Genomic DNA, 144,179 nt, shown 5'->3' with positions numbered 1-144,179 from the left:
TAAGTAACTTGTGTTAACTTAATCAGTAGACCAGAGGTCCTTTTTATACTTAAATATCATACATTTAGGCTCAATCTCTATAGAAGAAGGTTTTTTCATCTTAATATTGATTGTTTTCAGAATTCGCATTTACCAGTTCCTCAGGATCAGTCTGCACACCGACTGAAGATGGTCTCCGGTGTCTGGACTCGTAGCTATTTTCCCGGCTGTACTTATCCCAATCCTTCTGCTGTGAGACATAACCATCGTCAGTCCTCCCAGTTTTTTTTTCTTCTTCCAGGAACAGATTTCGACCGGGGGGGTGCCTTTGTTGGATTGCTGCTTGCTTTTTTAGATTCAATATGTGATTTTGCTGAAAACATCAAAATATTTATTTTTAATTTTCACTCTTTGATGCATGCATGATCGTTTCGAGTAGAAACTTAAATATAAGATGAGATTCTAAGATTCTTTTTTCATATGAAATAAATGGATCCTGAAATGCAGACATTCATTCAGGGAGAGTGAAAATGGATGTAAAATATAACAAACATTCACATCTTCCATCGAAATACACAATATGCTATTAAGATAAAACATGTAGTCGGTATATCATTTTTGGTTCTTTGTAAGTTTTAGTTAGGTTAGTTTTTTAATCTAATATTCCACCAACTTAGGTAGGTAGTTAGATAAATCTGCCATTGGGTGATGTCAATTACTGTGTATTATGCATCAAATACATTATCATCACGTTATGTGCTGTCACAGTAAGCTGCCACTTTGGAAAAAATGTGTAATGTCGTTTTTCTCGGTGTTTAAAATGTTTTCAGACTGATGCTCCCTTCCCGTAGCACATTTTGAACCTTTAAAGGAACATTGTCAGTTAACAAATCTGCTGAAATCGCCAGAACAACAATGAGGTCACCTCACGCGTACCGCACTACATCAGCAACCTCATGACTCAATGAACGTTTTTTATTATGTTCTGCATGCCTACACATTTTCGACTCAAAATCGTGTTGTTGTTTTTATTTTTTTTCTCTATAGCTTTTCTATTAAATTATTATCTATGTCTGGTGTTTACGTCTATTATCTATGGTCTGCCGGCTGGGTTCTGTTCAAAATATTATCTATAGATGCAATATCGCAAGTAAGTTTGACGTACGCACATGTAGAAACTGTTAAAATTATTTTAAATTACCATGAATAATAATTCAAAATATTAATAAATTAGAGTCAGCACTTTCCATAATTGAATTTATACAGATAATGATCATTCAAAATATTCTGCGGAATGACGAAACCATAGACTAAATTTGTCATCATACCAGCGTGTGACAGCATGTGATAAAAAATGTTGATTTTTTGGTAGGTACTCTTTTTAATAATTCATCTAAATGTCTTATTTTCAACTAATTGTAATGTATTAAAATAGATAAATTTAATTGAATTGAAATCAATTAATTGTCCTTTCTTCCCGGACAGGAAAATTGTAATGAAAATGCATGAAAAACTACAATTTTTAGTTTTTATTTTCAACAATATCAATAAAAACTTATCCACCTATGCATGCTCTAAAAACATTAAAAATATTATGTTCACAATCAACACATCAAGTTTATCAATGATGGCCTTGATGATGACTGACCTTGGCGAGATACTCCCTGTACTCGATCTGTCGCTTCTGCAAAAGCTTCTTCCGGCGTTCCTCGTAAAGGCCCAACCCGAGGAAAACGTCTCCGCCTCGCTGCACGTTCCGACCTTCGCCCATCACCTCTGGATTGTTCGGGGAGTACTCGCCCGCTCGAAGCATGCCAATGTTTAGGCCTGAGTATTTCTGAAAGCCAAATCAACGTCTTCAATGAGTGACACATTAAAGAAAATAGAGTGACACAGGAAAGCTATATTACAAGTCAGCAACAGTTTTTTATTGATGGTATGAAACAATAATCTAGTAGTAATATGAAAACGGCCATTACAACTGAGAAGCATACCATTGTATCACGGGTAAAACTCATTAAACGCAATAGTTTATTATTGCAATTAATGTGATTTACGTCTGATATGTCGTTATGAACCTACACAGTATGTAGGAAAGGCGAAGACTCGATACTGAATGATTATTGTTTATAGTGAGAATTGCCTAAACATAAAACAATTCAATTCCTGGAATAATATGAATCGATTTATTATTCCTTCTGTAAGTATTGTAATTACAATGTGAAAAACTACAAATGACAATTTTAAATATAATATACCCATTATGAAATTATTGGTCTGTAATCATAATTCCCTAACACCCATGGAAGCCTGATCAGTAAAGCGGCTGTCTCTGAAGCCGTAGCTCGTAGATGTGCAAAAATGCATATTATCAATATGTTTACTCCTTTGCATGGACCAAATAGACTGGGAGAATTTCTAACAACAATTCTTTATAAAAAATTTGTTAATATGACCTGCATTCTGTGTAGGCTTGGCCCATATGCTCCGCTTAGAAACAAACATGGTAATTTACTTTACTTTTCCCAATAAAATTGTAAACAGTATTAATTGTATAATAACAACTAGACGGAGAAATAGGAAAGATTCAAGAGTTTAAATACAAATATTATATTTAAAATAAACTGAAAATAACTGTTTTGTTATTATTTTCGCTTGTTATATTTTACCTCAGTCCAACGGATGGTTTCCACCACTGGTATGTAGGTATGTTTTTAGCCAATACCTCTACACTTTGTATTCAAACACAAATATTGATATCAAAACTAGGCATCACTGCATTTTTTTAACAGCACAAAAACCGATTCTAAACACAATAAAATACTAACCAGTACCTATTTGCATAATTGTTACCTCAGGCAACATAATAATCACATTCAAAATTTATTCAAAACTAACATGATCCATCAAAATGACTTTATTTGTGTAATACTAATAATGACAAACAAAAGAAGTTAAAATCCACTTTGTTTTACAGTCGACTTTTAATATGGGTCGAAATTTTAATAATCCACTCCAATCACAATTCATACTTGATGGAATAACAGAAACAAAAATAGATTCGCAGATGACTAAGCAACTATGTATGTAGGAATAATGTCACTCTGGTTGGTGATTTGCAAATTAGCACAAGGAGATTTACATTAAGTCACAATTGCCGGACACAACATTATTATTCAAGTTTTTATGCGTTGTAGAAAAGTCAATTAAACATTTTCATAAACATAGGTACTGAATAGACATTCAAGCACTTTACAAAACAGTCATAATAATAATATTACTTATCATTGTAAACTCTTTCTTAACCAAGGAATTGCCTCTATGCCCGAATATTATACAGTCGAACTTGGTTATTACGAGGAAGATGTGACTGACTGAATTTGCTCATTATAAGCGTTACTCGTTATATCAGAGAATAGGTATTTTTAAATGAGCAGTCGCATAACACAAAAAGTCGCAATTCAAACACAAACACACAATTAGAGATCGTAATAACCGAGCTTGACTGTATTATATTCAATCATGCCTACATTACACAATCACAATCATTTAATAATTACTAAAAAATATCTCTAAAAATGCTTATTTTATTGGCTGTTTATGACCTGCCAAGCCAGGGTTGCTTTACTTATTTCACATTATGGTAATACCAGTGGCGAGGGGTGGAGGTAGGCTGTTAAGACACGACATAAATAGGGAGTGCACACTAAACTTCGTCAGTCATACTTATTTGTTTTCATTGTCTAAGAATACAATTTGCAGATGGTGCTAGTTAATTTTTAAAATTCAATGAAACCCTGCATAAATCAAACCATTGTAGTTTATGTATGCTATGGGCGATCCGACAAAATAGTGCACACTTTTTCAGTCACACTTACTTGTTTCCGTTGAATTAAGAATACATATTAATAATTATGGATGGTGTTGGTTAGATTTTTAAATTTGTTAAGTAAGCTCTGCCTAACGAAACTATAATCGGAAAAAATATTCTTATATCTATAAAATATCTTAAATTATGTATGGTTTATAGGCATAATCTTAGATATTTTATAGAATAATGAATATTTTTTTACTATTTTCTACTATGGCTTGGATTAGGCAGGGTTTAATTGAACTTTAAAAACTAACAAACTCTATCTACACATTGTAGTCTTAGTTCAATGAAAACAAATACGTTTGACTGACAAAGTTTAGTGTACACTATTTATGTCGGCTGTTAACAGCCTACCTCCTACCTTCGTCACCGGGTCTTGGTTTAACGACCCATCCACAATATTTGAGCGGTAACATGACTGCTTATAGTTGTTGGATGTAAATTGTACATATCCAGTTCACCGTGAACTGTCGTGCTGGAAACAGATTGACGTATAGCATATAGAGCATTGAGATCAAAAAATGACACGTTATTCGTGAAGCATTTCACAAGCACCTACTTGTTAACCTACTGTTGAATCATTCAGCATTCTATATAAATCAATATGACAATATATTATGATTGTATTCCTAATTTACTTACCCATCTAATTTTTCTGTCTATTCCCTGCATTCTGGTGGTTGTTATTATGTATTTTGAAATGTTATATTTGGACATTAATATGATCTCAATGCTATACAGTCATCTCTTTCCAACAGCTCACAGTGAACTGTGATGTGGCAAACTGCATTATGTAAAATTTTCCGAACACGGCTTATAGCGTCGTGGGTCTGGCAAAATTCACATGTTGTTTTTCAATGAGTGAATGGATCCGTAGGTTGAGCAAGACGTGGCTAACATCCATTTCTCATTTCTGATCTGTTATGAAACCTTTTAGTGAAGCGCCCCAGATCCCATATAGAATTGTACAGCCAATTAAAAAATATATAATGTTACTAACAAATACCTAAATGGTAAAGAAAGATCAACGATTGGTATACATAGCATAAGAAGGTGGCTGGGATTAAGAGCCAAGGTGCTTTGAAGGTCGAAAATTAATAATTTGGTGTGCCTTTGTGAGCTTAGCCTACATAATCCGTCAGCTCTGTAGGAAAATTATATCAGTCATTATGATACCTTGTCTTTTCTCATCTAAGAAATTATTATTTCATGACCACATAACAAAATATATTAACACTAATATTGTAAACGCCGTCATGCTAAATTTGAGAATAAAACCATATTTGGTTATAGCACTTTTTCAAATTAATATATTATCAACATGCCTATTAAACAATAGATCTTCAATTCCTATCTAATCTAACAAGTGAAGCAGTGACTTACCTTTATCAATTTGGATATATCCACATCTGAATGTTGGCCTTCTGGGTTTGACACACATTCCAAATCAAAATTTTCGGTATCCACCTCTCCAAATTCTTCATCACGACTTGCACTGATTCTAGCTTCCTTCTCTAAGGCACTTATTACATTATTATCGTCTGAAAACTAAGCAACACCATAAAATTAATTAAGAAAGTCATTGAGCAAATTTTATTATCCTATAGATAGACATTGTAAGATCACAAAATAGGAAATTCACAGCACATAAATGACAAAACCAAGAGAGGAAATGATTTCTTTATCCAGCAGTAGACAGTAAACAACTAATGAAGATGATGGCAATTCATGAAATGGACATTTTATGTATGTGATGATATGAAACTATTAAACCGTCCCACCCGAAGAAGATAGACTATCCGCATGGGAGGCGAACCTAGCCTCTGAGGGTCTCGAAGATTGGGTAAAGCCAGCAGAGAATCTCCCACCCGGAGCCAGTCTCGGGTACTTTACATGGAACGCCCTAAACAGACTGAGAACCATGGTAGGGCGCACACGAGACTACATGGTGAAGTGGGGATTCTCTGGTGACCAAACCTGCGAGTCCGGTGAAATGCAAAGCTTGGAGCACCTTTTTTTATGCAAGGCTTGCCCAGTAAGCTGCAACTTCGACGAAATCTTACAGGCTGAGGAAAATGGTGTTACCTTTGCTAACTTCTGGAGCTGTCTGTGTAGAGTTGAAGACCAGACATGACGAAGAAGAAGACTTATCCTTTACCAGTGTGGCAACACCAAAGTAATGCTGATGTCGCATATCGACACCAGCTGGTGGCACTTTTCTTGGTTGATAATCTAATAGGTTACCTGTATATATAGGTAATCAACCCAGAGAATGTCATGACTAGGGATTCGAATCCCGGGATCCCGAACTATTTTCGATACCTATGAATCCCGGGATTGATAAACATAAACTTTCGGGATTGATTTTTTTTTATCAATTTTTATGGAAAATAAAAACGAAAATATAACAGAAAAAATACTTTTAATAACATACAAATACATTAGAAATAAACTGAGTTTGAATGAAGTTTGATTTATTACCCATGTGTTGCACAATTCATTTTATTTTCTCACATAAATTAATAAAAATGAGAAAGATTGGAAAAAACAATGCTTCGCACTTCTAACAAAGTGATTCCACCATGTTTTTTAATGCATTCGCCATTTTCTTTAATTTCAATTGAACTTGTATTTGTTATGTTTTCATAAATAAATAAAACTGTTTTACTTTCAGATTATTATTTATACATATTACAATATTATTTACTCCATTAAACCTATGTATTTCCAAGATGGAACGTACCTATACAATGTTAACAATAAATGTCTTAAATAGTATAAATTATACTAAATTTATTTTTGACCGATTTTATCAACGTTATTTGTATATATAGAAATTTTATATTAACTATTGAAAAAAATGCCAATCCCGGGATCGTCAAATCGTAATCCCGAAATCCCAGGATCCAGATTTTGGCTCGGGATTGGATTCACTAGTCATGACCGAGTTAACTCATCTTCTTTTCAAGGTCATATTTATTTTATGATTGTTCATGTATAATTTTAGAAGGATATTCATAATTTTAGTGTGAATATGTTCACGAAAAACTCGAGAAACATGTTGATTTAGTCAATTTCTTAAATTTTCATGATTATATGCGTATTTTAAAGTAATTTTACAGAGATGTATTTATATCAAAAATAACAGGTACCTACACCTAGGTAGAAATGTACATAATACGAAGCTTTATAATTATTCATATTTTATACCATCCCATTTTTGAGATCTCATAATTTTTTTGTTGACAGACTGCATTTTTTTAAAATAAGGTTTATGTACGAGAGCATGTATTTTTGCACAACCATGTAAAAGAAATTCATCATAATTATATCAATGGTAAAAACCAGGGCTTCCAATCGGAACTGAACCGAAAACCAGAAAAACCGTTATTTTTGTCGAAAAAAAACGAACCGGAACCGAACCGAAAAAAACGATGTTATGTTCAAACCCAGTTGTCGTAGGTGCAACATGTCGTGCGTCTTGAGTCTTGCAAACATTTAAAAATTAATCATTTGGAGCTAAACTTAGAAACCGGAAAACTGTTATTTTTTTCGGAAAGATAACCAGAACTGAACCGATATACTTATATTTTTTTTATTTGAACCGGAACGAAAACCGAAAAGAAGAAAATAACGGTTCGAAGCCCTGGTAAAAACTAATCCAGACATACCGTGATTTTGGAATCAAGATACCGAGCGGGATCCATGGAATACCAGAATCGAAAACTCAAATTGTTCATATTATAAATTAATGAAGTTGTGATATTTACAATTGCATTTCAATTTATTTTCCACAACACCACCAGCTATGAATAATTAAGATATATAAATACATTGTTGTTTTAAATAAATTTTGGTCTGGTATCTAGTAAAAAATAGTTGAAAAATGTTAGTGACAAAACGGCAGTGTCAAGAAATATAGTTTTGCGTAAGATTTACTATATTGTCCCATTTACTCGCAATTGAATGCGTACGCCTCTGTGATCCATTTACGTAAACATCGACACAAACCATTGTTATCGACCAAACAAAAGTCACAAAAGTCTTCCGTGACTGATGAATCTTGAAAAGGAAAAACAAATCGAATATTGCCCAGTATTATACGAAAAACCATTGATCAAATAAGACAACGACCAAAATTAATATGCGCCATCCTTTTAGTCTAGCAGACTTGTAGGGGTGGCATATCAATAGATAATAATATTATTGCATAACGCTGATGAACATAACAATTTCAAATTTAGAAATATTTCAAATTTGAAAATGTTCTAATTTCAAATTGAGAAAAAAAATAATTATCATTTTAAACTTATTTTTAAATATGGCATTATTTTACCACGGTTTTCTTAGCTCGTATTCTTGTTTGTCCAGTGGTTGTTTATCCAGTACAAATCTTGCAATTGATTTTTAACTTCCCGACTAGCTAGACATTTTAAACTTTTAGAATATATCAGAACATGATGCCAATGCATTATTTTAATACTTTTAGCCATATTCATTTTTAATTAATTAATTTTAAGTTAATTCTGTTTTGTATGAAAAGTTATTTCGGAAGAAATCCGTAATCTAATCCACTAATATTGGTTGCGATGGGGTGGTTCTAACAAGTAAATTATTAATACATACGTGCGTTACTATGGAAATCAAAATGACATTTCAGTATTCTATATTTGTTTGTTGCAAAATAACAAAAAAATGATTTGTTGACAATTGCCTTATTTTCCCTAAATTATTAATACATTGAATTGTCAAGTTTATATGATTCAACAGAAAATTTAAAAACGTGGTATATAAAAAGTTCTTTTTATCTTGTAATTATTTATTTTAATTTATAATGATTATAATAATCTGTACTCGAGAGCTAGTGTATTGTACATATGTCCAAAAAGGTCACATTCGGGAAATTGCAATTTAAGATTTTTAGGAATTTTCGACATGTTTGGTCTTAAAAATTTCAGATTTCTGTTATGAATAGACTAAATATGTGAATCGGCTCAAAATATGCTGATTTAGGCACAAAATCTATATATACGTACTTAACTAATCTTCTGTAAAATCGTACATACGACACACTAGCTCAGAAAATGACAATAATTTATTTAAATTCAGCACTATTTATTGTATTAAGAACAATATTACAATGCTGTAAAGTAGTCAGTAGAGGTTGTAGTTGAAATTATTTTTTTTAATTTCGACATTATAATTTTTCGATTATTCTATCTAAAGAATTCGAGAGAAAACAACACCTACAACTGAATCTGAAATGGGAGTTATAGTCAGCTCGCAAAAAATCTCGAACCTGGTAATGAAGGGAATATATTTTATTTTCTGAGGAACCAAAAACAGCCCCGAAATGTCTAGAATCGAACTCGTTATTTTTTGAATCTCGAGAAACAAAAAAGTATGGTAATCACAACGTCTCGAGTCTAGAGGCAGTTAGTGGGCACCATGGTTGTATAATCAAGCGTGTGTTCATTCTTTCTTCTTCTTCTTTCGACCATGTCCGATCCTAATATGATCATATGGGCCTCCACAGAGTAGAGGTATGTATTAACAGATTTTGTTTTTTACGAGAAATGGATGTCAGCCACTTGCTCAACCTATTAGGTCCATACCCTGACAGACACAAATTGAAAAACAATATGTGTACTTGCCATACCCAGGATTCGAACCTGGGACCCACGGCGTGATAGTCCAACGTTTAAGCCGCGCTGTCAATATACTGTTATATCAATTATCAAACACTGCGAAAATTATCACCACTCGTGAGAATCATAAAAACATTATAATAGATGACTATTTTTAAAAGCCATATCAAAACTTAATATTTATATCCGGGGCCTAGTGCTAGTGCCTAGAAAGTACTTTAAAATGTTCCTCCTTTCAATGCTAGAAATGCCTAGAAAATTAATTAAATACGAACACATTTTAAAGTGTATGTCAAAATAATGTGTCAGCGTATTTTAGAGAAAGAAACCCTATGTTGATATAGCGATTCAAATTTTAAGATTTCCCCATTTTCCAAAAAAATAATTGTCTGATTATCCATCCGCCTTGAGCTTATTAATTTATATTTTTTATACCCAAGTTTTTATTATGTGTACTGTATGACTGTACTGTAGACTGTGTCTGACGAAACGTGGGTTGAAATTGGAAAACGAGCCAGGCTGAAAGCCCTGAGAGACGAGGAGACAGACCCCGACCGAACCGAGGACCGCCGGACTGACTACCAGACCCAAGACAGGGTAGTCAAACGATCCGTGCGGTTGGACAAGCGCAATTTTATGAACCGGCAAATTGAAGCGGCAGAGGAGGCAGCAAGCAGAAATGACACCAGGAAACTCTTCCGAATCACCCGTGAAGTCTGCGGCAGGCGACCACCGACTCCCGGAGCCATTCGTGGTCCCAGTGGAGCAATAGAGTCTGACGCAGAATGCGTCAAGAAGATTTGGAAGAATCATTTCTGCGGAGTGCTGAACCGCCCACCCCCTTTGGATCCCTTTGACATATCTGCGGAAGCTTTACTTTTGGACATTCCCCGAGCGACCGACATTTCCGATTGCCCGCCCACGCACACCGAGATAAAATCGGCTGTGAAAAGGCTCAAGAACGGAAAGGCACCGGGGGGAGACGGGATTCATCCTGAATTCCTCAAGTACAGCCTGAGCGCAATCCTGCACCCTATGTTTCATCTGATGACAAAGGTGTGGGAAGAAGAGCGCTGTACAAGGGACTGGGTGACCGGTGAAATCATCACACTTCATAAAAAAGGTGACCCTCTAAGCTGCGACAATTACCGAGGCATTACGCTACTCAGTGTTCCGGGAAAGATTTTGGCAAACATCATCTTGATGAGAATAAGGGACCCAATAATGCACGTCCTCAGGAAAAACCAAGCCGGGTTTCTACCTGGTCGAGCGTGTGCAGACCAAATCCACAACCTTCGATGTCTTCTCCAGCAGAGCCATGAGCTGAACAGTCCGATGGCTTGCTGCTTTGTGGATTATGAGAAGGCCTTCGACAGTCCGCACCACCCCTCCCTCTGGATGATACTAGGAGCATACGGGATCCCTCCCAAGATCATTGCCATAATCAAAAGCCTGCACGAGAATAGCGAATGCTGTGTCAGAATTGGAGACACTGTCACGGAATGATTCGGGGTCACGACCGGAGTCAGACAGTGTTGTGTCCTTGCACCGTTTCTCTTCATCATTCTCTTTGACTTCATACTACGGAAGTCAATACCACCCGACCGAGGCATACCTATTACCCCCACGGTGAAGCTATGCGACCTGGAATACGCCGATGACGCTGTCCTATTCGACAACTCAATCGAGGGCATTCAAGAGACAATCGACAGATTGCATTACAACTCCTCTCGCGTTGGTTTGAAAATCAACGCGAAGAAAACCAACGTCCTGTGTAATAGCACCTGTCCTGATCCAGATTTCCCTCTGATTAACGACGGACAAAACATCGAGAGCGTCGACAGCTTCAAGTACCTGGAGGTACACATCACGGGAGATGGCATTTTGCAGAAAGAGCTCGCTATCCGAATGGGAATGGCTGGAGCAACATTCAACTCGATGCGGAATGTCTGGGACTCACGATTGTACTAGGTCAAAACTAAATGCCGCCTATTCGACGCTTGCATTCTGACGGTGCTGCTTTACGGTAGCGAATCATGGCACCTTACGAAGGCTCAGAGCAACCGTATACTGAGCTTCGAAAACAGATGTTTGCGACGAATACTGGGTGTGCGGTGGTATGACTTTAGGAGCAACGAGGAGATAAGAGAACGCACCAAGCAGCCTCTCATCACGCTGAAAGTGAAGAGACGACGTTGGACCTGGCTCGGCCACGTGCTGCGGATGCCAGAAGAGAACTTCAACCTGGCTTGCCTGTTCTTCAAGCCGACCGGATTCCGGCGTCCTGGAAGGCGGCTAAATACAATCTACAGAGTGTATACGGCGGAGCTACGGGATGCTGGTTTGACCTGGAACGAAGCAAGAAGACTGGCGAGCGACAGGGATTCTTGGAGGCGCCGTGTGGTGTCCATATGCTCCAGCTAAGGGGCGGATATGGCCAAAGAGGAAGAAGAAGAAGTACTGTAAAAGTTAATAATATTAATGGTTGATGAGAAAATTTGTTAAGTATATTTCACACAGGCACTTCTAACATTAGGCCATGGATATTAAGTATAGGCTGAATTAGAAACGTTTATAACTACAGAGACGCTGTCAAGATAAGGGGACCAGTATTTTTGAACGCTCCCTCACCCTGCAGCGGCTGCAGTTATGCTTCAAGAGTCAAGACGAACTTGCGCGATTCAGGTTTGATATGGCAAGAAACGCAGGACTTGGAGCTCGAGCTGGAGCGAGAGAAATGGCACGACTCTGCACTCGCCTTCCACTCCGAGGATGAAACGTGATTTTTTATTTGACCAGAAACCACCGTTTGATTGATGGCCAACTTTGAGACATTTGAAAATTTTTCTGCGTCATATGGAGGACGGAATAATTCTGATCCCTCCCTAGATTCGTCACTTTCAACTCCTGACTCCCCTGTTTCGGCAGAGTTTCAGTACACGCGTACAGGGGACACTACATGCCATTAAAGATAAATGATGGCAGAGCAAGACAAGATTATTTTTATTTTGTAAAACTCTTTCTTTAAACACGTATGCGGTGCGTGGTTGCTACATCAGTCCCGTGCAACATCGTTTCGGGCAAGGAAGTGTGGCACTAAAATCTTTTCATTCTGACACGTTTATATCGTAATCGAAGGCGGCCGTACACAAACCGCGGCTGCATATACATGGTGGGTAGAGATGGGGTAACTCAAATAATGTTCGATCCCTAAATTGAAAGAATTATTGTCCGTGGCGTAGAGTTGGAGTCAACTCGTGATGCATGGTATTTTTAACTGGGTCAAAGACATCGATGAAATCTGATTCCTTTTTTTTAAACGCACTTTATTAAATACTATATTCCTAAAACATTAATCTATATTGCGTATTTTCATTATTTTTAAAGAATTAAATTAATAGTAAAAATCTGAGTACAGCCCTGGTATTGTCAAGTTAGAAATTGCAATTGCGTGTCAAGTCAATTATTAGGTAAATATCATTATCGGTTACTTATGTAAAAATTGGGTACAATAGGTAACTATTTTAATAATTATATGTTAGCAATGTATGCGTAGGTATATATGATTATTTTTATTTATCTTCACAGCGTGAGAGGCAACTTGAAAATATTTTATATAAATATCATATTTTTTTTTATTTCACTAGATTGATGACACAATTAACACTATCAGCTGAGTTTACTCAGTGGAAATAAAATTTTAAGTACATTTTTAACAAATCATTAAGTAAAATTTATAATATTGGTATAGGAATAGTTTTTAGTCAGAAATATAATTTGTACCTACGTTGACTATAGGCAAACGTAGATAAAACATAAAGATGCTGAGAGGCGAAATCCGGTCGCTAAAAACGTTTTTATTATTGTTACTACCAACCAGTGGCGAAGGGTAGAGGTAGGCTGTTAAGATTCGCACATAAATAATGCACATTAAACTTTGTCAGTCATACGGTATTTGTTTTCATTGGAATAAGACTACAGTTTACCTGGTGGTTTTGGTTAGTTTTTAAAATTCAATTAAACCCTGCGAAAACCAACCCATATTAGATAATGGTCAAAAAATGCTTGTCTATCTATAAAATATCTAAAATTATGCAATCAAATCATACATAACTTTGGATATTTTATAGATAGAATAATATTTTTTTATCTATTATAGTTTGGCTTACCCAGGAAAAAATGAAGCAACAATATGCGTTATATGATAATATGTATCCTTAATCCAACGAAAACAAATAAGTATGAATGAAAAAGTGCGCACAACTTTGACGTATTACCCAAAGTATACCAAAACTATTATGGTTTGTTTTAGGCAGGGTTTAATTGATTTTTAAAAACTAACCAACACCATCAGTAAATTGTAATCTTAGTTCAATAAAATCAAATACGTATGACTAACAAAGTTTGTATTTATGGCGGATCTCAACAGCCTACCTCCACCCTTCGCTACTGTTACTAACTGGCACACTACATTTAGATAAGTTGAACACTTTAAATAGCCACGAAATAAAATTTGCAATTGATTGATTGATACAAATGTAGAGGATGCAATCAAGTTATTAAATATTTCAAAAGAAAATAATTACAAACCACAATAGCGTAAAGTGTCTAACTTAAACCACATATCTTGCCGTCCAACTACTAGGTATAAACACTGAAAAATCACCGAACCGTCGCACAGAAATCAGCGCTAATCGCAGCGCACCGTGTTGCATTCGGACTCGATGTGAAATTGAGGCATTTTTCAATTTCACATTTCGATTTTATTTTTTAATTCATCACTGTCATGCGCGATCGCGTCCACATTTCGGACGCCACTGCGCAGGCCGACAGACCGGCAACGCGACACAGTCACAACTCGAAAACTACCGCGAAACAAGACCGAAATAATTGAAAAACTACAAAAGAATGCGAGAAATTATTTCATTTTGATGCTATGCTATAACAACTACTGGACACCGGTGGATAAATACGGCGGCGATCGACACGTCCAGTGGCGTCGGTGAGAATGATAACACTGGACGCAATAAAATAATATAAACTATAGCTGTTATGATGCGCAGAATTACGAAAAAAGCAGCGGCGCAGGGCGGGGTGTCATGCGGAAAACACCTGGGAAATAGATTTGCCTAAAAAGGTGTGTTTAATTACCTATGTATTCCTTAGCGTCTGTCGCGACGGTTAGGGCGTTTTATTTCATTCACATTTTTTTTCACAAGGGATGAACCAATATAATATGTAGATATTATTATTAGGTTTTCTAATCACCAACATGTACCTACATAATTTCCACCGCGAATATCTAGTAGAAAATAACTCAATTTTCAATTTATAACACATTAATTTACATTACATCACCGTGCTCGATCATCGAATCATATTATTATGGGCCTCCACAGAGTGGGAGTTTTATAAACAATTTTTTGTTTTTACGAGAAATTGATGTTAACCACTTGCTCAGGCTATTTGGTCGAAAAAACGACAAGTGAATTTGCTAGACCCAGCATTCGAACCCGGGACCCACGACACCATAAGCCGTCACATTACCGCTCGGCCACCGTGGGCGTCAACACACTAACACTAACGGCTACACCAAATTATTTTTATCAATATTGGTTTAGGCTGGTTAGGGTACGTTCTCCAATATGCTTCACTCGACAATATATTATGTGACCATAATTACATAACTATTGTGTGTATCTACCTATAAATCCTTTTTATTTATATCTAATGGCATAACGTATTATCAGTTATCACACTACCAAAGATCAATGAGACAAAATACACTTTAACAATAATAATAGCCTGATAATGATCTGACGTCTTTCAACGAACGATTATCGCAAAACAGTTTCTAATTGAAAGTTTACAACTATTTATTTTTAAAAAAAGTATTAATGTTTTTACTTATAGTGTGGAGCCGACATTAAAGCCAAATATATTTGGACTTTCGCAAAAACATCGAAGGATGGTCTGCAACAGGGATGGGAAATCTCTTCGTGTCGCATCGCATTAAAGTTAGTCATACTCTAACAAGGCTGAATTCATAAAACTTCAATTACATGCACTTCAAAATGTACACTAGTTTAATTTAAAAAAAAAAAAACTAACTGCTATAGATCCACCAGTATAAGTATTTGACATATCATCATTCAATACTTTTTACACTGTGATGACTGACGAGCTTAGTTCTAAATTCGAGCACCGGACGATTTATAATTCAATTCAATTCAATTAATTTATTTTACATATTGTGGACATTACAAATTATAAGTTTAAGACGTTCACAACATGACATTTAGAAACAACGAAATATTATTAAAACAATATTAGGTACATAATAAAAGAGATATATTCTACAGTATAAATGTGTAAATACAAAAAATTATATAGGTACAAGGAAGTACACCGGATGAATTAAGCAGACCCTATTTTAAGAATTTATAAAACAACGTCCACCTATACTCATCCTCACGTAGATGGAATATATCAACATCCGAAGCGATTTGGTTGAACAGAGTTATTGCCCTCCCAATTGGCATCACCAATGGCAGGTTAGTTCTGCTCCTCGGGAGAACAAACAACTGATGCTCCCGATTTCTAAGATAGTTATCAGGAACACACAAGTCAATACTACCAAAAATGGCAGAGTTCTCATTCACACCACGTATAAGTCGAAAAAATACGTGGCCAAATATTGATATCTTCTAGCACTTAAACTACAGTATGTAAGCATACCTAAGACAAAGTCAGTTGGATAAAGCCACGGATAGTATCCATATAACCTCAAATAAAGGAGTCCCAAAAATTTCTTTTAAACTCGCTCCACCATAAGGTCATATTTCAACTGATGCGGGGCCCAAACAATCGACCCACTCTCAAGCCGGCTTCTCACTAAGGAATTATAAAGAATTTTTAATACGGTATTTTAATGGTAGGTATTATATATATTATAATGGTATAGGTATCATCTATATCAGTGTCTGCCAAACTGTTTTACTTCACGGCACACTGGTGAATGGGATTTGTTCAGCGGCACACCAATTAAAATGATTTATAAAAGTAAATGTACCTTATTAATATGAATAAAGGATATCATAGTGTAGGTAACAATTTTTTTAATATTTTATCAATTATTGTACATAGGTGGTAATAATTTTATTAGTGAGAAGGATACAATTGATTTTTAGAAAGAATTCTGTCAAAACGCGGCTCTAAATTAGATAAACAAACACGTAACTCCTCATCTATTATCTGTAACCGCTCTCGTGTTTTTGATTTCATTTCCACGAGCGCTGAAAAACCAAATTTGCAAAGATGCGACTATCCAAACGGCAACAGAGATTTAATTTCTGTTGTATCCAATCGAGGATATTGACTCCAAAGCGATATCCAAAATCCTGACAACTCTAACTCAGAAAATGAGTGCACAGGGTCGTTTTTTAGATACATATACCTATTAAAATGTCCTTCCCTGTTAGTTTCCGGTGTCTACCGTCGAATCTTGCGAATAGATTGATGACCCACTGGTACATTATTTGATAATCAAGTGATGGAAAATACTTGATGCAGAAAGGAGTTCTAATGTCGTCTGCACTTCTGGCAAAATTTTTAATTTGTTTGAGGAAGCGTCTACACCTGGGAAGCAATAAAGCTGTGAGTTTTTAACTTTTCTGGTCCACAGGTCTAACTTGTCAGCGAAAGATTTTAATTTTCCTGTAATTGTAATGATATTTTCGTTCGCTCCTTGCAGGCTTAAATTTTAAATGTTTAATTTCTCTAAAAGATCAAAGAAATGTTACTTCCAGCCACTAATAATTGTCCTCGTGAAGAAAATCATAACCCATATTATACTCAGCATCGAAGAAAGAAATTATTTCTGCTCGCCTCTTTGCGATAGTACTTTTCCTTTTGAGAGCCAACGTACTTCGGTCTGAAGCAACAAACACACAATCAGAATCCATATTTTCACACAGTGAAAGTAAAGGGACAAAATATTTATTTGAAGATGTAGATGTTGGATTTATTTAAAATTGAATAAAATTTAAATGTATAAGCATTATTTAAAATGTACAGTATGGAGGCTTCTTCCTTCGCGGCACACAGTTTGGCAGACACTGATCTATATATACATTAACTTAAAAAAAAGATAATTTAGAATATTTAGATACTTTTAAAAGCTCAGTACAGACCGACAAACTTATCTGAAGAATGGGATGGGGGAGCCACTGTCGAAAACTACCCAATCAAGACTCGTAACTGGACAAAATCTGACATTCGAATGAAATTTTCAAAATGGCGTCCTATGGTGGTTCGTAATTCCATTTTTGGCCATTCTACAGATAAGTTTGTAGGTCTGTAAGCCTATAAAGCTGCAGAATCCACAGACATTGTCTACAATATGCATAACGCAATTCAATTTTATTATGATAACTGATAATACCACAAGAACCCATATGTAATTAAATTTGCCGAAAACTTTCGCAGAGCAATATTTCTCGGCAACACAACAAAACCTTCGTTCGGTGGCAACTTGTAATGATCGTACAACTTATATTATAGTAGTCCACCTACATCCAAGCAAAGTGTAGTTTTTTTTTAACAATTCACCTCTGAAATAAAAATTAAAAGTTAATTTCCCCGGCGTCATAAAGCGATACATATTACTCACAGCCACAGGAAATGCGTGCCAGCGGATCATCATACCCCACAAAGCTAGATTAGGAACCCACCCGTAAATATTATTTAGCACACCTTTGCTGATAATTAGTGAAATCACAGCCCGTGAAACAGAATACCAGATGGAGTGACCGCAACGAAATCTGGCGGGTGCACATTTGAAAATCTCATACAAGGCATCCGAGACTATTTGTATTAAAATATTGAACTGTACTCTCCAGACTTATTGACGGTGACTACAGCTATGGTGAATGTACACACTTGTATTCTTTATTACGATCATACTAGAATGTAAATGGCCATTATTTTACTCATTTATGTAAAATAATTCTTTCTGTGTCGCTATTATAGAATAAAAATAATATCTACTTATTTACATTTGGGTAGATATGTCAAATTTAATGTCACACCTGCCTACTTTTTTTTCAATTTGATGTATCAAAAACATTAATTTTTAAAAATCATAATATGTGCTTATTTTATAAAGATGGTCTAAACTATTAAATAAACGGTCCAGTGAATTGTCATGGGCATCATGAATGCTTTGTTTATTGTATTCATTTGACCAGCTGCGGGTTTAAACCCGTGACCCACGGCTTCCTATTTTTACAAAGACGGCCACTATACGCGCTAAGTCAACGCGGGCGGCTGGACTTCTGTATATAAGTATGCATAGTCAAGCTATCGAGATAATGACACTATTATAAAAATATATTATACATATTTCGAAGTAGCCAGAATAAAATAAGTGCCTGAATCGGTCATTTAACATTATAACCGATTTATATTATAAAACTACCAATAGACTACGACCCTGCGCGCGTGAAATGCGGAAATAAAAAGTAGATATAAGTACATAATAAATAGACTGATTCAAGTTACTTTATTTTTTTAAATCAATGAAATAGACAACAGTTGGATCTAGGCGCACGCCTTCTAACGAAACAGGCAAATTTATTGCATATTAGAATAGATATATTACGCAATTACGACATCAAGTAAAATATAGCGCGATATAGGTAGGTATCCGTAAATAAAAGGATTTTTTTAAAATAAAATTAATATTATACATTTCAATAGAATGATTGTTATGCATAATGGTATTAATATCAGTTGCGAAGGGTGACTTTTGGAAACAGGTAGGCTGTGGAGAAAGCACACTTGTTAGATGTATTTACGGGAAATAAGAAGAAAATCAGACAAAATTTCAAAAGCTCACTGATGGTATAAAATTAATCAATTAATTTGAATTATGTATTTTCTTAAATATAAACGCAAGATACGCTCAAAATATATTGAAAATATGCGTTGTTGTGAATCTGTTCCATAACAATTTATAATTTAACCCGTAAACTAAACATTTTAAAATACTTCTATATTTACACTCTACAGCCTTAAATACAATATCAGATTTCAACTTACATAATTGGCTGAATAAATTGTCTTAGTCTATGAATAAACTGACAAATAAAAATCACGAGATAAATTATTTATTATTTTTAACAACAATCAATATTTATATGTGATTGAATCCCATAGAAATTATTTTTTTAAATTATCTTATAAATTATTTTGACTAAATGTGCACTTACGTAAAATATAAGCGCTCCTTAAATAGCTTACCAATTTATATGGGCCGCCGCAGACGTCTTGAAATTATGAGAAACAAACTTCACATAAAAAAAGTTTTCGATTCACGCGAACGTAATCCATACAATATATGAAGCGAAACGAGATGTCGCTTATTTTTTTAAACCTTCGAGACATGCCATAAATGGTGCTTATTGAAATAGTGGAAAAGATCGTGAAATTATTATGACAATTATACGATAGATGTCGTTGGGCATATTGAATATATTATTATGTGATTATATTATTTAATATGTCAATATAAAATTAAAAAATATTTTTCTTAAGAAGGTAGGCTTTAAATAATCGCCTAGTATGTTGTCTTCGCCACTGATTAATATAATTACTAAGTAGATATATGAATTTAACTATGTGGATACAATATATTTCTTAGTAAAAACACTGAAACCAAGAAGTATTACAAAAGGCCGTTGCCCCATTTTCAATATTAAAATTGCAGGGTGAACGTTTCGTTCTTTAAATGTTAATTGGAAAATATCAGTGACGTACTGAACATAACAAACTATGTACCATGATTGTTAGCATTTAAACAGTGTATTTTGTCATAAGTACCACAATCGATCACTAACATATTTTTTTCTAATCATCAGGGTCGTAAAATTGTTTTTTAATGGCGGAAGGGTTGAGGGAAAAACGTCGACTTGTAGTTTTTTTAGGAGTTTAATTATTACTGCCCCATGGTGACGCGCAAATTAATTATGTATATTAAAATTAACGACACGTTTATTACCTACCGAGTATATTATTGATGGATGTATATTATTCTGTACAGCTGTTACGGTAACTTTGACCCATATCGTTGGACACTAAATTTATTACTATAATTTTTGTGGATAGACATTACCTACATTAACTTATTTCACATAGTGTTAACTGTCGATTATTGGTAGAAATATATTATACTAATTAAAAATAAATGACAATATTAGTTTGTTTACTGTTATTTATTAGTGGAAAGACATACCAAACAACAAATTATTATAATTAGTTAACGGGTCTTATCTTACAACATTGTCAGATTGGTAACATCACAAAATTTATATCATCTGATAAAATCGTAAGAGGAAACAGGTATTGGGTTTATAATAATTTACTTACATATAGAAAAAATGCTAAAAATATATTAACTAAAATAATTAGGTAGTGTTTGTTATTTCTTTTAATACAATATTAGTATCCAAACCTTATATTTTTAATAATTATCAGGACCTGTTTCGTTCGCTCAAATATATAGAAGGGGTTCAGTTAACGCTGTACATTAGGTGTATGAAACATGTCATGTTCTTTATAAAAACGTGTTTATTGGATACTGTACTATTATGGTACGTATCATTAACTTTAATTGATTTTATTAAAGGATTAAGGGCAGTCTGGGGAGTTGTAAGTCTGGAAATCATATTATGGAGTAATTGCAATTAGAAATTTGACATACATTCTATATATCGAATGACCTTGATTTTTTTTCTAGCATACATTATTAAATTTATATAAAGACAAATAATCCGCTGTTAACTTTAAATACCTAAATTATCGACTTAACAACTTTTGGCGGTAACCCCACAATATTGTGTTTTCTCCAAATATGCATGGGTACGCAATAAATGCACGTTTCAATAATATACTTAGACACTTTTAAATCAGATATTACGGCAAAAATAATAATTTTAAATACCTACAGTAAAAAAAATACGGACCAACTTTGGCATGAATGTATTGTTGTACTACCCAAATTATAGCGCCTGTACACGTACATGGATTTACTGCTGACAGTAGGTATTATCGGGGCCATAACAAGACAATACACGTGTAAACATGTGTTATCCTGTAGTTGCAAGATTGCATGCATGAATCAAAAAAGTTCGGAAGCTTCTGAATTACTTACTGTCAGCAGTAAATCCATGCACGTGTAAACGGGGTATTATACCGGGGTATCACCTTCTATTAAAAAAAATGAGAACCGTTGCATTAGACAAGAGCGCGCCCTCACACACGTCACCAATTTAAAATACATAGTCGCATAAAACTTTTAATATTCAGTTCAACGTTCCAAATTTGAAATCAACCCACTTCGTGATAGTGTAAAAAACTGTTCTGATTTTAAAATCATTCCCATACGAACAGAACGACACCATTATTGTAAACTGTGTCGTATTTTGCCTTGTAAATTTATTATTGGCGCTATTTCGCGTAATATGCTAAACTTTTCTCATAAAACTTCGGTCGTAAAATGGAAATTTACCGGAATGGGGGGCGGGGAATAAGAAAGCATAATATTGTGCGGAATGTTTCAGCAAATTGATTGAAATGTCATATCGTTACAGTTTTATAATTATTTGCCCGACACAAATTACCATACATATACAAATAATTTGAACTATACAGAAGGAATCTTATATGTACATTTAAAAGTATTTTATCGAACGAATGAAATGCGGTTAGGTTGGTAAACTGCACAGATATTATCACCGCTAAGTTGGGTATTTCGGATGTCCTAACCAAAACAATAACTGCCACTTTCGTATATTCATTGTGTTTACGCTGTTAACTTACCACTTGAGCAGTTATAAACGATTTTACATGATTGTTCAACCAAATAATAACACCTAAGTGTTTTATTGTTAGCTGTTTTTATTCATTTATCGTAACGGATTTTCTTTTACGTATCATATTGGAAAGGTGAAGTTCTCTTCAAAGAAAGCTGCAATGCGAAATAACATATTGTAGCAAACCTAATAAGTAGGCCAGGGGTCATTCTTAGCTCGTATTCTTATCTGTCCGGTGGTTCTTAGCTCGGTACAAATCCTACAATCGATTTTTAACTAACTTCCCGACTAGCTAGACATTTGAAACTTTAGAATATATCAGAACACGATGCCAATACATTTTTTAATACTTTTAGCCATCTTTAAGTAGAATTGAATTCATTTTTAGTTAATTATGTTTTGTATGAAAAGTTATTTCGACACCATTATTGGTTGCTAAGGGGTCCTAGCAACTAAATTATTAATATATACGTGCGTTACTATGGAAATCAATATGACATGTCAAGTACAATTTTTTTTGATCGTTTAAACTAGTCAAGTCAAGTTTATATGATTCAACAGAAAATTTAAAAACGTTGTATATAAAAAGTTTTTTTTATCTTGTAATTATTTTGCTTCATTTTAATTATGTTTAAACTTTTATGGTTATATCTCGCGCTGTATCGTATTTATTTATTCTTGTAACGATAAATAAACATCTCTTCTAACAACTTCCAACCAACCACGACTTTATCTCCTCCACACATCATCTACCGCCAAAGAACTATTGCAAAAATAGCAAAAAAAAAATATGTTCCAAAAAAATATTTCCGATCCGGCCATGCATACAACAAACTCATCTACTAAATAGTGTATAAATACAGCACGTCTAAGCTGATCAATATTTCATCGATATTCCTCGCTCACAGCTTAAGGGGTATCATATATGCCAACAGAAAACCTAGCGGAAAAATACGAAGCTTGCAAATTGAGATTTTTTTTTGATAATTTACAATTTCAACTGTATTAATTGATAAATATGTATCTGAAAACATTAAACAGATTTTTTTTAAGGCAAAGATAAACTTACAATTATTGTAAAAAAAATGTGAATTTGTCACATATTTGGTACATAGGTTACGTTATTATTACATTATTTTTATGGTTATATTTAATTTTAAAATTTAATTTATAAAGTTTTCAAATATTCAGCGTTTAGATTTTTGATTAATTCGTAGTTTTTTATAAAAAATATAAATATGTATAACACGAAATCCTTTTTATTTATATGAAATCTTATTTAGGTATGATCCCAATATTTAAGCTCGTATAAAAATCTTTTGAATGTTTTCAGATACTTATTAATTAATACAGTTGAAATTGTAAATTATCAACAAAAAAAATCTCAAATTGCAAGCTTCGTATTTTTCCGCTAGGTTCTCTGTTGGCATATATCAGGGATGGCCACACTTTTCTTCTATGATCGACTAGTTGATAAAATTATTTATGGCGATCAACTGATATCGCTTGTAATTATATCATGAGAGAACAATAAAAACCTAATTTTTATATATATTTATATATTTTGAAAACAGCGAAAGGCAAGATCAAGCAACCACGTTTTGCCATCTAGTTGGTAATATTCTGTTCCCTTGTATGTTAAATACTGTTTAATTTCAGGTAACATATCTCTGAATCTTTCCGATTCTTCTAAAAATGATCGAAATTGCCTTCTTTATAAAGCTTTACCACGAATTGAATTCGCAATTTTAAAAGTAACATCCATGACGTGATTCAGGTTTAACACTTTATTATGATGTCCGCGATCGACCAAAAATACCTTCGCGATCGACGCACTGGCCATCCCTGACATATATGATCCCCCTTAATAATACTTCTCGAACACGAGAGAATGAGGAAGTCGCGCATCGATTCGCAGCACTCCGTTCCCGATACAATGGAAATGATTTAATTTTGCCGCATCGCCATGGAAACGACCATTGTTTTCGCATCGATGCATCAGCCAAGGAAAGAGGTGGAGATGATACGTGCATGGCGCCAAAAAGCTCCGAGCGGGGGTCGGCAATTCGGTGATCGTGAGCGAGAAAGGTTCTCAAATCGACTGCTTAAAATCTGCAAAACATTTGGGCAAATTGTTCAAGGAGAAAAAAACATAATAATTTAACTATCATTTGGGAAAAAAAATACTAATAAACGGCTATTTTAGTTTCCTTTTTATATATAAAGAAAATTTATATAAAGAGCGGAGTTGTTCCATTTACGATATTGAAAATTTGGCACCTGCAGCTGGTTGTAATGTTTGAAGAACGATAACGCATTTATTTACAGGTTTAGGAGTTTGAAATTTTGTGTGAGCATAGAAAAAATGCTTTATAACAAAATGCCAACAAAATCTCATTGTTGGTCTAAAGTGCAGTTGGCAGATTTCCAGATTAAGCAGTCGATATGTCATTTATTTTAACTCAGTGTGTTTGGTTACGTGATCATTAAAGTTTGGAAATTCTTTAAAAATGAGTTTTTTTTTCAATAAAATAGGTTCTTTAAGAATGTACATAGTATAGTAAATTATGAGAAGAGGGTGTGGGAATTCAGAAGACGGGGCCGATGTTTGCGGTGTAATAAATATCATCGTTGCAGATTGCCCGAAGAGATGACTATCTTGCTCCACCGGATTTAAAAAGAATGTGAATCAATAAGCAACGAAACTGATACTGATAAATCGCAATAATTAATATGGAGCAATCCACTCTGCTGCCAAAAGACATAGGATATTATGGTCTAATAGTATGTATATTTGGGGTCCAGGAAATTTGATAAACACTGATGCGAAACTGACATCAAAAGGAGAATAGCAATGGCAAAAATCACTACGTAGAATTTGGAAGAGCAAAAAAATCACCAGAGAGACTAATTAATATACTAAGATCTCTCGTCTTTCGAACGACTCCGAGACGAACGTAAAGGCACGACAAAAGCATAGACTAAACGTATTTGAAATGCGGTGTTAAATGTGAATGATACAAGTTTTTTGAACGGGTAACCGAACAAACTAGTACATATTTTAGGCAGTTTTTTCTCGGCCTACGCCGGACTCTCCCATTCTCCCTCTCCAAGGTGATAACTTAAAAAGGACAGGGAAGAAATTCCACTAGTGACTAGATGAACGGACAAAGCAAGGGTGCCACGGGATTTCCACTGATATAGGTTATAATTGCCACTGAATACCGAGACAGCGACGTCCCTGGGTTAAGTGCCGCCTTTAAGCAAATTTAGAATGTCGCCCCTTTTCATTTTCTTGTTTCAAATTGTCTGCAAAATGGTTGAGTATCTACTTACCTATTGTATTATCATTACAGAAAAATACACCAAAATCTTTAAAATCTCACACACACCATAGATTTAGAATTAGAGTATTTCCATGAAACCTACTCTCAAACAGTGATAGTTTTAAGTACGTGGAGTTTAGTGGCGCTGACATGTCTGGAGGCACCATTATGAAAAAAAATCCTGTGCGATAACCCGCCATTACAATGAACTTTATGTAAATACAATATTACAATAATTGTGTAGTCAAAATCTTTAATGTTTCGATCATTTTTAAACAAATATTTCGATACTTTCTAATGAAGCTGCCACATCGTCTGTTTTATGGAAAACCGTCACTGCTCTAAAAACTATATTTGTATTCATTCCATCATTCACCGCCCCTATACAAAGCATGCCCTGCCTAACCCCACGGGCCGTTACTGTACCGAGAGAATGGAGCCAGTCTTCCCAACGGCAAATCATCAACGTCATGATTCTCAATCATGAGGTTTCGACGATTAAGAAAAATATGTAGTCATTATAATAATAATATTGTAGTATGATTGTATCTACCATACAAATAACTACTCCACATCTAAAAAAAGATTTTCAATTAAGTGCCACTATGTATTGAAAATTGGAAAAGTGGCCCTCAGTTTAAAAATGGTGCGCACCGCTGACATCGCATAGTGTCCGACATCAAGCACATCTAGATAAAATCGTTCGAGTGTATATTTGGATATTTTTCCGTACGTTTTTCCGACAATACAAAAGCGCCGACTTATAATATGACCTAACTCAGTTATCAGTATTTCTCAAAGTGACAAGGCCCATTGGATCAAAACAATGGTTTGGCGACGACAACATTTTTATAATATTACCGACGATAATAAGATTTTTTCTGCGAGTGGCACAAACAACGCGTCTGCGCACGTAATTAATTCGTGGATCGTTACATACAATTAAGTAGCCCAAGGCAACCCCGCAGATCCCATTGAAGATATACAATATGGTGACATGATCAGTAGCAGTCCACCCGCCACCTTAAAAAGAGGGTGTTACAAAATAAACCAACAGCGAATACTTTGAAAGAGGTCTTGTGGTACCTACGTCAACGATTCTGGAGAAGTTATTATGTAATATTATTTCACAACTAATTTACATAAGGCATACAAGAACACTTAAACACCATTTATAGATATTTACTTTATTAATAATTACTATAAACTGGCAAATATTAATTTTCATGTTCCCACCAATATCACTCGCAACACTACGGTCTACATGATACCCAGTCGCAGAACGGATGTGATGTTTCATGATGCTGTGTATCGTGCGATTAACTTATATGATGGCACCATAAAGGTTGATTTATTTTTTATTAACTACATCATGTTTGTGGACGTGTTAAATAGGTTAAATTTATAATTGTATTTATCATTTTACTTTAATATCTACATAAGCAGATACTTTCTTGTTATATTGGTTGTTATTTGTAATTAAGTCATTTTTATAATTTGTATTTATTATGAACTATGGCGCATTGGCCAATCGCTGATGCCATCATACTCTTAAAAATAAATAAAATGTCTTAAGGACCCGCGTGTCATATAAAGATCTAAATCTAAAATGAAAAATCTTGGTTATATTTTGATAGCTAAGCCTGAACATAATATGGAAAAAAGATATACTTATGTAATAATATGTATGCCATAATAATGCCCTGTCTTTTCACGTCTAGGAATCAACATTTCGTGATCACATAAACTATATGAATACCTACCATAAAAGAGGATATTTTTGAAAACGTTGTTGTTTTAAAATCGAGAATAAATCCATATTATTTTGGTATATAATATATATATGAGATGTCTCTCCGTGTAAATCACTTTTTCAAAATATTATTTTGTCGCCGTGAAACGAAAAAGCCTTCATTAAACATACGACAAACAGTCACACGTGTTTCAGATTTGGCAAATAATATCTATAAAACTAATTATACATAATAAATATAATATATTGCTGTTGTGTTATGTAGGTACCTATATATTATTTTATAATAGAAAAAAAACATACAAACTTTCCCAACATAATCCTTGAATTCAATTTGCTTGAAAATCTGTCTATTTTGGGTTTATGCTCAATTCTCGGTGAAGGCGTTAAAAATTATATGGTAAAAATGTGTTATGTAATCATTAAAAATTACCATAATGACGAAGGCATGTATCCTGGTTTTGCCGAGTTTACTGTTAATGCTTAGGTCCCTAACATAAATAATATCGCGAATTTATAATGTTCGGCCTTTTTCTGCCCTTAAGCTGATATATTGTAGGCATGGCCCCCACATCCTGAATCGGGCCCCCCTAGCTAACGCTAGGGTTAAAAGCTGTGCTCTACAGAAACGTTTTCCAAATGGTGTGCTAGGTAAAATTAAATTAATTAAGACATTCAGTGTATTTTTAGCGATTTTTTGTATTTTTATACCTACATTTGAGTTATAAAATTTTCGAATATCGACACACAATAATGAAAATTTGCACCACACAACTTCATATTTTAAATTATTAATATAGTTAAAGTAAAATTGCACCGCAGGCGACTTTTTTACCATTGGAGCAAATGTGTGTTTATCTCACATATCACAGGTTTACCCGCCACGCCGAGCCCTCCCAGACCCCGGGCCCCCAGGCTAAAGCTCTGTTAGCCCCCCTTTGCGGGGGCCATGATTGTAGGTATAGGTATATCACAAATTAGTTAATCGTGTATGTATTGAAAACCAAAAAAGTTTACATAAAAAAATATTAATGTATGTCGGAGCCAGTTTGTCTCATGTCCAATTTCAACGAAAATTAGTTAAATATCCAAAGATTTTGTACCTAAATTCCCATATCTTTCAGGACCAACCAACTCATTGTTTGAGTTTGTTCATAGAAGAAACTAGAACTCCTTAAAACTACAAATCTATAAGTAAATTAATGTAAAGAACGTGAAAATATTTTAATTGCGATTTCCCGAAAGTATTTTCCTTGCTTAGACGTACGCTAAGCTAGTTCTCAGGTAGAGATATAAATACTTATTACCTATATCCTCAATAATTATTATTGGTAGCTAATAAAACTGGGTTAACTTAACATCCAGTGAGTGAGTACGTATGTATTATATCGGCGAAGTATTCCCGCATAACTTTGCTCGCTCGTTTTAATATTCATCGCGGGGGCGCGCCCATCCGGCCACCCCCCAAGACGACCACTGCAGCAGTCCATTAGCGGTAATCACTATGGGAGAGGTTACCGCATCACATTATCATGTCCACGCTCCCAAAATTAAATGGACGATATCCATAACTCACGATATAATAACATATAATAGCATATTTTGGCGCGTGGTCAAGTCGTGTTACGATTATTCTAACTACATCAGACATTCTCAATTACAGTGGTCTGGATAAATAGGTAGTATAAGAAGATTAAGGTACATTCACACGGTCTTTATTTTGTGGCCGATACTGCCGCAAAATGCTGTTGTATATCCATAAGTTGTGGTTTTCATACATTTCTCAGTGGAAGTAAACACGAGCTTTTATTCTTGGTAACAGCTAGAGGTACGATACCAGACAGGTTTTTTAATCTTTGTATCAAGTCATCAGTATTTTATCAGTATCGCAGTCCCGGATTAGATAAAGTTAAGTTAAATAAAAATTAAAGACGTGGAAATTATTGTTCTTTCAGGTCCTGAAAAGCTCGAATGTGAATACGAAGTCAGATTCGAGACTTTTTTAGCTTGTCTGAGAAGCCGATTGAAAAAAAAAATTTGCGGATCTGAAAGATGTTCGATTCTTATTTCATAATTAGGCACTGGGACAACTGGACGCCAGGACAAGTGGGCGCCGCACATTCGAATAAAATAACGTTCATTAATGAAACAAATAGACGTTTATTACGATTTGATACAGAAAAGACGAGGAATTTTAAAAAATTTCTATCTACTACTTGGTAGTTTTAATTGATTTTGCTCTTAACATAATGTTTTTTTATTGCGGATTGAGAATTATTTTACCTGACGCTTCATATAAAAATAAAGGAAGTTAGCACAATTAAATCATTATTTATGTGTGCATATTCAAATTCTCACCAAGTATTAAATATGATAATGTATAAGTATAAAAAATGTATAAATACCTACGTATAATTTATTTTCGAATTTCATTCGATTGCATAGCGCCCAGTTGTCCCGGCGCCTAATCGTCCTAGATCCCATAATTATCATTAAGCCAAATTCCATGCCAATATTATATAATAATAATATGCAATATGTACCTACATATAAATTTTATAACTACCTATGTACTCCGATCCCGTACTGCCGTGTAGGCACATAATTTATCAGACTAGTGGTATTTTTTTCTCAGAATGTAATATCTTTATTAATGTGTCATCTAACTGTGTCTTTAAAAACACTTATTATTTATTGAAGGAACATAAGTATTAGAAAAAAAAATTAATACGAGTCCCGCCAAGATTTTTTGTGTGATAACTGATATGTTTTATATGTAGTGTTTATGTGATGTGTTTTATGTGTATAGTGTTTTATAAAAAAAATTAGAGTATGTTCAATAAAGAACCTTACATTCTCAAATCTTGTGAATTAGGTATCCATTGAATAAAAAAAAATTAAACACACAACAACATGACTTGTTTGTCACAAATCGTATAAAAACTAATCCTGAAACATTTTCAATCCAGGTTTTCGGGATCGAGAAATCAACCGGAATGTATAAAAATAGCAAACTCTATTAGCAGCAGCATTGTATAATAAATAATTAGTGTTCCTATCACCGTATAAGTGTATAAGAACAACAGTGTTACTACCGTAAAATGTGGTTAGTGTGAGATTGGCTTCAAAATAATGATATTTACGAGCCGTAAATCAGCGAGTATTAACGAAGAACCTTGAAGAAAATTAAAACTTAACATTACACACATATTTTATAACAGGAATTAACGTAGAAAATGAAACCAAATAGGTATAAATATTTTTTACAATTATTTTTCACCGGTAAACACAAGAAAATAATTGCTTTCCACGAGGCAAATAGTATGATTTTTTGTAAACACAAGTAATCACTATTGCTAAGTGCCTATTTATTATATTATATCAGGACTCGAAATGTGGTCCGATATGATTTTGGGTATTGACAACACAAAATTGAATTCTGATGAGTATAAAAAAAGTTAATTAATTACTTAATGTGTTTTTTCATTCAACAAATGCACAATATGTACTTTTTCTGTTTGTCGTTTGTTGGTAGTATTTTATGAATACTTATAATGGTCCATATCCACGGAGTCAAGCTGCGGCTTCAGAGACGAATGCTCAACCAACTACGCCACCGTGGGTGCAATATTGGGCAAAAGGCTAACAGCCATTACTTTTTAAACGGTATTTTAATATAAACGCCACTCTATATTTTTCTATATAAGTACGTATATATTTTCTGCAAGCGTACTGCCATATCGTGCGAAATGTCTACATTTGATAATCACCATACCAAATGAATTTTTCGATACTTCAGTTGAAAATATCACAAATTTGTTTCAACTTTTGTTATACTGTTATCTATTGAGACCGAAATCTAATGGTATTAAACATAATATAAACTGAAAATAATATGAACTGGAGATAGACAGGCCACATCACTCAAAGAACAGTTCATTGCTGGAGAAATCTTATCATCCAGTGATAACCAAAATATATAATAAAAAAAACTTGGAGGGCGACCAAGGGCCGAATTGAAGAGGTAATCAAATTTAGCAGAACGAAAGACGAAAGACTGAGAAGAATGGAGAAATCAAGGAGAGGCCTTCACCTAGCAGAAAATCGAGAGTGACTGAAATGGTGATGATTTAGGTGCAAATACATACCTAGATACTTTTCGAAATGATATAGGTAGGTACTATTTCGTTATGATTGATAAACTCTTCCACCGTCTTTTCTCATCGTTTCGGGCTCGTTGCAGAGGCCGTTCTGTGTATTGAAGTGTACAAAGCGACGTTCACATTCATACATCTAACAGCACACTTCAATACATTATCTCTTGAGAATGGCTTGTGCAACGATCCCGAAACGTCGAGGAAAGAAATCCAAAAATGTATACATAACAACAACAAACAACCTAAAAGTACATTTATCCCGGTCCGGATCATGTCATATAAATTTCGAGCACTGAATAACAACACAATATTTTTGATATATTAAACTTTTTGTTTGATCACTATCGTACAGCCTTGATCGCGCTTAGATGTTTTGTATGTTGATATCGACCCATGGCTGAATATTAAGACTTTCATTTTTTTTAAATACACATTATTATAAAAGCTAAGTAGAAAGCTAACTCCTGCGTGTACAGCGTACCCACGTAGGCCTATGTACGTATGTACACATTGCGTGCGTGGCTTGGTGTACGTGTTGGCAATGACCTAACACTAACTAAACAGACACCCCTTAAAATAAAATGGCAAAGTTTTATTTTTACCGAATTAAGGTGGAGCGAGCTTTATGACCTTTGCGTTTTCGATGGAAAAAAACAATAAAAAAAATATAAACGTATAAATTTGACACGGTATGTAGGTAGGTACCTACTGGTAACACTGTAGCACTATTATAGGTATTAGGTACCTATTGAATAACAACACATTATGCGTTGGAATCTAAGACGAATACTCCCTGTTGCACGGAGGTAAGCGATGAATAAATGAAAAGAATAATAATGATAACACTTTCCAAAAAAAAATATGGACTATGAGTAATTATAATTCCATATACATTTTTAACAGCAATGCGGCGGCGCAAGTAGTTTTAATACATATTTATTTTTAGTGCGGATTATTGGACGAGTAATTGCAAATAATCGAATGGTTACCATTGCAACATTGTGCGTAATTCGACTTGGCGGCCAAATATACGTAATTTGCTGTACATTTCTAATACTAAGTTTTCTAGTATGCGTGTAAATATGAGCTTTAAGACGGATAACAATAACGTGCCTACAACGTGGCTGTCGAATTCCGGGAAGGCAGGCTGTACCTGCCATCCTCCGCACGGGTATGGCTAATACGAAATCAAGAAACAGAGACGGAGATAAAATCAAAAAAACTCTCGAACCTATATTTTAACGTATCGATACCTACTTGTCACTCGGACTTTAACACTTGCCTGGTTAATACCTACTTGAATCTCGTAATCTTCCCAATGTAATTGTCTTTATCTTCAATAAACACCGTTCCCCACAACACTTGATTATTAGGACCCGCCCTACCCTACACAGCCACCTGACCAAGGCACAATGCCGAATAGAGCCCCGTTCCAAACCTTCGTCAAATTCATGATAAACGTTCAATTGTATAGTACGGAATCAAAACCACCAAAAGGAATAAAAAAATCGTCAGGTGTTCGAATTTAGAACTAAGCTCATCTCAGTATAAAAAGTATGAAATTATGTCAAATGTTAGCATGTGGCGCCCTCACACAGCGGACAACTTATACTAGTGGATATATACTATCTACAATTCCTCGTAAAAACAGTTTGTTTAAATAACCTCCACTCCGAAGAGGTATATACGCCCCGTTTCGGTGTGAACATGGTAATTTTCTTATATAATTCATTTATTCATTAGTCAAACTCAGACTCATTGGTTGAAGGCATATTTTCATCATCACTCTCCAAAAACAAGAAGCAAAGCATATAAGATAACCAGAAGAATATGATTCTATGTTTAACGAATACTCATAACGTCTGCATGATAAGCGATCTGATAAATAGTCAACGTAATAATAGAAATATAACGAGCCATCTAGACAATGTCAGAGGATGTAATTTAGGCAAGATGATGCTTATAAAAACCACTAAATGACTCAAATAACGAAAGGAATGATGTACAACACCAGTTAAAAATAATAGTCCTCGACGAATTAGCAGCAGTCACAACAAGACTAAATTACTTACTTATCATTGTGAATGTCAACTTAGATTAGTTAGCTTAAAAATAGAGATATACAAAAAATAAAAATTGCAACCATAATTATTGGGAATACATATTATTTCATATCTGTAACAATATCTTCAAAAAAATAAAATATTCTAACTCATTATTCGGGGAAAGATAGAGAGCAACAGAGGCACAGACAGAAAGAAAATCATGTGTCTACATAACCTCCATAAGCGACTTAATTTCCAAGGCATTGGTGACCTGACACGACTGGCCCACGATATGGAGTTTGATCGCCAACATTAACCGTATAAGACCTTATTAAGTCATTCTATAAATCATTCTTTCAATTTGATCAGAATCAATGATGAAATACATTGTAATTCTGTAAGGTCATATATATATATATATATATAATTATTATCAAATTGACGCCTACGCTGATAAAATAAAATTTCATGTAAGACATGTTTTGCTTTGGGATTGTCGTCAGGGCACTAATGCAACAACAGATATAAATAAACCAAACAAGATTTATGATTCAGACACTATAAGCGTTAGTCGAGAACAGGGAACACAAAAGTAATGGGAACTGGCTTATCCTACTGGGTATAGTATAACAGGCGACGTATCTCGAGTGTGGAAAAATATGCAATGAGCTTAAACACATTATTTTTATTAGTTACATTTGTATCATAATAATATATATTAAAGTTTGTCACGTTAATGTAATGTGCTTTCAATATTTGGGCACAGTCAGCGTGCTTATTTTGCTTGAATTTTATGGCCTGATCCTGCTTCAAAACCTTGGTCCATTATTAATCTGTCCCGCTGTCAAGAACAAAGAAGCATCCAGCATTTTTGATATGGAAACTGTAGACTAGAATGAAGCAAGGTCTGGACGTCTTCAGGAGTTCAGTGCTGATGTGATACAAACGATCTTAATCTAAATCTTAATGTAACAGTAGAAGAATTAGCTGAGCAGCTACAGTTAACCCACTCAATAATCCATCGTTATCTGCAAAACATTGGTAAGGCATCTAATGGATTCCTCAGGAATGACAATCAACAACAACAAATAGACATCTACACTTCTGGCCTATGTAAATTGGAAAACAACCCATTTTTAAATTGTTGTTGATGAAAATATCACGAAGGAACTGTATTATCATCAATTTATTGGATGCTGGCTAAAGCAATCAATTGAAGAAAAAGTTCCAACCCTGGCTAATAAAAGAGACCATAAAGACTGAGGCAGTTGGCAAATGGGAAGTCACAACAGATATAGCATATTCGTCTGACCTGGCACCATCTTTTCCGCAGTCTACATAATCATATTAATGGGAAACGTTTTAGTAGAGAAGATGATGTTTGAAGGGAGCTTGATTTATTCTTCAGCTCAAAACTTAGAGAATTCTATGTCCAAGGATTTGAAAATTGAAGAGATATTAAATAATAATTGGGAAATGAATAATTTTTGTAGTATATCAAACATTCTCAAAATACAGCATTATTTATGAGATAACCCAATACTTATTATTTACCCCGCCATACTATCATTTTTATATAGCTATAAACTTTCAATATTACAATTTAACATTAACTGATGCTCAGTAAGTAGGTACTAATACACTCCATGACATGCGTTTCCCATACCTCCCTATGACTGTTCACAATAAACTCACCAAAAACGCCAACATGCATATAGTTTCAATTGTACAGAATCTCTTTGTACAGCGTTTGTGAATCGCTATCAGAATTTCATCTCAATCACACAATTTCACCTCTCCTAATGTAGCTGAGATTTGCTATAGGTACACTACTGAAAATCAGTGTCACAAAGGTTTGCTAACCTCGCACACCATTCTATTTTAAATGTGTGCCCGGGACTGTCTCAAATCACTATAATATTGATTTCCAGAATTGTTTCAAATATACTCTACTAAAAATCCTCGAATGTTGGTTCTGGTCAAACTATTAATATTACGCCAACAGTACAGCACGGCTCAACTTTTGGCATGCAAAAATACTAAGTATAATGAAGTAAACTGCAAAGCAATAGTCTGTCTATAGTAATATTTATTTTTATCAACCAGAATAATTTTTGAACGGTAGAAGCCAGTGGACTAAAAATTGGGAAATACTTTTCAATTGTTTTGAAAAACTTGCAAAGCTTAGAGTCCTACTGAAAATACCCAAATATGCCACAATTGGCCTCGAGTCACCTCGAATCTATCTACAAGATTTAATATTTAGTGAAGTACTTTATGGGTCATAAAAAGTTTCATGTATAAAGATAATAGAGCAATTTCAGTAAAATTACGACCTTAATATTTTTAAAATAATAATATTTTATGAGGTTTACGTGTACATGCTATTTATGTTTAAAATTTACTTACTTGATGGTTCAATTCGTCATATGTTTCCTTATAATTAGATTTGTGCTTATCACGTTGCAATTTTGAAGTGTCGATTGATTCGTTTACTTTGTGTTGTTCCTTTTCTATGCCATGTTGACGATCATTATGGCTAATTTTTGTTACATCTCGAGGAGTTTCTTGCGTGTAGACTGATACTTCCTCATTGTCACTCTAAAAAGGTAGAAAAATTAATTATTATTATATCATTTCTACATACATTGAACTACCTCAATTTTTGTTATTGTGACGTACGTATTTGGTGTAATTATGCCAGTGTCTGCCTATAAAGCTATGGGTGCAGTCTCGAATTTTGAGTACACCAAAAATCACATCATCGGATGGCTTTTAGCTCATTTTGCCCAAAAATTCAATTTTTATTGAATACCCTAGTATAATTAAATTTCTACCTCGGTGTAAGATTCTTAGAACCATTACATTTCTAATAATTTCAAAAATCTCTTAATTCATGCCCATACAACAGTAAAATTTGCAAACTTCATAATACCAAGAATACCAAGTACATAGTTTATTGTTTTACTTATTTGTTTTAAATTTCTAAATTCTATTTAAAACGAAAATTAGAGTCTTTACTGTCTTCTGAAAAACAAATTGTTTTGCATTTATGAGATTTACAAAATAGACCGATGACCTGGTGTTTTTTTTTCATTTAGTGTTTGATTCCGAGCAAAAATCCAATGTGTTAAGAGAATGGCTAACAACCATTCTCAGTAAACGCAGCCTATTAAAAATTCCTATAACATATACTCCATATACTCCGCTTTGAATCAAAACAGAAATTTAATTTGCTGTAATTTAACCGAAAAACTTAAATAAAAAGAGTTAGGTAAATGAAATTAATCTTTTTAGTATGCCTAAATAAATATTTATTTAAATTACAAAGATTACCTAACCACCCTGTGTATATTATTCTCTAATGTTTATTCTATATTTACAACTTACATAAACAAGTACTTAATTTAAATTAAATGTACCTACTTATAAACTATTTTTAAAACATAACTATGGAAAAACAAAACGCCACCAAAAAAAAATCACAACACAATTGGTAGGTATACCTAATAATGTTTGCATAACAATGAAAACATTACCTATACAGAAATAACCTTCAGTTTACGCTAGGAATGACAGACTAATAAAGAATACACTGAAAATGTTTAAAATGTTGTTCCGACGTTGGCATTAAATTGATATAAATCGTCTAAACTGCGAGCAGACATTATGAGCGGACACCCACAGAGAATTAAATGATTCTTGTATTATAAACCTTTACGAACTGAAAATGTTATGTTTAATCAATATATAAAGGTCTTCAAGGTTAAATTTTAATCAATATTATAACCACGTGCAAGCAATGTTTATTAATCAACAAGTCAAGTCATAATTATTGACAATTGTACGGAAATGACAGCGGTAAGAAATTAACGTAAACATATTCTCGGCGATGTCAAATCCATGAAATTATACTATTAATATTAACAGTAACTAACCACAAATTACATAGCATATTATGTATATACTTGATTTAAATCAAATCTAGTAGAAGCTATGTGATTTTATAGAAAATAATTCTAAAAAACATTGAGGAGGTAATGACAGTTCGCCCATCCTTGGCGTCGAGATTTGTGTTGCAATTTTAAGATTTTTACATTAAACAAAGTTAAACAATATCATTATATTAAAATAAACAATGATACAGTTTACTAATGAACTTTATTAATGCTTTTTTTGCTTATTTACGTTGAAATATAATATATCAAATTTTGAAAACTCAACTGCTTTTTTGACATCTTCGTTGTGGTGAAGTTTTTGTGAAGGATATATTCTTTCCTTTTCTTTACCCAATTGATGTCTTTTCAATTCGACGAACTTTTTTATTTCACTGGCCGTCAACATTTTGAATTTCAACTGAACATCTAGTAATTAAATTATATCAGATTCGAAAAAAATATTAACCGTCCGACATCCGCCAGAATGAAACAAAACAATGAAGTTAGTCACAAAATCGGATTCAATGTCAATTTTCGAGATGGTATTTTTGAGCGATTAGTATTTTTTTTCAGTCATGCAATATAATATAATGTATTTTAGTCTATGCCTTTCACTCTCGAACCTCTTTACGAAGAACACTAAATTTAAAATTTTGTGCTCATAAGCTTAAAAATTTTAAAATATATTGTATCACTCAATTACAATTATTAATGTTTACTCATATTACAGCTTCTAAACAAATTTACCCGCATGCGACTTTTTATACATTATTTATACATAACATAAATAATATTTGTTAACAGAACATAGTAAGGAAATAGAATTAAATTAAATCTAGCATGTTTCGTGTCAAAAAGGCATCTTCCTTACGTCTTCATTGCTAGTCACATTTTTGTCGTAAAATTTTGGCGTCTGCAGAAACGTTTATATTTCTGCTCTGGATTACGTACCTACAATATGTTTTTTTAAGAATAGGTAGGTATCTGCATAACAATATGTTTAACCGGGGACAAGAAATGAGTTGCTTAGTCATCATCGTAAATGCACAAAACAGTTTTTCGTGATTTACTCGAAATTCAAAAAAACCTCCAAAGGGGGGGGGGGTTCAGCGACTAAGCAACAAAATATTAAAATTGATGCCTACAATTTACTGAAAATTTACCATGTTTTCGTAATCTTTCTTTTAACCATTAGTATTTATTCATTAGTAAGTATTACCTACCAAATCTAATATTTGAATGCCGTATTTCAAAAACATTACATGTGACATTTTAAAAAAGAGACCAGTGGGTCAATTCTATACTTATCGACCGCTAAAGTGATAAAGTGTTAGATATTATCAAACTTAGGGTAGGTTTGTATAAAAGTATTAGTACTTATTGCAACAATTACAACCAACGTATTGCAACAATTACAATCAACGTATTGTAATTGCTACAATAAGTGCTAATTCTATGATACAAACCAACCCTAAGTTCGATAATATTTATCACTTTATTACTTAAGCGATCGATAAATACAGAATAGATCCAATGGAATGAGAAAGAGTGAGAAAAATCTTCATAATATTACCGAAATACACAAAATGTAAGGCAACTTTTTTTGTAGTTTTTTGAAGACAACAGTAAAATTAACACTTACTATAAAATAATATATTTTACATAAAAACTATTTATATTTATATAGGTAGGAGATTGTTTTCACTATTTTGACTACAACACAATTGTGCCGTGTAACGTTTTCGAAATACAGCATTCAATTACAATGAAATGAACCAGTAGTTTTTAGTTTACATCGTTGAAACGTACAAATTGAGTTAATTTTGGCAGTGTTGGCTTTTGCGGTTTTAAATGGAAGTATCAATTACCCTAATTTCCTTGATTTCTGCCCACGGTGGAAAGTGGCCAATCCGTCTGCTTATAATGATGTGGGTCCCTGGTTCGAATCCTGGGTTTGGTAAATACACAAATTAATTTTTAATGTGTGTTTGGAGTCAGAGTGAGGACCTAATAGGTTGAGTAAGTGGCTAACATCCATTTCTCGTAAACACAAAAATTTGTTAAAACAAAACTCCACTCTGTGGAGGACCATTCATGATCTTAAGATCAGACATGGTTGAAAAAGAAATACTGACAGGTGTCAAGATATTTCCAAATTAGTTATAACATACTGATACCAGATGGAAGTCTCCCACAGGAGACTACCTCAAAGGGCGGACCGAACCGTCAACTTTCCCAGAACACCACAGCCTACGTCCACTCTTCGCGGTTCTCGGCCGAGCAAAGCCCGCCTCGAAATCAAAAATCCAAATTCGTCAAAATCCCGCCAAAACAGACGCGGCCTACCGATAGCGCAGGGAGGTTCGCGACCGAATGCGGGATGACGCCGAATCTGACGGTTGAACACGCGCGAAAAGCTTCTTCTTCGATTGGCCGACGGACAGCGAGCATCGTCTCTGCTCGCCTCGGACGCGAAGCCAAGATACATCTCCCGCCAAAACTTCTGACTTCTCAAGCATCTCCAGAAAACAAAGGACCCCATCGGCAGCACGCCAAGCCGCAAGCCCCGATCCTATCTCCCATCGGACAGTGAGCATCGCCTCGGATGCGAAGCCCCAGCAGCCAAGCCCGCGACACCACGTCTGCAGCCCGCCAAATCGCAAATACGATAAAAATAAACCAGCCTTGACAACATACACCGTGCGTTTCTGTCCCCCACCCCCGCTTCTTGGCCATGACATTATCACGGTCTGCCATCTCCGCCTAAGAGTGCGCAAGAAGGCCGGTGATAATACTTATATACTCGCACTATTATTTTAATAAACTATTCTTTTAAATTTGTAATTTTGTGATACACTTCATTAATGTAAAAACTACTAGGTAGATAGGTCGTTAACTTTATCATAACTAGATATGACGTATGTACATTTTTCAATTGGTAAAGCACATTGGCGCAAATCCATTGGATGCCGGTTCGAGTCCCGCTGGGCATCCTATTTTTCCTCTCGTTGGTATACATAATTATATATTATTATATCTGAGGTGTTTTCAAATCACGTATGTTTAATAAAGGTTAATCAATTTTAATATTGTGTTTTTGAAGGTCTAATTATTCATCTTCTTAAAGCCTTAAAGAATTTTGAATCATAGATAGGTACATGGATGTAAAGTATTTTTTATGTGTTTAAGCATAGATAATAATAATTATCAGTTGGCAGTCATGTTAAATAGTATATTAGTATTATGTTTAATTCTACATGACCAACCTACAATAATTTGGATATATATCTAGGTACCAGAAAAAAATAATAATAGTCATTTTTGCACCACTATACAACTTGTTTATTAGGTATCCATTTAGTCTGCACATTCAATGGGCGTATTTAAAAAAAATTAAATCCTATCATAATTCTTTCTTTGATTTTTGTTTGTTATGATGTTCAATAAATTTTGGCACGGCATTCCAAAAGTCATCAGCCAATCTCTGCGAATCTTCAAAGGCAGGAAAATGGCCGGCTCCCTTATAATCAGTAAACTGCACAATGTTTGCATATTTTTCTTGTAGAAGCCATTTTGACTGGAATAGTAATTCATTTTCGAATCTTGCAATGGCTGTTGGGACCGTTATCGTAAATCTGAAAGGAAAAAGATATTAGTATAATAAAAAATAATAAGATATTTTTATGCAAAACCCAGGCGCCATATACCAAAATTTTACATACATTTTGGTATATATTATAAAGTCGAATATGGGTTTATATTTATAATTACCTATTCTTTTTTAACTCTACAACAGGCCATGAGGTTCAATAATGGTAGTCTAGTGAAACAGTAATTTAGTAGCAAAGATGAAACAATCTCAGGATTCTGCAGACCCATTTGATAAAAGTTGTGCAACCATCACCAGGAGTAAACAAACAAAACTATTATTGACCTTTGAACTGGATATGCAGATAAAAATGTATTGAAAGCAAGTCCACAATGTTCATTAAATAAAACTCCATATTTTGGGTTCCTTATTTTAAATTTAAGGTGAAAAAATATGATAAAATGAATTAATCCATACTCTTCATAGCTGAACATCGAACTATCTTTATTAAATGCTTCTGTATACAGTCTCATTGAAGTAGTAATAGATTTGCTATCCCAGTATATCATTATGTTATCCAGGAGTTCCGTTAATGTATACTTCTTGGTGAGGCCTCCATCTGGTAAATTCCTCCAATCGCGATTGGTCCATGTCGAGAATTTCTCTAAAATATATGCAGCTAACCCAACCGGTGAGTCTCTTAGGGCAATACCTAAAATAATATTTTAAAAATCATTAAAAAAAATTTATTCACCCACACAACAAAACATAACAAATAATTATTGTTGCCCTTAAATATAGTAATGTTCCCAACAATCAAATCTGCCCCACATAATAAATATTTCATATTAATCGGGCCTATCACGAGTGACAGTTTTTATGTGAAGCATTTTCCATTTTTTGTGCCTGGGAATGTGGAGTACTCACCCAAGACTGAAATCACCATGCACTATGACAAAACTACGAAAATCCCTGGTAAAGAAGAGTATAGAAAAATAAATTTTAAATTTTAGAACACATAAAACAAAAGCTAATTAAAACCCAACGAACGAACTATGTGAAGAAGATATCTTCACGCTTGCAGTATGTCACCGCAAATGTTATATTTGCAATTAAATTGATTTTGATGACGACCAGGACGAATGGTGCTGTGTGCCCAACAGCTGGTTGAACCTAATTAAACTACTCTCCGTACAAATTCCTTGAAGATGTAATTGCATCCTGTAATTTATAGCCTCATTGACACGTAGGCCGAGTAACAGTCCAAGAATATGGAGCTTACCAGTGAAAATTGCTTGAAGACTAGTGTAAATACCCATTTTCAGCATCATGTCAGGATAAAACAAATTTAATATAAGTGTTCTAGCATCCCATTTGATCTGCCAGTCTGTATTAAATCATTTTGGCAAAATCCAGACTTGAGGCACATTGATTCTGAGACACAGTTATTTAACTAGGAATTACTTAAAATAACACACAATATAATACCAGTAATCATCGCTCCTAATAGAAAAGTATATGAACCGGAGCTCTCAATAATTTTCTAAAAATATCACAGTGTGCAGTTTTATTTTTTAACTAATTTATACAAAATATGATGTCACATGATATTATTGTTTTTCCTTCCTTTATCTGACGCATACAAGCAGTACATATTTTTTCTACCTCCGCAGGATGTCACTGTTCTGTACTTATAGATAATGTTAACCTTAATAACAATGTCCAATAAGGTGAATCCTGGAATACTGAACCCAAATCCTATAGAATGGTGCAAAACTCGAATAATCCGTTATATTAAGGCTATATAGGTAAATCATTCTACAGTGGCACCATAGGCGATTCGCGCGTGTATTGAATTGCTTGCGACAATGCCTGTTTCAATGCTAGCAAACAATACAAACAAATACAACTGCAAGCCGCATTTGCCGTACCCATGGTGCCACTGTAAAACGATTTACCTATACCTCAGCTGAGGCATGGTCTAAAAAAATCGTAACTGTGCGACGCGCGGATTTTGCTAATGACGCGTGCCGAACAGAACATAATCTGTCATAAAAATTCAACATGCGTCCATTTAGTGTTATGTTTATTGTTATTTTAGTAATAATAATAATATATTCATTGACATGTTTGGTTTTTCGAGTACAGGCATAATGTTTTTTTAGTCGTCTTTACACAATATAAGAATATATTCTTACGACACCATCACAAAAAAAATCGACATGCTCCCACCTCGAATGCCGATCGGCGATTGGCAACGATCTGAAATTTCGTCCCACTTATTGTTGAAAATTATTTGCTGTTTCACTTATGTATGCTCTTAAGATTGCCTAAAAACTTTGTAACAAAACAATACAAAACCTGATTATTGTTTTTAAAAATAAGTGTTTACGATATGCCAAATTTCTTATTAAACTTTGTTTATTGTTTATTGTATGTAATGATTTTCATAATAATTTCCGAATAGGAGGGCCATTTTTAATTTTTCCACAAAAGTAGTCTCGAGGATTTCATTTGTTTCAGTCCATTTCGAGCATATAAGCATATCGTAAAAAATATATACAATAAATTTTATTTACCTGCAGTATCTGGTTTAGTAGCTTGAAGATGCATATATCCGGACTCCAGCATTATAAACCCGAATACTTTCGATAAGGGATACATCTTCGACTCAAAACCATCTTCCACGAAGTATGAAGGGTAAAGACTTCCGATTAAAAGCTTCAAATAACTTTTGGTTGTCGATACACTTGGTGCGTTAGTGTGATAGCCTGCTATGTTTTCGGGGTATACAATAGACATGATTGCACCTATAACTGATCCCCAATCTCCGCCTTGGATGTAATACTTCTGATGGCCAAGCCGTTCCATCAGGTTCTTCATAATGCCGCCTATTGCTGCTGGTCCAAACCCAGGCTTCGACGCTGCCTAAAAATAAACATGATTTTAAAATTTCTCAATGAATGTCGTACTCCCAATAACATCGTCTGCTGACAATGCATCTGAGTTAGGATAACCTCGTCATATTAATGCGTAACTCACGTTATGTGTACTTATACTAAATAAATCATATATATATTATTGTACATGTTGTATTTCTAGTCACTTACATCATACCTAGAATAGACAATGTTTAGAAAATCTAAAAGTTCTCAATTTCTCATTAACCACATTCGGTTGTCAAGTTAGTTTTTATCACAGGCAGAATGTTTCTGATTTTTTTGTGTGTTTCAAGTTATTTGAATCCATTTTAAAATTTGGTTTTCTTTGGACAATGGCGAATATAAGAAATCTAACATTTACTGGTAGATACATAAAAATAATTTAAATAAAAGAAATATGAATATAATAATTATTGTATTATCCCATCCGTAGGTGATGAAATGTTTACCAACAACAGCAAATGGTATGAAATTATTTAATCTGTAATCTTAACTAATATTTGTATGTGCATGATGGTCATCACTCATCACACTTTGGATGAATAGAGAAAGACTCGATAACAGCGCTCGAAATGGAAAATTCTACGAACCGGAGCGCTCGATTATTTTACGATAATATTAACATTGTTATCTGATTGTATACCTACACTTATTTATTAAAAAAAAAAAATTATTAGATTTTTTTTATTTTTTTTATTATATTTATTTTATTATTTATTATTATTTATTATTATTTATTTTATTATTACATTATCTCGCTCAGAGGGTCAATTTAATATTTTCACGAGACGGAGCAATAATTTTGAGGATTTTATGACCCGGAACGGCGCTCCGGTGCGTTCCGGTTCATTACGAACCGGAGCGCTCTATTATTTTACGATAATATTAACATTGTTATCTGATTGTATACCTACACTTATTTAAGTTAAGCACTTATAATTAATTTAGTTTATTCTCATATTCCTAAGATAAGCAGATTATAATAGAAGACATTTAATTGCCGCACTTTATTTGACATTACTATATTCATCTCACTCCCTGTTCGATGCTTAGTTAGAACATGGATACCATACAGTGCCTCCAATCCAAGATTCTCTGTCACTCACCAGCTTTTTTGCATTCTCTTACTGCAAGTATTTTATAACACACTGACCACTATCTCCGCTATTACTCCGATATTCTTTTGTTTATTATAATCGTTTATTTCGTTTATTAAGCTGTATTCAACAATGATATTCAATTAATTCTATATGCCGAATAAGTCAAAAAAATTACAACAGATCTTTGTCTTATAAATAATAATGACACTTGCTTTGATCATTGACATAAATCACCAACTTCTAACAATTGTGGGTGAAAAAATATTACACTACCTGTGAGTATCCATATCCTGGGAGACTTGGAACAATAACTTCAAAAACAAAATCACTTCCAGGTCTAGGAGTGGTCAGCAATGGAATCATCTTATAGAATTCCAAGACACTTCCTGGCCAGCCATGCAAAAGTAGCAATGGGAGAACTTTAAGATTCTTGGTCGCCTTTGGCTTGACATGTAGATAGTGAATGTCCAACCCTTGGATGTTTGTTTTAAATTGAGGATATGTATTTAGATATTTTTCTCTTGCAGAAAAATCGTATTTATTGTTCCAAAATTCAACGATTTCTTTAAGATATTTTGTATTAAATCCATACTCAAATTGTATCCCTTCCAATGGTTCTGTGTAAAAATCAGCTGCCTTTAAACGATTTTTTAAATCTGTGACCATCTGTAAAACATGCGACAAATGGTTAGGTTAGGTTAGGTTATATCATTACAGCTTTTGGTGGCCAATGTGCCATATATTATGTATTATATTGTAGATAATGTATGCTATTGAACAGCGAATAGAAAACAAAATCTGTGATAACGCAATACAAAAAAACAGCAGGTATTAAGTGTATGGAAATGATAGAATAAAGAAAATATAATGCCAACCAAGTCTCATTTAGCCCTATGGGACTTTCATACATTTGCTTCCAATAGCTTCATAATATGGTTGGTGATCAAAGAGAACAGAAGATCAGTTAGAAGTTATTAAAATATTATTCAATACGTCATTTACAAAAAACATCAATCTCAATTATTGTGCTAACCACACAATAGACAGTATCGAAATACTTGATTGTATAGACAGAATGTAAATTAACCCACGAAGAAGACGTAGAAGGAAATATTTTTGAAGAGAAATCACTTTTCGGGTGGACACGGATCGTAGAGATAGCGTACCCAAGAGAAAACAGAGGTATATCAATAGAGCAAAGATTATAAAAATATAAGACATTGGTATACAAAATAGGTACAAAATATATTTAATTTTTTTCAAATTTCAATTGCGCAAATGGAAATTTACTTATTATTTAGATTCAGATAATCACACCAAATGCTATTCTTTAATTATTTAGTTTTATGAGTAACCTTCTCTTTACGATGATAATAAATACCGTCAGTTCCAATGATGTCACCTTGAGTTACTGTACGAGATTGACAACATTACAGTAGGTAGCTAAAAATGAAATTCCTATTTTGGCAACATAAATCAGTCTAATAAGATTTCATCATCATTATTTTGTTATTTGTTTTATTTATAAAATGATCAAAAAGGCATCAAAACTGAATTATCCACATACGAGTATTTCTATATATTCTTATACCTTCTCACCGCTTACTTTCGCATCCATGTCTTAGATTTGAGTATGTCTCTCTTTGTCGCATATACTTTTAAATCTATCTCTTTTGTTCACAATGGAATGAAACCAAGGCCTGAACAAAAACGATGTATAAGTGCGAGTGAGAAATTATTTTGGCATCCTTATAATCTCTGCGACACGCGCTAGAGTAAGATAAAAGGTTTATAGATGTGTGATATAGTTTGCTATGGTGTCGCCGCCAAATCATAGTTTGTTGCTTAACTAAGCGTCGATAACCTGCGAGCGCGTGTTGCTAAAATTGATATTTTTTGTGTTAAACATAAAGTCAGTGGTAAATATTTTTAGTTGATTAAGTAGAATAGATGGTTCTGTGTGTTGTATTAAAATGTGGTAGCCGTACTGATAAGCAAGAAGATGGTATTACGTTTCATAGGTAGTTGATTCATGTTCATCATAATTTATTTGTATATTATTATATATTTTAATATCAAGTGACCTAGTAGAGAATTATATTTTAATTCTGAGCGTTTAGTGCGAGCACTTTGGGCGAGCACTAGCAAAATGGTATATGGTCTCAAACATTTTGTATACGAATGCGTTCACTCGCCCAAACCAAACGCACGGCACGCAGCTTCATTTAGCAATGCAATGGGTGGCGTCTAGATGTATCTATAGTCTAAGAATGAGACACTCTGTTTGCAATGTGCATTTATAATTTTAATTATATAACAGGTAATTGAAATCTGACATATATCAATTATATGTATTTACTGGATAATGCTATTGATTTTGAAAATAATAACATTTTAATAAGATGTAATATTGATAATTCAAGGAATATCTGAATAATGAAAGTGCATATAGACTGCAAATATTTTCAGTTTATTGGAGTGAGTAACCTAAGGTGACATCACAGTAACGGGAATGTTAACAACAAAAAAAATAACTTATATTAGACTCAAAATGTACCTACAGTATTTGTCATGATCATCAAGATTCTTCCTTTTAGTAATAATGTCATAACATTCAAAACATGATACATGAAAGAAGACGTTGGAAGATACCGTTGGCGTTGATTTATCATGCATATTGTATATCAACATACCTCCGGTTCAAACTCGATGGCGAACGGCCTGATGGAAGCGTCCATTGATTTTGAAGGATAGCCAGGACCCCACCATTTTTGGAGTGGGATAATCGGAGGTGTTGTCTTTTGAAGCCCTCCCAAATACAACCAGCCTATCCCCACACCAATGGCCACTATGGCTAATGTAAGGATCTTACAACAGCACCCCATCTGAAAACACCAAAAAACATATTAGTATGTTATAGATTTAAATGTGTTCTGTATGGGCTTTTAATCGCATCAAATTCACAGTCTCAAAAACACTTTGCTACGACCCTGCTGGATAGTTCACGATTGATAAAGTTTCTGGAGTAGGCCATGGCCCGCCGAGGGTTGTAGTGCTAAAATTGTTAATAACAAGTGAATGAATAACATTGATTTTCTTTATTTAAAATATCGTATACCGGTATAGGTACCTACATTCATTCCCTTTCGTCATAAGGAAGAGTTACCTACTTATTTTCATAAAAATGACTGATAATCATAGGTTCTAAAATCCCGTCTGGATCTTTGTCATCTGCAGGATGCAGTGACGTCCCTAGATTAAATGCCGCCCCTAGGCAGCGCTAAAATGCCGCACCATGTTTCTATACAGTATTTGTATCATAATATCTAAAAAATGTGTTGTATGGATATATTACTAAGTATCAGACTGTAATTTATTCACAAATCTGCACGTGTCGTTTCTGGTCACCAACGACATCGAAGGGCAACGGAAGTAAACTAATATCGTGCACCCGACAAAACCAGTGAGTTGCATTTTTTAATCGAAAGATATTTTCGTTATTACTAAGTTTTGGTAGCTATTTCTATGGCGGTGAGTCAAGCCATCTCAACGTGAATCATACAATTTTTTTCTTCACTTCGGATGCGTTTCTTACTATATGATCCGCTAATTTAAACTTAATTCTCTATTATGGTCTGAAAATTCTTCTTACGATCATAACAATACCTATATGGTCAATAATTGTATTTGGCATTCTTCTCAGTAAAGGCGTCTGGGATTGGGGATCGGAAAAAATATATAAATATTATGTACATATAGGTAGTCTTCGAATTGTAGGCAAATTTGTTAGGTTCCTACCTAACTATCTATTTTATTACCTGGATTGCCTGAACGGAGGGTGAACCACTATTTTGGTCTGTCTAGTGGAGGGACACGAAACTGGATCATATTGAATAGTTCGGGGAAGCCGAAGATTGAATATATTGATTGATATTATATACCTACTGGATGAACCATATGAGATTTTAAATGACCCTTAATTTTCAGCGACTCAGTCAAGTGGCGAGACTTACTGTTTTAATATAGCGGACTTAACTCAATATACCGCCTGGCAATTTTCACGAGTAAACCTTAAACCTTAGTTCAACTATTTGTCGGAATAGATTAGTTATCTTTAATAAATTACTGTAGACAATTTGATTCAGCGGAAATACCAAATTTTAAGTTAATAAAATGTACCTACAAGGTTATTGATAATATTTAGGTATTACCTAATATTATAAGCTGTACATTTTAAATATATTGAAAGATATCAGAAAATATGTATTTCTCGACAGAAAATAATATTATGTTTGTTATTTTTATGGTTTTAATGGATGACTAACAAACAACTATTCTCTTATATTTCGAAGATTATAACAACAGGATTGTAGCTATATTGTGCATATTATATTATTTTATTATTAAGTAATTAAACCGCTATAGTGATTTTTTTTTAAATTACAGGTAGTTGAATGTGACTAAATGCTATGAGTACACATTTTCTTATCTTCGTATCTCATCAAAGATGTCAGAATTTTATAATTGATAGCTTTATTTACAAATATATTATATTCTTTTATTAAAAAGTTACTGAAGTATTTACGCAATTATAACAAAATAATATGATATCAGTGCCTATGTTTCAAAGCAACACTACAGGGATTCCCAACCCTATGCCTCTAACGAGCATCACTGAAAACCTAAACGGTTAATTAGTATCAGTTCAGACCTACGGATTCCGTGCGGATGCAAATCGTTCATACTACAATAATAATATAATACACAATATAATAATAGATGCTTGTACAAATTGAATCGCCATGTCTGATTGACTTTCAAGGAAAAAGCAAAATTTGCTTCAAACACTGAATAGAACAAAATAGAAATGCGAACAGTCGATATAGATCAAACAATTCACAGCAGTTTTGGTTTATAAATTAATGAGAGGTAAGTAAATAAATGTAAAAAAAAATGCAAAACCCCCTGAATGTCCTCATATGTATCTAATATTGAATATGTGTTGTTTGTATGTACGTGACAAACTTTAATGCATATTATAATACAAATATTAACGTTGAAAATAACATATTATTATCTTTTAGTCATCCCACTATTCTCTGAATTCAAGAAACGTGCCATCTTACAGCCATACTTAGAAGATATGTAGGTAACTCACTCCCCATTATGTTTGTATTTCCTGGGCCCTACGATCAAATTTAATGTTAAGCTCCATAAAATAATTTAAGGCAAAATTAGTGTTGTGAACGTTAAACTTAATTAAGTAGGTAGGTAAATTTAAATTACGAATATTGATTCTCCTGTTCACTTCATAAGTATGAAGAAAATACTGGGATGAATAATAATTAATGATTTTACTATGATTCATTATTTACCTTCAAAGACTTTTGTAAAAATGAAAGTATTTAGTTTAAAAAAAAAAATAACACTCTTGAACCTGTCCTTCTTCGTTAATAATTTATTGTAAATACAGTAGCGTGAATACGCTCAGCGCTCGAAATGGAAGATTTTACCAACCGGAACTCTCTATAATTTCCCGAAACTGCATATTTATGTAGTAGTTGTATGTATTGTATGGAAATACACCTGCCAAGATCAGATGGTCAAATGGAGTACCTACCTTTCTTTAAACATGTGGCATGCAAGTTTAGGGCATAACGTTGTCGGCGCCCGTAGACGATTTTTTTTTACTATGATTCCGACAAGTTTCGTATGAACTTTAAAACATATATAGAAAGTAAATTAATTTTATTAATTCACGAATGCATTATTATTTTTTCCACGAGACGGAGCGATAATTTCGGGGATTTCACGAACAGGAGCCGCGCTCCGGTGCGTTACGGTCCATTTCGAGCGCTGAATACGCTACAAAATAGATCGAAATAGCATACCGCTACTCAATCGCAAAACGTATTCCAACAAGAAGCCAGAATTTTGAACTAGAAATATTTTACCTCCTAGAATCTAAATGACTTGATAGAATGCTAAAGTTATGCTTTCGGGATATTATGGTGGATAGAAAAAAATCCCTAATTAAAAAATGATCATACAGGTTCAAATAGACTATATGACGATCGGGCACATATATGCTAAGAGCGATTTAGTGTCTATGATCAAATCTATGCCATTCCGACATTTATACATACATATTGTATGACAGCTATGACATCGTATTTACACTCTGTGACACCCTATGACACAGGACGCCAACATAAGAAACGGGTTTTTCGACATATATATGACGAATCGTCATAGAGTGCATTTGAAGCAGATAAAACTGCGCTTATGGCTCAAATAGACTCTATGACAATCGGTCATATAAATGCCGAAAAACCCGTTTCTTATGTTGGCGTCCTGTGTCAAAGGGTGTCACAGAGTGTAAATACGATGTCATAGCTGTCATACAATATGTATGTATAAATGTCGGAATGGCATAGATTTGATCATAGACACTAAAACGCTCTTAGCATATATGTGCCCGATCGTCATATAGTCTATTTGAACCATTAGTTACATTATAATACAGTATTCTGTGTTTAATTATGAGTTTCATTGGGGCGAAAGTACCTATATTATTATCCTCCTCACTCGCTATAAATAAATGTGCATTCGACCTCTGCAAGAAACATTAAGTTTTTATCAATGATTTTGTACCACAATTGATTTATTCATTTATTGTGAAGCAATTACGTATGTCTTTCAATACAGAAATAATAGATAGTCGAGCATTAAAAGTAATCAAATGAATGATTAATTATCACGTAATGACAAATATTATTATCTTTGGAGAAAGGTTATGAATTTGTTTATGAATCGAATATTAAATGAGTGTGTAGGTAGACGTCAGTTTAATATATTTTTTTAAATAGGTAAGTAGTATTTAGTCGTAATACTAAAATAATATCTGATAAGTCGATGAGTTCAATAAACTTCAACTATTTTATAAAATAAAATAATATTTTGAATCTTTATTACACTGGTTATTATTCATTTTATCATCTGAAGACTTGTTGCCATTATACTTTGCATTCCAAGGTAATACTGACGTCTCAACAACCGGTTTCTTCACAATATTATTATTAAGTATACCTATATGTAGGTACCTACTACATTATAACAAATAATATTATACTTATTAAAAAACCGGTACCAGAAAAACAGCAGTTTTTATACTTAATAACTTTATCTTGTTGTATCTACATTTGTTAAATTAACTAAAAAAACATAATGTTTTGCGTTCAATTTAGTATATTTCTTACACGAATTACAATAATTTAGCACATTTTATATATAATTTATTAATATGTAGATTCATTTGTTAATACATAAGAAAATATAAGGTTCAATGATTCTTACTGTTTATTTAAACTGCTATAAAACGTATATCATTATATCAACAGTGTATCACTTTATTTTATTGTTGTTTTTATTTAATAAAACGCAATTTTTTTGTAGTACTTATTCCACTTTTAATCAATAGATTAGGACCGGTTTCGTCCGCCTCAGTAGGACATTTTCAACTTGTTTTCAATCAGTCGAAAATGTCCCACTGAGGCGGACGAAACCGGTCCTAATCTATTGATTAAAAGTGGAAGAAGTACTACAAAAAAAATGCGTTTTATTAAACAAAAACAACAATACAATGCAGTTCCACCATGAATTGATAGTTAACAAAATAAAAGAAAAAAACTTTATTTTATATTTATTTAATTGAATGATATTAGTATATAATGAACGACAACAATGTCAATAATTATTTTTAAGTATTTTATGTTTTTAAATTAGTAAATAAGTATATCCATTTAAGTCTGACTGTTATATTATAATAATTATGCAACAAATTTATTTTTAAAATACTATTAATTTGACAATCCTGTCACAATGGTTTATGCTTGCTGATCAAAGAGATTGGACTTCAATCTCTTTGTTGCTGATCGTTTATTTACAAATATAAATATTTTTTTCACTGGAAGAACACTCAATAGTACCTATACACTTAAGTTTGTTACACACACCTTGCTCACTCGACGTCAACGTGTTCACTCCCACTGATTTAATAATACGACGAATGTTAGGTACAGCTCAGTTGCGATTAGGGATTCCAATCCCGGGATCCCGAGCTATTTTAGATACATATGAATCCCGGGATTGATAAACCTAATCCCGGGATTTCGGGATTGATTTTTTTATAAATTTTTATGGAAAATAAAATAAAAGCGAAAATATAACAGAAAAAATACTTTTAATAAAAAATAACTACATTAGAAATAAACTGAGTTTGAATGAAGTTTGATATATACCTATGTGCAGGTTGCCGATTCATTTTATTTTTTTCACATAAATTATTAATAATGAGAAAGATTGGAACAAAACAATGCTTCGCACTTTTAACAAAGTAATTCCACAATCATATCATACGTTTTACGGCAGTTTCATATTTTGCTGACTAATTAGATTTATGAAGCGGAAAGGCCATAAGGCCGGATAAGTACGCCACGATTATTTGCTTTACTATTTTAAATCTCGCTAATCCATTCATTATGTCTTTACTATCAGAAACAGCAATCTCATATTAAATTCACATTATTATTTATATTACAATATTATTTACTCCATTAATCTTATGTACGTCCAAGATTGAGCGTATTATGTCTTAAATAGTATAAATTATACTAGATTTATTTTTGACCGATTTTATCAATGTTATTTGTAAATATAAAAATTTTATATTAACAATGGAAAAAAATGTCAATCCCGGGACCAGTCCCGGGATCCCGGGATTGTCTAATTGTAATCCCGAAATCCCGGGATCAGGATTTTGGCTCGGGATTGGATTCCCTAGTTGCGATGAACCTGCGACATGTCATCAAACTATAAGTATAATTTAACGGCGTCTTTGACCAGATAAACAAAAAAATAACATAGTGGCGAAAAGTAAACATTATGCCTTCAATGGATTCTAGCAGAAACGAGAATTTATGGCAATACGGATGACCGAACTAAAGAAGCTGGTCATTCGGGGATGCCTTATCAGTGTATGCACAAATGCTTAGACTGCAATGAGTCCATAAAGAAAACGTGCCAAAGCATCCCGATAGATTTCCACCACGGAGCATCTCTAAATGGAGGGAAATGGAATTTGGTAACAAGCCCAAGCACATGGAGCTTGCCAGCAAAGCCGCCATGAGCAGTAAAAAATTGGTTGGTGTGGTGGTCAGGACTAAGAGCAATTGTTTACATATACTATCAGGAAAGAACAAATGTCTGCCTGCCCTTGCTGGAGGCGTCCGGCTTTGTCAGGTTTTCATCATCGCATCTAGCGTCATAAGTTGGATGGCCGGATTCTTCACACGACAATATTATAGCTTTTTAATGAGGTGGCGTCAGATGATTGTTTCACGGCGTGACGTCCCCTAAGGAGCATCGTGGGTGTGCCACGTAACTGCACGTGCTGACTGATGATTTCAGACAGGGCATGGAGCGCGTTAGTTGAAGCTACATATTAGACTAGGCTGTTGTGATGTGATGCTCAATAACACATTGTACAAATAGTCTCATAATACCCAAAATGTCAGCGAAATTAACGCAGTCTGTGAAAAAACTCTTCACAATTTTAAAAACTTGTAGTTAATTTCATCATCATTAGATATGATGAACATGGCTCAATTGGTAAAGCACATTGGCGCAAATCTGGTGGATGTTGGTTTGAGTCCCGCTTGGCGTGGTACCTATGTTTTTTCAAAATATTTTTTGAGAAGTTATTTAATATTATATCAGCTGAGCTGTTTTCAAATTATGTATACCTAATTAATATTTATACCTAGTTGAAAATTATTCCGCAAACAATTTTAAACTATGATTTGGTTCCTAAAGTCTGTTTTCAAACATAATTACATCTCTAATTTTCATTCCTTGATAAAATTATTGCAGGTTAAACTTGGCGGCACAATAAAATGGCAAATTGTGCAACATCACTGGTGTACGTACTATCTCAATAGATTCCAACAAATAAACAATGGTTCCAAAACGAACATTATTGTTTTGTTCGCTTGACCTTGTTCAAGAGTCCAAAATAATTATCCAGGTAGGTACCGGAACACGCAAGTCAAATAATTTGGTAAAACATTAGATTAATAACCAGATTTTCAACAAACTTTTCTTTGTTGTTTAATTAATTTAACAGTTAAAATTTACAATAAAAGTTACCGGCACATTATCCCATTAACGCCAGTGGCATCTACCTCAGGAAGTCGGCAACACGGTTATTTTGTAAAATGTCAATTTGTTGATTCTTTAAAATATATAATCTAGTTTCTGTAAAAAATCAGATAATTTAAACGAAATAATTTCCCATAATTTATTGGTGAACCATCTCATGTTGGAAGGCAACATTCATTTATCTGTAATAGCAATGGTCGCATCCAAGATCCAAGAAACTTCAATTTCATATAAGTACTTACATAAAATTAATATACTTAATAGATATATTAATATAATTATCATAATATATTACATATTATGTACATTATTTTGTAAATGTAAATGAATGAAAATAGTGAAATCAATAATATTTGTTAAGTTTAATTCTAGTAATATCCGCCAGCGTAAATTATATTGTAGGTACAAATTATAACTATGTATGCATGTAAAAACACTAAAATGTTGTTTAAAATAATCTATTATTTTTTATAGTATAGATCAGTGATACTCAACCTGCGGCCCTTTAAGCTTTTATGTGCGGCCCGAAACACATTTATTATCAGGAATTTCGTATATCTTGAGATTCGTTTCGACTTTGACACACAGATAGTGACACCCGAAGAGGATTGTCATTATGATCCACATCAGATCTGGTATAAGAGTGTTGCTATTGCACACGATTAATTTAAAAAAAAACACGCATAATTTTTAAAAACTGAAAAATGTTTTGTAAAAAAGGGGGGGTTTCATGATTTTTTTCGTCACACCAGTAGTGATGGGGCCCGCGTTACTTTACAAATGTATGTATTTGGCCCGAAGAAAAAAAAGGTTGAGTATCATTGATATAGATAGACTATAGATACACGGAGAGTTAATAAAAATAATTAAGTACAAGATAAAAAGAACTTTTTATATACCACGTTTTTAAATTTTCTGTTGAATCATATAAACTTGACAATTCTATGTATTAATAAATACTTTTTTTGTACTTGATAGAAATACTGAATAAATATAGAATACTGAAATGTCATTTTGACATTTCATATTGATTTCCATAGTAACGCACGTATATATTAATAATTTAATTGCCAGGACCCCCTTAGGAACCAACAATAGTGTTTTACTTTTTACGAATTTTTTCCGAAATAACTTTCCATACAAAACAGAATTAACTGAAAATGAATTCAATTCTGCTTAAAGATGGCTAAAAGTATTAAAAGAATGCATTGTCGTCGTGTTCTGAAATATTCTGAAAGTTTCAAATGTCTAGCTAGTCGGAAGTTAGTTAAAAATCTTCAATCGTCCAATACAAATCTTGGACAAACAAGAAAAAAATTGTACTGGACAAAGAAGAATACGAGCTAATAAAAACGTAGTAATAAAAGGATTTGTTCTGTAAAATTTGGATTAAAAGTTCGCAGATACCCAACCCCTGGGGTAGGTACTCTCCATTGGGCATAGGTACACTATAAATAGGTTTTGCCTGGTCACTTTTAGGGTGTTTAATTGTGTTTTATATATTCATTTTTTCAATGTTTTTTTATACAAATTTCACTTAAACTATAATTTCCATCTCGATTTTTTATAGAATCGTTTTTATGATTATTTTGAATTGATATTTTTGCAACAATCGAACATCCCTATCACCACGACGTGGATGAATTTGCTGTTTTAAATCGTATTGTACCTAATCGTATTTTTACCTGCATTTCATTCAGTCTTACCGGCACCAAGATGCAGTGACGTCCCGTTGGGGTAGGCAGATTGAGCATCGCTTGGGGGCGGCAGTTATCCAAAGGCAAATCAATTAGAATCATTAGGTGTGTATATAGAAATAGCTACCTATCTAATCTTAGTAATAACTAACCAACACTGGTTGGAAACAAAATGTATTTATCAGGCAGGTACTATAAAAGTTTCAACAGGACTTTTTTTGTCGGGTTCGCGATGTCTAGTTTACTTCCATTGTCCTTGGACATCATGTTCTTGGTGAACAGCAATGACATGTGCATACCTAATTTAAAATTTATCCAAATATGTTTGCCAGTCACTCGCGAGTTGTGGAAAATTGTTGTCAGGTGTATTTTTAACTGTACCTATCTGAAACCGTAGACTTGTCTATTGAAGCACAGATGGCATTTTTATTTTTAGATTTAGTGGTATACATCTTGTTAGTAATGTATCCATATAACACATCTCTTAGATATTGGAGTCACAAAAGGATGATAAAAAGTACTGTATAAAAAAATAATGTGGCGGCATTATGACACTGCTCAAGGGCGGCATTTTGTCTAGGGACGTCACTGCCAAGATGGCAATCGTCTACTTCTTCACGCATCCAGATGGTGGCACCAAGTCGTCGGTGCCAAATTATCTCCATGTAACTTCTTCGTAAATATAAACTATTCCAATAATATGACACATATTTTTCGATTACTTATAATAAAATTAGATGCGGGTATTTTCTTATATTATTTACAAGATATAAGACAATTTCTTCATCTTAATAATTAATTAATTCAAGTAGGTAGGTAATTATTATTAGGTATAGTTACATATTGTGACATCACATTATTCATATCGAACGTTTCGGCGACATTAATTATTATTCAGACGACTTATGTGTTCTATAATCTAAAAAATAATAATATGTACAATATTGCTTCATTATAATATTATTATTAAAAATTATTAGACTTAATTATTTGGCATTTTTTTATAAAAAAACTACAAACAATATTTAATATTTCAATCCATTTTACTAGTAACTAGAATAATACTAAATGTTTTGATCACAGGTCAATTTTTGGTGTCTGTTGTTCGTTATATTCTATAAATTTTGGTACAGCGTTCCATATATCGTCGGCGAGTGTCTTCGGCACTTCAAATGCCGGGAAATGACCACCGTTTGAAAAATCTGACAGTTGAACAATGTTCGAGTATTTTCCTTGAAGTTGCCAACGTGAAGTAAATGTAATTTCATGTTTAAATCTCGCGATTGCAGTTGGTACTTTTACTGGGATTCTGAAAGGAAATTTAAACAGGTACATATTAAGATATATTATTTTGTGTTGATATCTATGTATATTCTTAGTCCTCCTAAAGACCCACTCCCACATACATATAAAAACTGTTTAAATGTAGTATAAATATAACAAATACAATAAAATGTAATCCGCCACCGATGGAAAAAAATAATATGCAAATATACGGTAGTACTGACAAACAGGCAAGTGTGGCTAGAGTTGGGTTTCGGGAATTTCCCGACGGGAATTCTCGAGAATTTTTCAAGATTTTCAATCCCGAATTTCGAGAATTGAAATTTTTAACATTCGAGATTTCTTTATTATCAAATATTAATTGAAAAAACGATTTTCTATATGAAAAAGTGGACAGAAAACACAAAACGTTCAAAGGCTGATCGGGGCACTCAAAATGAGCGCAATTTTTGCAACATCAGGGAATTTTGTGTCTCAAAAGCGTACGAGATTGACAGTCTGTGTTTTTTGAAATTCTATTTTAATAAGTAATGTTTTTAATTATTTTTGTTTTCCTACTTATATATTGTTTGTCTTACATAAATAAAAAAAATCATATTTTTTTTGGAATTTGTTTTTACACTGATTTTGGGATTTTTACAGGTTTTTTTTTAAATTTCCCGATATCTCGAGAATTCTCGAGAATTCTTTTCTGGAAATCCCGAATCTCGAGATTGAGATTTTCTCTGGAAATACCCAACTCTAAGTGTGGCTAAGTTCGCGGTATTTATTTACGCTACCCTTTGCTTATACCTATAATATATTTCGTTTTATAAGTATTTAATTAATAAATATATTACACAAAAATGAATGTTTTCCCCTGACTGTTCTGTTTTGTCACTGTTTTGTTTCGTCATGTTCTGTTTTGTCAAGGAACCGATAAAAGTATGATAATAAGTAAATTCACGAACTTGTCTAGATTCAATTCCTGCTGTTCTTTGTTGAACGTTTCCGCATACAGTCGAACTGACGTAGTTATTGATTTACTGTGCCAGTAGACCATAATGTTGTCTAACAGTTCAATGAGTGTAATTTTTATTGTCAGTCCTCCGTTAGGCAAATTTTTCCAGCTGCGGTTGGTCCACGTTGAAAATTTTTCCAAAATATAAGCGGCCAATCCGGCCGGAGAATCCCTCAAACCAAGTCCTATGAGAAAATGTAAATATTTTAAAATCACAGTTCAGTTTTTCACATATACTTATATTGAATACTTGCATGTTTGGCCTGCTTACAGCAGTGGCGAAAGCTTCTTACTAGGCGATCATTAAAACCCTGCCGTATAAGAAAAATATACCGAAGACATTATAAAATTAAAAAATAAACAAATCCATCTGTATCTGCATCAGAATCTCCATGTATTGAATTTAGAATTCATATCAAAGGTAAAAAAATATGCGACAGCGCCATTTGTCTTCAACTATTGTACGATTACTTTGTAAGGAATTCACATTTATTTTGTATAACCACCAAGTCACGTGATGTCGTCCCTGTCTACATAAATGAATGCAATATTTTTGGTGTGTATAACGACGATATGTCTGAAAAGAATTCTGCAGTTTTTTGGACATATTGTCAGGCGCGGACGGACAACCTGGAGAGACTGGTAGTTTTGGGTAGCCTCCAGGGAAGGCGAAGCAGAGGAAGAGCGTCTGCGCGATGGAGCGACCAAGTGAAAGAGCTGAGCTGGCACCATCCATTCTGCCCTGAGAGAAACGGAAGATCGAGAAGGATGGAAAGTCTTGGTCGCTCAAAGGATGGCAAAATTTAAATGTGGTCACGATCCTCAGCCATGAGTGCACGACCAAGAAGAGAAGAGAGATAAATGTTTAGGAAAGTACATAATTTAAACTCATCTATCAATTTTATATTGTCAGTAAGCTATTGAAATTGCATCGATTTAGTGTGACATTGTCATTAGTGTGTACCTATTCATCAGTAGTAATATCTATTATCTTCTTATTTCCCGTAAGTATACCTGACATTGTGTGTTCTTTTTCTCTGATCTCCACAGTCTACCTCTTTCAAAAAGTCAAATTTTGCCACTGGCTTAGAGAAACTGGTAACTTTCGATATTTTTTACTATCCCAATTACCAAGATAATAAATATATTATTATATTCGATAGTTTATATCATTATCGTATTAAAATAAAACTATCGGAGTAACTTTGTATCGATACTGTTTGACATTCATAATCACTGCAGTCACATCCTTAAATAAATGTTTTAGATTTAAAATATGCAGTGGTGGCTCTAGCATCTTTTAGTAAGTGGGGTCAGATGGCGTGAAATATCTAATAAGTACCTACCTAATCAATATTAATCAAAGCGTAAAAAATATATCTTTTGTAGCTATTACTTCATCTTCATATGCCTCCTGCTTTCGAAAGAATCTTATTGCTACAAGAAAAACAAAATAGTCTTTTCAAGGATACACTCGCCGTCAACCATGTTTTTTGGTAAACTGTTTGGAGTTAAATGCTATTTTTGTTTTGATTAGTTCATACACAATAACTAAATCTGTTGGTGACTGGTTGGTGAGGTCCTAATCGTTTCACTTCTAGTTTGTCTTCAAATGTCAATGTACTGAACTTATATTTCAATAAATGAACCACCTCATTCATTAGAATACCTAATATTATTTATCAAAATTATTTTAATCGTGCAAAGCGGCCTACAGACGTACGCATTGTTCAGTTTTCTTATGAATTTTGAGAATCATAACAGGCAATCGCATATAGCATCTCATAATATAAACATTGCTTTGATTTTAAAGGGGCCACCGAATTTGAACCCCAGAAGTATCGTTGTATTAATTGTACTATGTAGGTAGAGCCAAAACTCACATATAGCATTAGGGATGGGCCAAGAAACAAGAATCAAGGATGGGCAAACAGTACAAATAAAATATATATTTAATTAATTTATACAACATCAATGTATTATGGTAGGAACGTATAACATGAATATTCAATTGAATATTGACTATAGAATGATGAGGGGACCGGGGTCTGTCCCCTAGGTACCCTGAGGAAGAGCCGCCCCTGAAAATATATAACTAATAAATGTAACAACTACGAATTCATAAATAATTGAATGTGTTATTCCAAAAAGTGAAAAGTCAAATCTTTTAGTCAAACTAAAGAAATTAATTCATGTGAATCTTGCCAAATACTTGTTTGTTGATCGCCGTCGTTCAAAATTTATTTTCAGCTTATTCCACCTTTCACTTTATAAAATATCGTCTTATTTTATTCATTAATCTTACATTTAAATTATAAAACGTCTTTACCTATAGTGTCTGGCTTAGTTGCTTGAATATGAAGATAACCAGTCTCCAGAAGAAGGTTTTCAAAAACAGTCGTCATCGGATACATCCTACTTTCGTATTCCTTCTCCACAATTATAGGAGGATAAATGCTTCCGAGCAACATTTTAAACGTCCCCATCGGCGATTGATCAAACGCCATGTTTGTGTGGTACCCTAATATATTTTCAGGGTATAATATTGCCATGATGCTGGTGATGACAGCACCCCAATCTCCACCTTGAATTATGTATTTTTCATAGCCAAGTCTCTGCATGAGGTTTCTCATAACGACCGCCATTTGGGCGGCTCCTAATCCAGGCTTCGAAGCGGCCTATAAAAAATATGGAATGAAGGATATATCACATGATGTACCTACTTAAATTACTGTCACTGCATTTTACCATGGCAAAATAATCATAAAAACGACGATATGTACATAATTATCCATTATTGCTATTTAAAATCGTTTAGTTAAATACTATATAATTAGGTTAAATAAATTAGCTGGAACAAGATTTATTTATTTTAAATTTTAACGTCCCCAGGTTGTCTCCAGAACTCTATATAGTTAACTTCAGACAAATAAACCATTGCTACGATGTGCACTAGTTTTTTTTTTTGTTTAATACTGCTTCAGTTCGTGGTGCCCAATGACAATATTGTAGTAGCAGTGAAACAATCACGGAAAGCTTTGACTTAAAAAAAATCACATAAATGAATTGTAACCTAACCTCACCGGGATCGAACCCGAAGCCTCCGGATGAGATGAGAGTCCCATACGCAATGAACTAGGGCTTTCGATAAGAGAGATAGGTACATGACAAATATGATCCATATTACTAAACGAACCAGTGGCGCACCCAGGATTTAATATTGGGGGGGGGGCCAAGGAGAAGAATGTAAATTAGTCCCATAGGCTCTTTTCTTCTTCACAACATAATTTCTCGTTTATCGCCCTTTTATCTATTGCACTCGGTGTACCTACACCATGGTCCCCACATCCTACAACGGGCCCTCAGGCTAGGATGTTTGGCGGGCCCCCTACCTACCGCTAAGATTAAAGGCAGTGTGAAACACTACATTAACGTTTTTCAAATTGTGTTCAAATTAAGGGTACTTATACAGTGAATTATTGGCGATTTTTAATACATCTACTTTAATAATGGACCTGTCGAGTATCGACACATAATAATCAAAAAAATATATTGCACAATTATATAATTGAAAATGTTCATGGCCATGAAGTATAATAGCGACTTTTTTTACTATTAAAGCTAATTTATGATGTGTGTTTATTTCACTTATCTGATCAACCCGACACGCCGGGCCCCCCACAGCCTGGGCCCCCAGGCTAGAGCCCTGTCAGCCCTCCCCAGCCATGACCTACACCACTCCGGGATTCAGGTGGACACCGAAAATTTTTTGACAGTTCTATTAGGGATTGGGTTTCTAAAAACACCTGACATTAGTGTTTCGAAATTTTTGTGTTAGAAATTAAAATCTAAGAAATTTTTCTAAAAAGGGTGCTGGAGAATTACAAATCATTTTTTGCCGTGTTTTTATTTGTCTAAGCCCAAAGGTATAGTTTATTGGCTTTCAATTGCAATGTTTAAAATCATTCTGATAATTTTCATGTTTGGAGGGTGCCAGGGCCCCTTGCCCCTCCCCCCTGGGTGCACCACTTAATGAACACTACGATTCAATATATGATTGAATTAAGTTATATTGCGAAATTTGATTCCAAAATGAAGAAAAATGACTTATCAGCACAAATTTACCAATTGTAGATACTTAGCAGTAGGTACTATCTGTATACGGACCTACTTGTTTATGGTAGGTATAGTTCAAGAATACTTTATTGCAGCGTTTCCCAATTAATTTTAGTTACAGAACCATTTTATATTTTGTACTATATAACTGAGCTACTTAAATATATTATCTTAATTGTTACGATATATAAAAATCTTTATAAATTTAAATTTTAAATTCAAGTTCAAATTCAGATTCTTCAAAAAATGCGTTCGAGTCGGCGACTGGTGACATCTAATATTGCAAAATATGAGACTAGGTATGTATGTTATCTTTCGTATTTAAAATGTTTTTACATGGAGTGATGAACACATTTTCATTTAATTTTGTGATTATGTAGGTAAAATATTATGCAATTAGGGATAACCACAAAATGTGTATTAACATAATTCATAAAATACTATATTCCCACAGTTATATTCAAGGACATTTCCTTGTGATGCCACCAAACTTAGGTACTTATATAAACTTTTTAATTATCGTGACGTAAAGGCCGGCCACACGCTCATGCTTCGCTACGGTGTTGCCTGCGCAAACCGGTTTGCGCAAGGCAAAACTGTACACCGCGCAAACCAAAAAGTGCGGCCTGCGTAAAATTCAACTTGCTTGAAATTTTAACTGCGCAAACCGAGTTTTACAAGCCGCGCTCAGTTCGTCGAAGGTTACGGTCTTTTTTCATTCATACTTATTTGTTTTCGTTGGATTAAGAATACATAATATTACACATATTATTATTGTTGGTACGTTTTTTAAATTCATTAAACTCTGCCTAAACAAAATCACAATAGATATAAAAAAATATTATATCTATAAAATATTCATATTTATGAATGATTTAATTGCATAATTTTAGATATTTTATAGATAGACTAGTATTTTTTGACTATTATCTATTATGGCTTGGTTTCGCAGGGTTTAATTGAATTTTGAAAACTAACCAACACCATCTGTAAATTGTAGTCTTATTTCAATGAAAACAAATACGTATCACTGACAAAGTTTAGTGTGCACCATTTATGGCGGATCTTAACAGCGTACCTCCACCCTTCGCCACTAGTATATATTATATTTAAGCAAAAAATGCTGATTTATATGCGAGTGTATGTTTCTTCTTAAAAGCCATTGTTTGGTCCACTTGGATCTGGAGGATTTATTTCTCTTTGATTAACCAATAAACAATAAAAAAACGCTTGTGACAAAAACAAATCGTCACTTGACACGACATTGCTGCGATTCTGTAAAACAGTGTTTTCACGACGACGACTTCTGTGTAACCTAATGAGGTTTGCGCAGTTTTACTTGTGCCGTGGGGTCATGCGAGAGTGTTCCGTCTTCGGTCTTAAGTCGTTGCCGTGTAGCCGGCACATATTGGTCGAGTTTTTATAAAATTAATAATCTAGACCGATTTAGAGAAATTTATGTAATATTACTTAAATTTTATATATTGATATTGCATTACTATGCTATTTCATACCTGCGAATACCCATATCCTGGAAGACTTGGTGCCACAACCTCAAACACATAATCAACGCCATACCTTGGAGTCGTTAGTCGCGGAATAATTTTGTAAAACTCCACGACGCTTCCTGGCCATCCATGAAGAAGCAGCAGGGGATAGACTTTTATATTCTTCTCAACTCTGGGTTTCACATGCAGGTAGTGAATGTCAAGGCCTTGTATGTTTGTTTTGAACTGGGGAAACTGGTTCAGGTATTTTTCTCTTGCGGCGAAATCGTATTCACTATTCCAAAACTTGACCACGTCTTGAAGATATTTTGCGTTGAAACCGTATTCAAAGTTGATTCCTTCCAACGGTTCTGTATAAAAATCAGCGTTGCTAAGTCTCCGTTTCAAATCGACAATTCTCTGAAATGTTATATTTTGTATAGGTATCAATATTTGATTGAATTAAAATCATTTAACATGGTAAATTGGGAAAACTCCTTTACTCATCAAAATTAAATCGCATGACTCTGAGTTTACCCAGTGATCCCACTTGGAAAGACCAATTTATTATAAGATAGTATTATATAATATAAGACATGCATCAATAATAAAGTTAATAACTGACCAAATTTTCACAGTAATAATATTATGTTATGTTGCTAAATATTTATTGTAAGGAATGTTTTATATCAATAAATAAGAGATACTTTTAGAATAAATACTGAATATACTAAGTTAAGATGTATAGAATAAATTTAAGAACTAGCTAAATTCCCCCAACAATATTATGTTATCTATGTATTGCATAAGGAATGTGTTTAACTTAATAAATAATAAATCCTTTTAGAAATAAATATTGAAACGAATATAGGCACTGTATAGTATAAAGACCACGAATTGTAACGTTCACATCATAAAACCTGTATTTTATGATGTTTCTGTTAAACATCTGGTTGTAGGGGTAGGCACCAAATATTCTGATGATGACCATTGTCTGCGGGAACAACCCAAGTAACAATAGATTCATGTTCAGTGTCCAATCTATACATTGCGCAAATAGTTAATGTAAGAAGTACTTTTGTACCATTATCCATAGCGCTAAGTTATGTTAAATACCTAATTGACAATTGTCAATTAATTAAATCTAATTAAGTATTTTAATAAGATAAACTCGTTAATTACTCATGTTGAGTAATAGAAATAGAAATAGAAATAGAAAAATATAGAAACACCAATCTATTAAATTCATTCTATTAAGTGTGTTTTCTGTGGTTTTCTAAAATTATATATTTTCAACGATATGAATCTAACAATTTTAAATATTGTATAGTCGAATTCGACATTTAAAAGAAAATAATAATACATTATATTTAAAATTAATTATATTAGTCCCGTCAATAAATACCAGTGTAGGTACATCATATTATTCAAGTAAAAAATAACAATGTGCTCGTCGTAGGTCAAAATTGAGTTTTTATTGTATTTTCAAACCATGATCCTGGACACTCCTTAAACGTTGTAGATAATCTATTTATATAATTTTGAAGCCTTATTATCCTTTATAGTTATTTTAAACATTTGATGACTGCATAAAGTATTTTTGTTACATAAAATAGTATTCTTTTAAACCTCTCGCTCTAATGTTTTAGAATATAGTCATATTTCGGTACATAACTGTGCAGTGGTGTTAAGATTTTTTACGTTTATTAATTTTTAAACGCATTTATGAAACCATTAGTATAATTTATTACGAGATATTTTTTGTAAAATAATAACAATTTATGGCTACGGCCGTATGTTGTAGCTTAACCACTGGGGAATGACAAAAGAAATGGCGTATTTCAAAAAAACACTACCTTATTCTTAGGTCAATAATTATTATAAAGCAATCATTATTCATAAGATGTTTATCACACTTGAATGGTCAAAGACATAGCTTATAATGAATATCTTTAGAATCATCTTCAAATGTGTTAATCTTACCGATTTTTTGAATAATAAAATGCCTAATTCTTGTCAAATTTGGGATCACAGAGATTATCAATATAATTTTTTATCGTGAATATTTTACAAAAATTATCTCTTAATAAATTATACTAATGGTTTCATAAATGCGTTTAAAAATTAATAAACGTAAAAAATCTTAACACCACTGCACAGTTATGTACCGAAATATGACTATATTCTAAAACATTAGAGCGAGAGGTTTAAAAGAATACTATTTTATGTAACAAAAATACTTTATGCAGTCATCAAATGTTTAAAATAACTATAAAGGATAATAAGGCTTCAAAATTATATAAATAGATTATCTACAACGTTTAAGGAGTGTCCAGGATCATGGTTTGAAAATACAATAAAAACTCAATTTTGACCTTCGACGAGCATGTCCCCCCTTAAGTAGTTACCGATTGAAAATTAGAATTACCTGTGGCTCGAAGTTAATTTCAAATGTTCTAATTGATTGATCAGTTGTATTGGAATGTTCTCCATGACCCCACCATTGGTTGAGGGGTAGTTCTGGAATAGGAGGTACTTTGAGGGCTTCGTAAATCTTATATCCTGACCATCCGCATCCTGCTACCATAGACAGAACAAAGAGCTTGTAAAGCCATGTGAACTGAAAACAATAACAGATTCAAAATATTATTTTCCCGCCCAATCTAACCTTTGGTTTCTACCTTATCTCTTACTCTGTGGTTTATGCGCTGTAGACGTGCTACGCCGTAGGCCCGCTACGAAACGTAGGTAAATGTTAAAACAAATCTAATAACAATCGTATTCCTCTATCTATAGTCTATAGTTTTGATAATACTTCTCAAAAATACTGTTTATTCTGTATATTTTATCATTTATTAAACGAAAAAGAATGAAGCTTGACATCATAGTAATAAAATAACATATAAAACAACCCATCAATATATAGACGGAATTCAATCAATATATTATTATTATGATGGAATTTAAATTTAAATTCTATTTGTTGTAAATTTTGTACTACACCATTAATTGAATCATTTTTAGCAACCCGGTTCCATCTTTCGGCATCTTCAGGCACTATGGACATTTAGATGTAGTAAATATACACATGGCACAAACTATAGTTACTATGACTTATACCAGTGGTGCACAAACGCGGCCCGAAATGGCATTTGTTGCGGCCCAAAATAACAAGTACTTCATCACCAAATTTTTCAGTGAATATGATAAAAATCTGTGTTCGATATGTGAACAAATTATGCAGTAGCGACGGTATATAATCTGAATCGTCAGTGATAGAAAACTTAATGCTATTTTTTATTATTTAATATGATTATATTTTCACGGACTTAATAATCTGAATCTTCGATTGCAGGGTAAAAATGATTATATTTCAGACGTAGCAAACAAAGTATCAGCCTTCCAGGAAAAACTTAAATTGTTTCATTTACAGCTGAAAGAAAATAAATTGTGCCACTTTCCGCACTGCAAAGAAATGTTTCTCTCACATGGCATCGATTCCAGCCAGAAGTATGCTAGCCACATCATCCGAATTCAAGAATCTTTTGAAAGGAGATTGCGCGTACTACATTCGAGACAGAAGCGGGCGCCGGATACTTGTTTAAGACATTTGCCAACGCCTTCTCAGTATCCATCAACGAGGCCGATTCATCACTGCAGCTAGAGTTGATCGATTTGCAGAACAACGATCAATTGAGATCGAAATATGAGGAAGGCGATCTGCAGAATTTTTACATCTTCCTGAAGAGCAGTTTCCCACCCTACGTAATAAGGCTGCGCTTTGTGCAAGTCTTTTTGGAAGCACTAACAACTAACACAACAAACTATTAAATTAAATATAAAACATAAAATGTATATCCCATCTAGTATAATATTTCAACACTTTTACCCTTTGCGGCCCATGAAAAATTAGAAAATTTTCATAAAGCCTGTGCACCACTGACTTATACCTATACTAAATTATCATATAAGATCTTGAAAGGGGCATTAATTTATTGACTTGCTCGACAACCACTTATTAATGCGACAGGTCGCAAAACAAAGGTTCATTGCAAATGAGTGCGGGAAAACTCGGACGTACCTCGGCGAACAAACGGGGCGCGGTAAGATGATCCGAGTGGAACGGCAATAATTAATTGTGCGGGGGGGGGGGCGATTGGTAGTCCAAATGCTAGTTTCGGGGATGTGAAGTACTTAGTGTGTCGGTCCGCCTCACCCATACATTCTTCTTTCCGGAATGACGCGCGTGTCTGCCGCTTGTTCTGATGCCGATAGCATTACAGCTTCCAGTCGCTTCCACAGTCAGACGCCTGTGCTTCCATTCGTTACAGTTGCATCTATATGCAATTGAGTCCTAATGCCATTAGCCAGAGGACCGCGGAATAAAGGTAATGCTGGAGACACCATCATTATCAGCAATACAACTCAATGATGATCTTGGTCGCCCCTAGGAAACGTCTTCACTACCCTCTATTTGTCGAAAGTTCCCTCTACCGTCTTACCCTTAGGGATATCTCTTTCTACGTATTCCAACCACCTTAGTCTAGGTATCCCAAGCTTCGTTTTACAATATGATGTGTTAAAGTGAATTTAAGGTCTGTTCAAATATAACATTATAATTTAAAGAAATATATTACTTACAATTTGGGTTTTGAGGCTCGCATTTCGATCACCCGCCAAACACCAGGTGATAAAAAGGGTCACAAAGACCATGGTCAACTGTTAATAAATAAAATAAAACTACATGTCATTAATAAATATACATATTACATTCGAGCATGATTTCCACGCCTTCGTCGAGTCACGGCACACATTTCAAATTATTACATTTTCGCGGCGGACTGTATAATACGCACTAGGTACTCAATTCTTTCAATCTTCTATAATTGAGAAAATAGAATACCTATCTAACATAATTGATTGTCGCAATGAGATAGTTGCGCTAGTTGGATAGATCGCATTTTTTATATCTGGGTCGATGCTTGAGAGAGCTTCTTTATATTATTAGCAATGGAAATTAACGTAAAACTACAATTTTAATGTTTACGTAATCACGCCAGATGCAACGAATGAAGATTGCTTTAATTTTTCTGTATGCATCAATATTTTACGACACACTGGCATGCTACTTCACACCTTGGGTAGCTCCAGCGCTCGAAATGGAAAAAATTACGAACCGGAGCACTCGATAATATTACGAAAATATTAACACAATTATCTAATTGTATGCGTATTTATAAAAAGAGTGTGTAAGATTCATTTGTTATATTGCCGATCTAGCGCAGACGGTCAAATTATTTTTCCACGAGACGGAGCGAAAAATTTGGGGATCTTATGAACCGGAACGGCGCTCCGGTGCGTTCTGGTCCATTTCGAGCCCTGGGTAGCTCTGCTTTCGAACATAGTAATTAATTATTGTTTAACTGACTTGTACAAGACAGCAAATTTAGCTCATTAAATGAAAGTATAATATTTATAATATATTCAACTAAATAATTTGTGTTGTGTTCGTTCTGGGGGGGGGGTTCAGCGCAGTGTACCTTGTGTACACGCCTGTCTTTTATCAAACTGTCAAACTATCAAACATAAACGACTATGGTACCTAGGTTTTAACACCTCTATGGTTTTAATTAATAATCTTTGCGAGCAGAAGGATGTGAAAAATATATTGAATTCGCATTGGTGTGTAGGTATTTACCTGTGGTAGTTATATTATATAACAGAGTTTTTACCATATTAGTGTAAATTGTTCATTTCTATAAGTATATTTTTAAAATACAATGGATTGATTAAATTTATCAAAATCAATCGACCGGTTTGTGCTAAAGACGTGCTCAGAAATCGGTTTTTGTATTTAATTCATCCATTTTTTAATCGACTCTTCGCGTAACGATTTTTAGAAAAAATTGCCATCTAATTATGATGAAAAACAATTCAGCAGTCAGCTGAAATAATATTGCCTCAATTATTCTGAAAATGTCGATATTTTATGTAAATAGTGCGTTTAATTAAAAATGCGTGTTATGTAAATAGTCACGAGTTTTTTTTTTTTAATTTAACGACTTATAATTGGCTTGAAACGCTTATTTCGCACTCTTCTGTTTTTATCTTTATAATCATAGTGAATTCAAATAAATAAAATAAACACGCATCACCGTCTAAATTCAAAACTGAGAATGATGAAGGAAAATTTTTGGAACCTAGATCTCAGTCAACGTACTAAATATTTTTTTTTACAAACCTGAGCCTTTGACAATTTTTGAAACAGCTTTTTATACCAATCTTGAACTGACCAAATAATGCAATAGTTTCTAACGTGCTAAAGGTAATATTTTTGTCAACATCGCTGTTAAACAATCTAAAATAAATTTAATTTCTACGAAATATACATTCTGCCAAATAGTGCAATATTCCCATTCCTTATTTATCTGCCTCCCGTTAGCAGTGTGTGATTCACCCAGCCCCGTGATCAATGACATTAATATGGACGAAGCATCTAGAAAATAAAATGACACTCACTTTGTGTCGGGTCTGCCGGATGGCGAAATTCATATTTTAATATCGGTATCCTACGCTCAAATGAACATTCTGCTTGCAAGCGGTCTGGCGACACCGCTGGGTCTGCCCATACAAAATTTCTGACTGTCAGGTTTCGACTCCACCGTTATTATTGTGTTACAATGTGCCTAGTTAAAAATTGTAAAAAAAATCTACTAAACACTCCAAGAAAGATGGGATATCACTTTTCATGTGTTAGTATTATTTATTATTTATAAAATGCCATTTTAAGATAATGTTTATTCAACGCAATTGAATGACAGAAACCATTGGACAGTCGCCTGTGATCGCTGGGCTCACTTGCGTCTAATCTCCGAGAAGTCGTAAGTAACCGAGAATCTGTTTCTAACGCAATGAGTCATGACACTAATACGCCATTACAATAAAGGTTATATTACTATAAATTCTCGAAGCTTGTATCGCATAATGGAAATGGATACGTCATATGGTCACGTGACATCTACCTATACATCTGTGAATGACTTTCATGCACAATTTCTCGTGCGCGCCGGTATGAAGTGAGTTGTCCATTTAACATGTCATTGCCCGTGATACATCACTCATTTGCACTAATTATACAATAATATAATGTATTATGTAATTAGTTATAGAATAATGTCCACATAGCCAGAATTTCAAGTAAACAGATTAAATAATTTTCTTAATAATTCAACAACCGGAACGTATTTTGTTAATTTGTTTTTCGACGAGACGGCTAGTCTCGAAGATTTCACTAGTCAGAGCTCCGTTCCGGTCCGCTCCAGTAATTTTCTACCCTTAAATCTCAGACGGATCCCAGAGGTAACACACGATTTGATGTACAACACTAATAATTTGTAATTACAATAATAATTATTATTATTTTATGATCATTGATCACTCTTCTCATTGATTTCAATAGTAGAATCGTAATTATATCGATAACATTTCCATACACAGAATGTTTTCCTTTATGCTTACATGCTAGTAAAGCTAACCGTGCTCACCATATTTATTAGTTTTAATCACATAATTACATTCTCATTTCATACGCATCCTAAAAAATACTCATTTCACATAAGTACGATAAAATCAATATGAAATTAGAAAGAGTTTTAACATAATAATTCTTAATTTGAAACAAATTCGATGTTATTGATTATTATCCTAATATGCCAATATTTTTCACAAATCACTTTCTTTATAATACTGGCAATTATTCGTATCACATTTTTTTATTTGTATTAGTTATTATAGCATTCGTCAATACACACCAACTATTGCTGGACTAGACTAACATGACACACTTCGTTGTAATACACTAATTGACTGTTATTATGGTTCAAGTACACACAACTTGTATGCACGATGTCTTTGATAGAATTGCTGCCAGTAAATATGGTGGTACAGCAGCATCGTAAAAACAAAATAATTTTTTTTCATCAAATTGGCCGTAGGTATTCCTAACCAATATAGGTAGGTAGGTATGTAATAAGTTAATTTATAAGTTCTCACGAGATTCATAGTATAGGTAAGTACCAAAATAATCATAAACAGTAAGGATTGAAAATAAATAATATTGCAATGCCAGCTAACCATAAATTAATCGACAATTATTTAGGTAGGTATGTTCTGTCTTCTTGCCGCTTAAATTTGAATTTGAATATAGGAGCATATTTATTTTTTCAAAATTTACAAATAGGCGAAGTAGGTACTTAAAAATACAAGACAACTTCTTTAAATCTCAATTGTATTCTCCTTCTAATCTCACTAATGTTTTTACATCCAGACACAGAACAGATAATAAATCCAGTAAAATACAATTGTATGCTTTATCACGCTGTTTAAAGTCATAAACCTTTCAGAACATTATATTATTCTATAATAATGTGAAAACATATTGTATTATCTCGTCTAATGCAAATTATAAATTAATAAGAATCAATGGCCTATATAAAAACATTACTAATTAATAACATAAATAATAATTGTTAACAATATTTTTAGCATATACCTATATACGTGTGTTTAAAAAAATAACTTGGCTATTATTAAAAGATTGTCTTAGATTGGGCTAATAGCCCCAATCTATGACGTGTAGTATTATCTTAGCCTAGCTCGCTCATTTTGCACTCATCTTGGACCCTGGTCTTTCATTCCCGAAATCAAACACCGAAATAGGTTCAGTGGCTTTATAAAAACAAATATTTACGGTTTCTCAAATAAGGGATACGAATTAACGCCGAATTTAAATATTATATTATTAAGTTTGCGTCATATTATTATAATAATGCTATTAAATATTATTTTTGTTTTTGCTTATATATTTTTTCTTATCGATTCGAAGCAACCTTTAACCCAGTTTTAACATTTTTTGACACTCAATTAAACGTAATACAAAAACAGAGATAACTTTAGGTAGGTAATCTTATCACTTATCATAAAATATTTTTATTTTATTCAACAACACAGATGTGTGGAATGTGTACACGACTCCTATTTCAATCCTCTTACATTATTATATTATAACATTTTTAAGTGATGAAATTAACTATTAAGTATGTACACACACCTTGAACGTATCGTGTCTAGAGAAATACTGCTACGCTGATTTTTTACTACTAGCTAACAGCTGTTCGCATGCATGTACCTAACTATATACTTAATCTGATAAGAATGATATCTGCTGATAAGATAATACATACATTAAATTTAAAATTTCTCACGTTTGAGACATTTTGGTGACGGTATGATAAACTACAATATTAATAATTATGGAAAAATATCCAAGTTATTGTTAAAAAATATTAGAAAATAAACTACCTAGGTATATTTTATTCAACGAATAAAACACAAGATTTGAGAATCTAACATTCATTATATTGAACATACATAATTTGAAAACATCTCATGCATATAATACTATACTATCTTTTTGTAGAAAAAAAATACGACACCCGACGGGACTTGAATGGATTCGCTCCTCAAATTATGTGCAATATCAACAATAATATAGAATGTTACATTCTCAAATATTGTGTCTTATTAGTTGAATAAAAGAAATGCTTCAATAAATTATTAGCAAGTCTAAAAACATTATAAAAACTAAATAATGAAGTGATCCTCGGCGTCTAATTAATAATTAAGAAATTAATAATTGACACGTACCTTAATATTTAATACACTAAAACCGATAGCCAACATAATAACGCAATTCGATAAGCATTTCATGTAACGACTACTAGTTAAAATCATCGTAGTTAAGTAGGGTGCTCGTAGCTTAATTAGAAAAGCACACTGGCGCGAATCCAGCAGATACAGGTTCAAGTCCCATCGGTTGTCGTATTTTTTTCTACATTTTTTTCCTCTAGTGTGTATATGCATGGGATGTTTTCAAATTGTTTATGTTAAATATTAGTATAACTTGATGCTGTAGTGCAGCGATTTCCAAATTGGGAGGCGCGGAGTGTTGCTAAGGGAGGCGCGTAAAGTTTAACACGATTTACTTATAACCAGAATCCATATTTTCATACAGTGAAAGTGACGTGACAAATATTTTTTTGAATATGTAGATGTTGAATTTATTGAAAATTGAAGAAAAAATCAACGTAGCCTCGGGTTTTCAGTTTGCAAATGCATTGTTTATAAAACGGCCGCTAGTTATAAACTATACAAAAAACAGTAAAAGTTTGTTTGCAAACCTGTCTGAAAATATGGAGACAAATTTTATAATACCTCACTTCTACACTATTGTGAAGCGCGCTGGCTATCTCGTGAAAAAATGAAGTCTGAATAAAAGGGTCAAATCATAATGTTGAAATTTGACGCAAGTTTGTTTAGGAACGATAATTTTGTTGTATTTGGTTGAAAGTAAAAAAAATGAGTGAATAAATCAATGTAAGGACCACTAATGCATTCACTGATTTAAAAAGACAAAGTGAAGGCAGTCATAAAAATTTGGAGCTTTGGAAATCAATTCGCCATGTATCCACATTTAAATTATTTCTACGCCAGATATATATTGAAGCAAACAAAAATCTATTTACCGAGTCTTTGGTTAGTTTGATAATGCACTTTTAACATTATTTTATGAATAGTAAAAAAGCGCTGTTCTGTTTCAAGGTTATTAAATATTTTAAATATGTGGTTGAAAGATCCTGATCTCGGGGCTCGCTTCAGGATGTGGGGCCCATGATAGAATTCATTTGTCAATGAACGATGATAAATTTGGATTGACTACTATTGAAATTGATTGTGCTAATAAACAAGCACATTCATCGCATGAAAAACAAATGAATAAATAAGTACTTAGAGTTTATTTTTTTTTTCATTTTTGTATTAGTACGTACATTGTTGACTATTTAAAAAAGTGTCTGTATTATTGAATGAAATAAAGGGTGGGGGGAGGCGTCAAGATTAGTTTTTTTCTAAAGGTAGGCGTAGTAACATAAAGTTTGGAAACCACTGCTGTAGTGTATAAATTTTGGAACGCGCCTCATCTCAAATAATAGAAAAAAGTTTGCCTAAACTCGCCATAAAGACTTGGTACCTACCGAGTCCGTGAGGTCTTGTGGGGATAAGCAGGTCATGCGTTGCATAGGGGTTGCATGAACTAATTCAAATAGTAGGTACAACTTTTGAGAACATTTTCACAAGGCTGCCTCCAAACCTGTCAACGCCACAGACCTCAACGTACCTAAAACCACCACTGTTTGAGTTGGTTTCGTGGAATTGCCATGATTATCATTAGATTGTGTGTTTGTCAGTTTTAAGATTTTTGTTTTTTTGTAATTACTATGTTTAAAATAGTAGAAAACAAAATAGGTAGGTACCTAATGATTTTGTAGACAATTCAAAACTAATAAGAAAAGAGGTGGCATTCTATAATGGCGCCACTTCGCTTAGGGACGTCACTGAACTTAGTGTACGGCCTCAGTAAGCGTTGCGTGCAGCGCGGCGCGCAGCGCAGCGTGCGGCGTTCTCTGATCTGTCCTTAGTGCACAGTGAGCGTTTGGAGCGTTTAGCCAAAGTGAAAATTTTAATAACTCAGGCTCTCTCGCGTACGGAAGTGTATTGAATGTGTTCTTGGGAGTTTATATGCAAATAGGTGTATATTAAGTAAAGCGATAGAAACGAACGTGGAACATGCTTGTCTAATAATAATAGCTACATGCATTTTACACAATGTTATAAGAGATCTCGAAGGCAATTTTGATCATCATCCACAATAGATTTCTTAGATTTCTCTACTTAAGAACATACGGGTTCTTTCCTTGTGATAATGATAATAAAATGAATTTCCCGACTCGTTTTATTCTGGGTATGCTTTCAATGCAATCCCTGTCCACTAGAAGAGTGATTGCTCTTTTAAAGCATTTCTTTTTACTTCTTCGTGTGTTCATTTACAATCCGTAATACTGGCAAATATTAATTTTCATGTTCCCACCAATATTACCCGTAACTCTACGGTTTTCATGATACCTCGTCGCAGGACAGATGTTATGTTTCATGATGCTGTGTATCATGCGATTAACTTATTTGATGGCACCATAAAGGTTGATTTATTTTTTGTTTTGCTATATAATGTTAGTAAACGTGTTAAATATGTTAAATTTATAATTGTATATATCATGTTTTTTTAATATTTACATAAACACATGCTGTTTTTTCTGCTTTCTTGTTATATAAGTTGTTATTTGTAATTAAGACATTTTTATAATTTTGTATTTATTATGTATTATGGCGCATTGGCTAATCGCTGTAATGCCGTAATACTCTTTTTCTAAATAAATAAAATAAATAATTAAATAAATAAATAAAATCATTACATTATAAAATAATATTCCTACAGAATCAACTACGAATAAATTCTCAGGTAATAGACGAAACAACAGTTCTTCCGTCACAGCGCGAGATGTAAGAAACCAATTTTCAACTATTTTTTGGAAAACTGAATAACTCCGGCCTGAATAAATTTGTAATGAAATACTTAATAATACAACGAACTTTATACTAAAAAATAAAAACATTATTTTCCTTCAATTCCGACTTTTACTGCTAATTCCCTCCACCGAATAACGAAAATAATTTGCGCGCCGAACTAAACGCTGTTAAATTTCAAACTGGTTTGTCATGGGCGCGCGCGCTCGTCTGCGCGCTGTAAAAAACACAAACACCCCTGCTGTTTTTCATAGCCAGTAAGGCCACCTGCATTGCGTAACACGTGTTTGTCCTCCACGCTGCGCGCTGCGCTCTGCACAACGCTCGTCACTGAGGCCACACACTTAGGAAACGATCCCACCGGAGAATATCAAATAATAATTAATATAATAAGCTAAAATCAGCATGTTTTTCTGTCACAATCAAGCTCCAAACAGAAGTACCCACGCACGTTCTTGCTCGGTGGTTTTACGCTCATTCGAACATGTCTCAACGTGTGTACCTACCACCTCGCTCGGTGCTTTTTTGTTCGATGCGAAAAAGATTCAAGGTCCGTAATTCTTGCTCGATGTTCGATGTAATTCGCTTGAGCATGTCTCAACTCGTAGCGCTTTGACTGAGTCTTGTGTCGAGCTGCTCAAGTGTGTGGACACAACAACGACCATGCTTCCAAGTCAACATGTTCGATCGAGCGAAACCGTCTAGCAAGAACGTGCGTGGGTACTTAGCATTATTATAATGTTCTTGAAAATCCATTTGTTTGTTAATTACGCTATCGGTATGAAACGTTCACTGGTAGATTCCTCGCTGACGGTTTTAGATAGATGTGTAAAAAACATGCATGCCGTCGATCTTCTTTTTGAAATCATGTACTTAACTTAAACATTACATTATCGCAGCGTTCGAAATGGAAAATTTTACGAACCGGAGCGCTCGATAATTTTACGAAAATATCAGCTATATTATCGTAGTAGATTTTTGGGTTTCCACCGTGTGTCCTTCTTCCTTCTTTACTCGACGTTTCGGGCTCGTTGTAAAGGCCATTAACAAGAGATGATATCATCTCTTCAAAGAAGGAAGAAGGACACACGGTGGGAACCCAAAAATCTACTACAAAAAAACAACCGTGAAAGCCTCAAACATTATATCAGATATATTATGTTATAATACATTAATTGTAAATGTGATTTATAAAAATAAGTGTGTTATTTTTCTATTATGTGAAATATCTAGCTCAGACGGTCAAATTAATATTTCCACGAGACAGAGCGATAATTTCGTGGAATTTATGAACCGGAACGGCGCTCCGGTGCATTCCGGTCCATTTCGAGCCCTGCATTATCGACAATCGTCATTCAGATTACGGTCTGGCGGGGGGTGAAGTTTTACTAGTAATAATATAATAACATTATGGCATGACGTGTATTAATTGCGTAATATATTAGGTAATACCGGTATATAGATATGTACTGATATATTTGGTTTTTTCAAAGAGATTAGAGTCCAATCTCTTTGGGTTTTTTAGACTAGAATAGATTGTAATGTTATTTAAAACTTCGCTTTAAATAATGCAGTATAGTCTGAACTTTGAGACCATTTAAAAAACAAGTTTCTCTACCATATTACTAAGACAGCTGATCTTGAAAATATTTAATAGTACCTACTATTCTTTTTCTTAAATATCCATAAAAAAAATGAATACTCTAATTAGTACTTATTTCATGCCATAACGATATGAAGTAACGTTAAAAATGTATCATATTTTTTATCTTACTATTTGTATACTTACTGACTTTTATCACCTGGTAGATAGGTACAAAATTAATATTATCAACAAATTATTATTGCATAACACTGCTGGTTATTTTATCGCCTTTTTTTGCTTAACGAAATATATTCCAGTATAATAGATCGACAACATTTTATTTTTCCGATGAAGCATGATTCTGCGCGCAGCACAATACATTTATTTCTTTAAAAGAGACACGTTGAGCACATAACAAATTATTAATTCAAGACGTTCACAACATGACATTTAGAATAAAAAGTACAAGTCAAATTAGTAGAAAAAAAACAAACCAACAAATAATTTTATAGCAAAAGAAAAATACAAATTAAACAATAAAATCGAATTTTAAAAACAAAATACATATTGCATCGCTAAAAATGTCTACATCTCTAGGCTAGGGAGTGGATTGACCAGCCTTTGTGCCTGGCTATTGGTGCCTGGTGAGCCTGACATGCAGTGGCGGCTCTAGCATCTTTTAGTAAGTGGGGTCAGATGGCGTGAAATATCTAATAAGTACCTACCTAATCAATATTAATCAAAGCGTAAAAAACATATCTTTTCTAGCTATTACTTCATCTTCATATGCCTCCTGCGTTCGAAAGAATTTTATTGCTACAAGAAAAATAAAATTGTCTTTTCAAGGATACACTCGCCGTCAACCATGTTTTTTTGGTAAACTGTTCGTACACTGTTCGACAATGTACTGAACTTATATTTCAATAAATGAACCACCTCATTCATCATAATACCTAATATTATTTATCAAAATTATTTTACTAACGTGAAATTCAACTATCCACTACTAGTACATTACAATAATTAATATTTAGGTAATACAAATTAATATTGATTTAATTAACTGAAATAGCACATACCTACACTTTGTTATTAGTATTACCATTCAAGATAATATTATAAATTATTATAGTATGTATTAACAAATATATTTTAAAACTTAAGGAGATAGATAACATATTTGATCACTTACTGGCAAACTAACTAATAAACTAAACTGGTGGGTCATGGGATATGAATTTACAGCCGACCGACAAGTTAACTTCATAATATATTATAAACTCACACTTATGCAAGACCAGGTATTTACTACAGTGTCCCCGGTCCAGCATCGGTACATGTGGGTAAAATGTGCATAGCACGTGCAAAACGGCCTACAGACGTACGCATTGTTCAGCTTCCTTATAAATTTTGAGAATCATAACTGGCAATCGCATATAGCATCTCATAATATAAAATTGCTTTGATTTTAAAGGGGCCACCGAATTTCGACCCCAGAAGTATCGTTGTATTGTACGATGTAGGTAGAGCCAAAACTCACATAGAGTATTAGGGATGGGCCAAAAAACAAGAATCAAGGATGGGCAAACAGTACAAATAAAATATATACTTAATTAATTTATACAAAATCAATATATTATGGTTGGAACGTATAACATGAATATTCAATTGAATATTGACTATAGAATGATGAGGGAACCAGGGTCTGTCCCTTAGGTACCCTAAGGAAGAGCCGCCCATGCTGACATGAGTTTTCACCCAAAATGGGTCATGGCTCATCAGTATCGTAGAGTAGAGTAATTGACGGGTGTATAAAAATTCAAAATTTTCAGAATACCAAGATTTGAAACTATACCACGTGAGAGCACGAAACTTCAAGAGAATGAAAGGCGAGCATGTCTTAAAAGAACTATGTACTTATTTATTTGTGTATAATTTTTCTTCGTGTTAACTCTCAATACATGGTGTAACTGCATTTTATTATTGATTTAAATTAATAAAACGCAATTTTTTTTTGTACTTATTCCACTTTTGTACTTAAAAAGAACTTATCCCTATCTTAAATCTAAACATAAAGATATTTATTATAAAAATTCAATCTATCAATCGTCTCTTACGGTATATTAACTTTCCCTTTACGAAGATAATAAAGTTGGTCCGTTCTGATGATGTCACCTTTGGTTAATGTACGAGATTAATACTATTACAGCAAGTAAAAGGAAACTGTCTATTTTGGCAATATAAATAAGTATAAGTAATGAGGTTTTATCATCATTATTTACTATGTAGTTATTTGTTTTACAGCTATAAAATGATCAAAAAGGCAATAAATCTTAATTATAATCATACGACTATTTCCATAAATTCTTACTCACATAATAGTAGGTACATACCTTGATTTCATCCCTTACTTTCATATAAGTATACTTAACATTTCTCACAATTGAGTATGTCTCTCTATGTAACATTATTATACGTTCGTAATGGAATGCGACGCTCTGTTTGCAATGTGAACTATTTGTAATGTATTACAGGCAAATTAAAGCTGACGGATATCTAACAATTATATGCATTTACTGGATAATGCTATCGATTTTGAAAATAATAGCATTTTTACAACGTTTTTCTTAGGTCGTATTCATATTTGTCCGGTGGTTCTTTGTCCGGTACAAATCTTGCAATCGATTTTAACTAACTTCCCGTCTAGCTAAACATTTGAAACTTTTAGAATATATCAGAACACGATGCCAATGCATTTTTTTAATACTTTTAGTCATCTTCAGGTAGAATTGAAATCATTTTCAGTTAATTCTCCTTTGTATGAAAAGTTATTTCGACACCATTATTGGTTGCTAAGCGGATGGTCCTAGCAACTAAATTATTAATATATACGTGCGTTACTATGGAAATCAATATGACATTTCAATATTATTTCTATCAAGTACAATTTTTTTGATCGTTTAAGCTAGTCAAGTCAAGTTTATATAATTAAACAGGAAATTTAAAAACGTTGTATATAAAAAGTTATTTTATCTTGTAATTATTATTGATGATTTTAGGAATAACCAAAATATGAAGATGACGAAGTGCATACTAAACTGAAATATGTGTATTTTTATGAGCTGGGTAACCCATGGTGACATTACATTAACGGGAGTGTTAATTATTATTAGTGGATACATTTAAATTTTTAGTTAACAATTATATTATTTGATGATGCCGATTGATGGTTGACCAATGGTTGACAACAGCAGATTAGTGAAACTTTCAAGGTCAATGCGTATAACAGAGGTCAGGTGAAGAATCAACTTCGTTATGATCATTTTATTAACATCTCCTTAGAATAAATTCACTGATTGTTGTCAAGTGAAAGGGGAAGCACCTAATTAAGGTACGTGGGTTAATTGAAATTAAATATCTAAAATATTAATAGTGTGTAATATATTAAGTATGCGATTCACTAAAATCAATATTAGGAATATCATTATAATTAAAGTACAACTAATACGTTGACTATAGAATTGAATAGCACACACGTAGAATAGAATACACGTGGTGCTTTTTGAAAATCGCCGTAGCTAATCATTAAAAAATTTACCGCTACTAGGTTTGAATAATATGTTGCCTACTCAAACTGATAACAGTGATAACAAGATAATAATCACTTTTCTATAGAATTGCAGTGACACTATACTATTATTCTTTAAATCACTTGAAATGTTCGTGACATTTTTTTAATATTATATTTATTCATTTGAGTTGAAATTAAAATATTGTAGACGATTATACCTACTTTGTAAGCGTAAGGTGTAAAAAAAACTATTATTATGGTAACATTTCTGCGGAATTTGAACTGTCAAAGTTGATGCCGGCTAAGTTACCTTATTTTATAATCCACTGGTACATACCTACTTAATTTTACTTTAAATGAAATAAGTGTAATAATTCCTTGCTTTTAAGACACAACGGTAAGACTCTTTTCAATTTGTAAGACATTTATAGTGATTAATATATAAATTAAACATTTGTATTCAAGATAAAATGTTATCTCCCAATATCATCAGCCTATACAGTTAGTAGTGTTATAATTTATTACCTAAGTATATCTTTTCTGTCTCACAATAATATATATGTGAAAATATAATCATTTTACATGCATATATGGCATTCGGCTTTCCATAATTCATATACTATAAGTAAAACTGAACGTTAATTATTATGACAGGTTTAAACTCATGTTTAAAAGTTCATTGACCAGAATCATAATAGGTACCTATGTATAGGTAGGGCTTTTTTTAAAAAAACAAAGGTACCATAACTCACTTCTTGCCAAACTTTTTACCTACTAAAGAAAAATATATTCAAATATCATTTATTTAAAGCAACTTTTCCTATGCCACGAAGTGCATAAAAAATTAAACAAACAAACGAATAGGTAGGTACAAATAAACAACTGAAGTTGTAAAAAATAAAATTGTAAAAACTTCATATAGGTACCTATTTGAATAAAAGTATATAGTGATTTCCATGGCCCTCACATCCTGAAGCGGGCCCCCAGCCAGGATCTTTGGCAGGCCCTCTACCTATCACTAAGGTTAAAGGCAGTGTAATGCTCTAAGGTAGCGTTTTTTAAATGGTGTTCGAGGTACAATTAAGGGTATTTAGTTTATCAATAAACAACCAAAAAATGCAATTACACAACCACATACAGTATAACCTCGTTTTTACGTGCCCGGAATTCACGTTTTCCCGGCAATTGCGTGTATTTTTTTCAGTCCCGATGTATTTCAGTACATTTAATACCCGCATTTATGTTTTTCTTTCCCGCGATTTACGTCAGAAATATTCAAAATATGCGAGTTACGCGCACTTGACAATGATTGGGTCGTGACATTCGAACGATTTTTCAATAAAAATTTTAATTGAATGTTGTTTTTTAATAAAACGTTATTTTTTTAGAAACATAAAATTTAAATGTTCTTTTTTTCAATACCCCCCTTTTACATTTTCCCTCCAATTAGGTTTTTTTACATACATTAGGTTTTTTTACATAAAATAGGGGTTATACTGTACTTTAAAATGTTAATATGCCCGAAGGATATTAGCGCCACGGGCGATTTGTTTTACGATTAAAGCAAGTTCGTGATGTGCATTTATCTCACTTATCTGGTCGATCCCCCAAGCTAAAGCCCTGTCAGTCCCCCTTTTGTGGGGGCCATGGTGATTTCCAAAGTTCAGTACAATTTTCGTCTGGCAAATCGTCTCGATTCCTTTTCTTAGTATAGTCTATAGCCGAATGTCTTCCACTGAGTAACCAGCGATCAACGTATTTTGAAGAATCGAAAAGTGTCAAAAGTGGTCCGACAAGTTTGATGGACAAAAGTGCCGAAACTGTTTTGGTCTTTAACAAAGCTCTTATTGAGATAATAATTACCTAGATTCATTTGCGAATATTTGCGTTCACATTCACTTGAAGAAATGGCAATAGAATTCAATTTTCAGGATAATATGTCTTTTCATAATATGAAAATTATGAGATGATTTACATGACAAAAAAAAACACCGGGTATAGGTACCTAATCATTTTTTTTTTTTTTTAGAATTATTAGTAACCATGTCCTTGCTTTTTCGTACAAGGTGGTTGTTAGTAATTTTGAACAATCACAAACACCCAGGCTTTGAGAAAAACACAAACGTTTTTGTCATGACCGGGAATCGAACCCAGAACTCTCGGGTGGAAGGCCAGCGCCTTACCCACTGCACCACGAGAGCCGCCTTCCTCCTAACCTAATCTAATAATCTCTATAAAATCTAATCTCTAATAATCTCAAAACCTAATCATTAGTGATGTAGTGGTAATCACAAGTCTTGGACCATTGATCAATTATAATTTGGTACCCCCTCATCTTAAAATGATGTTTTAAGAATTATAGAATGAAGTCAGTCAGAAGTTAACTATGTGGTCAGTGTATCATTGGAGTGAATGATAAAATTAGGTAAAGCGCTTGACTTGAAGGAAAAAAGACTATAATTTTTCCATAATCTCTTCGGAATTGGGTTGTTTAATCGCTTATGAATACGTATACGTATTTAAGTTCTCGATTTGTTTCTCATATTATAATTAACACATTCGCGGACACATGTTAGTGATATGACATATAAAAATTTAAATTTTCGATGAATTTAAAATGGAAGATAGTTAATTTTATAATAATTGTCAACTATTTTCTCAAAAAAATATAAACGATCAAAGGCCTCGGGGAATTCTCACCATTACCTACCAGTCCTTCCTTCGTTCCTTTGGCGCAACAGCACAAATCAACCCTTGGCCCCCTCAATTCTCTTTATTACATACATTAAAATACTTGTATTTGAATAATTATAGATGGGATTCCTCGCTAAGTTTTGGACTGTCCTGATGGCCGCTGCGGTCACGTGGACAGGATGCAAACTTTACAAAAGCTTCGAAATCCCTCCATTGCCACAATTACAGCAAGACTTCTGGTGGGGCCCAGGGGTTCCTTCTCCAACGCCAGATACATCAATCAGACCCTTCCAGGTGGTGTTTGAACCAGAGGTAAGCTAGTCTTAGTTAATTAATTTTTTGCTTATGTGTACATACCTAATCCATGATCTAGCTGACTTGGGGCTCCTGTGGACTATTATAGGTACATACTTGTGTCACAAGAACTAACTTGAACTCGTGTCATTATCACAATCAAAATTTTGTAGGTAAGTGTAGACAATACACAAAAGTCATGAATTTGAAACAGTTCAATTAATTCCCTTCAGACATCTGATGGTGCACGGCATGTGCCATGGATTGGCTGAAACAATCAATTGGAGAAAAAAACCAACATAAGAGGTGTCTGTTTCCATCACAATAATGTCAGATATTATATGGCACAAAAGACATTGTGCTGTTTTCTTCTCTTCTTCAGCCATATCCGCCCCTTAGTTGGAGCATATGGACACCACGCGGCGCATCCAAGAATCCCTGTCACTCGCCAGTCTTCTTGCATCGTTCCAGGTCATACCAACATCCCATAGCTCCGCCGTATACACTATAGATAGTATTTAGCGGTCTTCCGGGACGGTGGAATCTAGTAGGCTTAAATAACAGGCAACCCAGATTGTGGTTCTCTTCTGGCATTCGGAGCATGTGGCCGAGCCAATTCCAACGTCACCTCTTCACTCACAGCGTGATGAGAGGATGCTTGGTGCGTTTTCTTATCTACCACCGCATACCCAGTATCTGTCGCAAACATCAGCTGTTTTCGAAGCTCAGTATACGGTTGCTCTGATCCTTCGTTAGGCATGTTATGTTAATTAATTTTTTTGTTTCCACAGATGTTGAGCGACTTAAAGAGCCGTTTAAACAACACTCGTTACTTCACAGAACCAATGGAAGGTGTAGGATTTCAATATGGCTTCAACAACAAATATCTCATGGAGGTCGTTGATTTCTGGAAGACCCGATACAATTTCCTGGGCAGGGAAAAATACCTAAACCAATACCCACAGTTTCTGACCAATGTTCAAGGCTTAGACATTCACTATGTGCACGTTAAGCCAAAGACTCCAGGAAATTTGAGAGTCGTGCCGTTGCTGCTTCTCCACGGATGGCCAGGAAGTGTTGTCGAGTTCTACAAAATGATCCCATACCTCATTACTCCCAGACCTGGCAAAACATTCATCTTTGAATTGATTATTCCCAGTCTTCCAGGATACGGATATTCACAGGTATTTTAAATTTATTTCTTTAATTTCACCAACCAAGTATGTATTTTGTTATAACTTTTTTCTCCAAAGATGGCCACTGGAGCTTGAATTCAGGTTATTGCCACTGTATAGTTAGTATATTTTCACATCAATGCGTAACTTAAAGAACCTGATAAATCGGAGGACAACAGTAGAGATGACTGCCCAATAATTGGGCTACGTGTTGGCATTGTAGAGAAAGTGTAATGTTCTTTAGTTACTACTAATTATATAGGGTTTATTTTTTTGTTTGTAATAAAGATTATTTTTTTCCTCCCTATCGTCACACTTAATCACAAACTTCACCCTTTTGTCTAAATTTCTTCACAGTTTTGAAACACTCCCCCCCTCGTTTCTTAAAAAATAAATTCATTAAAAATTATTAATTTCAGTACATATATTCTCAGAAAAGTGAGTTTCTATTATGTTGGTTTTATGACATTTTCCACAACCCCCTCAATCCCTCTTCACACACGCACAATACATCACATTATGGCAGACCCTCTCTCCCCTTTAGGGTGTGTCGTCATATATGAATGACCCCTAATGAAGGACTAAATAATAATAAAAATAAATTTACTCTCTGGTATCCTATATTTTGCAAGTAAATTTCATTCAAACTTAATTTATCCAAAAATATAATAATTGTTCTAAAAATGTTTAAATATGTGGTATTGTATCCTCACCAAAGCTCGATTCGATTTAAATAAAGAGCTTTAAGATAGGTTTACACATTTTTATTTTCTAGAAATATCGATGTTTTTTAAATTTATTTGAGAATTCACAAAATCAAGAATATTGGCTTTCTCGATAATTCAAGATTGGTTTTTTGATTTCTTAAGAAATGGACATTACATAATATTATGAATTTACTTACCTCTTTTTCGTTTTTAGCTTTCGGCCAAAATTTTATTTTCTCGGAAACTAACAAACTAACTTTTAATAATTGCCATGACTTTTTTACCGGTTTTTTGGTTAATTCCAGTTGTGGATGGTAGCTTAATCCATTAACAGTTTCTTGAAAATCTCATTGATGATATCTTGAGAAATAAGAATTCTTGAAATTTCAGAAAGTTAATTTCTCAAGTTTCGTGATTGGCCTTTTCTGATTGTTTCATGAGAATTTTCGAGATGAGCTTTCTCAACGACAACCTCTAATAATTAAAACTATGAATTAAGTATTAAAAAATCTTCCAGAAACAAATCAGCGTTCGAAATAATTTATTAAACCATGTTTTAATGATAAAAATAATCATAATAATAATAAGATAATTCATTCAATGAATACTCATTGATTTATTATATTTTTTTAATTTTGAAAGAAAAAAATCTTTTCATTGTTTTTAAATGAGTATGTATTGATTATTTGAAATAACAATCATGAATGAAACGTATTAAATTAGAGTTTTCGCTAGAGTCATTACTCTCACCCTTCATCAAATCAAATGCAGGACTTGCTCAATGAAAGAACAAAACATGCGAAAATCTCGAAATTCGTAAAAATTTTTAATTCAACAACTATTTCCTTAAAACTATGTTTTTGCTTAAGGTTGTACCTCAGTTGAGGCACGGTCTAAAAAGATCGTGTCTAGGCGATGCGCGAATTGTGGGTCGCGGGTGCAAATGACGCATACCATACGAAATATAATTTGTCATATAAATCCAACATACGTCCATTTTATGTTCTGTTTATTGTTCTATTAGTAACAATAATAATATATTCATTGACATGTTTTCTTTTTAAAGTAAATGGGTAACGTTTTTAGTCATCTTTACACGATTTAAGAATTAATACGCCCGTCACCATCACGAAACAAAGTGACGTGTTTCCAGCTCGACGTTCTCTCTCAGAATGCGAGCGAGTCCAAAATTTCGTCGCGCCTATAGTTGAAAATTATTTGCCGTTTCACTGATGTATCACCTTAAGTAACTTGCCTGAACTAACTTTATAATAAATATTCTCAATGTCATTATTTGTATTGTTATTAATTATTGTGCATTTTAGGCGGCTGCAAAACCTGGCTTGGGAGAGGTGCAAGTTGGCGTGATGATGAACAATCTGATGAAACAACTGGGCTACGACAAGTACGTCGTCCAAGGTGGTGATTGGGGTTCCTTCATCGGCACCAACATGGCAACCATGTTCCCTCACAACATAATCGGCTTCCATTCCAATTTCGCCTTGGTGTACACCCCAATGGGAACATTGAAATATTTACTTGGACTTATATACCCACCGTTTATAGTAGAGAAGAAGTATGAAAACAGAATGTTTCCAGTATCGGATATGTTATCTGGCATCATGGAAGAAACCGGATACTTCCACATACAGTCCACAAAGCCAGACACAATCGGTAATTATCACAACCTACTTCAAAATGTATACCTACTTTTTTATTATTAACAATGGTACTTACTGACATTTGAATTTAAATTCTGACTGATTAAGTTTTTTACTTTTTCATTTGAATAATTTTAACAGAGTCGGGAGTCGCATTTCGGCATCTTCAGGCACTGCACATTCATCCATAATTATCAACAGGTAAATGTGAATGTATAGTGTCTGAAGATGCCGAAAGGTGGAACCCAAATCAATAATAACAATTCAAATGGAATACATAGTACACAACTTTAATAAGTTAGACCCACTTCAAAATCAATATTTTTTTTAAAATTAGATATATTAAACTATTGTTCAAACATCTGTTCAAGGCCATTGAAAGAACTTATTAAACTATATTATAATTTATTACAACCATAAAATAATATGTAATAAGATGACACCCTTTGAGAGATTTTGTCTTTGACTAAAAAAATATTACATAATTGTTGTCTTTGGATATAAGTATATTATTAATTAATTAAAACACTTTAAATTTAATTTTCAATAAATTGTAATACAGTCGAACACAGTTATTACGACCACGGATATAGTGAGATCTCGGATGTAATGAGGAAACATTTGTTGACATTTTAGTTTATGACTTTCTCCATACATTTACATAGTCACTTTTATGACGAGCTACTTATCGGATATACCGAGCTAAAATATCGTCAAAAATTTTCCTTAAACTGTTAATGTGTTGATCGTTTAAAAACATTTCGACCCTAAGCAATAAAATCCGACCGGACAGGATGCCGCCGGGATCTGATTACGTTTATGACACTAGTTAAGTAAGTACCTACCTAATTGGTGTTTTCGCCGACAATATTGAAAATATCATTGATATGGTTGAAATTCCATTTAAAAAATCCAACATTTGTGAAGTCAGTGGGTACCTATCAGCATTCATTACAATAAACAACTTCTTTTGTAGTTTATGAATGCCATGCTTGTTTCGGGGAATAATTCTAATTGTGACTTTTTGTGTTATGTGTATGTGACCGCTCATTTAAAGATATCTATTCTCTGATATAACGAGTAACGCTTATAACAAGCAAATTCAGTCGGTCCCATCTTCCTCGTAATAACCAAGTTCGACTGTATTAAATAATTGGATCCTTCTTCTTCTACCACTAGTAGGTTAATAACTACATAATGTTTTAATTATACATAATATTGGGTTGGTTTCTCCTTGCAAACCGTGATGTTAAACATTCGTTTTCTATGTATTTTTTTACTTCAATAACTATCATTCATTTGTTATGATTAGGCGTTGCCCTTGGAGATTCGCCCGTCGGCTTAGCTGCTTACATTCTGGAGAAGTTTTCGACATGGACCAATAATCATTACAAGACGTTGCCAGACGGAGGTCTTTTGAAGAAGTACACAATGACTGAGCTCTTGGACAATGTTATGATCTACTGGGACAGCAAATGCATCACCACTTCTATGAGACTGTACGCCATGAGCATCAACAAAAAACAAATGGCATTAGGACTCGACCAGTAAGCCATATTATTTATATTAAATGGAGGAAGTGTGTGAAAAAAAAATCACACCAAGCCAATTTCATTCTTTCATAATTAACAGATAAACACATATTATGAAAGTGATGGAAAAATGAACTCTACATGCATTGTAACAAGGGTCAATTTGCTAACTACATTAATTTGTATGTGATTTTTTTTTAGATTCATTAATTTTTGTTTTATCGTAATTCGCAATTCAGTGCCAAGGCCTGAATATAGTCAGCCTTGGATTTTGTATATAAGGCAATGTCCATTACTAAGTCAATGGTCATGAATGAACCACGTTGAAGATTGTTTTGGCAATATCACATAGAACCAAAAAATAAAATAAAAAAATGTTTTATCAAGTGTTAGTTTGGTGGAGTGTGGTGATACGCCTGAGATGGTTCTCACACATTTAAATGCAAAGTAAAGTGAGATTGCACATTTTTTACCTAAGGGGCAACTTACTGTGAGCTAACGTGATGTGATGGTAATGTGTTTCTTGCTTTAGTAACAGAACATTAATGAAAAACTAAGTACATAATATCTTGTAAAAAGTTTTATTTAGATAATAAAAATATATACATACCTATGTAAGTCTTTATAAATGCATCATGTTTCAACAACACTTCTTTGGCTTCGGGAAATGAGACAACAATCCTTTTAATTGATCTAGTGACTAGATGTCATTATAGTATACATACTGTGAATTAAAACATTTAAATCTATATTTTTTGTAAGAGCATCTTTATTTCCTTTTCCAGCATTCCGACCGAAGTGCCAACTGCTATTGCCAGATTCGAACATGAATTAGTGTTTCAACCGGAATCTCAATTGAAAACGAAGTTCTCGAATATCGTTCAACTGTCGGACTTTGAAGACGGTGGCCATTTTGCTGCTTTCGAATGGCCTGATGTGCTGGCTGAAGATATCTGGTCAGCGATGATTAAATTCGAGGCGTTCTACAAGACTAAAGAGACCAAGAAAGAATTATAAGATTCATTCTCCTTGAAACTGATGGTCATAACATACTTATTCAATAGGATTTCTTTGATATAATTTTATCGCTGTTAACATAACAAGACAGTTTGCGAGCAATTCTTTTAACGTGATCAAATTTATAGACATTTTATTGTTATTCGTATCATTCCTTCCCATTTTATTATTATAATAGATACGTGTTGTTAATTTATTATTGTTATTAATGTTTATTTTTTATACTTGATTTACACTATATTCTGCAGATTCTTACATGCATAATATAATATTCCAATTTTAAAATCTCAATAAGTACAATATTATTTACATCTATTTATAATTGTTACACGATGAAATAAATCACCTTCAATAAAAATACTGTTTTTCATATAATTTTTTGCAATATCCTTACTGTAAGGTGCAATGCACACTGACATTCGACTCAACAACAAAATGAACCCAACATAGAAATATCAACAAAGTTGCATTCACTGTTCAAATATCAAAAACTCAACCGTCAAAATATTCAAGCCCGATAATGTATCGCATATCAGACAAAAAAACGGTAAGTTATTTAGTATTAACACTTAAGAAATAAACAAAAATATTAGTTATCTCCATTTACCAATTAGAAATATGCCAATGCAGTGTTTCGATTGTTGGAAGGTATTTTTTAACTTGAAATCTCATGTCATTGACTTGTGATTATGTCGCTCTATCTTTCTGCATGAACTAACTTGAAAAGCAACTCACACTTTAAATAGTATGGTGCGGCGACTTTTTAAAATACATTTTAGAAAATTGATGTTGAGCACTTCCAAATATGTTGCAGTTGTGCCTAGTTTATGTGTGGCCCACCCAAGAATGACCATTCTCACATTTTATACATATAAAAGTAACATGATAAACACAGAAATAATATGGAAATATTCACAGAATGTTCACGAGAGGTACACAATAAAATTAAGTTCATAATCATTCTGATATTGTTTGCTTATCAAAATAAATTTCAGGATTTACAGTGATTGGTTTTTTAGCGCCGGCTAGATGCTCATGCTTTACGACAAGCTACCTGCGCAAACCGGTTTGTATCGGGAAACCCATGGCGTATGGATGGGAAAACCAAAGCGCTGTAAAAGTCTATACCGCGCAGGCAAGTCACTGCTGTCTGCCGGCGCTTTATACATAATTCATTAATTTTTCATAATTATAATGCCAATACATAACTAAATAGATTAGTTATTATTATTGCTAGACATACATAATATATTTCTATCACTTGGTTATTAAAAGGCCCATGATTATAGTTATTATTAAATATTTTATGTCAGATTTGACAATTGGTCATTTTTTAATGTCATCCTGTTCAAGTGATCTAACAAAATGAAATATTAGTATTTCGAATGATCCAAAATCCTAGAGAAAACTTGGGCATATGAAAGCTTCGAACACTTCCTAATTCTTTAGGTAATAATTGGTTACTGTCCTCGCTGTATATAAGTGTTTTGTCGTTTAGATTAACAAGTTTGGATTTTCGATCATTAGAAAAAGAGGTAAATACAAATTCATCCAATTCTATGCCAGAGTCTATTTTCGAGATATCCAATATTATATCGATAGATGAATTTAATAAATTTATACCATAAATTGTTAGACTGCCTTTCGAGTAGTCTGCATAATTTTTGTTTGTGCAATGACAATAAAAACGTTGATATTTTGATGAATCAAGTCGGCAGTCAATCACCTCGTTTCCTACTATTTTTTTGTATAGCACACTTATCCACCAGTCAGGTGAAGGATTTAAATCTTTATCAATCAAGCTGTAGTTTCCGCCTATTAAACTCTGCCTTATGACAACCTGAATACCATTCAACGAAGCGACGCCGAGTTTGTCCAACCAGAGTGGCGAACCTGCAAAGGTGTTTGAGAGATCCGGCGCTCCGCCGCCGTATGCACTGCTGGTTTCGCTCAACCACATCGGAAGGTTATTTCTAAAAGGTTCAATAGTCTGCGCCATCGTATCAATCTGACTTTGTAAAAGATCTAGTGTCTCCGGATTCCAGAAATCGTCAACAGTTGCCGTGCGTCCATTGATGTAATATTGATGCCAAGTTATTACGTCGATAATATGCGAGCTTTCAGCCAGAAATTCCTTCATATACTGGACACAGCTGGGTCTCTTCGGTTGCGGCCTCGTCGTATCCGGTCCAGTCAACAATGACATCGGAAAATAGGTATCGACGAGACTTCTGAGCTTCCTGAAATCGCGACTTAATTGTTGAGGTGTAATAGATATATTGAAGACGTGTAAAAATGAATTAGGCTCGTTTCCCAATTGCCAATCCATATCGAGCTTATTATTTTTGGTAAAATTCATCAATTCTACAGCGTTTGAAGGATTCCAATCATTTCCATCACGCAATAATGCATTTAGATCGAAAAGCATTCTTGCGCCAGTTTTATTGCAAAAATCATTTATCTTGAGCCAATCTGCGCCGTCCATAACAAAATAGGGTAAGAATTTTCCGGCACAAACATTTATATCAGTGCATAATCGATCCGTCGACTCGGTCACAATATATTGCTTTAATAATTTATTCTGCGGTAAATGAATTGCATTAAAATCCTCCATAAAAATTAGCCTGTCCGACATGGTTCCTCCTAATCTCATATGTGAAGGCCTGAGAAGCGACGTCAACTTCAAAAGTCTGTCAGAATCTAGTCGAAGATTTTTGACATTGTTTGCAATTTCACTGGTATCTAACCCAAAACTCAGAAAACGTTCACTCACTATGCTGACTGGGATTTTTTGCTCCCCAATAAGTAAAGTAGTTTCATCCATCAGTGGGGAAAAATCGTAATTCAAAAGTGCTATATTACTAAACAACAACAACAAAATTGTCAAAATGTTTACTAAAACTACACTGACAAACATTTTTTTGATGTTTAAAGTAAATTAGTAAAATGAAAATAAACAACCGGCGCCCGGCGGCAAAGTCAATAATCTTGACAGCTCGAGCGATTTTGATTTAGTCTGAAGTATGGCTATCGTGATTTCTCATATTTCCCAACTAATGGATTCCAGTTGTTTACCCAGTCAATTTTACCAATAATCGAACACAACATGTACAACAGAATGATTAATACATTATCCTTCTTGTACAAGTAATTAATCGGTAACATGCAGTTATTTTCTTCTAAAATAATATCGACAAAATACGAAGGAATATTATTTTTAGGATCGATAAGTTTTCGTAAATGGAATTATTATTTTAGCCGCAATCGGTGTCAGTGACAAAGTGATGGCAACTGGCAACACCACAAATGTGGTTGACCTGTCAAGCGTAGTACTAACACTAACAACATTCAACAATATTGTAATTTGTTGACGATTTCATGAAACCATTTTGATACATAAGTATTGTTCATCAAAATGCCGTTCGATATTCAACCAAAAATGCTAGAGACTGTAGAAAACAAGAATTATTTAATTGATACGTTGGCTGATTGCGGAAAGCTTTGCAGGTTATGCCTCGGAGATGGGGCGAATTTCAATATTTTCGAGAAAGAATCTTTGATTGTACCGAAAATACAGGACTGCTGCTCATTAGAAGTAAGAGATATGCTTTCATATCTAATCTGATGTATTAAACAGGGGTAATGCTTTGAGATATCAGTTAGTTGTCATAGATAATTACGAATGATCGATGCCTGCCACACTGCATTTTCATAAATACGTGATGGCAATTTTATTATCCAGCTGTATTAAATTAATACCAAACTTTGCTATGAATTTATCATCTGGCCGGCTCTGGGACACATTTTTCAATACCCACAAGTACTTACTGTTGAAGAAACTATTAAAATATAATTAATTACTTAGCCATTATGATATCAGAGAGAATTGCCTTCTAGAGTTCAATCTTACTCCATGTGTCCTTATGTAAATAACCAAAGATTAGATGTTAAATTTGGTTATTGTATAATTGTCATTCCACGTGAAGTCAGATTGTATGCATACCTACTGTAGCTAATACAGAGCAGTGGCGAAGGGTGCCTGTTGAAGGTAGTTAACTGAAAAAAGGTCCCAGGACAGCCATACTTATAGGACTTGAATTTTGTTCATCTTCAGTATTTTACTGAACAAAAAATATTATATACAGTAGGCGCTCAGTAATCCGGCACCCATATTTTTTCACCTATGCCGGATTGTCGAAAATTCCGGATTATTGGATCTCTATAGGAAATAATTCTATCACAGATTTGCACAGTAAAAATCTTTATTAGTTTATGTAAACATAACGTCTCCTTTCTCTTTAATCCGGCAGTTTAATGTGTAACCTGCCGGATTAGAGCAGGAGAGCTGAGTTGCAAAATGCCGGACTATTGGACGTGCCGGACTATTGGACGTAGCGGACTATTGGACGTACCGGATTACCGAGCACCTACTGTACTTATTACATTTGTATAATATTTCACGAAAAAAGACAGCAAGCACTAAAATACATATTATAACAGTAATGCTCAATCGTGCTTCGAACTTGGTTTAGAAAATTCTACTGTCTCGGTAGTTCAGCGTTTTATCAAATCGATCATTTCGGATTGAATCCATTGTGAAAAAATAATGAATGTAATATACAAGACATGTTAGGCTTATATACCTTTAGCCTCAGGTTTTAATGTGTGTCATTTTTACAATACATGTATAATTATTGTTTGTATGTGTTGTATCTGTAAAATGTAGGTACCAAGGTTATAGCTCGTTTTAGTGGAATTGTTCCATGCCGTCTTGTTAACCTGGTCGACGATCAATTTATTATAAATTACAATAGATGTCGTTGGCAAATTAAGTATATTTTCTTTGGAGAATATAAAATAATAAAGTTATTATTTATATATCTACGTTAATAGGCAATTAAAAATTATTTTTATTAAGTAGGTAGTATACCTCAAATCACATGTGTTAGAAAATATTTGATGTGATATTCTCCACAAACCAATTAATCGTTGACCAATTTGTATCGCTCTAGATATCAGAAAATGATGGCCTGCCAGACCGCATATGTATGCCCTGCATCAACACTCTGGAGATTGCCGTTAGCTTCAGAAATGTTTGTAAAGAAAACGACCAAGTACTCCGGAAAAACTTGAAAATGTGCAACAAGTCATTGAATCTCGAATTGCCGCTTGTTAAATTAGAATATGAATCAGACGATGACTACAAAGATAATCTGGCGGATCCCGACTACGATGAGAATATAGATGACATCAACCCGCTGAGAAGCGAGTTCGGAAATATTAAAATCAAAAAGTCTCACAAAAGTTCAAAGAAACATAAGTCGAGTAAAAGAAAAAAAGACGGTCTTTTAAAACGAAAAAAGTCATTAAAATCTCTTCTGAAAAATGAGCTCAGTCCGGATGATATGCCTCTGAAAATTAAACGCGAGAAAAAACTACCAATACTTAAAGTAAAAAAGGAACCGATATCTAAAAGCGGCGGGCTGTGTCCTTTCTGTGGAAAGTTCTTCACAAAGGGAACTTCATTAAATTATCATATAAAGAAACACACAATGACAGAAATCTTCACATGCTCCGTGTGCTCCAAAACCTTTGGCGAATTGAGAAGACTAAAGGAGCACGAGAGAACGCACCTCAATATAAGAGATTTTCCTTGCGAGGTGTGCGGAAAGTTGTTCAGTACGCGGAGTTGTGCCAAGAAGCATTTACTGTCCGTCCATCAACGAGCTAAGGTCGCCTACTGTAAGGTCTGCAACAAGAAGCTAGCTACAGGACACAGTCTCAAGGTAATGATTGTCATAAGATGTTCTTCGCATCTGGTCATCATGATCATCAAAATTGATAGAATAGGTCAAAATATTCTTTATTTCTTTCTTTTGAACATGTCAGATTCTAATAGGATCATATGGGCCTCCACAGGGTGGAGGTTTGTTTTAACAAATTTTTGTTTTTATGAGAAATGGATGTTAGCCATTTGCTCAACCTATTAGGTATATATTCTGACTCCAAACAGATTGAAAAATTTGTATTGTGTATTTACCAGACCCAGAATTAGAACCTGGGACCCACAACATTATAAACCAATGCGTAAGCCGCTTGGCCATCGTGAGCTTATTATATCTAATAACCAACTACTGCAAACGCGCCAGTCGCGTTGTTAACACTAAATGAGTTAATACGTCCAGTGCTCAAAACACGCCTGACGTGTGGCCATGAGAATACATTCACTGCTGACCAGTTAATTACCACATTTAATTATTATGCTAATTGCTACACGCCAGGCATGTCTTGAGCACTGACCGAGTTGTGGTAATGGTACTGTTCGGTTATACGGAATACAGCGGAAAACACATTTTAAAAATACCCGATATACTGGATTATTTGTTAGTTTGGGTTAGTTTAGGTTTGGTTAGGTTAAACTAACAAATAATCCAGTTTATCGGCTATTTTCAAAATGTGTTTTCCGCTGTATTCCGTATAACCGAACAGTACCGTGCTAATTAACTGGTCAGCAGTGAATAGGTAGTAAAAATGTAAGTACTGGAAAACAGACTACTAAATAATGATCTTAAATTAGGTAGGTAATTAACTGTATTCTGTGTCAGTGTGCATTTTCCATTGGTGAATGCCCATAGTGCCTGAAGATGCCGAAAGGCGAAACTTAGTTCTCAAAAATTTATCCAAACGGAATAGAAAACTACAAATACAACAAAACATCAATTAGTAGTTGAATTCAAATTATATCAATAATTATCCTCGGTCAATAGTATTAATTTTATAATATGAAGAATAATTAGTTATCTTAATGAAATTTTCAATTATTGTCATATGACCAAAACATTGGTGGATCATCCATCAGGATTTGGTGCTTCCTTTTGAGATACAGTATACTTTGTGACTTATACTACTTATACAAATACTTATGTTACGATACCTTTCGATGCCATGGTAGTGCTATATTACAGCACTATAGATATTAACTCATTTCTAGTTCGGAGTTTTAGAGAAAAATTAATTTTTCATTAGTATAATGATACGTGTGTTGATTTTCTAGGGGCACATGAAAATCCACACAGGTGAGAGAGAGTTTGAATGTGACGTCTGCACGAAGAAGTTCGCCTTCAAATGCAGCTTGATGGTTCATCTCCGGTGCCACACGGGCGAAAAGCCTTACACGTGCAAGTTCTGTTCCGCCCGGTTTGCAGCTCTGAAAACCATTAAAGAGCACGAACGACTGCATACAGGGGAGACCCCGTACCTCTGTCCCGTTTGTTCCAAAGGGTTCAAGCAGAAGTCAAACATGAAGAGCCACTTCCGGAATAATCACAAGGGAATAGAATACGTCAGCTAAACGTGCTAAGGCTAAGGCCACACTTAGACAGTTAATGGTACTCGTTAATTAAGCCGGTACTGCTCAATGCAATTTTAACCGCTGTATAATACATTCAACAGCTGCTCGTGGTCATAAAACCGACAAGAAAACTTTCAATAATTTTTTTCTGTCAACTGTAATTATACATTAAGCCCAGTGAATCAAAGAATATACACAAGTCTACTTACTATCCAGTGTTCTAGTTAATATAATATGTAGTAAAAACTCAACAACAGTACAGTTACAAAACAAATTAAAATTGTGTTGCTGTTATTTGCATTTAAAATGGATTACACTCTGAATAATTAGTTCCACAAAACATTGAATGGTGAAAAAGTCACATATTTGGGTGCTGATACAATTAATGAATTACATAACAAGCAGTTAGATTGTTAGTGCACATCCTCGGTGGGCTTTTCAGCTCGTTATTAATAATACGCCATGTTTTTTTTTCCCCTGATTTTTCTTCTCCTTTTAATGATAGACACAGGTTTTTTATGGATGCGCAAATAATGCAAAAAATATCACAAAATAACCTGGCAGTCGATAGCGATGTACCTGACTCATGTGGGCCGGTCACAGCTGGCTCGAAGCTATCTTCAGCGCTTTACTATCTTGCAGTTTTGTACAGGAAAATGGGAGTGTGGTGTTAACTTGAATATTTTAAAATCTTTTCGATTGGTAGGGCACAGTCCCTTAATACACATGACCACAATAGGACACCGGGAATATTCAAAATTGTTATTGTCGTCATACACGATATTATTCACGAAATTTTCACCTAAAATACCCAAAACAAATCTATCTGTATACGGTGTCGAAGACATCGCATTCATTTAGTCCCATTTTCCACACTAATTCTATTAATTCCTCGTCTTCTGTCACCATATTTAGCAAAACCCACATATCTAATTTAACTACCTCTATTGAATCCATATTGTTACTGAACCGGTTAGCATTGAGTGGTGCCAGGCTAATTGACAAGTACCCAGTAAATAAAATAACAAATGCCCATTGAAATACTCTGATGTTAACAGTGAGCAAACATAAATATGTAATACATAATGGTATGTTACACTGTTAGGATCATATTGTCTAAATGCAGTCTTACCCAAGATTAGAGCAGCTAAGTTCGAGTGATATTGTACCTGTGAATATATATTATACTTTGCCTGTTTATGATAATATTGTAATACTCAGACTATAATTTTAATATTTTTTTTGTTCTTTAGTATTTGAGGTATCCGATATATTTGTTTATTTAAAGAGAATAGTTTGGTGCTTGGTCTTGCTGACAAAATTTGTTGTCATCACTCATATCGAAGCGGGTCTTCAAGAAAAAACAGTCAAGTCAAAACTTGATGACAAGTCATAAAACTCTCCGTGCCGTTATAGTGACATTCCAGCTTGACTTGGTGGATGTCAGAAAACAGGGCATTCAATAAATCTTTACGTATTGAATCAATACGTGTACGATTACATTCTCGAGAATAAGTTATATTTTCAAAAATTGATGTCTCACAGATCGATGGCTCAGTTCCCATAGTGCTACAATTAGGAATTAGTAGTTTTAGTAATGGCTGATCAAAGTTTTGACTCACCTAAACTGACTTGTAGAAAAGTGACAAAAATATCAGCCCTACGAGGACAACTAATAATTATTTCGACTTGTAATTTTGTGGCACTGAAGAGCGATATATGAATATATTGGCGAACATAACTCAAAACTTGAAATTTTTGACTTTACTTAGCACACAATATTATGTAATGATCTATAACCTCTAAAACCTGCCAAAATCATACAAAAAAATTGTTTTAAAGAAGTTATCAGCTAATAAAAATGGGCACGTCATGGTTCAAATTTGAAAACACGAAACAATGAACTAACCATTTACGCTTGAAACACAAAAACAGCGTTTACCACAAAGTGTAAATCAATTATTATTAACCCATCGTATATACATCATCGTCATAGATTCGGTTGCTTCTTTGCTCCTTACTTCAGTGTTGACTTAATCTTGTGATATTTTTATTCGATTCCGTGAAATCGACTGATCCAAAATAGAAAAAATATATTTATTGATGCGTTAAAATATCCATTGATCTATGTTGCATTGTCGAGAACTTAGTATCTTGAATTAGTGAAAATCTTTAGCAAGCTAGTATAACTACTCACCCGCTGATAAAAAGGGTTTCAAATTATTATTTTATATTTTAACCTTTAAATGCGTGGTGTTGTATTTTTGCATCAGGCTATATTCATTTCATATCATTTTTTTGAATGAAATTTTATTTTAAATCTTGCAATGGACAAAGTGCGCTTTCAAAATAGTTATAGTTTTTATCCTTAAATCACCTAATACATTTATTACATAAAAATATTTTGTTCAATTAGAATAATATAGTAAGAAACTGCAATCTTTAAAATTGATTTACATTCACATAAAAAAAATGATTAAGTAATATAGTTTGTTGCCGAAAGGCAACACCATAAATTTTAATGTTGAAACTTCAGACAAAAAACGTTATATCTCTGTGTTTTTAAATAATATAGAAAACAGAAATTCAGTGGTTGGTATTTAATCAATACAAAAATTTAAAATACATACTATTTTAATTGCATAATATTCAATATATTCAAGTTTTTCTTGAACTTTACTTGAACTTAGCGTTTTGAAAATGGCATCCGATATTGAAGAAAAAAATATGCTAAGAATTTTGCTTGTGTAGAAAAATGATGTGCTGGGAGTGCTCTGGCAATCTTTTTATCTCATTTGATCACAGTTACGACAATAATTACCATCTCAAATTTAAAATAGCAATCTCACATTGGTTTGAAGTATTGGTCCGTTATATAATTTTTACAAATATGGCAACGTGTTTATTACGAAAACGCATGTTTCAGATAACAATATTCCTGCAATCAAATTGCAAACTAACTCGATACCATTTCTTATATGCGTGTTCAAATCTAAATCAATTTGAAAAATACGTCAGATAATTAATAGTATAAATTATGAATGCCTAGGTAGTGTTTTACACTAAACATTTTTATTTCAAATAATATCACAATATCATAACTCACTAAGATAACTTTTAATATTGTCGAATGTCACTTTGACCGTTAGTTGGCAATACTCCAATGTCTTTCGAAACCAATTCAAACATTCGACCTTTGAACCTATCCTTGATCGTTGCTAACTGTTTTGTTCTGGTTTGGCCAGCGTTTGGCTTGAGGGAACAGAATTCAAATCCTAAACACACATATGCGGAACATCGGTAAACCATTCACAACATGTGTGGGAACATACATAACACAACGAAAATCTGTACCAATTCAGTATTCTTTATAACTTTAAAATACATTTTTATTTTAGATTGATTGTGAGACCACCCTGCTCAAAATTTATATAAATTATACACGATTATTTATGCATTTTAATAATAATTATACATATTGACAAAATGATGAATGCCTTTTCATCTTATGCATTTTTTTTTATATATTTAATGATTCGACCTCAATATTTGTCCTTAGTTTTAAAACTGTACATATTATCGATTTATATGTAGATAATTTTGAAGGTGATTGATTTCTTATCAAATAAATATATTTGATGTTGGACTTGTGTTTTATTCCACATTTAGGTACATAATATAAAAGTGAAGCAAAAAAAGGACCCCATGGCTACTGATTAGGTTAGCTACAGGTGACTTCGCATTGCATATTCGTTTGAAGAGAACTTCCTATAACTATGAGATTTATTTACCAATTTGCAGGGCATATGTAAAGATAATATCACGATAAGTAGATGAGCAGCCAATAATACACTGGCATTATTATAGTTCAAAATTGCACAAACTAAACAACTGAATATCAAAAAGTGGCATCCATTGCTTGAGTTAGTTAATCAGAAATACCAACTTAGTGATGTTGATATATATGCAGGTTACCAACATAATCCATATGTACTACATTTTCTCGGTAAATACATTGGAACAAAATAATATAAATAATGTTTAAGACTTGTGACGGACTATAATATTTAAACGATACATCGGGGAACAGTTAATGCGGGATTATTTAACGTTGTTCTTATGGGTGTTTGGCGGGACTTTGAAAAATTAACGATCCATGCGGGAAAACGATTTATGCGAGAACGGTAGATTGGGGTTCCACATGTTAATATAACATGACAACTGTACTGCAATTTTATCTGGATATGAATAGTGATGTCAAAAAGTATCAATACTCTGACCGAAAATACATTAGTATCAATATGATTCCGTTCAATACGATACTTACCTTTGTCAATACTTTGAGATTAGAATTGCATGCTTATTCAAAGTTGCCCAATGATAATGCATAAATAATTTTTTATTTGTTATAGTGTAGAAAATTACCTTTCCCCTTGACGACCAATTTAAGGTAGGTATAGTGAGAAAAATAACCAAAGTAGTTTTAACATTTGGAAAGGTAGGTACATACTTTGAACTGGGGTCCCATTTTCCAGAAATTCCACATTCTTTTTACTTTTCCACATTCTCTTGAATTTCATGACTTTCTGATATATTTGCTAGGTGCCGGGGGTGTACCTACCAGGAGGTAGGTTATGTATAGGAGCCTTTGGCCTAATGATAAATCTGGCAGGAGCCGTCCATGTATGACGTCACGCTCTAGGGGGGGAGTTTGATATAATGTGATGAAGGGGGGAGGGGGGATCAGAGAAAATGTGTAATACACACTATATTAAGGGATGAGGGATTTACGGATGAATATAAAAAAAAAACATTTTTTTTTTTAACATTTAGGGTGGGGGAGGGTTAAAAATAGCCAAAATGTGTGACGTCACATGTGGACGACCTCATATAATATGTACACTTTATTTTATGAAGCCTATATTTTGTAAAATTATAAGGATGTCAAAAAAGTATTGATACAATACCAATAACAGTATTGCTACAGTCAAACTTGGTTGTTACGAGGAAGATGGGACCGACTGAATTTGCTCGTTATAAGCATTATTCGTTATATCAGAAAATAGGTATTTTTAAATGAGCGGTCACGTAACACAAAAATACACAATTAGAATTTTTCCCCAAAAGAAGCATGGCATTCATAAACTACAAAAGAAGTTGTTTATTGTAATGAACGCTGGTTCAGACTTCTGACTTCAGCTTGGATTTTTACATGAAATTTCAACCATATTATGCATGGATACTTTTTCAATGTTGTCAGCGAAAACACCAATTAGGTACACTTAACAGTGTCATAAACGTAATACGATCCCGGCGGCATCAGTCTACGGTCAGATTTTATTGCTTAGGGTCGAAAATGTTTTTAAACGATCGACACATTAACAGTTTAAAGAAAATTTTTGACAATATTTTTGCTCGGTATATCCGATATGTAGTTCGTTATAAAAGTGAATAAATATATGGACAAAATCATAAATTAAAATGTCAACGAATGTTTCCTCATTACATCCGAGATCTCGCTATGTCCGTGATCGTAATAACCGAGTTTGACTGTATTTTCTTTTTAATACAAATACATGGTTATTACGAGGAGGATGGGACCGACTGAATTTGCTCGTTATAAACATCACTTGTTACCAGTGGCGAAGACTTCATACTGGGCGATTATTTGAAGCCTACCTTCTTAAGGAAAATTTTTTTAATTGCATATTGACTTATTTATATAATCACTTGATTAAATATTCTATAAAATAATTTGTTTTGCAAATGTTTTGAAAAAATAGGTAATTTAAACTGATCGCTTAATTTTATGTCCTCTGTAATAATACAAAATTAAAAGGAACATCGATAGCCACATAAAAAAGGATCTATTGTTTGAACATTTCTTTATTGCACAACTTACTATTTTACCATATCAAATAATAATAATTTATTTTGAATCTTAAAACCTTGATTGATAAATCTCGGTTGATAAATTTTATAATTTTTAGTAATAGGTATGGATGATTGCCCAGGGTATATTCTCTTGTAAAAGCATGAGTTAATTTAGTATATAAACAGTAACATAGGTACTGCAATCTTTGTCATCTGGATACATAGGTATGCACAGCCCAGTGTTCGAAGGGTGGAGAGGTAGGCTGGATCCGACATAAATAATGCACAATAAATTTTGTCAGTCATACCTACGTAAAACATTGGTTAGTTTTCAAAATTCAATTAAATTCTAAGCAAGCCATAATAGATAATTGTCCAAATATATTCTTCTATCTATAAAATATCATCTAGGATGGTTGTCCAAGAATTAAAGACCGTTATTGATTTTCGGTAACGCGGATGTTATTTTTCAAAAGATGGCAGCACTGGCGTGTAGCGCAGACCTTTCTCTCCAGAACGAGTGGTGAGCCAGCTTGGTAGCTGCTTTAATGTGAACTTTGCATTTGCATTGAGATGGACGCTCCGCTGTCGAATCCCGCAGCGCCACACAAGGGAATCAAGGACCTAGTGCCATGTCTCACCAAGTGCATCGAAAGTAACGGGGACTACGTCAAAAAATAGTGGGGATATGCACCTAAAATGTCTTATGCTTTTTTTGTAAAAATAAAAATTTCCTGATTTTTAAAATAATAAAGGTCTTTAATTCTTGGACAACCCTCGTATTATGATTTGGTTAGGCAGGGTTTAATGAATTGTAAAAAACTAACCAAGTCCATCTGTAATTTGTATTTTTAATTCAACGAAAACAAATAAGTATGACTGAAAAATTGGGCACTGTTTTTGTCGGATCCCCATAGCATACCAAAACTATTATGGTTTGGTTTATAGAACGTTTAATTGATTTTTGAAACTAACTATAGTATTCTGGGTTAGTGGAATTCAATGACAGCCACAACACTATCTGCAATTTGTCATTTTAGTTCAATGAAAACAAATATGTATGACTGACAAAGTTTAGTGTGCACTATTTATGTCGGATCCTAAAAGCCTACCTCCACCCTCCGCTACTGGTAGGTATAGTATAACCTGAAGATACCAAAAAGAAAATCTCACTTTGATAAAAAGATGAATACCATAATCACAAATTATAGCTGATTTTATTATAATGTGAAGTTTTTATGATTATTCCTAAAGTGACTTTTCATATTCGATTTCTGCATGAAGCCTCTGTTGCAAACGGGACAGAGGTAAGGCGTTTCACCAGTGTGAAGTCGCTCATGCTCTTTGAGGGTCTTGGAGACGGCGAACTTGCTTTCACAGAATCTGCAGGCATATGGTTTCTCGCCTGTATGTATCCTGCGGTGCAATGTGAGGCTTATTTTGAAAGTAAATTTCCGAGCGCAGAATTCACACTGATGTTCTCTTTCTCCAGTGTGTATTTTCATGTGCATCTGAAAAGTAAAATTTGCTTACAGCATTTTAAGATATACATGAAAATATCATTTAAAAACATCTAAACTGTACGTGCTGATCTAATACAAAATATGTATATTCCGACCATGTCCAATCCTAATAAGATCATATGGGCCTCCACAGTGTGGAGGTTTGTATTAACAGATTTTGTTTTTATGAGATATGGATGTCAGCCACTTGCTCAACCTATTAGGTCCATACTGACTCAAACACAAATTGAAAAACAATATGTGTATTTGCCAGACCCTGGATTCGAACCTGAGACCCACGATGCTATAGGCCAATGCTTAAGCCACACGGCCATCGTGGGTGGTAATATATATTCTTTTTAACACTAAAACATTCCCATAAGGCTCAGTGCTAACAAGGCTCTAGCCTTGGGGCCTGAGTTCAAGGGGGGGCACGGCATGTTGGGTTGACCAGATAAATGAGATAAACGCACATCTACTGTGAGTGTCACTGCATTTAACCTTACCGACAGGTAGGGGGAGGCCGCCAAAGATTCTGGCCTGGGGGCCCGCTTCAGGATGTTGGGGCCATGGGCTCTATCATAGTAGAATCACATAAATGTATTATGATCTCTGAAGCCCCCGGAAGAAAAACTAGTGCATTGGACTACGAGAGCCATCTACAGCATCGATGCTACAAGTGATCCGTATCTGCAGCTCTAATATGGCAACGGGCGCAGGTGCTTGGCCGAAAAAATGGCTCATGCTCTGTAACTGGAGCGTGACGACAATAGCAGTTACAGTTGACTTTCGATTTACTGGGAAATTGTAAACAAAGTGAAGGATTAGCCGTGCAGAATAAAAAAAAAAAAATCATTTTCAGTTCGTAATGCAATGAATGGAAAAGGGCGATATATCTAAAATCACTACTTTTCCAGAAAGCCAAAAGAAGATTGAGTTTTGAACAACTTTGTATGGAAACTTCTATGTTTCTGTGAGTCGTTCAAAAACATGTTATTTTTTAATGTGTGTTTGGACCAAGAGAGCAAATAGCTAACATCCATCCATAAAACCTCCCTGTGGAGCCCATATTATCTTCTTAGGATTGGACATGACTTTTTAATTGCTTATTATTTCTCTCACTGTTTCTATAGATATGAAATTTATTAATTACACGAAACCTACTCTCAAACAGCAATAGTCTGAAGTTTGTGGAGGTCGGTGGCGCAGGCAGGATTGAGGCACTAGAATATATTATATTACAAAAATAGTTATATTCTCAGGATTTTTATTATTATCTTCGATTATTTTTTAAACTAAGTGTCTTTCTGCTTTGTCTCTGCGTCGACTGCTTTGTCTGCTTCATGGAATTTAATAGTGATATTCGTTCATACATTCACCGACCATTATATTGTGCCGCCCCTATGGAACGCATGACCTGCCTACCCCCATGGGACGTCACTGAGTGAAAATATTAAAGTAAAAATATTATGAAAATTGTGTAGATTATAAATATATACCTACCGACAAATCGAGAGTCAAAAATAATAATATTGTGACTGTTTGATAAAATTACTGACCTTTAGATTCCTCATACAAATAAATTCCTTTTGACAAAGCTGACAAGTGACCGCTTTCAGTTTCTTGTGAACAGTCTCGATGTGCATTTTAGCATGACTGCTTGTCTTGAATGTTTTTCCACATGTCTCGCAAGTGTAGTCCCTGTTTGGCAAATGGCAGGTGACATGTTTCTGAAGTTGACTTTTCGTAACAAATGCTTTTGAACATACAGAACAAACAAAATTCTTCTCTGTCCCGTGCCTCTCGAGATGGTTGGAGAGCAGACTGGCTTTTGTAAATATTTTTCCACAAATCGGGCATAAATTACTAGCACTACTTTTGTCCCTTTTCTGTTTAACTTTACCATCATAATTATTATCCTTGGCCAAATTCAACTTTTTTACTTTTGTTTTAGCATGTATTCCATCAATTTTTCTACGTTTTTTAGGCAAACTTTTATCCGTTATAACAGTATTATTATCCATGAAGTAAGAATCAGAAAATTCATTATTTGTTGTGTTTTCATCCCACATTTCACCATTTTTAAATACATCAGACTCAGAATAATCATTTGGTTCGATTTTACTGTTGTCAGAAGCGAACGATTCTAAATTCTCTAAAGAGTTATCTTGATCGCATAGTTCATCCTTTAGTTCAATTTTGATGACACTTTCTTGTTCGCAAATTGAATTTGTGTCAAAAGGAGACAATTCGTAATTTTCAGATTCTTCTTTTAGTTTAACTAAATTGACGTTAATGAGATTCAATGTTTTTCTGAGAATTCTATCTGAATTCTCACATTGTATTTTAAATTTCGCTGATTTGCATATTTGACTAACACAGCCTTTGCAAATTTTATCTGGTAAACCATCGTTCTGTGAAACCTTTAAAAAAATCATGGCAACTTGAATTACAAAAATTGTAAAGCTTTAATCAAATACGTGTAAATATTTACTTATATCTGGAAAAACTACTTCTTTATAATATATTATGTAGTATTAATAACAAATAAACTAACCTTTAATCGAAAACAGTTAATGATTTTTTCTGGGATTTGTGCATATTTCCTACTAGTAAATATTTTGATTTTAGCACCATTTTTTAGGCAAAGCCGACAGGTTTCGAAGGTGACTTTAAAAGCGACGTCTTTCCTTTCTCTGATATGTTTTATACTTTTATTCGACATATTGTTTTAACAGCTTGAAAGACTTTGTTTTGAGGAATGAGGATCGAGAATTTGATTATCAACTAAAAGTACATTAGTCTATGATCATTCTATGATCAACGCTGACAAGCAGTGCTGCCATATTTTGAAAGTGGAATTATAGTACAGAGCCTCCAAAATTATAGGGGACTTAAGTACAGAGCCTCCAAATTGGGGATAAAATATAGTACGCGTTGAGATGTGTTGAAAATGAAAATTTTCCCAATTTTTCATAGTCGGCTTGTTTTTTTTTAGGAGATATATTTCGCCGCGGGCCACAGGTTCCCAATTTTTCATAGTCGGCTCGTTTTTTTTTGGAAAAATATTTCGCCGCGGGCCGCAGATTTCCAAATTTTCGAAGACCACTCGATTGCGAAATGGCAAATGCGAAATTATAGTACATTTTTATTAAATTATAGTACGATATTCAAAATTATTATAATTTATTAATATTTTGGGCGTACTATACCTATTTTAAATCGTACATAGTACGCGGACCAAAATTATAGTACAAATACTATAATTATAGTACGGTTGGCAACACTGCTGACAAGTAACCATAGATAACAATACGCAAGTGACAGTAGTCAATTGGGCTGCCAGTACAAAAAATATTACTCCCTTATCATGTTTAAAGTAAAGGAATATTTTCACCCTCTACAAACTAATTACCTACTTGATATTAGTTCAAACTAATAATAGGTATTGTTTTAATTCTTACTAAAATTATATATAATTAGTTTTTAACAAGATGTATACGGTATACAGCAAATTAGCCTTATATTCCCGTGAAAAAAGAGCGCCGATTTTTGAATGTAAATGGTAAAAAACAATGTAAGTATTTTCAATACCATAGATTTAGATCAGTAAACCCTTCAACAAAATGGCTGAAATGCGTCAATTGTCTTTCCAATTGATATATCTGTACCTCAGAGGCAGACGGATGCAAATGCCAAATACCCAATTGTTCAGGAGAGCCAAAAAACAATTTTTATTTTAAACGAATAATAAATTCTAAGAAAATATACATATAATGATCATTATTTTTTTATTCTTATTCAATTAAAGTACTTCTGGAATATATAAGAAAGGAATAAATATAATACAATTTTATATCTAAAAAAAATAAAATAAAAAACGTAGTGTGGATTTGCATCCTTCTGCCTCTAAAGATATTTTGTTAAATGTGGATTTGTATCTTATTTACCTAGCCAAAATAAAACAAATTATAAGTTAAAAAAATTTATAGGTACAAATATAACAAAGCAAATTATGTATTATGAAGGCCTCGCTAATCTTCAAGTTGATTCCACTTCTCTCGTCCCTGTGCGTTGCGTTGCCAAGTTTTTCCGCAGAACTTTATCATTTCATCGATCCAGCGGTCTCTAGGTCTACCTTGCGGATGTTTTTATACCTCTTGGATATACCACTGGATGACTAAATTTGTCCAACGATTGTCCTTTCTTCGAGCCTTGTTCTAGCCCATTTCCATTTGAGGTTTTTAGCAAATTCATCACATCATTAATCCTTGTCTGTTTCCATATCCACTCATTCTTCTTTTTGTCCGTTTGCGTTATGCCCAGCATGCACCTTTCCATTCCACGTTGTGCTACTCTAAGTTTCTGGAACTCTCTTTTACTTAGGGTCCATGTTTCACACGCATGTGATTACGGAAAGTACACACTGGTTAAACACTTTGCACTTTAGGCACAGTGGAATGTCATTTTTGAAGAAATTATTCAGGCGGCCAAAAGCACTCCAGCCTAGCTTTACTCTGCGAACAATTTCATCAAATATACATCAATCTATAGACACTTGTTGTGCCAGATAGATGTAGTTTTTCACCTGTTCGAGCTGAATGCCATTGATGAGGATCTCTCTTTGGCCCGCAAAGCAGTTGAACATGACTTTCTTCTTTGACACATTTATTTTCAAGCCTACTTTGTTGCTTATTCCAGCGAGCATTCTGCTTTGGAAGTCTTGCAAACTACTATTTTTTGTCATCGGGAAAGCGCAGATGACTCACGTATTCTCCATTTATGGGGGCCCGCGTCATTCCAGTCAAGTTCTCTAAATAAGTCTTCAAGTGTAGCTGTAAATAGTTTAGGTGAGATTGTATCACCTTGTCGGACTCCTTTGCTGATAGGAAATGCGCGATGGTTTATGGAGACGTTGTTGCGCTACTGTATATATTATTTAACATATTTATATAGCGCCCGGGTATTCCTTGATTTCTGAGTGCATCGAGTATTGAAAATTTCTTTATAGAATCGAACCCTTTCTCATAGTCTATAAAACCTATGGATAGCGGCAGTTTGTATTCCTGTTACCGCTCTGATTTCTCTGATGACTTGGATATGGTCCATAGTGCTGTATTCTCCTCTAAAGCTCGTTCTCCTGGCTGGTTCTCGTCTAGTACATATTGCAGACGGTTTGAGAGAATTTTATCTTAGTGAATTATTGGATTTGCATCCTTCTGCCTCTAAGGTAGGTATGGCACTTGCATCTTTATTCTATGCATATCTTGGACTAGGACTTTCATCTCTCTCCCTCCAATAAATAAAGCCTTTAGCATGACGATTCTTTAAAAAAATCATTTTCCCCAAAAATGGAGTTGCATCCGTCTGCCTCTGAGGTACACTACAGATATTATTATGTTAGTGAAAATACATTGATATTGTATTTATGACAGTTTAAAATTTGGCAATACTGCTCAAAGGATAGCTTCTTTTTTCAAATCATATTTTCTTTTGTTTTTTAAAATGATTTTTCTTCTCGTGTCATTTTTCCACGTTGCAAAAGCTTATTGGTCTGTAATAAACATCAATATTATATTATCCTTTTGATTCCAGGACTTAAACGTCAAGGAAGAGACAGAGACTAGACGTAGGTATTTGTCAAATTCCATTTGAAGTGTGGTGCTGAAAGTCTCCGAGTTTGACTGTGCCGAGCACTCTAATTTTTGGCTTCACGCTTGAAGAAGATGCCATGGGAAAATTCGTAGTATTTTTACAGGCTGAAGAATGTGAGGCAGAATTTTCTTCAGATGGATGGCGCAAATGAGTGTCAAATGATTTTCCCACCAATTTTACATGACACGGAATGCCAAGTCATGGAGAAAGCTACGGTCGCTACTGTCCTGGATTCATTCTTTTGAAAACATTCTTCGCCCCTGATATATTTGACATTTTGTCAAAACTGTTTTGTGTGGTTTTTAAAATTGACTGTGTATATTTAAAAAAAATGTATGTTTTGGATGTTTACTTCTGTTTTACGATGCTTTTGTTGTATTTAAAAAATTGTATTAGCGGGTATTAAAGTGCCCAAGAGTTGTGGAAAAATAAGAATGTTACTCTGGATATAATTACGTACCGACGTCTTCATTTAAATAAACAGCAACGTTTCCTTGTATTTTCTCTTATTAAAGTGATCTAAGTAAGTATCACAATCTCTGCCATTTCATTAAAAGTTTGTTCCTGTTGTAGATCAATAATTAACTTTTTAGGCAAATAATTGACACTGTGGTGTCATTTGATTTAGGTCGGTAATTTTCGACCTTTTTGGATGGCAGAAGCCTTGAAACATATAATAATTATTGTACAATCTCAAAGGACCACTAACATGATGACACGCTACGGTCCGGAGATATACATTACAGATTACACACGTAAGTACTGACATACATAACCAATGAACTGCCTATACCAAAGCTCAAATGGCCGCCCCTAACTGTAGGTAGTGTCAAATGTGTAAGTGAGTATTTTCATAATTTTCTTAATTTTATTATTTCTGCAAGGCGATCATATTATATAAACGGTTACAAGCAAATAAATCCTTTAATATTTAGATGGGGACAAATAATAGAAAGAGGATTTGTAAACATTGCACATGTCTCCAGAGTATTGGTATATCCATTTATCTTTTAGTATTACAGCCCCCGAGCTATCCTCCTCTGATGGTAAAAGGCAATGAATGTCCAGATTAAAGAGGTTTAAAAAATGGTCGATTAATAAATCGGCAAATCATAAAATTCGGTTAATTACGATGGCTTTACCCATTTTACATTGTAAGCAAAACAAAAAAGCTTTTTTAAATAATATCGTATCGATGTATTTATTTATAATATGCTTTCATACATAATTTACAGAAATAGTTATTAGCTAGATGAATTTATATAATAATTATTTACAAATATCAAACATTCGATCATCATCGTCAATGTCAGTTTGCACTTATTGTCGGTAAGTAGGTATATTAATGATTTATTTTAATAACGTCCATAGTGTCTATGTGGCACGGTATGGATTGTTGGGCCACTCTTCTTGACGACGGCGTTGAAGCCATGGCCATCATCAACGGTGTAATCTACGACACGAACTGAATCATCTGGCTCTACCAAAGAGTACTGACCAGAAAAGAAAATAGCCAAATTAGTATAGCGTATTGACACTAAACTTGGCACAAGGACAGTTACTAGTTAGGTGGACTTCAATTATTCTCGAAATTATAATACCTAATGTTAAAACGTTTGGAGGGAGTTTATTTTGTAATAAAAAAACACAGGGACAAAAAGAAGTTTGAATACATTTTTTTTTGAAGCAATACCTATTGTATCTATTTAATGACATTAACCTTTCGCGACCCGAGAACTACAAGGTTCTAAGTGTCGATTTTTGGCCAAACTAAAGTAATAATGAGGCAGTCTTCCAAGTCACATTATCTACATATTGTATAAATATGAGGTCGATATTTCTTATATTTTTTCATTAAACCCCAATACTACCGAGTTCTATGTGCACTTTACAGAATATCTGTGGTACTACAGAGTTCTACCATAATCTAAAAAGATCCGTCGTTCTACAAAGTTATATGTGCTTTGACATTTCGTGGTTGTGAATACATTTAAAGTTGTTAAAATGGTTTTAATTGCAATATGAAGAGTAAAATGTTGTTGTTTTGTATTTTAAATTTATTATTAGGACTCCATGCAGTGTATTTAACTAGAAACCACGAGTATTTAAATAAACTACTATAACTTCGAAATACATAACCTCAAAAAAAAAGGTTTCGTGATATTTGATATCAACAGTAAATTGTGAACTCACTAATAGATGAATTATAATATTATGAAACGTAAGTAAGGTTAAATTATCGTTATTTTTTTTAAAATATTGAGAGTATTTTAAGGCTATTTCATTCATTGATTTAATGTTTCAGGCTTAAAACTCTTCCTGAAAGTGATATAAATATTTGAGATGTTTCAAATCTCAGTAGATGAGGTGAAAAAATGGTTATGTTGTATTCTAAAATCCCTATTCCTGAGAATTCCCACACTATAGAGATTTAGTATATTAATTATACAATATTATTATGATGTTATGATGTTATGATGGATCTGAAAGATATGCCTCTTGGTGGCTTGAAGTTTATTCTAAAACTGAGGCGAATAATTTAATAAAAGAATTTTTACACAACATTCACTCAGCCATTAGTAACAACAATCTTGTATACACAATTACAATAAATGTATCTGATGTGAAGACAACGAGCCAGTTGAAATTGAACAATAAACATTGGGCTTGTTGCATCAACAATAGTTTTGTATTTTTAAATTATATTTTCAACATAATTTTCATTTAAAAATGGTATTAAACAAAAATAACAAAAAAATAGTTTTTCCGAATTTCCCATTTTCCCAACAATTTCCATACATTTTCTCCGGAAAAAAATATTATATTAGATAACTTTCAAGAACTTTATTTATTTTAACATGAAAAGTGAAACTATGCGTCCTGAATTACCAGGGTTTCCATACAAATTTCCAGTGACGTCCCTAGACAAAATGCCGCCCCTAGGCAGCGCCAAAATGTCGCCCCATTTTTTATGCAGTATTTTTCATCATTCTTTCATGACTAAAATATTTATGAAATGTGTTGTATAGATACATTACCGACAAAATATATTATAAGTACTGCATATCTACTAAATCTAATTTCATTTATTAATTTAATTAAATTTTTCAAATATTAATTGAAATACACATGGCAACTTCCAGAACTCGCGAATGACCGGGAAAAATATTTGGATAAATTTTAAATTAGGCAAGTATGTATCTATGTACCAAATTCAAAAATCTACGCGTGTCATTGCTGGTCACCAAGGACGTGGACTTCCAAGGGCAACGGAAGTAAACTAGACGTCGCGAATCCGACAAAATTCCGTTACTAGGTACTAAGTTTAGGTAGGTAGCTATTTCTATATATACCGAATGATTCTCCTCGATTTGCCGCCCTTCGAGTAACTGCCGCCCCCAAGCGACGCTCAATCTCAGTGACGTCCCTAGGCAAAATGCCGCCCCTAGGCAGCGTCAAAATGCCGCCCCATTTTTTTAATCATCCTTTCATTACTCCAATATCTAAGAAATGTGTTGTATGAAGCATGGCCCCCTCATCCTGAAGCGGGCCCCATGTTGCTTTGCCCCCCCTACCTATCGCTAAGGATAAAAGTAGTGTGACGCTCTACAGTAATGTTTTCCAAATGGTGTACGCGTTAAAATTGATGTGTATATTTAGTGTTTTTTTGTATATTTTAATACATACACTTGAATTGTGGAGTTTTTGAGTATCGCTACACAATTATAAATTGTATTGTGTAACCACATAATTTTAAATAATATCATTATTGAAGGAAACTTGCGCCGCAGGCGAATTTTTTGCTATTAGAGCGAATTTGTGATAAGTGTTTATCTCACTTATCGAGCCCGAGCCCCAGGTTAGAGCCCTGTCAGCCCCCCCCCCCTTGTGGGGGCCATGGTTTGGATACATTACTAATAAAATATACACCTACCACTAAGCTGAAACATACAAAATTAAATGTAGATATCAATAAATAAATAAGCGGATAAATATAATATTAGTTAAGACACTTACCCAAATCACCAGAGTCTGAGATGCCATTTGGTTGATATCATTATTAGTAATACCTACGCAGATGTATTATTTTCACACCATTTTTTCTATGCTATTATTGTACCCTACAACGTGTAAACAAAATAATTTTCCTCATTATTTTTTTAATATAAACCTAAATTTAATCATAAATACACTATTAATTAATAGTCTCAACATTCAACCGTTGATGATTGAAATAAACTACAAATCCACACTATTATCAGCAAAAAATATGTTTACAAAAAAAACGACTTAAAAGAAGGTATTGCACAGTATTATTGTATTCACAGCACGATAAATATGATATAATCTAGGTAGATACCTACTAGTGTACATTTTTATTACAATTAGCTGGTACTTAACGTAAATACCTATTATATGCACGAATACTAATTGATTATGTCAAATGTCAATAAGGATTAATAATCATTATGAATAGGTATCTATTTGCAATAGGTACATCCGGCAACTTTTAAATCTCGCGAATGACTGGCAAAAATATTTGGTCAAATTAAAAAATACGGTATGTATAAATCTCTACCATAAATTCTCCTTGTTTCGTTACCAACGTTGATATAATATACCTATAATATTATTTTCTTTTAATAACTATGGCGCGACATAATTATTAACTTTTGCGCAGTATACCTACCACTTTTATGAAAGGAACTCTTTAATCTGAGTAAATGACATTATATTATTATGACTGATTTATTATTCGTTTGTGATGTTTTACATTTATAAAAATATTCATAATGTGTATAGGCGCCAAGTTTATTAGCATTTGTATACGAAACCGAGCAGTCAAAAATAAAATAAAAAAATCTCTAGCGGAGCATGGTGACATCATACTAAAATCGCTGCGAGTACCGACTGGATAATAATAAAAAAAAAACATCCGGAACAAAACATCTCCAAAGCTCTGGTTATAATATAACTAAGTTTAGGTAGCTATTTCTATATAATACCAAATGATTCTCCTCGATTTGCCGCCCTTCGAGTATCTGCCGCCCCCAAGCGACGCTCAATCTGCCTACCCCCACGGGACGTCACTGCAAATTTCAGTTAGAACCTTGTAGTAAAGGCGATTTGTTTGAGTTTCAGGTGGACAATGTTCTAACTGAATTTATGATATATAAAATTAACCATTAAAAACTAGTTTTAACGTAGTTTTATTGATAGGTACAACATATCAGTACCATAATTGATATATTCAATCAAAAAAATAATTGAAAACATTCACAATTAACAAAATACAAGCGTTCAAAACTTCAACAGCCCATAACTTTTTTGCTGGAGTTGTTCACTTAGAACTCTGTAGTTCTCGGGTCGCGCTTTAACTATCAATTATTATTAGAAACACATTGTTTTACACAGGTAATATTGTGTATTAATTAGGTACATGTAGTGTATTTGAATGAAATGGATACCATGGTTTAACGTTTGACTGTCTACCGATCATTCTAAAAAAGGCTGTTAATTTCATGTTATGCCAATGCAAGTTTATATTATTATGATCAGTCTTGGGGCAGAAGTAGTGTATTATTATAATTGTCTAGCTGTTTAGTCTCAGGTGTTTCGGAGAGTCGATCTATTGAAAAATATAAGAACGTTTATTTTATGTCTAGAAAATAAGAAAAGGTTTTTACCCTCGACAACATCAATATCTCTGACTTCTTGTTGTGACTTCACATCTCCTGTATGACTATCTTTTACTTCATAGTTATACGTATATTTTGGGTGTGCCTTTAAAAAAGAAAAAACATATTTACTTTATTGTAACAATCGCAGAAGGATTGCGTGATTTCTTTGAGAGAATAAATAAGCTGGACCCCCCCCCCTGATGAAGTAAAGGTCATGGCGATGTCATCTGCTGGCTTCTTCTTTCGGGGACATGCTTATTGAAAGTAGAAAATATTAAAAAAAAATATTAAAAAAAAAAAAATGGCGGAGACGCCGGCGGGTGCGGCTGACGTGAGACGTCCCGAGAGACAAAAACCGAATGAATCTTAACCTTTTTGGAGAGAACTGAGAGCAGGTCAACTCTAGGCAAGAATTAAAAATATTACCTACAAATTCTGTCACTGAAAAATGACTAAACACCCTCTGGCATAATTATGTACCTGGCTTGTAGGTAGGTAGGTACCTTGGGTCTCTGATTTCTGAGAATTTCGGCTCACTACAGAAATAGTCAACCAAACCTTTTCTAGGTAGGTACATGCTTTGAAAGGGGCTGTACATTTGTTGCAGTGACGTCCCGTGGGGGTAAGCAGATTGAGCATCGCTTGGGGGCGGCAGTAAATCGAAATAGCTAAAATTATTTTCATTACGTCACGTTGTACAATAATAGCATAGTAAAAATGATGTGAAAATAATAAATCTGTGTATTGCTAAATGGTACAAACTAAATGTGTCGGAAATATTAACCAAATAGAACCTCAGACTCTGGTGAATTTGCTTTTTATATCTAAATTTAATTACCTATGTGTGTTTTAGTGGTAAGTGTAATATTTTGTTAGTAATGTATACATACAACATTGGAATCATGAAAGGATGAAATACTGTGTAAAAAGAAATCGGGCGGCATTTTGGTGCTGCCGAGGGGCGGCATTTTGTCTAGGGACGTCACTGATTTGTTGGGATTTTTATTACTGCATTTCTTTGCTTGATAGGTACATATTTTGAAATATCTGACCTACAAAATGAACACAGACACATTCTTATAAATAAAACCTTAATATTACATAATTTTAAACTAAATACATTTGACATTGAATGGCTTGGAATAAATGAATTTATAGGTATTTAATTAGTATTATCCATGACTTTAATATAAGTAGGTACTTAGGTAAGTGCTTTTACGGATGTTCTTTTTTAATAAAGCTAGGTCAATGTTTTTTTATGCTAGGGACGAATTTAATGGCTAGGCTTCTGACAAAATTATTAATGCTGAGAAAATAATTATTCTTAATACTGTCAATTCCCTCCATTTTCGAAAGTGAAAAGCACGTTGTCACTTTGTTTTTTTGCATGGATTTTCGTCTGGATTCAGGACTTGGAGGTGGACAAATAACACACCGGAATTGTGATGGAAACGACGAGATATATTTACGTTAATATATTCTAATGGTTACTTTTTTCACAGTTACAATTTCTTTTATATTGGGCGCGAGTTAACAGTGTTTACTTTCTGGCCGTCTGGTGCGTATTACCCGCCGTCTTGTGTTTCACTTTCAACGAGAAGCGTTGTCGAAAAACGGCGACGTTGCAAATATTTTTCAACGGTCGTGATTTACAGCATTGCCGGCTTTATTATTATTTATTTTCGTGATCAACCCTTACTATTTGTTGGATTTGATACCGACTCGGGCCTCTCCAGATACACAGGGACGTCCCCAAATGGGGACCATTCGGGGGTGTAACAATACCTACGTATTTATGAAATAATACTTATTTAGTTAAGACTTTGTTGGCTAAGTTTCTAAAGGGTGACTATAAAATTTTCTTACATCTAAGCTTACGGGCTAGAAATTTCTGTGTCGTAGTCGATCTGCTCATGTTTGCATGAATCCGCCCAATGATGATTCAGGCCTTATGACCTTGGATCTTCTGAGGATGCCATGGTTTAGGCGGTATCACCATGTCCAACGCCTCCATATCCCAATCTATTAAGAGCCAAACTATTATTGTGTCATTTCTATAATACTCACATAGTGATCCCCTCCATATAATCCATGTCGTACACCTCCATATCCCAATCCATTAAGAGTCAAGCTGTTGTGACCCAGTCCATTCTAATTTAATCCGTTGTACCCAAGTCCACTAAAGCCTAAGCTGCTGTGTCCCAGCCCACTGTAGTCTAAGCCGTTATACCCCAGTTCATTGTAACCTAGGCTGTTGTACCACAATCTACTGTATCCGATGTTATTGTGAGCGAGGCTGCTATATCCCAAGTTGCCGTAACCGTAGCTTAAGCCGCCGTATCTTAAATGATTGCCAGCGAGTCCCAGCGAATGGTGGCCAACGTCTCCTCGTACAATATTACTGTGTGAGACTGCAACTCCGTGACCATTGCACATCGCGGCTAGTGCCACGATGCAGATACAACTGAAAGAAAATAAAAAAAAAACTTATTTTGAAATTTGAATTTAGCTACAATAATAAAATCAAATGGGAAAGTATGACTTAATTTTGTGTGTAAACTAAATTTACAACAAATGAATTGATATGAATGAATGAATGCATTCTTTTAATACTTTTAGCCATTTTTAAGCAGAATTGAATTCATTTTCAGTTAATTCTGTTTTGTATGGAAAGTGATTATTGTTGGTTGCTAATGGGTGTAACGCGATGAACTTGTCACCTAAAGAAACCATAAATATACTTTCTTAACTGGCAACACCAAACTCATGCTGGCGGCAAATAATCAACGGCCGGAGCAGACAAGGTGGGGGGGACGTAGCGGCGGGGGGAGAACACGAGTGCGTGGGAGGCAACTTCCTTCTTCTGGTTCGAAACGTTCTACGGGGCGGACGCGCTCGTGCCGCGCAACGCGGTCGTGTTAGGAGCACACGCTTCAACAATGGATGGCATATTTCCATACCCGTGTCGAAGGGTAAAGTGCTAGTGTCATCTTCACCCGGGAATACACCCCTTGGACTTGGAAATGGAAGGACGTTGAGGAGGGCTCGATGCATGTAAATATGTAATTATAAATTGTGTCTAGGTTAGTGCCATTTGCTGGTGACGGAGACGCTCCTGTGAGAACCTCCGTCCCACTTCTTTTAAATATAATCTTTTTCAACCCTGTTGGACGGGGGTACCTCAAAGGTTGAAGGAAACGTGCAAGCCTAACTCCAGACTCCTGGTGAGTCTGGGAATCCACGCCAAGGGAGTTGCTTCCCGGCGTGAGTTTAAGCTGTTCCAAATTGAATCCGCCTCATACTTTATTTCTTTTGATAACAAATTAGTCATATATGTTACATTAGCGCCTCCAACGCGATTTGGACGGTGAAGTTGGTTTCATGTTTCCTGTGCCTTGCGAGAGTTTTTGTCACCAGCATTCAATCATATTATATGTTATATTTGTATGTATTTCTTCCGTAGTGCATTTTGTCTAGTTAGCCGAGCGATTCTGGAATGTTCTATAATTACGGAACATTTGTGGTTGGGTATACCAGAAGTGAGCGACTGCGCGCATTCTTGAAAAAGATGCGGGGACTTCTGGTTGAACATTCACAATAGCAGGACGCACATTACTTGCGCTCTGCCATAGTAACTTAGTTAACTTTACTCAGTTTCAGTATTGATAATAGTAACATTAGTGTGGTTTTGAAAATGTTTCTGCATTGTGGAAATTAATTTTTATTTATTTGACACGATCAAATAAGTGACGACACGTGATTTTGTGAACGAGTGTGAAGTTTTTGAGGGAGCATATCCGCTTTCTACCCGCATGGATGGTTGGTTAGAATCCAACATCCGCCTCACATCCACGTTTATCTGTGCAATCCATGCACACTTATAACTTTTGCGTTAATCATTTAACGCGCTTTTGTATAATTAACATGTTGTGCCTTCCAATATACTGTTATAGAATTTATTGAAAAGCACATGTTCGTGGATATCAATCATCATAATCAAGTCAGGAAACTTGAGACTAATGGTGAAAGACGACGGAGAGGACGTTTTTATTTTCATTCCCTGCCATACACCCAGGAGGCACTCTAGGATTTTTCACGTTGGAGGAACGTGAAGTCGCTTCTGAAGGATGTTGGATAAGACGTAGAAGTCACGTGGCCTTCCAGTTCACGACGATGTTCGACGTTCTCAATCAAAGCTAAGTCTTCCTGCAATTACTTAAATGAATTCTCGTCTATAAAAAGATTAGCTTGAATGAAAACCTACAAGATAGTCAGACTATTGTTTCCATTTGGTCACATAGCATATCTTGTGCGTCCTCAAATAAATGGTAGAATTTATTTTGGTTCGATCCAAAAAACAATTTCAGTGGAAATCGAAATTTCGTAACAACTTTTTGTTACAAAATTCACGAGCGCTCACCTCTTGCCAAAAAAGGGCAGAAGTCACACCGACTCGCGTAGGATTTTTTCCTTTGCGCCGTGCCGTAATTAATTTCGAGTGTTTTAATATTTGTAGTGCGGGTCATTCCAGAATATTCGGTTAAGAATTGTGTGATGTCATTGTAGTTACGTCATGCTATGTTTAGTCATAGGTAGGATTAGAATAATTTTACAATGAAATTATTTCAGGATAATTATTATTGTATTTCTCTGTAAGTTGTGTGCAAGTTTTTTTTCTTTTTCACAAAACTTCACAGTGCCGTACCGTGTTTTGTTATAATGCAAAATCATTCCGGAACATTCCGTTAAGAATATAGTGATCCAATTGTACTTACGTCTTAGTATAATTAAAATAATTTTAAAGTGAGATTATTTTAGGATATTCATTGTCGTATTTCTCTGTAAATTTTGTGCCAGTTTTTTTCACTCAGTTTCGATCAGTGTATACCTAGGTCGGTGGTTTTTCGTTGCGGCTTGGTGCATTTACGTTTTAGTATAGCAACAAATAATACTCATATTCCGTAAAATGATATGTGATAGCTAGTACACAGCTAGCAATTAATTTATGGTATGGATGTAGACATCCGCGTCATCTTTCATTTAGTATAAAATTACTCGTTTAGTCGTATTTCGCCTTCTCAAGATGGTTTGGTCGAACGTTAACAACGTTGCAATTGGCATCAGGGAAAGCTGCAAGGCGAACACCCTGAGGTCAGCGCTAGAAGCCAGGGGTATTCAACCCAGTAAAAAGCTCTCGCAAATGCAGGAGCAGGCGGAGATATGGAATAGTAAGCTATGTCCCGGACCGCTTGAGGAAAAAGCTGAGGATTTCGAATCACTCTCGTCATTTTCTCAAATAGTAGAAATAAAACCTGCTATTAATTACAAAGTGCTAAATTCAATGCACATTAAATATGACGGTTCTACACCAGTTCACGACTTTGTCATAAGAGTCGAGGACATTATGAGAAATCGTGGGCTATCATTCACTACAATGATGGTGTACTTTTCAGAGATATTACAGGGCAGAGCTTTGGGTTGGTTCCGCTTGGTGGAAAGCGAAGTAAATACATGGCAGGAGTTAAAATCAGCTTTGTATTTACAATTCGAAGGGCCGACGGTCGGCGCCGCTTTGGTTGAGAGTATGTTAATTAAAAGGCAAAAAGAGCAGGAACCAGCCTGCGATTTCATACTTGATATGAGATTGCTAGCGGGTAGATTGAGACCTGCATACTCTATTAGTGATTTAATGGAAATAATTACGAGCAGAATGGTAGAACGCATTCGCACAGGTGTCAGCCTGCAAAAGCCCAAGACGTTCACTGAGTTAGTAAAAGTTTGTAGCGACATTGAGAGATCAAAGTTGGCTCCAATCTCTTTCATTTCGACCAACCCTTCAGAACGCGAAGTTACGGCAATACACGCTAATCCTTCGACTTCGGTTAATGATAATATCAGAATTAGTTCTGACCGGTTTCAGAAACATAAGCATAACGCACGTCACTGTAAACCGCTCAGCAAATCGCGCAACAATTCCAGTTGCAACGAGCATGCCACGTGTTGCAGTGACACGCATTCACCGAAGTCAGTGAGAATTGGTAGTGATGACAAACAGTCTATCAAGAGCCAGCACGCATGCACTTCCAGCAAGCACAGCGGCTCGTCAAAAAACGAGTAGCCATCCATTCTCTCAGACCGTCCAAACAAGTACGTAAAAGAGAGTGGATAGATGTTGTTAACTATACAAAATATTTTTTTAGGAACGATAAGTTAGTCGCTCCTATTTGCAAAAAAGAGTATGTGGATGAGAGACCTTTTTTGAAGTTTTGGTTAGGAGGTATTGGGGCACGGGGTCTTCTAGATTCCGGTGCCTCTCTTTCCTGCTTGAGTAAGGATGCTGCCGCCACCTTGCTCGAGAAAGGATTTAAGTTATACAAGTCCAGAATTTCGATTGAATCAGTGGATGGTACAGTCCAGCCCGCATTCGGCGCTTTAAAAATACCAGTTAAAGTAGGCCACGAAACGAAAACTGTATACTTTACCGTAATACCTAACCTCCAACCCGATGTCATTCTGGGCATCGACTTTTGGAAGTTGTTCAACATAGCACCAGAAATAGTCTATCTTAACAAGAATCGTAATCATGACTCGTTTAAAATAAATTCTATCACATCAAAAAATTCAATTAACTTATCAGAAGTAGAACACAGTCAGCTAGCCTCGGTTAAAGAAAAATTTGAGTCGATTTCCTTCGAACGTTGTGGCTTGGGGAGGACCCACTTGATTCAGCACCGCATTGTAACCAATGGGGGCCCAATCAAACAACGCTATTATCCGCTTTCCCCTGCAAAACAGGCTACTTTAGAGAATGAGCTAGACGATATGCTTAAGCTTGGAGTAGTCAGGAGATCACGTTCTGCGTGGAGCAATCCGATCTTAATAGTGCCAAAAAAAGATGGCACCGGGAGATTTTGTTTGGATTCGCGCAAACTGAACGCGATCACAGTCCCAGACAGTTATCCGTTGCCTTATATTTCGCAGATATTAGATAATTTAAGAGACGCAAGATTTATTTCATCAATAGACTTGTCGAAAGCCTTTTGGCAGATTCCTCTAACGGAGGACTCTTGTGAGAAGACGGCTTTTGTGGTTCCACGCAGAGGTTTGTTCGAATTTCTTGTGATGCCGTTTGGCACCAAAAACTCGAGCGCGGAATTACAGAGGTTGTCTGACAGTTTGTTCGGCCCGGAATTCGAGGCCAAGGTTTTCTGTTATATTGACGACGTGATAGTGGTATCTGAAGACTTTGATAGCCACATGAAGTTACTAGATCGCGTTTTTGAAAAGTTTAAACAATCAGGCATGACTATAAATTTCTCTAAATCAGAATTTTGCAGAAAAGAACTAAAATACCTAGGTTATGTAGTAAATGAGGAGGGATTACACTGTGATCCAGTGAAACTTGACAGCGTCAGGAACTTTCCCGTTCCCAAGAATTCTCGGGACGTGAAATCGTTTTTAGGACTGTGTTCATATTACAGGAGGTTTATAGACAACTTTGCCAAGGTAGCGAGTCCTTTGACAGGCTTGACAAGTGTGCGCAAGGGAGCTTCCGCGTTCACTTGGTCAGATGAGGCTCAGGCGTCGTTTGAGGCACTCAAACTCGCACTGACCTCAGCCCCAGTCTTGGCATGTCCTGATTTCGCTAGTCCGTTCACTTTACATTGTGATGCTTCTAACCTAGGGCTAGGATCGGTCCTCACGCAGGAATTGTCTGATGGCGAGCACCCGATTGCATTTTACTCTCGCACCTTAACAAAGCCTCAACGCAACTACACGACCACTGAACTAGAACTACTAGCTATTTTAGACAGTATATTTCATTTTAGGAGATACCTAGAGGGAAATAAGTTTACGGTAATCACTGATCACGCCAGCTTAAAATGGTTAACGACGCTTGAAAGCCCACAGGGTAGGCTCGCTCGCTGGGCAGCGAGACTTTCACAATATGACTTCTCAATAAAACATCGTCCAGGAAGGCTTAACACCGTCCCTGATGTATTATCAAGAAATCCAGTCGTGATTTCATCTGTTAGTGCTAGCAACACTGCAGACCCACCGGACCTTTGGTTCGAGAACTTAGTCAATAACGTGAAGTCTCACCCAGAAAAATTCCCGAGATTCAAATTTGAGGGAGATAAATTACTCAGGTTCAAGGCAGGAGATCTGCCCCTTGATGACTCTAATTGGAAAGAGTGCGTCAAGGGCGCGGATAGAACAAAACTGATCTCAGAGTTTCATAGTGGAAACACTTCTGTGCATTTTGGCACATTCAAAACTTTCAAGCGCATTTCCTCACTGTTCTATTGGCCAGGGATTTACAGAGACGTGAAGTTATTCATTAAGGGTTGTGCTATATGCAAACCATATAAACACACAACTAATGCACCGGCGGGACTTATGTCGAATCCGAAGGAAGTCGACCGCCCGATGCAATCATTGTCGATTGACTTGATAGGGCCTCTACCAAAATCGAAGGAGGGATACATGCATATTCTCTCAGTTGTCGACGTCTTTTCTAAATATGTGTGGTTACACCCACTTAGAAAAGCTACAGCAACACCTATCATAAAATTCATTGAACAGGAGATCTTTCTTAAACATGGAGTACCCAACAGTATTCTAACGGACAATGGTCGTCAATTCATATCTAAAGAATTCAAGGCGTTCATTAAGAAGTATTCTATCCCCAAATTGTTCCTTAATGCGGTGTACTCTCCGCAAAGCAACACAGTTGAGAGATATAACCAGACAGTGGGTACCTCACTGGCAATCCTAGTAGGAAAGGATCAGAGACTCTGGTCGCAATATCTTCAAAGCGTGCAGACTGCGATAAACGCATCTGTAAACTTAGCAACCAAGTACTCCCCCTTTTTCCTCATGCATGGTCGAGAGATAATCTTGGATGGTCGTTTTCATCTTCCAAAAGACTATCTCAAGGCCAAAGACTCAGTTCTCCCCGCGGCAGCAGACTGTGCGCAGTATGCTGATCGCATACAGAACTTGCCGTTCGTCTTTGAAATCGTCCAAGCTCAGCTTTTGGAAAATTTTCAATCGAACGCTAAAAGGTATAATCTCCGAAGGAAAGATGCTGAACTTGTCATAGGCCAGAGGGTCTGGCGTAAGAACTTTAGAATCTCAGATGCGGCAAATTATTTCAGTACCAAGCTCGCGCAACGGTACGTGGAAAATATAGTTTTAACTAAGATCTCTCCGTTGGTTTATGAATTAGGTGATCTGAATGGTAAGCCGTTAGGTCGATTTCATATAAAGGACATCGCCAAATATTAGTTAATAATTGTCTCGTCCAACATCATCGTTAGATATATTACTTCATATTGTGCCTTGTCATATACATAAGTCTAGTATAATTTGACATAAGTCTTCCAACATAAGACTTTGTCGTTAAGTTAAGTACAGTGAAACCTTGGTCCAACTACATTGACCATTGCGTTCACAGGGAGAATCAAAGTAGTGGTTGTTTGTGTTGGAAGGAATTCGATAGGTGAGCAAATTTTCGCTCAAGTGAGGGTGCGGAATTGTGTGAGATTTCGATGAAAACGGAAATCTCACTAAACGCAGTTTTCATTTTTCATCTTTTGCTCCATGGTCACCATCACATTCCAAGGGACGTAATGTGTTGAAGGGGTGTATTACTGCTCTCTGTTTGCTGCAGAGGACCAGTCGCATATATACAACTTGTGGTTTCGACTTGCGTCACTTTGTGCCTGCCTACGGTGTGCGCGAACATCACCAAAGTCACAGTGCGCAATTCAATCTCTTTCTTCTTACTTACGTAACTCGGGTCAATTCACCATGGATCGATTTAACATTTATGGTAATTGACAATGCGAGTCCCAAGTCCAATACTTCTCATTCAAGTTTACACTCGTCGCGAAACACAATGTTCAGGATGTGCAATTAATGATTACACATTCCCGTTAACTTGTCGCTGACTTTGTCCACTCGTCTTCTCGAGCCAGTCAAGTGTGCTAAAAGCAGACAGCCAGCAGCACAACTGGTGAGACCTTACATAAACAAGCATCGATTTGGTCTTCATTGTTTCAAAAAGACTTGTCTATTCCTCATTTCTAGCGTAACACAGATTTCACATGCAGGAAGCATGAAAATCTAGTAGTGTTACTAGGTACATCACTACTAACCACTAACAAATGCAAATTTGCACGTCGTTTCAGTGCAAGTAGTCCTTAATAATATTTCCAAGCGCACATCAAATGTTGCTAGGATATTATTCCACCTACTGAGAGAATCTTCTTGATGTCTCAAAGTCTGAATTAATTTTACTTACATGTTTATTTACTTAAGTTTTTGTGTGTGTTGTCCCATAGGCATAAACATCCATAAATTAAGTAAAGTGCGTTTTGATCGCACCATTGTAAGTAACATACTAACGGAACCGTTATCGTGTCATAACACATAAGGTCTCCATGTTAGCCGTCTGTGCATTTTCACGGGCACTTCACATGGTAGGTGGATGTGAACCCCTTTTCTACAGTCTATCTTCTTCCCTGATATGTCATATGTGTCTAGTTTGACCACCCCGTTCCTTGCAGAGTTCTGTGGTTGCACTCCCAACTGCCTCGGATCACCTATGATTCCCAGACAACGGACGTCGCTCTGCGTCTAATCCTGGAAAATTGCATTTGTTCAAGTAGCCTTGTAAGCTCCAAGCAATGTATATCCGTGCCCACGAATTCCAAGGGAGGACATTCATGCTCTTCTTCGTCATTTGGCGAAAGGGGTGATGGTCATACCACAGATTCCTCTGTGTTTGACACATGCTAGATGTACACATCTAGCGGTCTTTGTTTACATACTCTATTGTCACTTCAATATAAGTATAGTGAACGAAGTACTCGTACGATCATATTGTACAGCGATAGCATATAACCTATCCTTCGCACTAAGTACACATGTCTGTACCGAATTCGAACAACAGTTTCCTCTGCGTTCGACACAAGCTGGATGGTAACATCAAGCGCCTTCTATGTACTGTGTTGTCATTTCGATAATAAGTATAGTTAAATAAGTGTTCAAACTTTCATGTTTTACATGATAGCACCAAAGCTGTCTCGTCTCTTGGAACATCAGTAAATGAATGACACGAATGGTTGTCTTGCAACTTACAAAGTTATGTACCCCTCCAAGGTACACGGCATTCATTATGTTTCACTGAGAGACACCCGCAATATGGCGTTCTGCATCGTATCGATGAAGGATCTACCTTACCGGGATTTAGTTATTATTAAATAGGGTAACATGTGCCGTCCCCTTAGTATTTAACAATATAATTTAAATTTACTATAATTTAGCATTTAACAATGTAGTTAAAATGCAACTGCGAACGTACCATCATCACCTGGTCATGGTACTTACAAAAATAATGTAGCGGTCTGTGCCACACAAACTATGGTTAAAATCCATATTTATGTCTTAACAAGTACACTCGAATCACAAAATGATCATACTTGCTAGTAATTTATAAGCAAAATGTAAATTCTTTCAATATGGAAAGAGCACAAATATGTCTGTTCAAAGACATCCATACCTGATGGGAATACCATGGAAAAACTGTACTCACTATGTGAAAATTATTGTGCGGTATGCACGATGAAAATGTATAAGATTCTATTTTTTACAAAAAATGAATTCTCATATTATTGTTAAGAAATACTATAGTTGCGTTTCTACGTAACAAGATAAGCCTAACTAATGTAAGAAATGTTGTTTGTTTTGCATACAAAAGTTTGTTATCAATTTCAGAATTGCTGTATTCAACATAATGTTACATCTGGACGATGATTTCGTGTGCTAGCAGTAACGTAGAGATCCACAGGGGATAGACAGCAAGTAATGAGCACCATTGCGGCCATGAAATACGCTTGAACTCCTGCTGGTCTGAGACGTGCTGCGTCACAGCCTGTGCTGTGAATACCAGATGAAAGTTAAGTTGACCTCTTTGTAATGTTTCCCAACTATTGTAAACGTAGAGCTTGCATGTAAGTCATGCATATGGAATTTACGACACAACTCCGTAGAAAGAGTGTGTCTCTTCCAACAATGTAACCTTGATGTTGCGAACACGCAACGAGATCTGTACCAGAGATGTACACCCGATCTCACGATACAGATGAAATCGCTATGAAGGACACTAAGATGTTGTAAACTTGTAAATATAGCTTAATTAAAGCATTTAGTATAAGAGCTTGGCAGCTGTGAGAAAAACAACTGAGAGGTCTAGTCTCACTTGCTCTGTTTGTTTGGTCAATTCTCTAATTGCACACCGGACTCTGTGTTGTGAGTCGTGCAATTGGGAGAGGGTCAATCCAGCTGGGAAAAGCAGTGTGTCCTGGCGCTGTGATATGACTGTTGATAGGAAGGTACTGGAAAAGTCCGTTCTATCAAATTTTTAGGGTGCGCGACCAAGCAAACTCAAGTGGGGACCTCAAGAACCAACTCTTACTAGCTTAGTAATTCATATTGTCCAATACATATGAACGCTTGTGGTTACTTATTCCGCATAAGCTGGAAGCATTTAGAATTAATAATTTTCGGAAATAACGACTCGGCATAAAGACCGGTCAACAAGATGTGTGACTCAACACGTCACAAAATTTAACATTAGAGGCAATGCAAGTTTGGAGGTGAGCGGTGATGTGGTGCATCGGGCTGATCCCTGGGTAAATTCCTTGCAGCATCAGATCGCTCTAGTGCGTCGCAACCCTGCCGCATCAAGTATGCAAGTTAGTTTTTAAGCAGCGTCAGGGAAGCGACTGCTACGAAGGCACAAGAGGAACTGGCAGAGTTGCTCGGTGGACGTCTACCCTAATGAAGTAGGAGTAGTTAGCAGCCTAGGATATAAGTATGATTAAGGTCGTCCTCGGGAGATCCATGTGTGCTGCGCAGCTCCGCAGTTGCGAAACCAAAGGGTTTGAGCGTCGGCGTATGAACCTCCCGATGACATACAGATGACGGTGGTCATTGTATAAATTAATGTAGTCTCGAAGTCAGAGCCTTCGGCGGGATGGACCCGTCCGCCGGTCAACCCTGAACAAAGTTAGTAGGTTATAGATTCATGATAAATATAAACTTCTGCGCGCCCAAACAGAAATTTATTATTTTAATGGTAGTTCAATAAGCCAACGTGGCAATGAATGGTATTTTCTTGTATCATAAATTCATTTTCAGAGAGAGGTCCGGGCCCGCTTCACGCGGTTCCCCTTCAAGCTGCATCACTTGTGCATATGTCTTTCAGAATACCACACTTATCGTCACCGCTTAGTTGCCACGATAAGCATCCGATGGTCTAGTAAACCATCCATTTTCAGATTCAGATAGTAAACAAGATGAGCTTGGAGAAGCTCGCGTCACGACATCGTACGTTGGTCACTCCAGAAGCAATTTAGACGTCAACATGAGGGAGCCCGAAATGGCATACCTCAGACGCGGAAGAAGGAGCGCTGAGAAGTAGGTTCTCAAGCGCTGAGAATAAGTTGCATTAGCAATCGGTTTGCTTTGAGCTGTGGGAGGAAGCAGCGGCAAACTCAAAAAGTACCAGTTCAAGAAGGATAGACTCCTTTTAGAATGGGAAACTGAAGCTACATCTAGGTCTGGCATCGGTCAGGATACCATAGAAGTGGAGGAGGTCTGAAGAGCCCCACCACCCTAGATAGTCGTAAGCGTGCCTAGACAGCACCGATAAACCTATCATTCCTGCCCTTGCGACATGCTTACATGCAAGGCCCGCGTGGGGAGACAGAGGTCCAACTGTCTGTCAATTAGGAAACAACTTCTCAATGGAGAAGATTGTAAGAAATGTAATCAGCCAAGTAGCCGACGGCCTCATCAAGGATGAGTTCCGTCAAAAACTGTAATTTGATTACCGAACAATAGTCATATTGTTGACAGATACTTTAATTTGTAGAATTTGTACTGTGCAAAACTATATTTCTTAAAAAGGCCTCTATGTGATGCAAGGTAACCCCCCCAGAAGGATGGATGAAGGGAGCAAGGAGCGACGAGGAGACGTTGGCGCGCACTTCACCCGCACACAAGAGGGTCTGCGCTGGATCGCCGTCAGCAGCTCCGCCGTCAGCAGTTTCGTCACCTGCCCCGACCGTCCCACCTGACTGCACCAACTTCTCATCACCAAGAAGCGGAGAACGCCCCTGGCAGGAAATTGACACCCATGACTCAATTTCTTCCTGACCAAGCGGGTGATGTAACGCGATGAACTTGTCACCTAAAGAAACCATAAATATACTTTCTTAACTGGCAACACCAAACTCATGCTGGCGGCAAATAATCAACGGCCGGAGCAGACAAGGTGGGGGGGACGTAGCGGCGGGGGGAGAACACGAGTGCGTGGGAGGCAACTTCCTTCTTCTGGTTCGAAACGTTCTACGGGGCGGACGCGCTCGTGCCGCGCAACGCGGTCGTGTTAGGAGCACACGCTTCAACAATGGATGGCATATTTCCATACCCGTGTCGAAGGGTAAAGTGCTAGTGTCATCTTCACCCGGGAATACACCCCTTGGACTTGGAAATGGAAGGACGTTGAGGAGGGCTCGATGCATGTAAATATGTAATTATAAATTGTGTCTAGGTTAGTGCCATTTGCTGGTGACGGAGACGCTCCTGTGAGAACCTCCGTCCCACTTCTTTTATATATAATCTTTTGTAAACCTTCGCTGAAATAATCTCTCATTAAATGTAACCGCATTTCAGCGATATACTTTGAAACCTCTTTCACTTATCAACCTAGAGTCCCAGTAAACACATGGTCTTTTGCAGCTGTTTCCCTCCCAAAGAAAAGCTAGCTGGCGTCCAACCCTGTTGGACGGGGGCACCTCAAAGGTTGAAGGAAACGTGCAAGCCTAACTCCAGACTCCTGGTGAGTCTGGGAATCCACGCCAAGGGAGTTGCTTCCCGGCGTGGGTTTAGCTGCTCCAAATAGCGGTCGGATCCACTCCTTTTGATAAGAAATTCTCATGTTCTACACCAGAAGGTGGCAAAGTTAGGTGGACGAGAGAGCGAGGTCGGAACGAGCGGCTTCAGAAGTATAAGTCTGATGTAGGTAAAGCTCATGTTACATTCATGTGACAAATCCTTCCTACCTTATGTAAGTATCAGATAGCTATGTAGTCGTTGCATTGTTAAATAACATTAGAAGAACTTTCAGTTTCCTATATGTTACATGGGGTCCTAGCAACTAAATTATTAATAGGTATATATGTGCGTTACTATGGAAATCAATATGAAATGTCAAAATGACAGTATTCTATATTTATTCAGTATTTCTATGAAGTGCAAAAAAAGTATTTATCAATACATATAATTGTCAAGTTTATATGATTCAACAGAAAATTTAAAAACGTGGTATATAAAAAGTTCTTTTTATCTTGTAATTATTATTTCAAAGCTTCCAATGATTTATATTGTATGTTTGTGAATTAAAATGGTATGTAAGGTAAGTCGGGGCAAGATCGTCAACGGGTCTAGTTCGTCCAGTGTCTTTATTTTCTTATTGCAGCGATGTGGGTGAGTGCCGCTTCGTATCCGTGTTACCAACATTCATACTCAACGTCCTCCACATTTGCAATGAAGTTAGCTTCAGTCTAGCTTACGTGACAGAGGAGAGAAGTTTTGTCGTGATTCAGCTTTTATATTGTAAATGGGGCTAGATCGTCAAATCGTAAAATATCTCGATAATCCAATGTCCCAAATCAACTAATTTTTGGTGTGTACCTAATTTGCCTATACCGCTTTCTATTTTAGCTTTTATTTTTTTATTTTTACATGTGCCTTCAATTATTTTTGACTGCTGACGGACTAACCCCACTAGCTTGGTTAACAGCAGATAAGTTCGTCACATGTATGACGATCTATACCCGTATTTTTTTTAAATATGGGGTTAGTTCGTACGAGTATACCTACTTAGATGAAATATATTTATTTTTACCAATAAAAACTCAGTTTTAAAAACCTAATAACAATGTCTGGTTTGTTACAGATATAAAAGCCGTGATAATGCCTCGAACCTACAAAAGAAAGTCTAACAGAGCCACGTCTTACTCAAAAGAGCAATTGAATCATGCTGTTGATGAAGTGTTATAAAAAAGAATGAGTTGATATCAAGCATCCAAACTATTTAAAATTCCACGAATGACACTCATGGACCATGTCAATGGAACACATGGGCATAAATCCTAAACGATGGGCAAACCAACTGCTTTATCCCTTGATCTAGAATGGAATTTGGCAGAAAATCTACACGTAATGGTTTTGGATTATCGAGGAAGGAAGTTATGGAGTAAGTTGGGCATTATGTTCAAATAAATAAATATTATATATATTCAACGTCAAGCTCTGAAGATGACGTATACTTCACTTCAGCATCATCTGATACTGGAAATATATCTGACTTGTTGCCAGACACCGATGAAGAGAATTTTAATGACCCTTTAGAAATAGAGGATGCAATTGTAGTTCAAGTTGTAAATGATCCTCAAGAAAAAAAATATTGAAGACTGGATTTTAGTCAAGTTTAAAACCAAAAAGACCATCAAACACTTTGTTGGTAAAATTTTGAGTTTCAACAAAGAAGACAAACCCGTGGTTAAGTTTATCAGGAGAAAGATTTTTTTTAAAAAATATGGTCTCGAAAGAACAAACAGTTTTTATATTTCCAGTTATTGACGACATTTCTGATGTTCTCAATGAAGACATAATTAATTTGTACTCTTCCGCAACCTTTAATTTTAAGGAGAGGTGAAATTATGTCTAATTTTAATCTTAAACAATTCAATATTCAATAAAAATTCCATTTACTTATTCATTTATCGAAAATAATATTTTTATATGTACGTTCTTTGCTTTCTTAATTAATTTTCTACGTAGTATATGACGAGAATAATAAACATTATATTTTAAACAATCTTTTAATACTAGATCCATTTACTATGCCTAAACATTTGTTATGGGGTTACATCGGCATACATTTTAATATGCCGAAGTAACCCCATGGTTGTGAAATATGATCATAAATGATATTTTATTCCATGTATTTATACTTTTGGTATGATACTTTTCTCTACCAATAACCATATTTTAACGATCTAAACCCGTGTGGTTATAAGCGTATTATAATGAAAATAATTCTTCCTGACGAACTAGCCCCTGGTGAAGGGGTAAGATCGTAATAAGGGTCATTTTTAAATTGTTTTGTCAAAATAATGCCATTTAAGCCATACAATACTTTTGTAACAAACACTACTTTTATTAAATAGTATGTTTTATTCAACAAATTTAAAAAAATATTAAAAATCTCAATTACTAATTCCGTAAAATTAATTTAAAGTCACACTCTTCAATTTCTATGACGATCTTGCCCCGACTGACCTTAATATAATATTTCACTACTTTACTATCCGAAAAAATCTATTGATATTAAGTTTTATTTAAATTTTAAAATTGTAGCTTTAATGGGTGCAATATTTATTTTACCTTGTCCCAAATTCGGAGAAGTTGGAAATGCTGCACGGTTTGAAGGGAATGTTTTACCATCTTACTAATAATATAGAATTGTAATGTAGCTTCAGATTCCAGTAATTGAATTCTTCAAGCATCGATTAAAAAAATGTAATTTTTCTGTATAATCAAAATTATGGTAAAACAACAATGTACTTATCTTAAATTCAACCAGTTTAGATTAGTAAACGCTTTACCAAAACGGCTGAAATACGTAAATTGTTTTTCCAAATAATATATTATTAGGTTGTTGACTAGGGGCCGTATGTATGAGATTCCCAAATTCTTTATAAGCTATTTAACCGATTTTCCATCGAATAGCTAATAACACTCTTTGTGACGTAAGCGATCTGACGTCACGCGCCATTAAAAATGGCTGCCTCAGCTAGCTGTCACTTTCAATTTTAATTTTGCATTCATTGCAAAAAACATTTGGTTGAGGCCCTTATTCGTTTTGTAGATTCTGTAAAACATTTGCGAACTTTAAAAACAGTTCCTAGTCGTGCTGTTTACAAAATACGTATAATTTTGATCCCTAGTCTATAATCTAGATAGTAGGTAACTGATAAAATGCCTCGCTTATTTCGCCTATTTCGCTTGCAATATTTCTCATGGAGACATAAGATGGACTTACGTAAGATTACGATAAAATATCTCCGCTAAACCACCGCAAAAATATGTATCTACTGCTGTATCTGGCATTAAAATATACAATTGTAAGCATTCTGCGTTCTTCAAAATATTACGGTGCCACCTACCTACCTAGTTAATTATTGTAAGATAACTGTAATAAACAAGGCACAACTCTCAAATACACTGGAAACATCAATAGTATCATACGGTGATTGGTATAAATGATAATATTATACAGAGATCATTACATATTATTGTCTTAAATCATTTGCATTTTCTGTCATTTATTCTTATTCTCTTTGAGATCTCAATAATTGAAGATTGAAGTGAAGTTAGTCATAATAATATTCAGTATTGCCACCAAATGTATTCAGTGTTGCCACGAAATGGAAAAGTTTACTGGCAATACAACCTTTCGTACAGTAGAATAATTATGAAATACATGTGATAAAATAGCTGATAAATTATTTAAATTTCATAATAATTATTCATGTATAATTATCAAATTTATATGGTACCGTTCGCACACTTTCAGACACATTTACAATTTCAAAATTTTGAATTATTTATCGGGGAATGAAATTTTGTAATACGAACACCATGACACATCTTCGTGACGTCACTTAACAGCTAATTACGTTTTTACTCATGCATACAAACGTGCAGTATATAGCCTATAAGGTTTTTGGGAATCTCATGCATACGACAGTAGGTATGCATTGATATGGTTTTTACGACAGTTTTAAATTTGGCAATACTGCTCAAAGAATAGCTTCTTTTTTCAAATCATATTTTCTTTTGTTTTCTAAAACGATTTTTCTTCTCGTGTCATTGTTTAACTGTCGCACGTAAGAAATAATAATATTACTAGGTATCTCGTCATATTTAAAACATACCTACAAGCTTATTAGTCGGTAATAAACATCAATATTATATTATCCTTTTGATCCTAGGACTTTAACGTCAAGGGAGAGACAGTGACTGGACGTATTTGTCAAATTATATTTGAAGCATGGTGCTGGATGTGGAATGGATGCTAAAAGTCTCCGAGTTTGACTGTGCCGAGCTTCACGCTTGAGGAAGATGACATGGGAAAATTCGTAGTATTTGGACTTGTTGAAGAATGTGAGAAACAACTTGCTTCAGAGGGATGGCGTAAATCATGAGTGCCAAATATTTTTTCAACCGTTTTCACGGGACACGGAAATCCCAAGACATTGAGAAAGCTACGGTCGCTACTGTCCTGGATTCCTTCTTTTGAAAACATTCTTCGCCCCTGATATATCTTACATTTGTCAAAACTGTTTTGTGTAGTTTTTTAAATTGACTGTGTATATTTAAAAAAATGTATGTTTTTGATGTTTACTTCTGTTTTACTATGCTTTTGTTGTATTTAAAAAAAAGTATTAGCGAGTATTAAAGTGCCCAAGAGTTGTGGAAAAATAAGAATGTAACTCTGGATATAATTACGTACCGACGTCTTCATTTAAATAAACAGCAACGTTTCCTTGTATTTTTTCTTATTACAGTGATGTAAGTAAGTATCATAATCTATGCCATTTTATTGAAAATATGTTCCTGTTATGGATCAATAATTAACTTTTTAAGAAAATTGACACTGGTGTCATTTGATGTAGGTTGGTAATTTTCAACCTTTTTGGATGGCAGAAGCCTTGAAACATTTTGTATAATCTCAACGAACCACTAACTTGATGACACACTACGGTCCATAGAGATACATTGCAGAATACATGCGTAAGTGATGACATACATAAGCAAAGAACTGCCTATTATAGGAAAGCTCAAATGCCCGCCCCTAACTGTAGAGTGTAGGTAGGGTCAGGTAATATTATTGTCTGCAAGGCTTAATTCTTTTAAAAACATTCTTCGCCCCTGATATATCTTACATTTGTCAAATCTGTTGTGTAGTTTTTAAAATTGACTGTGTATAATGTCTTTAGTGCCGGACCCAATTGCTCACGTTAGTATCACCCATGTCCATATGGACACCAAATTCTTGTTGTCAATTTTAGTCCGGCTAACTGTTATTTTAGAACAATAGTTTCATTTATAAACGTTAATCAGTTGAAATAAGTACACTGCTTCGACTGGTCGTCATTTGGATACTCTAGCTAATATAAATAAATATCAAGTGTCAAAGTGGCCATTTATTTTACAATCACAAAAAGATGGACTCATATTCAAGGTGAGTGTTTTTTTATGATACTGTTGTTTCAAAAAATAATATTTCTTTCATCGAATGAATTATAAACACTTGACTTGTGACATATAAAGATCAACATTAACATCTAGGCATCTTTGCACTAGAACATTCAAGCTGTTTCGAAAAATCCTATTATGGATGATTTTTAATAAAACTTTTAACATGTGGCTCATCAAACTTATTGTTCTAAACTCGCTGCACTCCTTTGCATTCGCCTTTTTTGGTAGAGTGATGAATGTCGATTTCAACCAATCATCGGGAATTATGCCTGTTTCGTAAATTTTATTAAACAAATCAACGAGAATTTCTAATTGATCTTCTTCTAATAATTTTGTCATTTCGTTGTAAATATGATCAGGGCCGACAGCTTTACCATTTTTAGAATTTCGTATTGCGTTTATTATGTCTGCCCTATTTATGCATGGGGCTTGTTCACATTCATTAAAAGTGTAGCCAATAGGTCCCCTATCATCATCAAACAGATTTTCAATATATGTCTTCCAACGAGTCAGCTTCTTTTCTATATCTAATATAATACGCCCATCTTCGTCTTTCAAGATAGTTGATGAGGTTCCTTTCGTAATTCCCAATGTTTCCTTTATCTTATTGTGCATATTAAAGGAATCGTATTTTCGTTGGAGATTTTCAATTTCTTTGCATTGGTCGGACATCCATTCTTCTTTAGCTGTACGAATTTTACTTTGTATCGTATTATAAATTCTCCTATATTGAGTTTCATTTTTATTTTTCCATTTTCTTCTTTCGTCCATTAAAGACAGAATCTCATCTGTCATCCATTTTTGCTTCATAGCTGTTCTTTTATATTCTAATTGATTATTAGATATGGAGGAGAACACATCTTTTATCCTGTCCCACTTGTCTGTTATGTCAGAGGATGTAATGACTGAAGTTTTTATTTGTTCTATTTCTGTGTTCAGTGCACTTTTTACTTGTTGTTTGACTTCGGGATCCTTCAGTTGATTAATGTCAACACGTTGGGTTGCGCGTGGTTCCCTCAGTAATCTTTTAAATCTAATTTTTACTCTAGCTACAACAGGATTGTGGTCAGATGAGATGTCAGTACCTGGATAAGTTTTAGTAGATGTTACGCTATTTCTGTAACGATTGCGAATTAATATATAGTCTATTTGATTTCTTACAATGTTATTGCCATCATCTTGTGGGGATTTCCATGTATACAATCGCCTTGCTGGAAGTTTGAATAATGTGTCACAAACAACCATACTCTCTTCCTGGCAAAATTGTAGTAATCTTTCTCCTCGATCATTTCTTTATCCTAGACCAAATTCTCCTACTAACTCTCCACTTTTACCTTTACCAATCTTTGCGTTGAAATCTCCTATAATCAGGGTAACTTCATTATCTTTCGTCGATTTTAGAATTTCATTTATCTGTTGATAGAATTCTTCTATAACATCGTCATCTTTGTCGGCAGTTGGAGCGTACACCTGTATTATATTAACATTACCCATCCATGATTTGAGTTGTAATAGCATTACTCTGTCAGAGTAGGGAACAAAACTATTGACCGATCTGTTCATTTTATCGGTCACTATGATACCCACTTCATTTCGATGGTGGTTATCATCATTTCCCGAGTAATACAAGGTGCCGTTGTCAGTTTTAAATCTGCCGTTTCCCTTCCACTTCACTTCGCTGATACCAAGGATTAACTGTTAATTATTAATAGAAACACATTGTTTTACATAATATTTATTACATGTAGTGTTATTGGATTACATGTATGCAATGGTTTTGTCTGTTGACTATTGACTGATCATTCTATGAATGGCTGTTAATTTCATGTTAATTATGTCCATGCAAGTTTATATTTTAATGATCAGTCTTTGGGTGGAATTAGTGTATTATTATTGTCTAACTGTGTAATCTCATGTGTTTTGGAGAGATGATCTATTGGGTAATATAAGAATGTTTATTTTATTATATCTAGAAAATAAGAAGAAGTTGTTACCCTTGACAACATCACCATCTCTGACTTCTTGTTGTGACTTCACATCTCCTGTATGACTATCTTATACTTCATAGTTATACGTGTATTTTGGATGAGCCTTTAAAAGTGAAAATACATATTTTATGTATTGTAACAATTCCATAATGATGGCGTAAATTCTTTTAGAGAATAAATAAGTCTCTGAGTACAGTGAAAATAATTGATAATAATATTATATGCATAGGAATTGATTTCTACAATACTCACATAGTGATCCCCTCGATATAACCGATCTCCGTAGCCATGTCCAATGCCTCCATATCCCAATTAATAGTCAAGCTGTTGTGACCCAGTCTATTGTAGCCTAATCCGTTGAACCCGAGTCCACTATAACCTAAGGGCTTGCGCAGACAGAGGGCGGTCAGGCGGTCTGCGTTCCGCGTTCGGAGTTCGGCGTTCTTTGTACTGTATGGACTTCATACTGTATGGGTACACAGCCGGCGGTCAGACCGCGCCGGTCAATTCGAACGCTAGAGTTCTGGAGTTCTATGCCCGGAATTACAAAGAACGCCGTACCTCCCGTCCAGTCCCGTCATAGGAATTTGAGCAGTCACACAACATAGAGCGAAACCACACGGGGGAGTGAGTACGCAACAGCGGTGCTTTCTCACTTCCACTCGCAGTCGGAATATAGCGGTCTCGCATTATGCAGCGCTTTTGTCAGTACAACGTTTGTAAACAAATGGAACGCTTATTGTTGACCGCCACCTGTCTGCTGTCCCTGAACGTTAGCGGTCAACGGTCGGTTGAACGCAGAACACCGACCGCTCTCTGTCTGCGCAAGCCCTAAGCCGCTGTGCCCCAGTCCACTGTAGTGTAAGCCGTTATACCCCCCAGTTCATTGTAACCTAAGCTGTTGTACCTCAGTCCACTGTATCCGATGTTATTGTGAGACAGTCCCCCGTAGCCTAAGCTACTGTAGCTTGAGCCGCCGTAGCTTAAATGATTCCTAGCAAGTCCCAGCGAATGGTAGCCAACGTCTCCTCTTACAATATTACTATGCGAGACTGCGATTCCATGACTATTGCACATTGCGGCTAGTGCCACGACGCAAAGAGACAACTGAAAGTATATAAAAATATAACGTATTTTCAAACTTGTATTTAGCTACAATAGTAAAATCAAATGTGAAAGCAATGAGTTAATGTTGTGTGTGAAAGAATCAATACTTTTTATAGACATGAAGAAAATTGAGTGTTGAATCATATTGTGTGGGACATTATTTAAATTTATTAGTTAGGGTGCGTCGAATTCATTTATTTCTTTCGTTTGCATTTATTATGTTAATTTAGAATATTTATTTTAACTCAATTTTCAATATGTTACCCGTAGATTAAATTTATCTCTCTTTTCTTTTCCCTCACGGTTTTTTTGACAACATACGAAATATATAATTTGAAAAAATCCCAGAAACATTGTACCTGCATTATAAATAAATCAGACTTTACGAAGGTATATTAATCAATGAAGCATTTTTTAATATTGTGTATTTTTCAATTAATAATAAAATAATTTCGATTTTAAAATAGCGATTGTAAGGTATACAATGGAGTGTTGGTGAATATAGTAAAAATAATACCTAGTAAAAGAATAATCACTCGCCTTTACCCTGCAAATATGTAATAAAAGTAGAACCCACCATTCATTCTTTAAAAACGACCAAGCTCAGTCCTGGGTAAAAATAGAGCAAAAATGAGACAAAGATTGTAACTGAATAAAAGGGCGTGAGGACTGATTTTTACGCGGTAAATCTTGGAACAATTCGTGCAAACTCTTGAATTCAATAACTATTGGTAATTTAAGGGCGCCATTCCTGACCCATTCCATTAGGAAAAAACACAGCGTAGGATAATCCAGGAAAATAATTCAAAAAAAAAGATTGGTTAAGTGGAGCAAGTCCATAATCAAACAAATTGTATGACATATGACACATGTAAACATGAAAGTGTAAATCACATGGTCAGTAAATACAAACTGCCAATGCGAAATAACGAACAAATAATAGTACCTATTCTCTACGAAAAATCCTGTGGGGAATTAAACAGTTTAAATTTAAAATAAAAGAGGCTAGTCCGTTAAGATATCTGATACAGTAAATACCCGATGTTTTGTCATGGTGTCACGCGTCCGATACGTGACCCTGGTAGATCGGTGCACTTTTTTACACATTGGTCTGGCTTCGCTGCGGGCATAGACTAATCTGCGGGTGCTGTTCTGCTCCGAGTCGATCCGATTATCGACCCGTCCCGTTGTTCACGACGCATAATGCCAACCAAAAAATTCAATAGATCGCAGTCGTACAGCATAACGGCTACGTGTTTCAACTGCTTTTTTTGTATTTCCAGGCGTTAGGAACGTATTTATAATAATCTCCTATATATTATTATCCTATAGCTTTTCCAGGTTTTGGCGAGAGATTGTGTGCCTTATTCGTCATGTCCGATGGGTTCTAAAAAATAATCGGTCCTCGGATCGTTTAAAGTGAGTTTTCCATACTTGACACCCGCATCGTTAGTTTCCATACCAAATGAGTGATTTTTGTTCATTTCTCGATATATTTTCGATCGACACGTGATTTTATTGACAACTGATTATGTCAGGGAATTTATTTTTTCACAATGTTTGCAACACTCAAACCAACTCACCAAAGATGACCGCTTTAAATTTAAAATGCGTTTTAACCGATATACAATCATTTTTCACAAACTAATCATAATAATGTTAACCGATAAACATATTAGAACTGATTTATTTATATTTTTATGAATTAAGTTCTTTGTTTTAAGTTAAGATTCTACACCTCTGATGGAAAGAAAGTCTTTTGACACTATGTATTTATTACGCTATGTATACTAAATTACATTATTTCAATTTACTCACCACATATTTACTTATCGGATGCATTCGAGTAGCTATAATTCGAATCCAGCACAATTTTATAAAACTCAACAGAGTCACAAAAAACCACTTTTAAAAACTACCATCCGTCATCATTACGAAGTTGTAGCTGAGATTATTTACGTCTTATAATGATTTTAAAGATGCACAGCACTATAATATAATAACTCACATTTATAGCAAGTACCTATAGATAACTATAATTATTCAAATAAACAATAACATTAATACGAATTCCCATTAAAACTGTTTATTTCATTTCATCCGCAGGTGCGTGTATTCGCAATTTAACGATCACCAAGGAATAATATTTCAAAATTTGATAACGTCACTTTTTTTTTGTATAGCTGTTGAATGATATTTTTTTTTGAACCAATGAAACTTATATACATTTAATTAGCTCATATAACCCAAAAATATTTTAAAGGTATTCAAGAATAATTGGTGTTATAATATAAGTATATATTATTTAAATCATCATCAACCAGGATCAATCCACTGCTGGATGAAGGGTTCCGCAACCTGATTCTACTACTAGCGGTTAAACAAATTTGTGATATTATGCCTATTTCTATCATCGTTATCAACATCGACCTGAACCAATCCACTGCTGGATAAAGGCCTCCCTAGCCTGATTCTATTCCTTTCTGTCATTTGAATTGATGTATTTATCAAAATCGATGATATTATATTTTTTACATATTCATATCGTCATCATCATCATCGACCTGAACCAATCCACTGCTGGATAAAGGCCTCCCTACCCTGATTCTACTCCTTTCTGTCGTTCGAATTGCTGTATTTATCAAAATCGGTGATATTATATTTATCTACATATTCATATCGTTATCATCATCATCAAATGAAGAATGATGAAGGGTTCCGGAACCTGATTCTACTACTAGCGGTTAAACGATTGCTATATTTATCAAAATTGTTGATATCCATTCATAATATCGTCATTATCATCATCAACCAAGATCAATCTACTGCTGGATGAAGGTTATCCCAACCTAATTCTACTCTACTTGGTCATATAAA

At 34.6% G+C, this 144,179-nt stretch overlaps 7 protein-coding genes across 43 annotated transcripts in view; 2 read left to right on the top strand and 5 right to left on the bottom strand.

The window, feature by feature from the left end:
• LOC147075014 (uncharacterized) overlaps nt 1-38,112 on the bottom strand; it is a 56,483-nt gene extending 18,371 nt beyond the window's left edge. Inside the window, exons 1-5 of one of the 6 annotated variants that reach the window (XM_085943224.1) lie at nt 37,879-38,112; nt 36,064-36,255; nt 5,237-5,401; nt 1,628-1,816; nt 134-352 (exon numbers count right to left, since the gene is read on the bottom strand). In XM_085943224.1, coding sequence (XP_085799350.1) covers nt 134-352; nt 1,628-1,816; nt 5,237-5,401; nt 36,064-36,255; nt 37,879-37,998 — 885 coding nt within the window. In that variant the 5' untranslated portion in view covers nt 37,999-38,112. Of the gene's footprint in view, nt 1-133; nt 353-1,627; nt 1,817-5,236; nt 5,455-14,091; nt 14,521-36,063; nt 36,256-37,160; nt 37,400-37,878 lie in introns of those variants that run through there. The other 5 variants (XM_085943226.1, XM_085943227.1, XM_085943228.1 and 2 more) reach the window with 5 other exon arrangements.
• A 2,798-nt stretch (nt 38,113-40,910) lies between these two features.
• Nucleotides 40,911-56,080, bottom strand: LOC147075013 (juvenile hormone epoxide hydrolase 1-like). 28 transcript variants are annotated; one of them, XM_085943204.1, is made up of 8 exons: nt 53,212-53,270; nt 52,580-52,630; nt 52,199-52,437; nt 47,917-48,108; nt 45,497-45,889; nt 43,761-44,109; nt 41,659-41,893; nt 40,911-41,227 (listed from the first exon to the last, which is right to left on the bottom strand). In XM_085943204.1, the coding sequence occupies exons 4-8, from the start codon at nt 48,106-48,108 to the stop codon at nt 40,996-40,998; spliced, it is 1,401 nt and encodes a 466-aa protein (XP_085799330.1). In that variant the 5' UTR covers nt 52,199-52,437; nt 52,580-52,630; nt 53,212-53,270; the 3' UTR covers nt 40,911-40,995. The 28 variants fall into 28 exon arrangements, with proteins under 28 accessions (XP_085799330.1, XP_085799329.1, XP_085799328.1 ...); XM_085943203.1 differs by having other exon boundaries at nt 52,199-52,329; XM_085943202.1 differs by having other exon boundaries at nt 52,580-52,594.
• A 2,003-nt stretch (nt 56,081-58,083) lies between these two features.
• On the bottom strand, nt 58,084-74,159 carry LOC147075012 (juvenile hormone epoxide hydrolase 1-like). Its single transcript, XM_085943193.1, has 7 exons — nt 74,135-74,159; nt 69,667-69,744; nt 67,454-67,645; nt 65,053-65,445; nt 61,752-62,100; nt 59,373-59,607; nt 58,084-58,447 (listed from the first exon to the last, which is right to left on the bottom strand). Exons 2-7 carry the CDS (start codon nt 69,736-69,738, stop codon nt 58,216-58,218), a joined length of 1,473 nt encoding a protein of 490 aa, XP_085799319.1. The 5' UTR covers nt 69,739-69,744; nt 74,135-74,159; the 3' UTR covers nt 58,084-58,215.
• An 8,279-nt stretch (nt 74,160-82,438) lies between these two features.
• On the top strand, nt 82,439-92,096 carry LOC147075011 (juvenile hormone epoxide hydrolase 1-like). 2 transcript variants are annotated; one of them, XM_085943191.1, is made up of 6 exons: nt 82,439-82,478; nt 85,473-85,664; nt 86,438-86,830; nt 88,854-89,202; nt 90,502-90,736; nt 91,507-92,096. In XM_085943191.1, the coding sequence occupies exons 2-6, from the start codon at nt 85,473-85,475 to the stop codon at nt 91,736-91,738; spliced, it is 1,401 nt and encodes a 466-aa protein (XP_085799317.1). In that variant the 5' UTR covers nt 82,439-82,478; the 3' UTR covers nt 91,739-92,096. The 2 variants fall into 2 exon arrangements, with proteins under 2 accessions (XP_085799317.1, XP_085799318.1); XM_085943192.1 differs by lacking the exon at nt 82,439-82,478 and adding an exon at nt 82,938-83,055.
• LOC147075010 (heparanase-like) lies at nt 92,088-94,737 on the bottom strand. The gene has a single exon (XM_085943189.1). The coding sequence runs from the start codon at nt 94,653-94,655 to the stop codon at nt 93,096-93,098; it is 1,560 nt and encodes a 519-aa protein (XP_085799315.1). The 5' UTR covers nt 94,656-94,737; the 3' UTR covers nt 92,088-93,095.
• A 272-nt stretch (nt 94,738-95,009) lies between these two features.
• LOC147075009 (uncharacterized) lies at nt 95,010-101,552 on the top strand. The gene is made up of 3 exons (XM_085943188.1): nt 95,010-95,333; nt 96,751-97,524; nt 98,793-101,552. Exons 1-3 carry the CDS (start codon nt 95,154-95,156, stop codon nt 99,087-99,089), a joined length of 1,251 nt encoding a protein of 416 aa, XP_085799314.1. The 5' UTR covers nt 95,010-95,153; the 3' UTR covers nt 99,090-101,552.
• A 2,361-nt stretch (nt 101,553-103,913) lies between these two features.
• Nucleotides 103,914-142,466, bottom strand: LOC147075008 (uncharacterized). 4 transcript variants are annotated; one of them, XM_085943184.1, is made up of 6 exons: nt 119,869-119,996; nt 117,808-117,904; nt 117,127-117,210; nt 116,138-116,241; nt 108,025-108,888; nt 104,965-106,474 (listed from the first exon to the last, which is right to left on the bottom strand). In XM_085943184.1, the coding sequence occupies exons 4-6, from the start codon at nt 116,162-116,164 to the stop codon at nt 106,184-106,186; spliced, it is 1,182 nt and encodes a 393-aa protein (XP_085799310.1). In that variant the 5' UTR covers nt 116,165-116,241; nt 117,127-117,210; nt 117,808-117,904; nt 119,869-119,996; the 3' UTR covers nt 104,965-106,183. The 4 variants fall into 4 exon arrangements, with proteins under 4 accessions (XP_085799313.1, XP_085799310.1, XP_085799312.1 ...); XM_085943186.1 differs by lacking the exons at nt 116,138-116,241; nt 117,127-117,210 and adding an exon at nt 142,341-142,466 and having other exon boundaries at nt 119,869-120,265; XM_085943185.1 differs by lacking the exon at nt 117,127-117,210 and having other exon boundaries at nt 119,869-120,265.
• Between the last annotated feature and the right edge of the window lie 1,713 nt (nt 142,467-144,179).

The sequence above is a fragment of the Rhyacophila brunnea genome, unplaced genomic scaffold (assembly GCF_057557595.1).
Source record: "Rhyacophila brunnea isolate RB1 unplaced genomic scaffold, BYU_Rbru_1.0 scaffold_15, whole genome shotgun sequence".
Taxonomy (NCBI): Eukaryota; Metazoa; Arthropoda; class Insecta; order Trichoptera; family Rhyacophilidae; genus Rhyacophila; species Rhyacophila brunnea.
The sequence above is the reverse complement of the archived record's forward strand: the minus strand, read 5'-3'. Positions and strand labels throughout refer to the sequence as shown.

Coding starts and splice junctions, on each gene's coding strand:
- LOC147075011 (XM_085943191.1), top strand. CDS start 85,473: ATGGGATTCCTCGCTAAGTTTTGGACTGTCCTGATGGCCGCTGCGGTC. Junction 86,831..88,853: donor CAGGATACGGATATTCACAG/GTATTTTAAATT, acceptor TGTGCATTTTAG/GCGGCTGCAAAACCTGGCTT. Junction 89,203..90,501: donor CACAAAGCCAGACACAATCG/GTAATTATCACA, acceptor TGTTATGATTAG/GCGTTGCCCTTGGAGATTCG.
- LOC147075010 (XM_085943189.1), bottom strand. CDS start 94,655: ATGTTTGTCAGTGTAGTTTTAGTAAACATTTTGACAATTTTGTTGTTG.
- LOC147075012 (XM_085943193.1), bottom strand. CDS start 69,738: ATGGTCTTTGTGACCCTTTTTATCACCTGGTGTTTGGCGGGTGATCGA. Junction 65,446..67,453: donor AAATTAACTTCGAGCCACAG/GTAATTCTAATT, acceptor ATAACATTTCAG/AGAATTGTCGATTTGAAACG. Junction 62,101..65,052: donor CAGGATATGGGTATTCGCAG/GTATGAAATAGC, acceptor TATTTTTTATAG/GCCGCTTCGAAGCCTGGATT.
- LOC147075013 (XM_085943216.1), bottom strand. CDS start 48,108: ATGGGGTGCTGTTGTAAGATCCTTACATTAGCCATAGTGGCCATTGGT. Junction 41,894..43,760: donor TACTAAACCAGATACTGCAG/GTAAATAAAATT, acceptor ATATTATTTTAG/GTATTGCCCTAAGAGACTCA. Junction 41,228..41,658: donor TCGATGTTCAGCTATGAAGA/GTATGGATTAAT, acceptor TTTTCCTTTCAG/ATTTACGATAACGGTCCCAA.
- LOC147075009 (XM_085943188.1), top strand. CDS start 95,154: ATGCCGTTCGATATTCAACCAAAAATGCTAGAGACTGTAGAAAACAAG. Junction 95,334..96,750: donor AGGACTGCTGCTCATTAGAA/GTAAGAGATATG, acceptor GTATCGCTCTAG/ATATCAGAAAATGATGGCCT. Junction 97,525..98,792: donor CTACAGGACACAGTCTCAAG/GTAATGATTGTC, acceptor TTGATTTTCTAG/GGGCACATGAAAATCCACAC.
- LOC147075008 (XM_085943187.1), bottom strand. CDS start 109,190: ATGTCGAATAAAAGTATAAAACATATCAGAGAAAGGAAAGACGTCGCT. Junction 108,889..109,022: donor TTAACTGTTTTCGATTAAAG/GTTAGTTTATTT, acceptor ATTTTTTTAAAG/GTTTCACAGAACGATGGTTT. Junction 106,475..108,024: donor TTTGTATGAGGAATCTAAAG/GTCAGTAATTTT, acceptor TTTACTTTTCAG/ATGCACATGAAAATACACAC.